Source organism: Mustela lutreola, chromosome 1 (assembly GCF_030435805.1).
Source record: "Mustela lutreola isolate mMusLut2 chromosome 1, mMusLut2.pri, whole genome shotgun sequence".
Lineage (NCBI taxonomy): Eukaryota > Metazoa > Chordata > Mammalia > Carnivora > Mustelidae > Mustela > Mustela lutreola.
This window is the reverse complement of record NC_081290.1, coordinates 182,279,483-182,422,489: the sequence shown is the minus strand read 5'-3', so window position 1 is coordinate 182,422,489 and position 143,007 is coordinate 182,279,483. Positions and strand designations below refer to the sequence as shown.

The 143,007-nt window shown below is 44.1% G+C and overlaps 2 protein-coding genes across 5 annotated transcripts in view; one reads left to right on the top strand and one right to left on the bottom strand.

The window, feature by feature from the left end:
* RDX (radixin) overlaps nt 1-609 on the top strand; it is a 92,089-nt gene extending 91,480 nt beyond the window's left edge. The window contains exon 17 of the mRNA XM_059179918.1: nt 6-609. The gene's annotated coding sequence lies outside the window, so the exon portion shown is untranslated. The remainder of the gene's footprint in view (nt 1-5) is intronic.
* A 27,792-nt stretch (nt 610-28,401) lies between these two features.
* ZC3H12C (zinc finger CCCH-type containing 12C) lies at nt 28,402-113,944 on the bottom strand. Of its 4 annotated transcripts, none has more exons than XM_059179888.1 (6): nt 113,684-113,944; nt 69,214-69,962; nt 43,053-43,192; nt 38,424-38,658; nt 36,200-36,306; nt 28,402-35,571 (listed from the first exon to the last, which is right to left on the bottom strand). In XM_059179888.1, the coding sequence occupies exons 1-6, from the start codon at nt 113,723-113,725 to the stop codon at nt 34,175-34,177; spliced, it is 2,670 nt and encodes an 889-aa protein (XP_059035871.1). In that variant the 5' UTR covers nt 113,726-113,944; the 3' UTR covers nt 28,402-34,174. The 4 variants fall into 4 exon arrangements, with proteins under 4 accessions (XP_059035871.1, XP_059035889.1, XP_059035878.1 ...); XM_059179906.1 differs by lacking the exon at nt 113,684-113,944 and adding an exon at nt 109,163-109,529; XM_059179895.1 differs by lacking the exon at nt 113,684-113,944 and adding an exon at nt 108,952-109,066.
* Nucleotides 113,945-143,007: the final 29,063 nt, after the last annotated feature.

Genomic DNA, 143,007 nt, shown 5'->3' with positions numbered 1-143,007 from the left:
CACAGGTCCCTGGCATCTGACACACAGCGAGCTGTAGGATAAGGACACACCAAGGCCGCCTGCTGTCCCGAATCCACAGCCTCCGCGGGAACCCGCCGGACAAGCCTTCCTTCCACCCGGGCTCTGGCTGTGGTTCTCTTCACGTCTCAGTTTACTGTTGGTTTTCCCTTTCTTGGCTATTCTGTCTCTGTCCAAACCCTTCTTGATTGCCTTTCCTAGGGACAGACCTTAGAAAGGTGGGCCAGGACTTGGGGTTTTGGCCCTGCTCTCTGCAGCCCCAAGCCCGCAGCCCCTGCCCCCCCCCGTCTTCAAGACACCACCCCTTAAAGAGATGCCTGAAGGCATTAGCTTCTGAGAACCTACTTTCTTTCTGCATGACTAGCTTGTAAGGAGGGATCTAGGGAGAGAATTTCCAAGAATTTTCCACTTTTTCAAAAAATGTATATGACTTATTTTGGGCTTTGAACGGAGAGCAAACTTTGTGGCATACAGCTCTGTGTACTTGTGTTCATCTGTGGGATCCAGAAAACTCCATGCAGCACCCCCTTTCCTGTCTGGGCTGTTTGTATAATTGTATATACATGTAGCAATAAATACGTTCTAACATCAGCCTGGGGCATTCCTTTCCACTTGGCTGTGCATCCCCACAGAAGGCCGCGGGGTCCGGTTCTCGGTCTTGCTGATCTCACCAAGCGTTAGGTGTGGAGTCACCCGGTGTTTGGAGAAAGAGGCTTGAGGGTCCTGGTGGCAGAGCTGGGATAGGAAGTGGTGTTATGTCACTAAGGGGCACCAGTCCTGGTGCTCTGAGGTATCTCAAAGGTCCAAGGCATGAGGCTCAGAGGATCAGGTGACCGTTTGCCTTCTGAGCTATGTCAACAGTCCCTCCAAGAAAGTCTGGGGCTACAATGATAGGATGGACACCTGCGGGTGCAGTTACCTCTTAAAGCTTTTCAGAAAACACACACCCACAAAGCACGCTCTATGATACTGAATTTTGCATCTGTTCCTGATGTTTTTCAAAGGTACTAAATTGTTTCAGAAACAGTGTCCTCCTAAAGGGGACACGTGAGCAAATAACTTCCTTATTTGGCAGGGGTATTGCTGTTTGTCATACGAGGAGACTTTGTTCCCAAGCGGTCTCATGGTTCATTTGAAATCTTTGGTTCTCAGGCATTTTTAGAACTTAAAAGAGAATCACATACATTGTTGTGGTTTTCTCATCAAATTGCTATTTCTCTGTCCCTTCTTCAATGATGAACGGAAATCCAGGTAAAAGGTGAAACCGTTCAGCACCTGGCCTGCGGTGGGGCCGACGGGCCCGGTCTTAGGTCAGCATTTGAAAAACAACTTTTTCTGGATTAAAACCACAGGGCCTGAGCGCCGGAGGAAATCCTGCGGTCGGGCTGGGGAATGGCTGATCAGATAACGCGGCTGGTCTCCACCTTGTAACAGACCCCCGGGCACCTGTGGCCTGGAGAGCGAGGGTAGAGAAGGCACAGTGTGGGCTGCGCCTCCCACCGTGAATTCCCGCGAAAGAAGACCGCACAGACCTTCCTACACATGGAGTCTGGCCAGGACCTCGGGGTCGGGGGGAGAAGGGTGTTTAAAAAGACAAATTATCAGTTGCTTCGGGTGGTAGGGGGTTAACAGCTAAGCCCTGCCCCAGAGCCTGCGGTGTAGCCCACGCTGCACAGGCTTGTCCCCGGCGCCCTGGAGGCTGCGGGAGCGCCGGCCTCTGGTCTCACACCTGGGCACAGCCGGCAGGACCTCTGATGGGGTGTCAGGGCCCGGCTGTGTCTCTCCAGCCTTCCGCACCCCATTAGTCTGCTGCAAAGTGCAGTGTTTGCCCTGAGTAGTTTCTGAGAGCCCTTCTGTTCTTCTGTTCTTCGAGCCTCTCCTCCTTGGGCCAATGGAAGGGGGGGGGGGGCATCCCTTCAGTGCTCCAGGCGAAGGCGGTGGGGATGGCAAAAATGGGCCACTGAGAGGCAGGAGATAGGAAGGGGAAAGGCCAGTCCAAGCACCGCCCCTCGGACCACCTGTGAGGAGACGAGGGCCTCACTTTGCACGTGCTGCCGGCTGGCTCTCTTCTCCAGCTGTTCTTCGGAGAGCAGCAGGATGGCAGCTGACACGTGTCCTTGGGACAGACAGGTAGGAAGCAAACGCCACCTTCGCGAACCGCCCACCCCTACCATGAAGGGCTCCGTGGGGCCCTTGGGTCCTGGTCACGCAGAGCTGACGGGACGTAGCAGCAGACAGGGAGAAAGGCTGGCTCCTTCCAGTCACCCGCGGCCACAGCGCAGTGCGTTAAGGACCGCGTTGGCGCGCGAGGAGGGGCGTCTCCCTCCGTGGGCCGCGCGCTGCGCTCAGCGGATCCGCCTGCGTCTCGCCCACCTGTTCCTCTCCAGGCGGGTGGGATGAGTGCGCTTGGAGAGGAGCGCGGTACCCGGGGCTCGTCCCCCCTCCCCTCCCCACTTTGGGTTGTGCTCTCTGCGGGAAGCTCGCTCAGCGTGTCCGAGGGTGGCTCTGGCGCGGCCGGGACGCAGGGCCGCCCCGCCCGAGCGCTCTCGCCGCCGCCCGGGCTGATGCGCGGTAGTGGGGATCCCCGCGCTCGCCTGCGGCCCCGCCCCGCACCTGCGGGCCGTGTTAAAGCGCCGACGCCGGCTCCGCTCCCGCACCTTCAGACGCCCGGGCAGGCGCTGGGCTCCGGGGTTCGTACCTCGGATCGACTCCCCGGGGCGCCTGCGGGGCCGGGGCCCCGTTTCCAGACGCGGGGAGCGCGCGGCGTGGAGAAGGAGGCCCCTTTCCTGCCCGCGAGTCTGGGACCGGTTGTTCTGGCAGCGGAGTCGCGTCCTGCGGCGGCCGGAGCCCGGACCTTCCCGGCCGGCGGGAGCAGCTCCAGAACATCAGTGTCCGCTCTCACCGGGGCCTCGGGGAGGCTCCTGCGGGTGTAAAGTATCCTCCGCTCGGTTCCAAGTAGGACCTGGGGGGAGTCGGCGGCGGCCGGACGTCAGGCGGGGAAGGCCCTGTTCAAAACACGCTGGGAGAGGCCCGGCACCGGCGGCCTTGAACCCCGGCTTCGCAGTCTTGCGGGAGCGGCTGCCGTTTGAAAACTTTTCACCGACCAGGAGATACCATCGTGCGCCTATTAGCGCCCAGGCTGAAGAATCTTCAAAAACCTGAATGTACCCGTGCAATGAGCGTAAAACCGGGGGGAGAGGGGGGATATGTGAACCCCAGAGTGTCGCTGGCTTTTCCCAGGCCCCAGACCCCCTTCTTCAGGTGAGTGCCGCTGCACAATTCTAACCGGGAGAGAAGCTTTACCCCCTTGGTACTTTACAGAAATGCAGACATGCAGCGTGTGAATTCTTTAGTGTCTGGTTTCTCCTACTTAAAAACTCAGGAATTCTTAAAAATCACTTTTCCCCATCTGCCTTGTTGACTCGCGCACAGCCGTCCCCCTGTCACACACACACCCACCCACCCACCCGTCGGGCCTCTGGGCCTCTGCTCAGGCTGCACCTGCCCTTTTCCTTCCTTCCTCACCCATGTGGCCCTTCCTGTCGCCCCTGTCAGCAGTTGGACTCCCCTACCCTCCCCAGCCACCCGACCCCAGACCCCCCTCTCCCCGCTCCAGGATGTTGGCCGTGTCTGGACGTATTTCCCATGGTTGGACACCGGTGGGCAGGATGAAGGAGCTCCCAGCCCCAGTGTCCACAGTGGCACGACTGGGCACCCTCCACCTACACGGGGCGGGGGTGTTCCTGGTACACAGGAGCCATGTCCTCCTCCCCCCAGGGTGACACCTGTGCAGGGAGATGGCCACACAGGACTAAGGGCCACCGCCTGTGCCCTCGAGGGGGCCCAGTGACAGGAAAGGAAGGACACACAGACATGAGCAGGTTATGGTTTGGTGGCAGAGGAGGAAGGGGCTGAGCTGGGTATGGTACCCCCTCCCCGGCCTAAGGGAAGGGCTGCTCATCCAGCATGCTTCTCCCTGCCCCCAGACCTCGGGTGCCTCTGGGAGGAGGCGTGTGCACCCAAACCTCTCGCCCCTGCCCCTCACTGTGACATTCCTGGGGTTGTGGTTAGACCAAGGAGAAGGCGACTACCCAGTCCCTCTCCTCTCTGGCCTCACAGCGGATGTCCCCAGGGCTCTGAAATGAGCCTTCCTTGAAGTCCAGCTCCACCATTTTCTCCTCTGTGGCTTGGGGCAACTCGTTTAACCTTTCTGGACTTAAATTCGTTCTCCCCAGATCAAGTCAGTAGCGGCTCAAAACCTCATTTTGGTTCCTTTTGGCTGAAATGAACTCAGCAATGTTCGTTGTACACAGTTCTGGGGCGGCCTGCTCTCCTCGCCCCAAGTGGCTTGTTCCAGAAGGTGCCCTACAGGCAAAGCCAAAGAGCTCTGGTATCCACTCTGATGAACAACGTCCCCCCTGGCCTGACGGAACACTCGTCTCTGGTTTCTTCATCCCACTGCTGTGCTTGGGGCCGGGGAGGAGGCCGGCGCGCCCTCACCGTAGAACCGGGAATTGCCCCCTGTCCTCCAGGGAAGCTACCCCCACGGCCGGCCTCGCTGCTCTGTCCCCTCCCATTGTCTGCTTTCCCTCAGGCTCTGGCCTCGTCCTGAAGTCAGCCAGGAGGGTGAGGGGGAGCTCTGGGGGAGACAGGGAAGCGCCTGGAGTGTGGGGATGGTCCCAAGACACATGGCTTATCCTCAGATCATCGAATGTTGACTCTGGGGTCCCCGTGTCCTGAGCCTGAGTGTGAGGTGACCAACCGTGTCTGGGAGTAGAATCTGCCTGTTTCTCCAGGCGGCGGCTGTGGGGGCCGGGCTGTCCTCGTGATAACCTTGGCTGTGTGTTAAGCAGGCCCTGATGCCTGCTTGTCTGTGCTCTGTTGGGAGACATTGGACGGCACATTCCAGGTCCTGATTATGCCCCTTGTCCTCTCTGGGGATACCCTTCTAATTCCTACATTTGACACGAGGGTACGGGGCCATGACCCCTTTCCTAACCAGGCCCCAAGGCTCTGCCACCAATCTATGCTCTTTCTGCTTCTTGCTGCCTGAGGAGGAGGCAGTGGAGGGTCCTGGGGAAGAACTAGGTACCCAAGCGGCTCATGGCCTTAGAGCCGAGTTTAGGACCCATTGCCCTGAGACCTAGAGTGTGTGCAGGTGTGTGGAGCCTGGATCCCGGCCCCTGCCCAAGCTGTGCTCCCTCAGCCAGACCTAGACACATTTGAAAGTGACGCCTGGAATGCGGCCACAGGGGATATTTGTCCATTGGTTCATCGCCTATGTACTGAGAATGAAGTAAATCCCTCCCTGCCTTAATGGAGTCTATGTTCTAACCCAGGGAGATGAGCAGTAAATCAACCACATGTTAAGTCAGAGGGTGGTAATTGCTCCAGAGAATGAGGCATGTCCCAGCGAAGACTGGCAATGCGATTTTTAGAACGCCTGTTATTGAGGTAGGGCTGACCTACAATGCTCTGTTCATTTCGGGTGCCCAGGACACTCCACAGTTCTAGACACTATGCAGTGGTCAGCAGCACAAGTTGCCTTCGGTCCCTCTGAAACATGGTTATGATATCGTTGACTATATTCCTAGGCAATACTTTGTATCACTGGGACTTATTCTAGAACTGGAAGTAAATACCTCTTCATCCCCTTCACCTAGTTTGCTGATCCCACCATCACACCCCCAGCCTGGCAGTCGCTGTTTGTTCTCGGTGTTTGGAAGTCTGTTTGTGGTGGTTTGTTACTCAGATCGCACGTATCTGTGATCTCCTCTGGGATTTGTCTATTTCTGGATGACAAATTCCACTTCAGCCTAGTTCCCTGGAGGTGTGTGCATGTCGCCAAGAAAGGCAAGACTTTAACCTTCTTTATGGCTGAGTAATGTTCCACGATACATATACCAATGTTTTTTAACCATTTATCGATGGTCACAGGTTTCTTCCCTAATTGGCTAGCGTAAATACTGATGTAATAAACATATAGGGAGGTACATGGTTCTGAATTAGTACTTTTGTTATGTTTGCTAAATACACAACAGTAAAATTACTGGATGGTATGGGATATCTCCTTTTATGGGATTCTTCTTCTCCTTCTATGGGAAGGGACCTCCATACGGTCTTCCATGGTGTCTCTACGAATTGACTTTCCCACCCACTGTGCACAATGATTCCCTTTTCTCCACGTTCTGGAGAAATTAACACTTGTTAATTTCATGCTTTTGATATCAGCCGTTCTGACAGGCGGAAGGTGATATCTCCGTGTATTTCTCAACTGCATTTCCCTGATGAGTGATGTTGAGTGTCTCTTCATGTGTCTGTTGGCCATCTGCATGTCTTCTTTAGAAAATGTCTGTTTGGGCCCTCTGCTTGGTTTTCCATCAGATCATTTATTGGTTGGTTGGTTGGTATGGAATTGTATCAGTTCTTGATTGATATTTTGGATATTAAGTCCTCATGGGTTATACCATTGGCAAACATGCCCCAATCAGTACTTGGTTTTCATTGAGTTGATGGTTTCCTTTGCTGTGCAAAAACTTTTTATTTTGTGTATCTCTAGCATTTATTTTTGCTTTAGTGTTTAATTTTTATTTTGCCTGAGGAGACATGTCTCAGAAAATGTTGCTGGGCTGATGTCTAAGAGATCACTGCCTATGTCTTGTAGGAGTTTTATGGTCTCAGGTCTGACATTTAGATCTTTAATCCATGGTGGGTTTATTGTTGTGAATGGTGTAAGAGTGCTTCCTTCTTTTGCAGGTGGCTGGCCAGTTTCTCCAATGCCATTTACTGTAGAGTCTGTCTTTCCCCCGTTGTATATTCTTGCCTCCTTTGTCTTAGGTTAATTGACCATGAGTGTGAGTTTAATTCTGGGCGCTGGTTATGTTCTATTGACATATGTTTCTCTTTTTGTGCCAGTAGAATACTGTTTCGACTATGTTAGTTTTGCAGTAAACCTTGAATCAGGGACTATGACATCTCCAGCCTCTTTGTTCTTCCTCCTGTTTGCTTTGGCTCTTTAGAGTCTCTTGTGGTTCCATGGACAATTTAGGATTACTTATTCTTTAAGGAATGCTACTGGTGTTTTGATACAGATGAGTTGGAATCTGTAGGTTGCTTTTGGGAGGATGGACCTTGGAACAAAATTCTTCTATTCCACGAGCATGGCATATCTTTCCATTCATTTGTGTTCTCTTCAGTTTCCTTTGTGTGTGTTTTGTAGATTTCAGAGTACAGGTCTTTAACCTTCTTGGTTGAGTTGATGCCTAGGTATTCTCTTTGATGCTTTGGATCTGAAATAATTTCCTTCATTATTCTATCAGCTAATTGGTGATTAGTATATAGAAATGCAAGAGATTTCTCTGTATGAATCTTGCATCCTGCCACTTTCTTGAATTCACATCTTCTAATGTCCTTTCGGAGGAGTCCTTAGGGTTTTCTAGGTATAGTATAGTGTCATCTGCAAAAAGTGATGGTTTTCTTCCTCAGCAATCTGGATGCCTTTTATTTCTTCTCCTTGTGGGGTTGTTGTGGCTAGGACTTGATACTACTTTGGATCAAAGTGCTGAAAGTGAACATTGTCCTTCTGTTCTAGATTTTTCACCACTGGACATGATGCCAGTGTCTTTGTCACACATGGCTTTTATTATGCTGAGGTATGTTCCCTGGAAACCCACTTTTTTGAATTTTTGTGATCAACTCATGCGGAGTGTTGACATTGCTATTTTTGTATCTATGGAGACATTTGCCTTACTGTTATCTTTCATTTTGTTAATGTGGTGTATTATTTATTTATTTTCTACTAACATCCTCGTATTTCTTGGAATAAAGAATTGTTCGTGTTGAGTGATTATTTTAACATAATTCTGAATGTCGTTAATTACTATTTTATGGAGGTACTTTATGTGTGTTTATCTGGATATTAAGTTATATTATTATAATAGTTCCTTTTATTATAATAACTGGTTTTGGCCTTGGGTAATTTTTCTTTTTAAGGATGTGTTTGGAATATTTTTTTATTTTTTAGAATAGCTTGAGAATAGAAAGTAATGCTTCTTGAATTTCTCATTGCATTCGCATTTTAACCCACATATCCCTGGACTTGGATTTGTTGAGGGTTTTTTTTTTAATTACCTCTTCAATTTCATTATTAATTTTTCTATTCAGATTTTCCATCTATTTTTTTGGGAGATATTGTTGTAATCCTTTGCTTCCTTTTTGTTACTGGATATTTTGGTATATATAAATATACATATACTTGTATATATATATCAAAGTTGTCTCTTCTAATGGTTTCTATTTCTATGGTGTCAAATATTACTTTTGTGCTTTCACTTCTGATTTTTTTCCTTTTTTTTTTTTTCCCTTCATGAATCTAGCTTAAAACTTATCAATTTATTTAAATTTCAAATATCCAGCTTTGGTTTCATTGATTTATTTTCCTTTAGTTTCTTCTTTCATTATTTCAACTCTGATTTTTTTTTATTTTAGTTTTTCTACTAATGTGATTCATTTGTTCTTCTAGTTCATTTAGTTGTAATATTAATTATTTTTACCATTTTTCTTTTTTTGGCTAATTTTTTTAATTAACATATAATGTATTTTGTGATTGAGTTCTAGTTTCAGAGCATTGTGGTCTGAAAATATGTAGGGAATGACCCCAATCTTTTGGTACTGGTTGAGACCTGATGTGTGAACCAGAATTTGATCTATTCTGGAAAATGTTCCATGTGCACTAGAGAAGAATGTGTATTCTGTTTGGGATGGGATGTTCTGAATATATCTGTGATGTCCATTTGGTCCAGTGTGTCATTTAAGGCCTTTATTTCCTTGTTGATCTTTTGCTTGGATGATCTGTTCATTTAAGTGAGGGGGTGTTAAAGTCCCCAACTATTATTCTATTATTGTCAATGTGTTTCTTTGATTATGTTATTAATTGGTTTATATAGTTGGCTGCTCTCATGTTAGGGGCATAGATATTTAAAATTGTTCTTGTTGGATAGGTCCTTTAGGTATGATACAGTGTCCTTCCTCATCTCTTATTATAGTCTTTGGTTTAAAATCTTAATTTTTCTGATGTAAGGATTGCCACCCCAGCTTTGTTTTGATGTCCATTAGCATGGTAACCAGTTTTCCACCTCCTCACTTTAAATCTGGAGGTGCCTTTGGATCTAAAAATGAGTTTCTTGGGGGTGCCTGAAGAAGCCTCTGCCTTCAGCTCAGGTCATGATCCCGGGGTCCTGAGATCGAGCCCTACATTGGGCTCTCTGCTCCTTGGGGAGCCTTCTTCCTCCTCTCTCTCCTTTCTCTGCCAGCCTCTCTGCCTGCTTGTGATCTCTGTCAAATAAATTTTTAAAAAATCTTAAAATGAGTTTCTTGCAGACAGCATATCAATGGGTCTTGTTTTTTAATCCATTCTATCATCCTGTGTCTTTTGATTGGGGCATTTAGCCCATTTACATTTAGGGTAACTATTGAAAGATATGAATTTAGTGCCGTTGTATCACCTGTAAGGTGACTGTTACTGTATATTGTCTCTGTTCTTTTTTTTTTTTTAAGATTTTATTTATTTATTTGACAGACAGATTACAAGTAGGCAAAGAGGCAGTCAGAGAGAGGAGGAAGCAGGCTCCCTGCTAAGCAGAGAGCCCTATGTGGGGCTCGATCCCAGGACCTTGGGATCATGACCTGAGCTGAAAGCAGAGGCTTTAACCCACTGAGCCACCCAGGCGCCCCTATTGTCTCTGTTCTTGTCTGTTACTTTTTAAGCTCTCTCTTTGCTTAGAGGACTCCTTTCAATATTTCCTGTATGGCTGGTTTGGTGTTTGCAAATTCTTTTAGTTTTTGTTTGTCTTGGAAGCTTTTTCTCTCTCCTTCTATTTTCAATGACAGCTTAGCTGGATATAGTATTCTTGATTGCATATTTTTCTCATCTAGTGCTCTGAATATATCATGCCAGTCCTTTCTGGCCTTCCAGCTCTCTGTGGATTGGTCTGCTGCCAACATAATATTTCTACTGTTTTATGTTACAGACCTCTTGTCCCAGGCTGCATTCAGGATTTTCTCTTTGTCACTGAGACTTGTAAGCTTTACTAGTAGATGACAGGTTGTTGACCTATTTTTATTGATTTTGAGAGGGTTCTCTGTGCCTCCTGTATTTTGTTGCTTGTTCCCTTCTCCAAATTAGGAAAGTTCTCTACTATAATTTGCTCCAGTATACCTTCTGCCCCCCCCCTTTTTTTTCTTCTTCTGGGATCCCAATTATTCTAATATTGTTTTGTCTCATGGTATCACTTATCTCTCAAATTCTCCCCTCCTGGTCCAGTAGTTGTTTGGGTCTCTTTTTCTCACCTCCTTTATTCTCCATCATTTGGTGTTATATATCCCTGATTCTCTTTTCTGCCTCGTTCATCCTAGCAGTAAGAGCCTCCATTTTTTTATTGCACCTACATTAGTAGCATTTTTATTTCAACTTGGTTAGATTTTAGTTCTTTTATTTCTCCAGAAAGGGATTCTCTAAGTATCTTCTATACTTTTTTCAATTCCAAGCTAGCATCTTTATAATCATTATTTTGAGCTCTAGTTTTGACATCTTACTAATGTCCATATTGATTACATCCCTAGCCATTGGTACTGTGTGTTGTTCTTTTTTCTGAGGTGAGTTTTCCCATCATGTCATTTTATCCAGATTAGAATAGATGAATGAGAGAACAAAATACCAAAAGGATAGCAACAACCCCAGAAAAATATGCACTAACCAAATCAGAAGAGACCTGAAACTGGGAGGAAAAGGAGAAAAAAAATATATGTATGTGTTTATATGCATGTATATGTATATATGTATGCATATATACATATATATGTGTATGTATGTATATATACATATATGTGTGTATAAACACATATATACACATACATATATGTGTGTGTATATACATATATACATATACACACATATATGTATGTGTATATACATATATATAAAATGTACATATGTATTATGATTAGACTGATGAATGGAGAAGAGTCACACACTTGATTTTGGGTGTAGTTTAGTCTGTTAGAAGAAAATGCCTTTAAAGAAAGAAAAACTTACATATATACAAAAATATGGATGAACATGATGAAAGGATGGAATATGACTGTAAAGATGCAAATTAAAAAAGATTTTAGGGGCGCCGGGGTGGCTCAGTGGGTTAAAGCCTCTGCCTTTGGCTCAGGTCATGATCCCAGGGTCCTGGGATCAAGCCCCGCATCGGGCTCTCTGCTCAGCAGTGAGCCTGCTTCTCCCTCTCTCTCTGCCTGCCTCTCTGCCTACTTGTGATCTGTGTCTGTCAAATAAATAAATTTAAAAAACCTTTAAAAGAAAAAGATTTTATAAAAAGGAATTGATAAGTTGGTTGAAAAAAGAAAAAAAGAATGTGATCACGCTGGAGACTAGAACAAAGCCATATGCTAGATTTAGGGTATATCCCAAAATTTTAAAGAAAAAGTTTTCTGTATACAAAAAATAAGGTTAAATACAATGAAGAAATAGAATATGACTATAACAATGAAAATTTAAAAGATTTTTAAAAAGGTTTTGATAAGATAAAATAGTTAAAGAGGTTAAAATAGGAAAAGAGAAAAATTAAAAAGAATAGGATAAAAAATTGAAAAAATTTAACTTGGAAAGACTAAAGAATCATGGGAAAAAGCCATGAATTCTAAGTGCAATATTCCCTGATCTCTGAAGTTTTGCCATTCTCATTGATTGGGGAACTTGGTCTTGGCTGGATGTTCTTGCTGATCTTCTGGGTCATGGGCCTGTTGCAGTGATTCTCAAATGTCTTTGCTGGAGGAGGAATTGCATCACCCTTGCCAGAAGCCGGGCTAAGTAATCTGCGCAGTTTTAGTCTCGGGAGGTTTTGTTCCCTGATCGGTTTCCCTACGGCTTTGGAAGACGGGAATGAAGATGGTGGCTTTCCAGTCTCCTGCCCGGAGGAGCCGAGAGCTCAGGTGCCCCCTCCTCAGTGCACCTCAGAGAAAAGCGTCAGTCCCTCCCGTCTCCCTGGTCTCCAGCGGCACTTGTGCTCCCCGGACCTGTGACTGAGCATTTCTGTCTCTGACACATGTCCCATTTGGAGTCTCCAAACCCAGCAGATTCCTGTCACTCGCTCTTGTGCCCGTTCTCCCGGAGGAGGAAGGAGGAGGATCTCCCCAGATCTGCCACTTGTGGGGTCCCTGCTTGAAGAGCAGTGGCCCGACTGTGCCTCAGATCATGGTTTAAGGTAACCCTGAGCTGACAGTCCCCCTCAGCTCCAACTCTGCAGTGGCTTCCCCGCTCTGATCCCTGGCAGCTCTGCCACACTCAGACACCCCTGGTCTTTCTGTGACCCCATGGGACCTGAGACCACACTGTCCCCACAAGGGTTCCACCCTTCATTTAGCCTCTGGAGTGACGTCCCTCAGTGGAGCAGACTTCTAAAAGTTCTGATTTTGTGCTCCGCTGCTCCACCGCTAGCTGGGAGCCAGCCCCTACCCCCACGGTCTCTCTTCCCATGGCTTCAAATTCACTTCTCCGCACATCCTACCTTCCAGAAAGTGGTCGCTTTTCTGTTCTTAGAATTGCTGCTCTTCTCTTTGATCTCCTGTTGAGTTTGTAGGGGTTCAGAATGGTTTGATAACTATCTCACTGCACTTCTGGGACCTGACGAAATTTAGGTCTCCTTTTCCTCCTCCTCTTTCTTACATTTACTGATGCTTGTTTTAAGGCCTCACATGTGATCCATAGGTACTTGAAAAGAATGTGTATTGTGTTTGGTGGTTTTTTTTTTTTTTTTTTTTAAGATTTTATTTATTTGACAGAGATCACAAGTAGGCAGAGAGGCGGGGCGGGGGGGGGCAGGCTCCCCGCTGAGCAGAGAGCCCGATGTGGGACTGGATGTGGGACTCCATCCCAGGACCCTGAGATCATGACCTGAGCTGAAGGCAGAGGCTTAACCCACTGAGCCACCCAGGCGCCCCTCTGTTTGGTGTTTTGATAGATTATTCTGCTCATATTTATTAATTCATCTTATTGTAATGTGTCATTCAAAGATACTGTTTACTTTTTAAAATTTTTAATATTTAATTCAGTGGTCCAAATATTATGTCATGTCATTGTGCAATCAAGGCAAATGTATTGATTTTAAAAATGTTTCCTATTCTATTTGAGTCGATTTTTGAACTTTCTAACCCTATTCCATGAATCTATGTGTGGACTCTCTCAACAGTATCATGAGTGTGGTACTCATGTGAAGTGAGGTAGTGACTTTTTAATTATCAAACATTCCAAGGAAAGGTTAATATGAAAAAACAAAGTTAAAAGAAATTCCAAAACTATAGGATCTTTTCTCTTGTGTGTTAAATTTCAGAGAAATGTTGGCAGTGTGGTTGCATATATGTTTAAACCCCATTGTGACCCTGCTTGATACAGATTGAAGTTTCATATCATATATGTCAATCCTGAATTTTTGGTGTTTTTAAAATTATGGTAGTTAACATACAGCATTTTATTAGTTTCAGGTTTACAACATTTTTGGGGGGGGGTATTGAGTTATGTAAGTTCTTTGTATATTTTGGATACTAATACTTTATCAGATATGTCATTTGCAAATATCTTCTCCCATTCAGTAGGTTGTCTTTTAGTTTTGTTGGTTGTATCCTTTGCTGTGCAGAAGCTTTTTATTTTGATGTAGTCTCAAAAGTTTATTTTTGCTTTTATTTTCCTTGCTTCAGGAGCCATAGCTGGGAAAATGTTGCTAGGCCAGTGTCAGAGACATTACTGCCTGAGCTCTGTTCTAGGGTTTTTATGGTCTCAGTTCTCATATTTAGAACTTTAATTAATTTTGAGTTTATTTTTGTGTATGGCATAATAAAGTGGTCCAGTTTCATTCTTCTGCAGGTGGCTATCCCGTTTTCCCAAGACCATTTATTTTTAAAAAATGTCCTTTTTTCCCCACTGGCTATTCTTTCTCCTTTGTTGAAGATTAATTGACCATATAATTGTGGGTTTATTTCTGGGTTTTCTCCTTTGTTCCATTGACCTAATGGGTCTCTTTGGATGCCAGTATCATACTCTTTTGATTATTAAAGCTTTGTAATATAACTCAAAGTCTGGAATTGTGATACTTCCAGCTTTGCTATTGCTTTTCAAAATTGCTTTGTCCATTTGGAGTCTCTTGGGGTTCTATATAAATTTTAGGATTGTAAGTTCTAGTTCTATGAAAAATGCTGTTGGTATTTTGTGTAGATTGCTTTGGGTAGTATAGACATTTTTAAGAATATTTGTTACATAATATAGAGCAAATATTTTAACAATATTTGTTTCATGAAGCATGAGCATGGAATGTCTTTCCATTTGTGTCATCTTCAATCTCCTTCATCAGTGTTTACAGTTTTCAAATTACAGGTCTTTTGCCTCCTTGGTTAAATTGATTCCTGGTTATTTTATTATCTTTGGTGTAATTATAAATGGCATTATGTTCTTAATTTTTCTTTCTGTTGCTTCATTTGTAGCAGGTAGATCTGCAACAGATTTTTGCACATTGATTTTGTATCCTGTGACTTCACTGAATTCATTTATCAGTTCTAGTAGGTTTTTGGTATAGTCTTTTGGGCTTTTCTATATTTGCATCATATCATCTGCAAATAGTGACAGTTTTACTTCTTCCTTACCAATTTAGATGCTTTCAAGTTCTTTTTCTTGTGTGATTTTTTTTGTCTAGAACTCCCAGTACTAGGTTGAACAAAAGTGGTGAGAGTGGTTGTTCCTGACCTTGGGAGAGAGCTCTGTTTTTCCCCATTGAGAGTGTTAGCTGTGGGTTTTTCCTACATAGACTTTATTATGTTGAAGTATATTCCCTCTAAACCTGCTTCATCATGAATGGATGTTGTACTTTGTCAAATGATTTTCTGCATTTATTAATATGATCATACGGTTTTTATCCTTTGTCTTATTGGTGTGATGTATCACATTGATTGCTTTGCAAATATTGAACCACCCTTGCATCCCAGGAATAAGTTCCACTCAATCTTAGTGAATGATTTCTTTAAATGCATTGCTGGGTTTATTTTGCTAGTATTTTGTTGAGGATTTTTGCATCTACATTCATGGGAGATATCGGCCTCTAGTTGGTCTTCTCTCTCTGGCTCTCACTCTCTTTCTCTCTTTTTGTGGTGCTTTTATCTGGTTTTGGTATCATGGTGATGCAAGTCTTAGAGTGGATTTGGAATTTTTCCTTCTATATTTCAGAATAGTTTGAGAAGAGGAGGTATTAACTCTTCTTTGAATGTTTGGTAGAATTCACCTATGAAGCTTTGTGGTCCTGGACTGGTGTTCACTGGGGATTATTTTATTACTTATTCAATCTCCTTGGTGATAATCTCTTCAAATTCTCTATTTCGTCCTGGTTCAGTTTTGGAAGGTTACATGGTTCTAGGAATTTATCCATTTCCTCTTGGTTGTCTAATTTGTTGGCATCTAGTTTTTCATAATATTCTCTGAAAATTGTATTTCTGTGGTGTTGGTTATTTATTCTTTCATTTGTGAATTTGAGTCCTTTTTCTCTTTTAGATGAGTCTGGCTAGTAGTGTATCAATTTTATTGATCTTTTCCAAGAACCAGCTCCTGGTTTCATTGACCTGTTCTATTGTTTTTTTAGTTTCCATGTCATTTATTTCTGCTTTAGTCTTTATCACTTCCTTCCTTCTGCTAGTTTTAGGTTTTGTCATTCTTTTTCTAGCTCTTTTCGGTGTAAGTTAAGTGAAATTTTCCCTGTTTTTTTTTTTTTTTTTTTTGAGGTAGGTCTGTATTGCTATAAACTTTCCCTCTTAGAACTGTTTTTGGACTATTATGTTTTCATTTTTGTTTCTTTCCATGTACTTTTTAATTTCTTCTTTGATTTCTTAGTTGACCTATTCATTATTAAGTAGCATGTTATTTAACTGCCATGTATGTGTGGTCTTTCTAGATTTTTTCCTTGTGGTTGTTTTCTGGTTTCATAGCATTGCAGTCAGAAAAGATGTATGATAAGAGTTTGATCTTTTTGAATTTGGTGAAACTTGTTTTATGGCCCAATATGTGATCTATTCTGGAGAATGTTCCATGTGCACTTGAAAATAATGTGGATTCCCCTGTTTGAGGACAGAATGTTCTGAGTAGATCTGTTTAAGTCATCTGGTCCAATGTGTCATTCAAAGCCACTGTTTCCTTGTTGATTTTCTGTTTGGATGATCTGCCCATGGATGTAAGTGGGGGGGGTTAAAGTCCTTTACTATTACTGAATGACTATAGATTAGTTCCTTTATGTTTGCTATTAATTGTCTTACGTATTTGGGTGTTCCCATGGTGCATGCATAAATGTTTATAATTGTTGTGTCTTCTTGTTGGATTATCTCCTTTATTATTACATCATGTCCATTTCTCTGGTTATAGTCTGTTTTGTCTGATATAAGTGTTGCTACTCTGGGTTTCTCTTGACATCCATTTGCATGACAGATGTTTCTCCATCCCCTCACTTTCGATCTGCAGGTGTCTTTAGGTCTGGGGTGAGTCTCTTACAGGCAGCATATAGATGGGTTTTGTTTTTTTATTCATTCTGTCATCCTGTGTTTTTGATTGGACATGTAGTCCATTTACATTCAAAATAATTATTGATATGTATTTATTGTCCTCTTGTTACTTGTTTTGGTGCTGTTTTTGTAGTTTTACTCTGATCCTTCCCTTGCTCTCTTTCATGGTTTGCTAGTTTTCTTTAGTGATGTTTACTTTAGAGATGATTTTTATCTTATTCTTTGCATATCTTTATTCTTTGCATAGCTATTAGTAGTTTGTGATGCGGTTACCATTAGGTTTGTATATATCATATGCATAGAGCAATCTCTAAGAGGTTGATAGTCACTTAACTTTGAACCCATTCTCTACTCCCACTCTTCCCCTCCCCCAACATTTTAGATATAAAGTGATGTACTTTATATCTTTTTATTTTGTGAATCCCTTGATGAATATTTTACAAAAAATTCTTAATTTTATTGCTTTTGTGTTTCCTGTTTTTCATACTGTCACTTATGGTCTTTCCTTTCCACTTTAAGAGTTCCCTTTAATATTTCTTGCAGGGCTGTTTAGTGGTCAGGAGTTTTTGTCTAGGAAACTCTTTATCATGCATTTGCTTTAATACCGAGTGAACCTATAAATCCATACTATTGTTGGATTTATTACTGTATAATGCTCTTCCTTGTCTCTTGTTATACTTTCTGTTTTAAAGTCTGTTTTGTCTGATGTAAGTTTTCCTACCCCGATCTTTTTTTTTTTTTTCTTCTTTCTTTTATGTGGACGATCTTATTTCATCTGCTTATTTTCAATCTGTATGTTTCTTTAGGTCTGAAGTGAGTCTCTCACAGGCAGTACATAGATGGGTCTTTTAAAAATCCGTTCCGTCACACTTTTTTTTTTTTTTTTTTTAAGATTTTATTTATTTGTTTGACAGAGAGAGATCACAAGCAGGCAGAGAGAGAGAGGAGGAAGCAGGCTCCTGGCTGAGCAGAGAGCCCGATGTGGGGCTCGATCCCAGGACCCTGGGATCATGACCTGAGCCGAAGGCAGCGGCTTAACCCACTGAGCCACCCAGGCGCCCCTGTTCCGTCACACTTTTGATTGGAATATTTAAACCACTTAAATGAAACGATACTGCTCTGAGGGTTGCTGGAGAGGAGGTAGGTGAGGGAATGGAGTAACTGTGACGGGCGTTAAGGAGGGCATGTGATGTCATGAGCCCTGGATGTTTTATACAACTGATTGAACTCTACCTCTGAAACTAAGGATACATCATATGTTAATTGAATTTAAATAAAGTAAAAATTAAAAAAAAAAATTGCTGATAGGTATTTACTTATTGCTATTTTGTTAATTGTTTTCTGGTTTTTTTTTTTTTTTTTGTTATTCTTCCCTGTTTCTGTTTCTTGCTTGCTTGTGATTTATGAATTTCTTTCATGTTGTGCTTGAGTTTCTTTTTGTGTTTTGTATATCTTTTATAGACTTTGGTTTGAGGTCGCCATGAGGTTCATATACAGCATCCTAAGTCTGTAGTAATCTATATGAAATTGATAATTACTAAGGTTCAAAAACATTCTAACCAAACTCCATTTTTATCCCCCCTTATCCCTCTCATATTTAATGTGTATGTTGTCATATTTTACAAGTCCCCTAACTAATTTTTTGAATATAATTTGACCACTTTTGTTTTTCAGCCTTCATACTACCTTCATAAATTACTGACCTACTACCTTCACCATATGTTTGTTTTTACTCATGAAGTGTTTTTTTCTTTTGTAATCTTGTCCTAATTGTGGCCTTTTCTTTCCACTTAAAGAAATCCTTTAACAGTTTTTGTAACACTGGTTTGTTTGCTTGTTAATTTATTTTTTGGTTTAAAAAGTTGGTTTTATGGGGCACCTGAGTGGCTCAGTGGGTTAAGCCTCTGCCTTCTGCTCAGGTCATGATCTTGGGGTCCTGGGATTGAGCCCCACATTGGGCTCTCTGCTCAGCAGGGAGCCTGCTCCCCCCCGCCGCCTGCTTGTGATTTCTGTCTGTCAAATAAATAAAATCTTTTTTAAAAAGGTGGTTTTGGGGTGCCTGGGTGGTTAAAGCCTCTGCCTTCGGCTCAGGTCATGATCCCAGGTTCCTGGGATCAAGCCCCACATTGGGCTCTCAGTTCAGCAGGGAGCCTGCCTCCTCCTCTCTCTCTCTGCCTACTTGTGATCTCTGTCAAGTAAATATATAAAATATATTTTTTTAAAGGTGGTTTTAGTAATGCATGGGTAAGACCTGTGGGCAGAAAGAGCTGCCTGTGTAAGGCGGGTTTAGTGGGGGATAAACTCTTAATTTTATGTTTGTCTGGGAAACTCTCTCTCTCTCCTTCAGTTCTGAATAATAACTTTGCTTGGATTGTGGTTTTGGTTGTAGGTTTTTTCCTTTACTTTGGCTATATCGTGTCATTCCTTTCTGGTTGTTGCATTTTCTGCTGGAAAATCAGTTGATAGTGTAGCTGTTGATAGGGTTTCCTTTATACATAACTAGTTGTTTTTCTCTTGCTGCTTTTAAAATTCTCTTTCCATTTTTAATCTTTGACATTTTCATTATTATACACTATGGCCTAAACCTCTTAGCATTCATATTGTTCAAGTCCCTCTGTGCTTCCTGAACCTAGACATCTGTTTTCTTCTCCACATTAGGGAAGCTTTCAGCTCTTGTTTCTTCAAATAGATTTTCTATTGACTTCTTCCTCTTTTTCTCTTCCTTCTGGAACCCCCAAAACATGCATATTCTCTTGATATTATCCACGAGATGCATTCATTATCCTCATTTAAAAATATTCTTTCTTTCTTCTTTTTGCTGTATAGCCTGAGTGCTTTCCATTACTCTGTATTCCAGATCATGGATTCTTTCTTCCACAGTCTCTAATCTGTTTGTTGATTCCCTCTTGTGTATTTTTCATTTGAGTTATTCTTTGATTCTGACTGTTTCTTGTTCTCATTTGCGATCTCTTTGTTGAAGCTGTCATGGAGCTCATTCACTCTTGTCTCCAGTTGGGTAAGCATCTTTATGTCCATGTCTTTGAACTCTTTATTGGGTAGGTTGTTTTTCTCTGTTTCATTTACTTCTTTCTGAGGTTTCTACCATGTTTTATTTGAAGCATAGTCCTCGTTCTCCTTACTTTGCTTGACTTTCTGTGTTTGTTCCTGTGAAATATGTGGAACAGCTATTACTGCTAAACTTGTAGGAATGATTTGTGTATGGGTGTCCCATTTGGAGATTTTGTGTGTTTGGTGATATTGACTGGCTGGCTTGAGCTGTGGCTGGCATCAGATGGGGGTCCCGAGGCACTCTGTGCTAGGGTCTGCATGGTGTGATGGCCGGAGATGACCTGGAAGTGAGCTGGGGTGGTCTCTGGGCTCTCCACACAAAGAGTTGGTTGGGCAGTTCCTAGTTGGGCAGTGGAAGCCAGTCGGAGCATGTTTGGGGCCGTCCCATGACTCTGTGTGCAGGGTGTCCTGGCAGGAAATCTGAAGCCTGAGCAGGTGTAACCTGGGTAGCCTGGGTAGCCCCAGGACTATCTCCCTTAAGGATACATGAAGCTGAAGCAGGTGCAGGCCAGGGAGGTCCTGTCGCCCTCTGTGCTGAGGATGCCCTGGGTATCCTGAGGTACTCTGTGCAGGAGACACCCTTGTGGGGGGGGGGGCTGGACTTGATGCGGATACAGGCTGGGGTGTCATGGCATGCTATATTAAGGGGGTGCTCTGGCAGGGTGATGTAGGAAAGGTAGGTGTGGGTGAGGGGATCCTGGTACAATCCTGGCCAGACTGCTGAAACTGAAGTGGGTGCATGCTTGGGGGGTTCTGGAATGTTCTGTGAGTCCTCTGGAGCTGAGCTAGTGTGGGCCTAGGTGTTCCGGGTGGCTTTGTGTCTGTGTCACTTGGGTGAGATGGTAGGAGCTGTAGTTTAGGGATGTCCCACTGTGGATCACTCTGGGGCTGGCTTGGTGGGATGGCTAGAGCTGGCGTGCCTTGAGGCCCTGGTCTCACTGAGCTGGTCGGTCAGCTGTGGTGCCCAGACCCTGCTCCAGCTCCTGCTGTTGAGGTGAAGGGGTAATGTAAACAGTGGTGCTTGCCAGTGCCTCTGAACCTCAGAAGGCTCAAGAGATCTAGAGCTAGATTCTTTCTATTCTATTTTTTTTTTTTTAACTTCATCTTTTTCCTGTGCCTCAGGGGATCTGGGGTCAGGGCCTGGGGCTTGCTGACGTGGCTGGCTGGCAAGGGCACTGGGACCCATTCCCGTCTGCACTATCATAGTGGAGGGGAGCATACACAATGGTGTTCACTGCGGCTTGAGGGTCTGCCTTGGGGAGTCTGGGGCTGGTGGGGGTGGCAGGCAGAGGGGCGTGCTAGAACCCTGCTCCTGTCTGTGCCATTGGAGTGCGGGGCGGGGAGGTGCCAGCTGTTGTACTCACCAGCACCTTGACCCTGGAGAGCGTTCCAGCTGGCCGTTCAGCAGATGCTCTAGGGATGGTTGCTTTATATTCTGGTTGTCCTTTTCAACTGCAACTTTTTTTGTAGAGCCCCAGGGCAGACAGATCAGCTCTGGGTCCTGAGTCCTGCCCCTTCCTGCTGCAATAGCGACACTGGGTGGGCTATGTCTCTCCCACTGTTCTCTCTGTGTCCCCTTGTCCTTGGGCCAGCAGAAGCTGTCTTGTCAGCCGTCCGTTCTTGTTCAGGAGGAACTGCCTATGTGCAGATGTAGATTCGGGGTGACTTGCGAAGGTACGGTGAGTCCACAAGGAGGGAAATTCACAGTCTTCTGAGTTGCCATCTTGGACCCTGCAACTTTGCAACAACAACTTCAGGGCTGGTGGTCAGGAAGGCTTCACTAAGAAGGGGACACTTGAGGACAGACTGCAGAAGTGTGGGTGGGAAACGTGCAGGGACGTGGGGACAACCGCAGGCTGGGGAGGGCAGCCGGCAGAAATGCCCCCGGGGCGCATGGAAGGCAGCTTGGGAAGCTGCCAGGAGGCTGGGAAGGGGCCGGGTTTCCCTGGAGTGGCGTCCGAGAGACCCTGCTTTCTGGGGTGACGGTGCTGCTGTCGACTGCCCGTGGAGCAGCGGGGGAGCCAGGTGACCGTGCGGGGTGGGACCTGTCCTCAGAGAGGCGACGGAAGACGTCTCCGCGGGGGATGCTCCCAGCATGGGAAGACTCAGCTCTGCACCTAGGGTGGGGAAGGCTCCACAGACGACTGTGGGGAGGACCCAGGCCAGCCTAGGGTGGGAGCAGATCCGGACACCCTGAGCCATGGCCGGTGTTCACCCTGCTGATCACTGATGGGCTGCCTGATCTAGACATCTGGCCTGACCTTTTGCGACCAGGTGGCTCTCACCCAGAGCAGTGGGGTGAGGCCTGAAGGATGAGTCTGCAAAACCTACCCCGGGGTTTCCAGTGTGAGAGTGACCTACCTTATTCACATCAATGAGAATATTCTGGTTGCTATGCGGAGGGGGTGGGGGAGAGAAGAATTAGGAAGAAGGGGTTCATGTTCTAGAAGTTTCTTTAGAGACCCGGGCAGGCCAAATATTGACGTTGGGCGGGCTGCCCTGGACCCGCACAGTGCTCAGGATGGTGGCCTTGGGTGACACTCTTTGTGACCGACGTAGGGTCTTACATGGCCTGGATGGGCATGTGGCCAAACCCTCACCCACCACCACCCAAATTAAAAGTCTGACTTGAGTCGACTTCAGAGGCGAGTCCCTGCAAGGGCTCCTGTTCCACACACTGAGTTCATCTTGTTGACCCTCTCAAGGGAGGGGCAACCGTAGCAGGCCCCCCGTTGCCGACCATCTTCTAGATTTGTCTTCCTCAAAATTGTGATCCACCATTTGCTTTCTGTTTACAAACCTCCAGTATTTTTACTGGACCCAGTATTACTTGTTTGCAGGGACTTCACACCCCAATTCTTTCTTTTCTTTTCTTTTTTCTTTTTCACAGCATCAGGTATTTTATTTGTTTATTTATTAACACATAATGTATTATATGTTTCAGGAATACAGGTCTGGGATTCATCAGTCTTACACCATTCGCAGCAGTCACCATAACCTTCCCAATGTCTGTTTCCCAGCCACCTTATCCCTCCCCCTCCCCCCCAGCAATACTCAGTTTGTTTCCTGAGATTAAGAGTCTCTTAGGGTTTTTCTCCCTCCCTGGTCCCATCTTGTCTTATTTTATCCCTCCCTAGCCCCACGACTCCATGCCCTGCCTCTCTAATTCCTTGTATCAGAGAGATCATATGATAATTGTCTCTCTGGTTGACTTATTTCGCTCAGCATAATACCCTCTAGTTCCATCCATGTCATGGCAAAGGGCAGGATTTTGGGGTTTTTTGATGGCTGCATAGTACTCCATTGTGATATATATATATATATATATATATATATATATATATATATATCACATCTTCTTTATCCATTCATCTGATATTGGACATCTAGGCTCTTTCCATAGTTTGGCTATTGTGGACACTGCTGCTATAAACTTCGGGGTGAACATGCCCCTTTGGATCACTATATTTGTGGGTTTTTAAAAAGACTTTATATATTTATTTGACAGACAATGAGAGCAGGAACACAAGCAGGGGGAGTGGGAGAGGGAAAGCAGGTTTCTTGTTGAGCAGGGAGCCCAATGTGGGGCTTGATCCCAGGACCCTGGGATCATGACCTGAGCTGAAGGCAGATGCTTAACAACTGAGCCACCCAGGTGCCCCTACATTTGTATATTTAGGGTAAATATCCAGCAATTGCTGGGTCATAAGGTAGCTCTATTTTCAACTTTTTGAGGAACTTCCACACTGTTTTCCAGAGTGGCTGCACCAGCTTGCATTCCCACCAATAGTGTAGAAGGTTCCCCTTTCTCCACATCCTTGCCAGCATCTGTCATTTCCTGGCTTATTAATTTTAGCCATACCGACTGGTGTGAGTGTCTATTCTCACTGTGGTTTTGATCTGTATTTCCCTGATGATGAGCACTTTTTCATGTGTCTGTTGGCCATTTGGATGTCTTTGCAGAAATGTCTGTTCATGTCTTCTGCCCATTTCTTGATTGGATTATTTGTTCTTTGGGTATTGGGTTTGATAAGTTCTTTCTAGATTTTGGATACTAGCCCTTTATCTGATATGTCATTTGTGAATATCTTCTCCCATTCTGTCTGTTGTCTTTTGGTTTTGTTGACTGTTTCCTTTGCTGTGCAAAAGCTTTTGATCTTGATGAAGTCCCAATAGTTGATTTTTGCTTTGCTTTTGGCGATGTTCCTAGGAAGAAGTTGCTGGGGCTGAGGTAGAAATGGTTGCTGCCTGTGTCTGTGTTCTCCTCAAGGATTTTGATGGATTCCTGTCTCATCTTTCAGCCATTTTGAGTCTATTTTTTTGTGTGTGGTATAAGTAAATGGTCCAGTTTCATTCTTCTGCATGTGGCTGTCCAATTTTCCCAACACCAATTGCTGAAGAGACTGTCTTTATTCCATTGGACATTCTTTTCTGCTTTGTTGAAGATGAATTGACCATGGATTTGAGGGCCATTTCTGGGATCTCTATTCTGTTCCACTGATCTCAGTGTCTGTTTTTGTGCCAGTGCCATCCTGTCATAAAGCACTTCAATTCTTGAGGCAGGCATGACAAAACGGAAGGGCTGGTGGTGAGGGCTTCAGTCCGAGCTGCTCACACAGGGGCATGGGCTGTCTGGCCTCTGTGTATCTCCTAGCTTGATCCCCATGAACTCAGTAACTCAGCCAGTCCAGAAGCACCTGGGTGGCTCAGTTGGTTAAGCATCCCACTCTTGATCTCAGCTCAGGTCTTGATCTCAGTGTCCGTGAGTTCAAGCCCTGCACTGGGCTCCATGCCCCACTGGGTATGGAGCCCACTTTAAAACAGAACAAAGCAATTCAGCCACTTGAAACCCTCTGTCCTTGGAAGGTGCTCTGAAACACGCCTGCCCTCTGTGCATGTTCCTTCTGACTTGTATGTTCTCTTGCTCCCTAAAGCCATCGCCTGACTGCCTGAAGCAGCATCACTGGTCGTAAGCCTCCTGGACTGCTTCCCTTGTTCCCTTTTCCCTGGACTATGATCTTTCCTGGGAAGAAGCCAAGAGACATTATAGCTAACTTGTAACCCTGAACATGAATTAGGTGGTGGTAATCATCCATTCTCTCCAGGTATTTTCGTCTTCAGCACCTGCCTCAACAAGAGCTAATTTAGCAACTGATGAATGAATGAATGAATCAGTCATAGGGCAAAAGTGAGCCCAACACAGCCACTGTTCTTGAGGCTCACTGACTTGGCCCAAGGGAGAAAGGCCGTGGGTCAACCAGCTAACTTCTTGAAATCTTACAGCCAACCCCACAGAGGCCCGTCCTAAACGAGCGTGGGCCTCCTCTCTGTTAGAAAGGCCAGGGAAAGCTGTAGGGACGGCTAGGGTTTGCTGTGGAGCCAGGCATTCTGTCTGGTGGAGGCTGGTGAAGAAGGGTTGCCTGTAGGGTGCTGCCTAGAGGGCTAGGGGCCTTGCCTGCTGCTGGTTGGGAAGGGTCAGGGGTCTCGAGTCTGCGATGGCTGTGGGGTGAGACAGTGCATCTGTTGGTCACCGGGACTGGGCGGGCTGTGATGATATAATAAGGCGTCCTGCCTTCATCATGCAGGCACTGTCTGTGGTGGGGAGGAGCTGGAGGTGGAGGTCAAGGGCTTCCAAGAAGCGCATCAGGAGAAGCGTAGCTCCAGGGAGGCCCACGTTTTGCTGTGAGCTGCCATTATCTGCTTTACAACCGGAGAGAGCCAGTGTTTCTCAGAATGTGCTCTTTTCCTCTGGGAGGACCCCCTGCCTCAGAAACGCAGTGTCTCTGAGGGTCGTGTGGGCAGAGCTTAGCGGGTGCTGCTGTGCTGTGACCCAAGGCTGAGTCAGGTACCCCTCCAGGTCAGCAGAGAAGGGTTGGAAGGCACCCTGGTGGCAGTGCTGCCTGTCGATAGGGACAAACAGCCCCCCACAAGATGGCCAGCTAGGAACACCCGCCCCTGGTTCCCTAAGGGCCAAGGAAGCGAGCTGCGACACAGCTGCCTGGCTTCGGCTGGGACCCCTAGAGCCTGGCTGCTCAGTCCTTGATGCACATATATCTTTGCACCATGACTGGAGCTCGTGGCTGGATTCCCATGTTCCTTGCATCACCTTCTTAGCTACGGGGCATTTTCTGCTTCCATCTGGAAGGTGGCCTTGGATATCTGTATATTAAATTCATCTTCGAGGGATCAGGATCTTCCCAGGCCAGTTGCCAGGGTCCTCTTTCCCCACTCCCATGGCCACTGCTACCTGGTGAGCTCAGTGTCACCAGGCAGCCTCTGGAGGGGTGGGGTTGTGGGGGTAGAGAAGGAGCAGAGTGCAGAATCCTGATCTTTCTGGATGACAGGGAACCAGGGGGAGCTGGGGAGGGCGGCTTGTGAAGGCAGGGAGGATGGAGGCACCGATGTTTTTAGGCCCCTGGGACTGGTGGTGCATCGCTGTGCTGCCCCGAGGCCAGGGGTGGCCTCCGGTCCCACTCGGTCCCGTCCACGGCTGTGGGCCCCGCCCATGGCTGTATGCCTCCCTGAGTGCACAGAGGCCATGAAGTTGAGCTTGAGCTAGAAGAATGTGCATGTGCTCTGCATCTCCCTTGACGGATTCTGAATTCCCGGCATCTCCAGGCGCCTTGCATTCGTGCCTTGCAGCGTGCTGGGTCCTCGCCGTGTTCATTCGGTGTCATGCACAACCCCGCAGGTCTCCTCCCGGGCTGGACTGAAGAGCTCTTCGGGCGGTGACGATTGTGTTTGCCATCTCCGTGAGTCTTCCCATGTGCGTACTTGAGCGTTGCCCGAAATGAATGATAATTACGGGTTTGGAAAGTGGAGGGGAGAAAGGAGTCATGAAGCCTGGGGGTGGAGAAGCCCATGTCCTGGCGCCCAGTGTGGGGTGCTGGCGGGGCTCACAGTGCCAGGGGGTGGCCCAGCTGGGTCGCTGGCCCACAGAGGCTTCCGGGCAAGAGCGAGAAGGGCAGGGCATTAGGTGGGTGAAAAGTGCATTTCGTAAGCTTCGTACTTCCTGCGTTTGGAGAATTCTGCCCCTCACTGAGCTCTCCTGGGGAACCGAAGGGTATCTGCTGGGCCACCTAATTAAACTTGTCTGGCTCTAGTCTCAGGCTGGATTTGTGCAAATAGAAGGCCTGGGAACTGCCAATGGCAGCCCCTTCATATGAAAGGTGTCGTGTTTACGGTGGGCATTGTGAGAGCCCATGCACTAAAGGGGGCTTCTCGAAGGATGCCTAAGAAGGGCACTGCGCATGATTGGAAACAGAAAAGAATGCACTGCCTTCTACCGTTTATGTGCTTCGCATTTGCAGAACCAGGACTAGGTCAACTCTCACATGCATGTGCGAGTGCAGAGGGTCTGACTTGGTCCTAACAGGCCACAGATGAGGTGGTGGTTCTCTCTGGTCACTAATATGCCCGTCTCTGCACACAGAGGGTGGACGGCAGTGCCAGTTCTGAGAGCGGCATGGAGAGGAATGCAGTTCTTAAAAAGTTGCTTTAAAAAAATCTTAAGGTCAAGTAGTGCCTAGGTGGCTCAGTTAAGCATCTGATTCTCCATTTCAGCTCAGGTCATGAGCTCAGGGTGGTGGGATTGAGCCCCGCCTTGGGCTCCGTGGTGGGTGTGGGGACTGCTTAAGGTTCTCTCCCTCACCCTCTGCCTCCCCCCTGCTTGCTTTCTTTCTCTAAAACAAATCTTTAAAACAGCATCTGTGGCTGAGGCACAAATGTTCATAGGTGTTGAACTGGTGAGAGACCCTGTGATAGGTATTGTTGTTGTAAATAAACTCAACCTTTGAGTTGCTGTCTCAACTCTCTCTTTTTCCAGCATGACTTGATTCATCAGGATGTGAATCCTCGCTCTGAGGAAGGAGCAATGAGACGGAGGAACGAGACGGGGAGGATTAAGCGATGGGCGCTAGCCCACGGGGCTGCCTCCTTGGGCGCCTCCCCGGAGCCTGTCCCGCCCCTCCGGCCTCACACAGACTTAAAACTTGCTGCCTTCTCTGCTGCTACAGCTGGGCACCACAGTTAGATCTGCTGCCGGCGAGGAGAGGAATCCCCTCACTCTGGATCCCAAGTAAAGAGCTTACGGGGAAGAGGGAGGGGGAAAGAAAACACCTGACAAATGGTGATTGTAGCAAAAACAAAAACAAAAACAAAAAAATCAAGAAGCAAAATGAAAAACTGAAAAACAATGGAGGGAAAAAAATCCTGATCTGGAAAGAGAAGTTCCTTAGACATAGACCTAGAACATGAGTATGCTAGATCCTGAAGATCAGGAGACCATTTTGGATTTGTGACTACAGATGACAGACTATTTTCAATTCCCAGTGGGTATCAAATGAGAGGTGAACCTACTTAGAGTAGGCATTAGTGGGATCCTAAGCTTGATTCATGCCAGGGAGGGAGCAGCAAACAAGACACATACAACAGAGACCTCATCAGGTCACAAGATGATGCAGAAGGCCCTAAGAAGCTTAGGTTAATGACTGGTGGGAAATTATTAGAATAGTGAGGAATGACTAGTTCTCTTTGGCCTTTAATTCCAATTTTCCCATGAGTTAATGATGGCTCTGACCCATTGGTAATGAACATGTGTGTATCCTGTGTTCCTAACCACGGCCTGTAGGCAAACGGCGGGACTAGAGAAAGGGGTTCCTGATTACTTAGCATCTGTGCTGCTGTAGGAGGTCAATGTTGTCATGACACAAAAACAAACCACCATTAAAAAAAAGATATTTTTAATTTTTTTTTTTCTCAGTGGCAGATTCACATCGCTGTTCTGATATGGATTTCCAGTAAGTCTCAAATACTGGTTTTTGGAGTTGTAAAAATTCCATGACAGAGACACAGAGAACAAACAGAGGATAAACAAAATTGCATCGGTTTGTTGGATGGTTGTTCTAAACATTCTTTACCTTATTTTCCTATAAGAAAAGTTGGAGGGACCAAATTGGAAATTCCATCAGCATAGGACTAGGGTTGGGGGCGGGGCGGGGACAGTCTAACAGGAAACAATGAGATCCGTCATCCGGTTTGAGAGCAGCAGCGGTGGGTTTAGGTCTCTGAGGAGGTCTGCGTGTTTGTGGGTATTTTGTGTTAGGTAGGAAACATATAATTTCAAAAAACAGAAGATCTAAAACATACACTGTATAAAAACAAGCCATTGTTTTTCAGTCTTATTTTTTTTTTTCTTCCCTTGAGACATACGATGCTTTAAGTAAGAGAGGCGTTGAAAGCTTTAATGGACAACAGTTATTCAACTGAAATACCTTATACAGACAGTTGGTCAACTTGGTAAGTTTTAAAAGTGAAGTTTTGCAAATTTTATCAGACTGAATTAAAAGATGGACAGACTTTAAAAAAAAAAAATTAACTGCCAAAGGGTCAAACCCTTAAACTGTTTTTAAATCTTCAGACTAGGGACCATAGGGAAAAAGCTACTCCTAATACATAACAGTGTGACTGTGACAAAATAAAGAGAAGGTTAACAGATGGCATTTAAAGAAAAAAATAACCATTTTGAACCGTAAACACTTAAAAAGCTAGCGTTATATTCCAATTTTATAAGAAAGTATGACTGAAGTGGATGGTAACGTTCAAAACTATTTAATGATCTTATGAAAATGTTTATAATGTCAACACAATTTATCAAGCACTGAGAACGAAGACGGTCAGCAGTATGTAGTTTCAATGAATTTAAAATCACACATGATCGTGTCAACAATATCGTTCACCAACGACAGTCCTAAGGTGTCTAAAAAGATCTATACTAAAGGTCTGGACAGAGAAAGCAGGGATACGCTTGGTTTCTTAAGAGTCACAAACAGCAAATGCACATTTTAGCTACAATTACACTAGTCACAATTTTTAATCTTACAGAATAAAGCTATAGTATGTGAAATTACAATATATTTTTCTTCTTTAAAACCATTTTTAAAGAAGGGCACATCTGTCATTTTTTAGAAGTCAAAAAACCAGCAGAAAGATGTAACTGACAAACACAGTCTTTAAAATATTTTGTGGCTAATTACATGCTAATTGTCAAAGTACAACAGAATTTTTGGTCCGTGAGGCCCTTAAAAAATGAAATGTAGGTAAGGTATTCCCATTTATCAATAGAAATACAAAGTTCATGAAAAAACTTCAATACTTATTAAAACATCTGTTGACAGAATGCTTTTTTTGTGTGCGGTTTAACACTGAGAAGTATCTCTAATAAGTAAGTAATGGACATCACAGAAGAAACAAGGAAATTAAGATGCTTTAATAGGGCCATCTCGAAATCCTCTTTTGAAGGCCATCAGTAATAACATTGTGTTTGAATGTCAGCTGAAACACTTCTCATTTCTTGTATTATCATGGGTCAGAACTTCCGGCTGAGCCATGCTGGGTTTCCTCCCCCTGGGACAGGGATGCTCGAACTCTGCCCACCAGCCCAGCCTGCACAGCTACCCTGCTCACTGACACTCTGGTCTGCGGCGGCTTCTGTGCCGTGTGAGCAACGGTGAGCAGGTTGGAGAAACCAGAGGATTCCCCAGGCCCGGACTAGTTCCTGCCTGATCCGTGACTGAGAGAGTTGGTCAGTCCCTGCCCTCGGGAGCTGGCCAGGCCCATTGGAAACACCGCGTGTTTCTCTAACTTTGATCAGCTCCACTTTCTCTGACACTAATGCACATGTGTAGTTCCTGGATTTGACACTTCCATTTTATTTGTGGGTGTTAGACCTAGAAAGCTCGCCTTGAGTAAGTCAGTCGGAGAGCAAAAACGAGAACAGAAACAAATCTACCTTAGGGCCAGTGCCATTAAATGGCGGGGGGGGGGGGGAGTAGGAGGAGAGGGGACAGCTTGAGAGTTTTCAAAGCACACACACATACATATCTCAAGCCCTATCTAACCTATCACAAACTAAGAGCTACAACGTAAAGTATATTTGTTTTATAAATATATTACTGTCCATATACATAGATACAACCGTAAAAGACATGTTAAATAATTATCTGTATAATCAATACTACTTTAAGTTTTTTGTGTGTTTTAAAATTACACATTCTATTAAAATTATCAAAATAACTCTTTAAAAATACCAGGAATAAAACCACTGAAGAGTTGCTTTCCATTCAAGTGGTTCTAGAATCTTATGGTTGGTCCTCCAGACTCCAGGCTTGGTCCTCCACAAGTCAGACAGAGTCCAACGGAGGGAACGAAGGTGAGCCACCAACGGCGTGACACCCTCTCCCGTCTGTAATACTTCAGGACAAGTATGTAGGCATGTATGTATATACATATAAAAATGCTCTTTTTAAAGTTATATTACATATTCTCATAAAGGAAATTTCATAAAAGCACAAAGTTCAAGTTTCTACCAGTATCCTCACACACTGGATACTGGCATGCGTTTCTTTCAAATGTTGAGGTCAGAGACAAACTCTATCAGGATACAGAGGTCATAAACGGACGGAAAAACGGACGTATCGCGCACAGGGAGGAAACCATGAGGGCCAGGATTTGGCCAGCTGCATGCTGCTCCCTCTGTATGGAGACACAGAGACAGTGAACCGGCTAATTACTGGGGAAAGGACAGTCAACTGTCCAGCGTTCGGGGGCAGAATATTCCAATCCAAATTCTTTCTCTCCCATCAGTGGACCACTCTGGGCAGTTTCTCTGCTAACCCCTCCCTCTCCAGTTACCTACTAGCACGGCTGGTAGAAGATAGGATTAAGGTTAAAGTTTTGGCTACAACGAAGGTTCGGAGTCAGCTATGGATTTAATTTAGTGATGGATCCTTTTACTTATTGCTTTAGAGAATTAAGAATTTGCTGTATCAAAACTCTGCCAAAAATCTCATTCTTAAGCTCTGAAAGCAACACGGGTGTTTAAAAAAAAAAAGAAAAGAAAAAGGGAGGGGGACACCTTGTCCGCTTGACCTAAGAAAACTGCTCTTTCTTCCCTAACAGGTCACTATACTGAAGGATTTCGGTGTGAGCAGTTGAGGGCTATTCACTTCGGGACAGGTAGTGGCGAGCTGCACTCCCCTCCCCCAGTCCGGAACGCACGGAGCGGCGACAGACAGTAAGCGGACACCACGAGGAGCTCAGACTAAAAGTGAGATCCGCAGCATGGGCGATCTCACTGAAACAGGTTTAGTGCACTTTGGCAGAGTCTTCAGAGAGTGAAAATGCTAACGTGACGAAAATGGGAGCGAAACCTACAATTTAAAAAGGATTTCATACTGGAAAAAAAAAAAAGAAAAGGCTTAGAACAGGACTAAAAGAAAAGGTACTCCACATCTGTAACCCTAGTTTTGGCACTCGTTTACTCCTACACTTAAACTTGTTCTACGGAGAGTGACCGACGGAATCAGGGAGAAGAGCTTGACAAAGCGAGCAGGGTCGCCCCCAGACCTCGCTCAGATGGTGTGTGTGGCAACGTCTGCATTGTTTCTGGGTCCAGAGGAGGGCCACACTCAGCTCCACACCACCAGTAATTGTGTAGAACACCACTTTCCTGAATTAAGTTTGCTGAACACGGTTCAGATTATTGGATATGTCAATATGCACAATGCCTTTTAGAAGCATTTACTGTATACCCAAATCCTACTTCATGCAACACACAGTGTCACACAAGTAGTGAAAATGTTATCCTAGTCAAAGGTGCTTGGACATTATTTTCAGGCAGCATTTTACCTTTATTTTTAAGTTCTCACTAGGTAAGTTTTAGGAGAAAGAAAATGCCAATAACTGTATTGAATATATTTTAATATAGTCTATAAAACTAAGACAGACACTTTTATTTACCTAAATTGTTACTTATATTTTTCTACCCTATCCTAGACCTCAATTTTACTTTAAAAATTTGTACTTAAATAAGGGATAAAATGTTGCCCAAAAGTCTAATCATAGTTACACATTTGTGTTTTCACTAGATCTACAAATCAAAATAGTTCTTATAGTTAAAAAGATACAATTTGTATCAACAGTAAAAGGTACTTTCTGGCTTTTTCAGGGCTTTACTTCCAACTGTAGCATGGAGAATGGTCAGAATACCCAGGGCATCGAGGCAGACACAGACACAGACTAGGAGTCTGTCATGCAAAGTGAAATTCGGAGCCTGGAGGCGACAGTGAAGTCGTGTGAGGTACACGACCCTCTACCCTCAATGCAAAGGTCTGTCTGCTGAGAACAAAAAGGAATTCCCATCTAGCAAAACCCACTTTGAAACCAGAAATATCCCTTACTAATACTAGAACAGACTTTAGTCTGTAGCTAAAACTACACTATTTGTGGCAAGAATCTGGCCTTAATAATATAACAGGCCCCCCAAAAACTACCTTCAGGAAAATGGAAAATATACAGTATCTTACAAACATTTTTAAGTTACCACTTAAAATGCCTCCACCACCCTTCCTATAGTGCAGTATCAATAAATTTTGCATATCCTCAACACGTACACCCACCTCAGGCCAGCCTTGATAAATAGCAGGAAAGCGAAGAGTATATTAAATATAAAAGTTGCATTGAGAATAATTAGATTCATTAAAAACAGGCAAGTACTGTGAAAGGGTTCTTTTATCCAGTCTTGCTGTGCCCCGAAACAAAAAGGACGAACACATTAAAAATACAGGTTAATGAGAATCTGGGAATTCAGTTCCATTTTCTACTGCCTAGAAGCACATCAGCGCTGGGTCACAAAGCTCTAAACTGGCACAGTTACGGCTTTTGCCTTCTTAAAAAAAAAAAAAAGGAAACAACTTTTTCCATTGATTGCATCTGCTTTCCTTTAAGTCAACCATATTAAATTAACTAATTACCTAACGGGGAGGGAAAAAAAAAATCCAAACAAAAACAAAACAATGAAAAGTGCCGTACTGTAAATCATTCTAATATAGACTGTTACCCATTTCCATATAAACTGGTAACTTACATTTTGTTTAAAATATAAAGTCAGTGCTGTAGTATATCTTTGTTTCTATAAATAATGATTATAGCACAAAGAAGCCCACCTTCCCCAAATAAAAATAACTTAAAAAGCTGTAAAAGATTCCAATTAAGCTTGGCTTGCAAAAATAGTTGGCTAGGGTCTAGTCAAAGGTCCGACATTCGGAAAGTATTGTAATTGCTTGCAATTGATAGACAAACACCAAGGTAATAAAACACGAAACAAGGATAAAAAGTGCTGCATATAAACCCCTGATGCACCAAAGATTAATATCAAAGATCACAGAGACATCTAATAAATCAAACTGGAACAACTTCCAGCCGAGGAGAGAGCTTTTAAAAAGGAAAGGTTTTAAAAAAAAGTTTGGATGTAAAGCGATCCCGTGCCACTTCCGCTCTGGGGGGCTCTACGTCCAGATTCCATGATACAGTAGTTCACATAAATGGATACTATATAACCTCCTTGCGCCAAGGAGATCACGTGTGCTATTGTAGCAAACCTCCCTCAGCATTTGAGCTGAACAAAAAACTACTAAACACCACGAAGATGCATCGTCTCTCAGTAGCCCAGCTGCGACTTCTCCACGAGAATGGCGGCGGCCAGCTGCTGGGCGTCTGTCACGTGCGGGTTCCGCTTCATGACCGTCCGCACGAGGTCCGGGGGGAAGATGTTGCACAGGTTGATGTAGATCTTCTCTCGGTTGTCCTGGTACCGCGGGGCGTCCGGCGGCACCGCGCAGTAGGGGACGCGCCACGCGGGCTCCGGCGGCTCGGGGAGGCTCTGGAAGGGGAACTGCTCGTAGCCCGGCTGCGTGGGGTTGTCGGGCAGGGAGTAGGTCTGCCGGTAGCCATAGGCGTCCAGGCCGTAGCTCTGCCGCTCCCAGCTCGCCAGCCCGTCCTGGTGGGAGTAAGGCTTCCTCGGTCGGGAGGGAGAGCTGTCGTACAGCCGCGAGTCCGAGATGCTGTCCAGCCGCGTGGCCACCAGCGAGCGGCCCAGGTGCGGCGCCTTGGAGTGCGCGGAGCCGGGCGGGGAGGGGTAGTCTCCGGGGCAGCTGGAGCGCGCGCCCGCCGCGGGGTGCGGCAGGTGCACGGCCAGGTGGGGCAGAGGAGGCTTGTGATGGTACTTTGGTTCTTCGTGACTGTAACTTTGCACTCTAGCTAGGGGGTCGTGGAAAGTCTGCAGGAAGGGCTGGGAGTTAAGGCGGCTGTGCGGGTGCATGTGTTGACACTTGAGACTCTCTTCCAGCTGAGGGTCGGGCGAGCTGACGTAGGACCGGTCGTTGTACCCCACGTAGGAATCACTGCTCCCACAGCTCATGCTCCCTTCGCTACTGCAGTCAGAGGCGACGGAGCTGATCCTGTAATCTGTGTCCAGGGAGAAACGCCTTTCGGGACTTCGTGGGCCTGAGATGCTCAGGTTGGAGTACGCGTTCAACATGGAATAGTATCCGATGTCCACGGGCGAGTCGCACTTGGGATACTGTTCGTAAGGCATTGGCGTTCCGTGATTTTTGGTTGCCATCATCAGCGGAGGATATTGTCCCTGTGGTCTTTGATCCTGAGGTGGGAAGTGAACTCCAGATGGAAGGCCATTGCTTAGAGACGGAGCGCTTTGGGGTTTTGCGGTGGAAGTAGCCGGGATACTGACTAAAGAAGGGACAGACCTGGTTTCCAATTTGTTTTTGGTGGGAAGCTTTTCCTCGAGGTCTTGGTAGACTTGGGTCCTTATGCTGGGGTCCGACTGCCTCTTGGGAGCACCGCGCTTGGCGTCGGCGGTGCCGTCGGCTTTCGTGCTGCAGGGCACACTGTTGCTCTTCACCAGCCCTCCCTCGTTGGCCGTTTTGGCCGCGGTGTTTCTAGACATGGCCCGAAGCTCGTCGGCCACCGAGCGCTGCGGCTGGCTGCCCCGCTCGGGATGGTAGTATTTGCACTTGTGGCCGTAGGTGCACTTCTTCCCTACGGAGAGGAACATCGATTAGGCAAAGGAGCGCCCCACCGGGCCCCGGCGGCTCAGTCTGGCACGACTGCTGTAACTCGGGAGACGAAGGCGGAAATGGAAGGGACACGAAGTTGCTCCTCTGTCCCTTCCTCGGGAGACCTGCCCCTCTCCGTCGTCCCCGCTTCGGTCCTCTCTAGAGCGACCGACCCACTGGCCGGGTGACTGAGTCACCTCCCGAGGGTTGGGTTAATGCCCTGCGCCCTCACCTCCTCCCTGCCCATCCTCTTCCCGTCTGGCTTCAGAAGTGGGACCTTCTGTTCTGGAGAGCCACGCGCACCGCGGCGACGCGCTCGTCCCTGCCCGTCTGAGGTGTGGCTCGAGGTCAGAACTCCACATTTTGACCTGCCTGGACTAGCGGAGTTTTTGGAACCACGTTTTAACTTTGGGAAATGCATCTGCATTGAACTTGACTAGGTAAAAATAGTAACGTTTTTTCACGGCTAAGATGTTTTCTTAAATTTAATCACAATCCAAAGAACCACATACTATGCTGTCCAAAACATAACACGTTTATTTTTAGTAACAAAAGTTTAACAACAGACTGTGCTCTGAAGGCGTATATTAAATAGTTCTAAGGAAAGTTACCGTATGGACAAGGCTGCTTTTTGTGTTCAGGAACGATAGGTTTCTTCCTCAGAAAATTATCCAGGCTGGGGCCGTGTCTGCCAAGAGGGTCATCAGGGGGCATGAACCTGTCAGGGATAGAACGAAAAGTGATCCCTGAGTAGGAGGTTGATAATTTAATTTTGAAGACAGAAGGTAGAGATTGATTCACTCTAAGGACATTTTTTTTTTTTTTTTTGGAGATTTGATTTATTTATTTGACAGACAGAGATCACAAGCAGGCAGAGAGAGAAAGAGAGAGAGAGGAGGAAGGAGGCTCCCTGCCGAGCAGAGAGCCCAATGTGGGGCTTGATCCCAGGATCCTGAGATCATGACCTGAGCTGAAGGCAGAGGATTTAACCCACTGAGCCACCCAGGTGCCCCTAAAACATTTTCCATCAAGTCTTTCGATTCATTGTCTATGGAGTAAAGAATCTCAGTACACAGAATTTCCTTAATGAGCACAAAAGTAAACATGTCAAGCTGAACTTGTATTGGTTTTAACTCAACTAAGTTTTGAGCTTTGCATGGTCTCATGAATTCTTTCTTCCTGCCAGCCTCGGGATTCTGTAAGGACTTCAGAAAACAGCACCAGGCCATTTTAGGAGGGCGCTGTGAGCCTTGATCCTGTCCAGGACAGAGGCCGGGTGAGCAAGGAGCAGTGGACGGGAAGATGGACACCGGCCCAGCCCCAGTCCAGGCCCGAGGCCGTGCGTACCCCCGCGCTTGTCTTCCGGACAGTGGGCCCTTCAGGTATTAATTTCTGCAGATTAATACACTTTCCTAATTAGCGGACTTTGATGTGAGCTCACATGGCACAGCTGAGACTGCCCATTCTCTTTGTGCCTCGGCAGAGATGGACAAAATCTCCCGGACACAGGAGTTCCCAGCCTGCACAGCACGACAGGAAGGAGTTACAGCTGAGGAGTTGTGCTACTTGTGAGGTCAGTGGTAGAATCTGAAATGGGCCAAGCAGTTACCCAGAACATGTGAATGTTAGACCAACTCTTAGGGGAGCGTCAACGTGGCAGCATTATTAAGAACAGAAGAGTCCCTCAATCCTATGACCTGAATACAATTATTTTTCATTTATGTGTTGCATTTGAGTCGTTTCTGTATGCATACACATTTCCCAAACACAAATATAATTTTGTGTTTTGTCTTTTTAACACATAAATGTCCATGTTTCTCAAGAGACTTCATGCTCCTAATCAAAGAGCCAGAGAATATTCTACTAGGTGCAGAGTGGCTTAACCAACTTCTCTGCTGTAGCTTTAGCTGCCTCTGAATTGTTGCAATTATAAAAAAATACAGAAATTAACCTATCTGGTCTTTTTCCCTCAGATATACTCCCAGAAAGGAGATGAGGGCCTGAGAGGGTACGCGTACTTCCAAGGCTTCTGCTGACCTACGGCAAACTGTGTGAACAGTTTCGTTCCATCTTTATTTATTTATTTATTTATTTATTTATTTATTTTTAAAGATTTTATTTATTTATTTGACAGAGAGAAATCACAAGTAGATGGAGAAGCAGGCAGAGAGAGAGAGCGAGGGAAGCAGGCTCCCTGCTGAGCAGAGAGCCCGATGCGGGACTCGATCCCAGGACCCTGAGATCATGACCTGAGCCGAAGGCAGCGGCTTAACCCACTGAGCCACCCAGGCGCCCTCGTTCCATCTTTAACAGGACAAAGCACATGCAAAAATATTTCTGTGAATTAAATGGGTGAAAGACAGTTTCTTTGTAGATTTAGTTTGCATTTTTGATTACCAACAGGTGAACCTGTCCCCCTCATTTGTCAATAAACTTAGCTCTCAGGAGACTGCTTTTTTATGGTGCTCTGCCCATTTACCAACTCCAGTGGTGACTGGAGTCTTACCACTGGAATAGGATTTAAAAAATCACATAACTTAAAAATAGATGTAAGGCTCTGGGTAGCTTTGGAAAGGCAGTGTCTTGGGGGTTGATCTGTTCCAGAACCATCCCTCTCGGTTCTGACAGACGGGCTGTGTGCACGCCCTGCTGCATGGGCCCTGTCCCTCCTACACGGCTTCCTTCCTCCCACGGAGGAGCAGAGGGTGAGTCAGCCACGGGAAGAGACGTGTCTTGGGTCTGGTCTTTGGCCGGCGGGGCGAGCGCTCAGGCCGCAGCTGGCCCGGATGGCCAGGGCGGCGGGACCCCCGGGGGTCCGTGAGCGGGGTCACTTACTTGTCGTTGACGAAGGAATACATCAATAGTCGCTCATCTATGAACTTCTTCCACTCGGGTTTCTCATTGGCCAGGTCCCTGTAGTTGTCATTGGACACGATGATCCCGTCTGACTCAAAAGCCAGCTTCACGATGAACCGGTCATCGTAGCACACCACGCGTCTGCCCTGCACACGCCGTGATGGCGTGAACACCAGGATTTTCTCCTTCTCTAGCTTCCGCAGGATTTCCTGATCTGCAAGGACAAGTGGGGCCGACTGTCAGGAGTGAGTACAACCCTGACACAGAGGGCGACGCGTGTACAACGTGACTTTTATGAGAGGGACCGGACTGATGCCATCATTTCACCGGTGATATGATTTACAGGACATTTTTAACTCCCAGTATTTTTCCTTGAGGACTACGGTAATAAAGCCTTTAAAAACAGCCCCCAAGGTGACTAAACACGGTTTCAAACTTTAACAGAATAAACATCAGCTTGCTCAGTGGTGTTTTCCAGCCGTTCTGACAACACAGCTGTGTGAGGCTCAGGGGTGCACTCCCCTCCCCCCGCCAAACCCCGTTGATTCTGTCCTATTTTCTGACGAGGGGAGGGGACGGGGGAAGAGTTTGAGAAGCGGGAGCAAAAGTCACTGAGGTGGCAGGAGAAGAGTCTGAGGTTGCGGAAGGGTCACGGAGGCAGGGAATTCACAAGGTTAGACGTGACTGGTGCATGTTTTGTGTCCTTTCCTGGGACACATGTGGCGACAAGTGCAGCGTCCTCCCCGAGGCTGGGCTGTGGGAAGAGCTTAGAAGTGACTAGCCACGAAGGCAGCCCCGGCGGAGTGAGGGGAGCTAGAGGGAAGAGCCTGCGGTCTTCTGTGGGCAATGCTCACAACACCCGGGATGAACTCCGACTTGTTTAGTAGCCCCCCCCCCCCCAAGGGGCTGGGGTTTCTACTTTGATTAATGATAAAAATGCTCTCTCTACCTTGCCTTCTTCCTGCTTTGGTTCTTCTACCTCCTTCCTGTCTTTCTATTGTACATTCCGGCCAAGGATCATGAGGTCGTGATTTTTTTTTTAAAGATTTTATTTATTTATTTGACAGACAGATCACAAGTAGGCAGAGAGGCAGGCAGAGAGAGAAGGGGGAAGCAGGCTCCCTGCTGAGCAGAGAGCCCGACTCGGGGCTTGATCCCAGGACCCTGAGATCATGACCTGAGCCAAAGGCAGAGGCTTAACCCACTGAGCCACCCAGGCACCTCATGATTTTTTTCTTTCTTTTTTTTTTTTTTTAAAGGCTACTTCTCCATGTTTGTTAACTGGAATTGCTAACTTTTAAAAAACCTCTGTCTTCAGGGACTGGATGTGGCGGGCCTGTGCTACAGTGCGTCACGTATCAATGGCCACCAACATTAAGAATAGCTTCTTCTCAGAAAGGTGTCCATCATGGGACAGGCATGCAGACTAGGTAAGCAAGGGTTGTAATCACCCTGCAGGGTGACGGGGGTGAGCCAGGCTCCCGGGGAGGGAACAGAAGCAGGATTAGGTGTCGGCTGACTCCCAAGCTGGCATGGAGATTTCATGATTTCCGACATGATTTCATCCAGGCCAGAACTTTGGTTTAGAAAAGCAGCAGAGTAGAACTGGAGGACATGTGGGTGTTAGAAGCAGCAAATCATAGGTAAATCTCAGGTTCTGGCATTTTCTCTATCTGGCAGTCCTACCGTATTGAGCCTCCGATGCAGTCAGGAAGCTGGAAGTCAGGGAGCTGTGACAGGGACAAGCACAGAGCACAGCGTCTCCCAAGCTCTCAACACTGTTCAGCTGCACTTTAACAGATGGAATTGTTGGTCTCTTCGTTACAGAAGACCAGGACACACCCCAAAGCTCCGTCTCAGCTACAGGATTTGTCATAAGTATTTCTGTGTGTTGCCCTGATCAATGAGACGTGGTACCTGCCCTCAAAATGTTTGTTCCCACTAGCGCTCTGCCCAGGAGCAGAGCAGGAGCTAGTCGTGTCTGGAGAATGAACGCGTGGGGCATTTAGAGACGGTGCTTCTGAGGTCTTCCGGGTTAGCCACTGCGTTCAGGAAGCAGCCATGCTTCTTTATTTGCGGGCGTGTTTGCTCATACATGATAGGCCACGAAGTGATCATAGAAAAATGGTCAACATCACCTTGCTTAATTTGCTTTTTCTAGGATAGCTAATGAGGTAAAAAGGACACCAGTCAGGGTCAGTAATCCTAACTGACATAGATCCGGGTTCAGTAGGGCTACTGAGTGGAACCGAATCTCCTTCCCAGCACAGCACCTGACCCGGAGCTCCGTGCTTGTAAGATCGGTGTTATCTTGCTGGAAAAAAGTGCTATTCGGAATCTCCATGGGAGAGCCTGAAAATATGGTCAAGTTTCCTTTTTTGTACAGTGAAAAATAATGGACTACTCTATTTACCAGGTTTTAGCTGGTTGAAGGTTTTAGTTGGAAGTATTACCCAGGGGGAGAAAACACCTCCAGACCTTTGAGCAGCCCTTAAACAAGGCAGGGGTTAGGGTGCTGACCCCCTTACTTTTGGACTCCCCCCCCCCAGAACTTAACCACCGTGTAGAAGCCACATCTTTTATGTTATGTGTATTTTATATCTTTACATCTTAAAGTCAGCTAGAAAGAAAATGTTACAAAGAAAATCGTAAGCAAAAATATGTTTACAGTACTGTACGGTAAAAAGTCCATTTCTCTGTTGTTCAAGGGTCAGGTCGAGTGGTGTGGTCCAGAGCCCTGGTGCGCGGCTATGTTAAAAATTAAACTGAGACACACCTGTCATGCCCGTGATCATTTTAACTTCTTTCCAGTCATTTACATGTTCAAATATTTTCTCCTTTTCGATTTATTTTTCCCCCTGACTTTAAAGTACTCTAAGTTCCTTGAGCAAAATTAGGAAAGTAAGGGGAAATACTCAGAAGGAGGGAAACATAAAACCTCATAAAGAGTGACAGAGTCACTGTCAGTAATTGACAGTCAATTACTGGGACTGCCTTGGCATATTTCCTTCTAGTCATTCTCTATGTATTTCTGTTCTTGCCTCTGCTTAAATATGCATGTGTGTACGTGTGTACATGTACGTGCAACACAATAAAACTTTTATGGAAAAGCGTACTTCCTCAGCTCATGAGAAATTCTGCCTAAATATTCTAAATACTCAAACCATTATAGTGAATGTATGGTTCATTTCCGTTTTTTTTTCTTTCTATTTCAAGTAATCATGCACTGAATGTCTTTGTGGTCGTAAATCTTTGCCTGTAACTCTGCTTATTTTCTGAGGAAGTATGCCTAGAAGGGGAACCAGCAGATCTAAGAATATTAATATTTTAAGACTCAACTGTTTTTTAGATAGGTTGTAAGAATCTATTTCCACAGCAGTGAAGGAGGAGCTCCTGGAGGCTTACCAGTTCTCCAATCTCTGCTGTTTTGGTGGGTGAAAAGTAAGAGTTGTTTAGTTTGTCATTTTGTGAATTGCTTCTCTTATTGGGTACTGCATTCTGTGTTGCCTGTTCCTACCATGTTACCATTTATATACGGGGGAGAGCCCAGAGTCTATGAGCTCTTTAGACATTAAGGATATGGATTCTTTGTTTCTTTTCTCCCTTAGGCAAATGAAAGATCTCATTTTAAAGAAAACTTCCCAAAACACAGAAGCATACATTTTCATGCAATGAGACTTATCTTTTCCTTTGTCATTTCTACCATTAGTAAAGTTTTCCCCAGCCATGCAACGACTGTTTCTGACAATTCTTCAACCATGTGGGATGCGTTGTTACATGGAGGAAGATGAGGATCTAAATGTGTTTTTTCAGAGTGTTACCCAGGGTCTTGGTGCTCCTGGTTGAATTCTGGCACCTTCCTCCCTTGACAGTTAACACAGACTAGAGTCTGATTGCACAGTTCTGACTCGAGCACGCCCTTATGCCAGCTCAAGTAATGACTTAATGATTAATCTTCCCTTCAGGTACGTGGCCTGTGCTCTCTGTTTTTGATTTGAAAAGTATAGTTTTCCTCATACAGGTTCCTCCATTTCTGTTAATGTTGGAGGTGGACAGAGGGGGAGGGAATGGTTAACTTCATCAAAATGTTCAGCAAGAATCACGAGCAGTTTCTGCCTAAAATGCATACATTAAAAAATGACAAAATAACGCAAAACAGAGACACTTTATTGAGATGGAGTCCCTTCCTTCTATTTGACCCCAGAGAGCGGACCCCCAGGGGCCTGCCAGTGTGTTTTGAACTATGTTAGTGATTTTATACTGCAGATGAGAAGCAGAGGTGGCTCAGAATTTTAACCAAGGTCTCCTGACTCCTAGGCATGTCCCAAAGTCACAACTTTACAAAATCTGAAGTAAAAAGCTTCTAAATCACAACAGGAAAACCAAAAACCCCAAACCACTGGTTTACGGAGCAAGGATCTTACTGCTTTCTTATCATCAGCAGCGAGTCTGTAAAGACCAGCAACACCGAGGTCTCGCCGCGGGGAACAGGGCGGTCACACAGACCAAGTAAACAGAGGGACATCTTCGGCAGCGCAACACCTGACCGTGTCCGATGGCCCGCCTGGGGAAGGTCTGAGGCCGCGACCAGACCGCTCACAGGCTTACCTGTGATGACAGCATCGGGTCGGGACTGCTCTTTTCTCCAAGCCGGAACAAAAACTGTAACATCTTTGTGGCCTCTTTCCAAAAACCAGTCCACTGCCAACTTGATTCCCCGGCAGGAAAATACTTCTTTGTTTCCATGGCTGAAAGGTGATTTTAGAACACGTAAGACACCACACAATCTAAATTCAACTCAATTCTAATCTGTAAGCAGAAATGGCCACTTAATTGTAAAAGCAATGGACTTCAAATTTAAGATGGACTCGTACAGCTCAAAGAAACACAGAGATCCTGGAAAGGTGAGGCTCTGTGAGGAAAACTGGGATCATCATTGTGGGGAGAATAGAGTGAGTTTTTCAATACCAAGTTGTAAAGGCTAACTGGTATGAAGCTACAAGCTCTGTTTAATCAGGATGGGGAGAAAAGGAAGGGGTCTCCACCACAGCTAGAACTTCTATCAGATGTGAAAAGAAGTCACCTAGGAAGAACCCCTGTGAATGGAAATTTATGTTCACAAGGCTTACATTGTTTGTAAGAAACACTTCCCATGTCCTTTAATGAAAAGACACCTGGTTTTAACAGTATCATGTTGGACCGAGGATTAATGATGACAAAAGGGCACTCAAAATTGGATTACGCAGTCTTAGTGCCCATGAGGAAACGGTCAGATGAAAGTGCCGTCACTCAATTATCTAGCACCAGGCTCTGCCTGTGCACTTGAACCTAAGAAGTACAAAATTAACACCGATTCTAACGGTTTTAAAAGAAATAGTCTCCTCCTCTGAATGTAACAACTGTTTTTATATTTTTTTCAGCTGGAGTTCCATAATGGAGACAGATCTTTACTTCTCTGGGCCGAGGAGGGCTGAGTAAGGTAAGTAAATGCTCTGTTAATTTTTAGCACAAATCAAATATTAGGTATATTAACACATTCTACTAAACCCCTGGGAAGGACTAGAACCATCTAAATAATCATTTTAAGGACAAAACAGAGACAGACCAACTTGCTTTGTACATCCTGAGGTCTCCAAATGCCAACCACTAGATGGTTTGTGTTCCACAGGATGGTCCAGGGCAGGGGGACAGGTGGACTCAGATGCTGGGGAAGTTTGAGAGGGAAGAAGCAGGGCAGGGCAAGTCTGAGGTCCTAGCTCCTCGGTCAAGTCGGTCTACTGAATGCCCTGCCAATGCCCAGCAGACGACACACAGTGATGCAGAGTTTCATAGCAAATACTGAAACCGGCCTTCTGAAAAACTCCACAAAACACTGGTATCAGTTCTTGAGAGAATCAATTTATTATTCCTAACTACAAACATTCCCTGAAACAGATCATATTTTTATTTCGTATTAATGCTCTGAAATCTAAGTGTATTGTGCCTTGCTCGTTGTTAATGACATGTGGTTTCCTGAGGCTTGAGCATTTAACTGCTTCTGGGTCTAAAGAGAACACTGCGTCCGCACTTTCTCCCGGTGACTTCACTTGGGAAGGGAAATGGTCACATCTGACTCACCACAAGATAAGATCTTCTCTTTCTGCAAAGAATGTTCACAAAATGTGTGGCAACAGCAAATCGTTTATAATCATCGGACAGAGATTCTCTGGAGGCTGAAACAGGTATTAGCCCATGTGATGCTGACGGTGCGGGCTGTTCCTGCCCCCTCCATGCCCCCCAGCCCTCCCCCATCCAACAGTAGCTCACAGGGAGAAAGCCCACAAGAGATGAGGGGTGACACGGTGTGGGTGATGTACAAACAAAGAGCCCCGGTTTCTGGGCGGTTGGGCCCATGCCTACCTCTGACCTTGTTCTTTGAGAAAAAAATACCTCCTTCGATTTAAGAAACTATAGTCAAGTTTTCTATCATTTATAGCTACACTAAAGTAAACTTGGAAAGCTCTATGGATATATTTTAAAATGGAAAAACATTAGATGGACAAAAAAAAGCTATCAAGTCATAGTAAAAAGAGAATTCACAAGGATGCTTTAATAATTGAGAACTGAGTCTCCAAATGAGTAATGCAAAAGATGACTCAATGAATAGAAAGAAATCATTAATTGAATGATGAAGCAGAAAATGTAGTAAGAAGACAGATTAATTACAAGATTGACCTAATGGACATAGACAAAGCGCTGCACAAGACGAGAAATCATTTCAAATACATGTGGAAGACTTAGGAAATTGGCTATGTACTAGGCCCTAGAACAGATTTCCATAGACAGCAAAAAACTGTATCATATGGACAGTATTCTTGGACAATGTTATTACCCTGAAGTTACAAGGTTCTAGTTCAAACATTTGTATTGCTCTACACTAGCAAACCAACTAAAAATTTGAAAAAATCCATTTGTAGGGGTACCTGGGTGGCTCAGTCAGTTAAGCTGCACTCTTGATTTCAGTCCAGGTGATGATAGTAGAGCCCTAGGATCAAGCCCCATGTGGGCTTTGTGCTCAACAGGGAGACTGCATCAGGATTCTCTTTCTCCCTCTGTCTCCCCTCCTCGCGCGTACTCCCTCTCTCTAATATCTTAAAAAAAAAAAAAAATCCCATTTGTTAAAGTAACAAAAACTAAAATCTAAAGAGGAAAAAATAGACAAGAGCTTTATGTAGCAAACCAAAATAGAAAGCCTGTATTGAAGGGCATAAGTGAGGACTCGAATGAAAGGAACAATAACATACTATTTTCATGGATGGTGAGACTCTATTTATGAAGCCAGAAATTCTTAGATTAATCTGTTAAGTCCACTGCAATTCCAATAAGAGTCCTTAAAAGGGACTTTTAGGGAACCTGAGAGGCTCATCATAAAATTAGAATGGGAAAACAATAGACAAAGAATGGCTGAACCAAAGAGGAGGAACTGTCTCATTAGCTGTCAAAACACAGTATAAAAATACAGAAATCCAATCGAGGTTATATTGATACAGGCAAAAATTAAAAAAAAAAATGTAACAGAAGAGTGAGCTGAAGGTAATACACGTGTATAAGTGACATTAGAAATTAATGAAGTGGGACCATTTACCATGGTCCTAGGGCAACTGATTATTTACATGGAAAACAACTGTATTTTTATCTCCTATCACACACAAAAATGAATTAGAACAAAGATTTAAACATGAAAAATACTGTAAAGCTTTAAAAAGAAATTACAGGGCACACATATTAGGATGGGGAAACACCTTTTTAAAAAAACATTTCATTTTAGAGCATGTGCACATGTGCAAGTGGTTGGGGGAGGCAGGTGTAGAGGGAGAGGAAGAGAGGCTCTTCAGCCAACTGTGCTGAGCACAGAGTCCCAAATGGGGCTCGAGCCCATAACCTGAGAGCAGGATGAGTTGGAACCCAGAGTCAGAGGTTTAACTGACTGAGCCACCCAGGCGCCCTGCTGGGGAAATACTACAGAAGACATACAGCCATGTGCTATCCAGGAAAAGAAGGACAGATTTGAGTACATGAAGCTTTACGCAAAAGAATAAACAAAAATGCCATAGATTGGGACAAGGTATTTGCAATGTGTAGGACCAAAGACGAGGCTGGTGCTCAGACTATATAAAGTATTCCTACACACGGAGATGGGTAACCATTTTTTTTTTTAAGCCAAAAGATATGAACAGTGAATTCACAGAAGAAGAAACCCAAATGACCAACGAACATATGAAAAGATGCTCAATAGTGAAGACATGCAAATTAAAACCAAAAATGAGACACCACTTCACACCCATCAGATTGGAAAAAATAAAGTCTGCAAACACCAGATGTTGCCAAGCATGTGTGAAAGGAGGAACTCAGACACTACAGGTGGGAGTGTAAATTGGTATAACCACCCGGGAGAACAGTGTGGCGGGGCTCTGTCAAGTTGATGGCGTGCTTCCTCTAAAACAGAGTAACCCATAGCCAGGTATAGTAACACCCCACATGAGTCTGAAACCAGATTTAACGCAATTAGCAACTGGCTCTCATGCTTGACCCACACTAGAAGCGCACATGGGGCGAGGAGAGGCAGGCGAGTGTGGAAGTGCACAGCGGGTCTCTTGAGTCTGTGACACTTTCCCAGCCCATCTTCTCCTGATCAGACCAAGGAAAAGAGTGCTAACCACGAAATCCTTGGAATGGTTGCTGTTGCCTTGCTACCAAGGCCCTGAATCATCCCCCAAGATACTAAAAGCTCAAACAGGTAACTGATAGGTGGTTCCAAACTGGAGATGGGACTTGTACAGACTAGGAGAGCTTAGGAGACTGAACTTATCTCCCCTTCCTGAGGCGTGTTCAAGGACATGCGTCACCACGTGTGCTGGACAGGATGCTTGTAGGAGGTTCTGACAAAGAATTATACCAACAGGACGTCAGAGCAAGCACGCTGTAGCTCCTGGTGCAAATGAACTGTCTGTTGAGTATTTACTAAAATAAGTAGGATGATGTTTAAGAACTGAAGTTTTAATTCCATATAAATAGAGAAGAAAATTCATTATAGTTCTGTAGTCACTTGTGGGCTCTGTCTGCATGCATTTTCTCAGTAGTAAAAATAGCTAATTCTATATTTATGAGCTGGCATGTTCCTTTGGGCCGTGGTTTCTTTTTTATTTCAACAATTTGGCAATAAAGATGGTATACCTCATGTGAGTCCTTCTGATGCTGAATTGGCTGGAAGATTTGTGCCCACCTTTGATTAGGTAAGAGACCCTGAATGTTCGATGAAACCTGTCCTGTTGACTCAGGGGGATTGGGTTCCGGGGGACAATTCTAAACTCTCATGGCAAATTCTGAGTTCTTGTATAATACAAACTCAAAGTTTGCATGTGATTCTCCACTGGCTGAAATGGTAGAAGAATACAAGAAGTCTACCAGCAGATACCTTTCTTTAAAAGGCTTATTTTACTGTCATGTTTGGAATATAAGCATGCTTATAAAAATCCTGCTTTGAGATAACCAGAGAAAGGCTCATCTGAAGTAGGGATTTTTAGGAAAACCCTACTTAGGGGAGCCTGGGTGGCTCAGTCATTAAGGGTCTACCTTCAGCTCAGATCATGATCCCAGAGTCCTGGGATGGAGCCCTACATCAGTCTCCCTCCCCTGCGTATGCTGTCAAATGAATAAAATCTAACCCCCCCCCCCCCCCAAAACAAAAACCAAAACCAAAACAAAAACAAAACCTACTTAAAAGGATTACTGGTATCTTTGAATATCAGGAAGAAAAGAATGAACTGCGACAGCCATAAAGCATGCATTAAGAAACACTAAGCTCCTTCCTCCTGGTTCTCAAGCCTTCTTGCTGTTGTTTCTTCCTCCCCTAACTCCCCTTCACCTTCTTTGTCCAGGACTGAGAAGAAAGAGACGGAGACTTTTTGGAATGGCCACTTCCCAATGGCTTTGGGGTCTGAGAATAACTTCCCTGCGGAAGAGAGAGACTTGCCAGCCTCCACTTAACTGTTGTGATGTGAGCTCCGCCTCCAAGATCCCCTACATTCAACAGGCAGAACACAGCCAGGGAAGCAGAAATGATGAAGAAGGAAAAAGGAGTCTTGAGAATTTGGATAAGAGACGTCCTAGATGAAAGCATGTGCCTAGCAAACCGCTGCCCTGATGACTCGGCAGAAAGGGAAACTAGAGGACTCAGCCTGGTAAGCAGTATACGGAACCAGACAAACCGACTTTTCGGCAGAGGGTGAGCAAAGTCCGACTGCCTTTAGGGCTGCAAGGACCCCCTTGTCTCTGAGACGTCAGCCAGGACTGCTGGGTGCATCAGCTCTGGGAAAGAGTTCATGCGCCCTTTTCCGAGCTGATGCGCGCTGTCCTAAGAGTTACTTTCCAGTACTCTGGAGAGATCTGCAAAGACGCACCAAGGTCCTCAGCAGCCTGTTTTCAGTCCTACAGCCCTGCGCCTGAGGACGGATACTGGCTGCCTGCCTGGAGCGGAGACCTGGCACAGCAGAGGTAGGATGGGGGCCGAGGCTGAGCCCTCACGATGGACAGCCACGGCCTCATGCGGCTGCTCCTCCGTGAGGCACCGCTGGTGGCAGTCCTTGAACTCCTGCAAAAGGGGACGTGGGCAAAGCCGCAGGGCTGCTGCCGGAGGGGTCCGTCAGTGTTCATAGAAGCACTTTCTACACCAATGCGGGGGGCAGATGAGCAGAGACCCTGCCTCCCTTTGCTGCTGTGGCAGCCTCGCTGTTCTGTTCAGGCACGAGGAAGAGACGGGCTACTTGCTGGTAAGCTACACAGGTCCTCAGAGACTGGCTTTGGGCAAGACGTTTTCCCAACATTTTGGGAAAAAGTTCACCCAAGACTGCAGTGTTACCAAACCTTACGAAGCTGACTTTTCCCTCTCACCTTAGTCCTTTCCTGTCGTTTCCTGTGGCTCCTAGAGCAATGTGTTGTGCAATTTCTGTTGTTTTCTCGTGTTTCACCCAGGTCCAGACACACACTCCAGTTGTGGTTATGTCCAGACAGCCTTTCCCCTGGGAGGCTCCCGAGCGGATCAGAGATCCCCTCTTGTCTCCCAGTGAGGGTTAATCTGCTGTGAAAGGCTACCCTATTCTCTGCTCCAGGTAGTGTTTCTGAAACTTCTGGGAGACAGGGCATCTGAGCTAGTTAATGTGTGCTGGGGAACCGCCGGGCTCTGGGCCAAAGTTGGAAGAAGAGAGACTTCAGACCATCAGTGACGACTAATAAACCACAAGGGAAACTAATTGCGGATTTATTAGTCATCGCAACTTCCCCGGCAGAGTCTGTAATTCGTTACACAGCTGCTTCCAGACAGTGGGATGGAATTAATTTGCAGACCGAGCTGCAGAAAGGGCTACTAAGTTGGCTGGGGTCATGGAAGCCCTGATACTGTTCTATGGAGGGAGCAACTCCCTGTGAACTAGAAACTGGAAACCAAGGGGAACCCAAACAAACACAGAGCATCTTGACAAACATATTCCTGGTTAAGCCTTTCGCTATTCCAACTTTTCTGTACATGCACCGTCGCCACGTCTAACAGAACTATCTTTAATGTATTCATATATACTTCCGTACTAAATTTGAAAAGTACATGAATCCTCCTTTTTTGTCAATTCCATTAGCACTCAAAAATTACATGATTTACAAGACCATATACACCTCCCAGTGGAGAACTACGGAGAACCAGCTGTGATGGTTAATGGGTATAAAGGCATATTCTGCAGAGAAAAATTCAGGTAAGCACATATTTTCATGTAGTTGGCTTCAAAACAGGACTTAGAAGAGGGGGACAATGGGCCAACCATTGCATCAGCCATATCTAGGAAAGAGAATTTCCTAGATAACACTTCCTTTAAGCTAGCTAGCCAGCTAGCTAGACAGAGCTATCTCTCTCTCAATCTCTCTCTCTCTCTCTCTCTCTCTATATATATATATATATATATATATAATTAACTGGGTTAACCAAAGGATGGGAAGGGTTACTTTAAAATGATAACTTGTCCAGTGGTAGACATGAGGAGTACCCCAAAACAGGGAGAAATATAAAAATGGAACAAGGCTTCTAGTACAAGGGACTGCCTATTTTCAATTCTTTTAAGGGCACTGAATAAGGAAAACAAAGGACTCTCGTTTAAATTACCTTTGGTTTGAGTGTTTGGTTTGGATTAACACACTAGCTACCAGCTTGTAAAGAACGTGGTGGGGGTGCGGGGGGGGGGACAGGGAGGAAGCTGGCACAGTAAGAGGATCCCGGGTGCACCCCGTTCCGGGGGCATGCGGCGGCAACACCTCCAGGAACCACCACTCCCTCTGAGACTGAACGGAGACCTGAGAGGGAATCAGCACAGGAGGCGGGTAGACAGAGAGGAGCTCTCCCCTCCCCGCCACCGCCACCGGCCACCATGGGGCAGCATCCCGCAAGTGGGAGGGGCATCTCCAGCTGAGTGTGTGCCTGAGAAGGGAGGGACCACGCAGGGCGCCCGTGACCCTGGGGCCCTGACTTCTCAGTGCAGGGGGCCCTGACCCTGGGGGCCTGACTTTCCCTGCCCTGAGAAGTCAGGGCCCCGTAATGTCTGGCTTTGAAAACTGGTGGGGCTTTACCCTGGGAGAGCTGAGGGATGTAATAAATCCCGTCTCTTCTCTTAAAAGGTCACCACATCTCTTAGCCCGAGACCCAGCAGCGTAGCAGCAGTTTGGAAAAAGTATCCGGGGCACAGGTGAGGATTTACTCATCTTGGACGTGTGCGGAGCAGACAGGAGGTGAAGGTGCTGCTTCTTGCCCTCCTTCATTCTAGTCGGCTCAGTGCCTGCTGGAACCAATTCTGACATTCCCCTGAGGACTGGTCCCAGCCAGCAGACAGCCCTGGTCAGGCCTCTCACCCTCTTGTGGTAACTTTTCCCCCCGAGGATGGGGCAGTTAGTGTCCCGAGGTAGTGCACCTACAGCAGCTGTAGCCAGACCAGTCAGAGGCAAGTCCTACCAGTCACGGGCCACAGCAGTAGCACAGGTGGACTCTGCAGGCAGCCGGGCTGAGGGCCAGGTCTGCCCACCAGAGCACGCGTGTGAGTTGCGGACAGCCACGACAGGAGGGTGCCCGGTGCTACTAGGCACCACAGAGCACCTTCCACGTCTACCTGCGAGACCAGGAGATGTAGCTGAACTCAGATGCAGTAATGCGTAGTCTGGCAAAATGAAGCCAGAGAGAAATATCCAAAAGAAAGAAAATGACAAAAGCTCAGATAAGGAGCTGAACAAAAAATGGAGATAACCAGTTGACCTGATAAAGGGCTCAAAGTAACGATCACACAGATGCTCACTGAGTGAGTCTCCAGAGTATGTGAACTACGGTGACATCTTCAGTGAATGAAAAAGGAATATAATGACTTAATGAAAAACACACCAGAGGGAATCGACAGTGGATTAGAAAATGCGAACCATCAGTGCGCTGGGAGACGGGTAATAAAAAGCACCAAGCTAAATAGCAAAAAAATTAAAAAAAGATTAAGCATCTCTGGGACATCAAGTGGCCTAATGTTTGCATTACAAGGGTCCCAGCAGATGAGATGGGGTAGAAAACAAGAAAGAAGAGCTGAAAACTTCCCCAACCTGGGAAAGGAAAAAGACCTCCAGGTCCAGGAAGCAATGAGAGCCCCAAACAAGGTGAACCCAAGGGGGTCCACCCCAGACACTAATTAAAATGGCAAAAATTAAAGAGCATATTCAGAGCAGCAAGAGAGAGGAAAACCGTTACATTCAAGGAAGAGCCCCTAAGTCTGTGGGTCGTTTTCTCAGCAGGAGGTTTGCAGCTGCGAGAGAGTGGCAGGGACTAGGCAAAGTGGAGAAAGGGGGACAACCTCCAACCAAGAGTGCTCTGGCTGCAAAGACTGTCCTCCACAGCTCAAGGAAAAAGTTGTTGCACACAAACCACTAACCCTGTCTTACAAGAAATACTAAAGGGACTTCCTTAAGTGAAAAGAAAAGGCCCTAACTAGAAGAAAAATAAAAAACTTTACGGGTAAAAGCAAACATAATGGTAGCAGATCAAACACTTACAAAGGTTAAAGGACAAAAGTAGTAAAATTAATTATATCTACAAAAATTAGACAATCGGCTCAAAGGGGCGGGGGCGGGGGGGGGAGTGGTAAAAATGTTATGTTTTAGAATGTGTTCAAGTGACCATGAGTTCAGATAGACTGTAGACTTAGGCTGTCCTGACAATCACAACCTAAAACCTGCAATAAATACACACGAGTAGAAAGTCCAGCATCACCCTAAAGCAAGTCACCATTCCCGAGGAAAGAGCAAGAGAAGAAAGCAACAGAGAAAGTGTTACAGAAACGAGCCGGACACACGGACGGGAAGGGCCAGGGGCAGGAAGTACACGCCCACCAGCCACTACTTGGAAACCCCGTGCTGCAGTCGAAGGCACCGGGCCACGGAAGGATAAACTGACCCAATGATGAACTTGCCTATGATCCTGCAGGCAATTCATTCAGCCCCAAGGACGCACCTGGGCCCAAGGCGACGCGGCAGAGACACACACGCTGTGCACATGGAGGTGAAAAACGTGAAGATAACACAACCAACTTTATATCACAACCAACTTTAAAACACATGATGGTAAATCAACCCAACCAGAGGCAATAACACTGGTGAACACCCACATTCTCAATCTAGGAGCACCTAAATACATAAATATTAACAAAGCAGAATCGACAGCCCTCTAGTAACAGGAAGATCTGGCGGCCTGCCTGCATCGTTGAGTAGATACCCCGGACAGAAGATCAACGAACAGTGGCTCTGAGGGACACTTAGACGAGACAGCCCTGACACACAGCCCGAACATTCCCTCCAGAAAGAGTAGAATCCACATATCCTTTTTGAGCACACATGGAACATTCTCTAGCACAGATGACACACGGGCCACAAAACATGTCTCAACAAATTTTAGAAATCAAGCATCTTTTTTGAGAATTGGGGTATGAAAAAAATTGGAAGAAACACAGGAAATGAAATTCTGCTGCATTTCTATACCTTAATAATGAACTAGCAGAAAGAGAAATTAAAATAATCCCCTTTACAACTGCATCAAAAAGAGTAAAATACCTTGGAAGAAATGCAATGAAAGAGCTAGAAAACCTGTACTCTCACATGGATAAAGGTATTGAATAAATGTTACTCAAATGTCCATACTACCCAAAGCAATCTTCAGATTCAATGCAATCCCTATCAAAACACCCACTGTATTTTTTACAGAGCGAGGACAAGCAATTCTACAGTTTGCATGGAACTGCAAACAACCTGAATTAACGAAAGCAATGCGGAGCAAGAACACAGCTGCAGGTGTCCCACAGCCATATTTCAAGACCGACTACAAAGCTGTAGTAATTAGAAACAGCAGGGTAATGCTCCCCAAAACAGGCGCAGAGATCAACGGAACTAACCTGAGAGGCCAGAAACAAGCCCACATTTCTTTTCTTTTTTTTTTTTTTTTAGATTTTATTTATTTATTTGACAGAGAGAAATCACAAATAGTCGGAGAGGCAGGCAGAGAGAGAGAGAGGGAAGCAGGCTCCTCGCTGAGCAGGGAGCCCGATACGGGACTCGATCCCAGGACCCCGAGATCATGACCTGAGCCGAAGGCAGCGGCTTAACCCACTGAGCCACCCAAGCGCCCCACAAGCCCACATTTCTATTTAATCCTTTAATCAATGATGAAGGAGGCAGGACTCTACAATGAGGAAAAGACATCTCTACAAGAAACGACGCTGGGGAAACTGGTCACTTTCTTACCCCAAACCTCAACATGGATTAAAAACCTGTAAGTCCTGAAATCATAAAACTACTAGAAGAAAACTTGGGCCGTGATTTCCTGGCCATTGACGTTAGCACTATTTTTCTGGGTCTGTCTCCGAGGCAAGGGAAACAAAACCAAAATAAAAAAGCAACCTACCTAACTGGGAGAAGATATTTGCAAAACTAATATATCCAATAAAGAGTTACTATCCAAAATATATAAGGAACTCACACAACAAGCAAAACAAAAACACAACTCAAAACCCCACAAACAATCCAATTAAAAAACTGGCAGAGGATCTAAACAGACTTTTTTTTTTTTTTTTTTAAGATTTTATTTATTTATTTGACAGATAAGAGATCACAAGTAGGCAGAGAGGCAGGCAGAGAGAGGGGAGGAAGCAGGCTCCCAACTGAGCAGAGAGCCCGATGCGGGGCTCGATCCCAGGACCCTGAGATCATGACCAGAGCTGAAGGCAGAGGCTTTAACCCACTGAGCCACCCAGGCGCCCCTAAGCAGACATTTTTCTAAAGAAGAAATAGATGGCCAAGAGATACAGGGAAAGATGCCTAACACGCCTAATTACCAGGGAAATGCAAATCAAAACCACAATCAGGTATCACTTCCAGCAAGTCAGAATGGTTAGTATCAAAAATGCAAGAAATAACAAATGTTAGTGAGGAAAGAGAGAAAGAAGAGAACCTTCGGGCACGATTGGTAGGATCATAAATTGATTCAGCCACTATGTCCCCCCCAAATTAGAAATACTATACAGTCCAGTAATTCCACTTCTGGGTATTTAGTCAAAGAAAAAGAAAACACAAATTTGTAAAGATGTATGCACCCCTATGTTTACTGCAGCCTTATTTACAATAGGGAAGCAACCTAACCACCTACCATTAAAGAACGGATAAAGAAGATGTGGTACGGATAATGTAATGGAGTATTACTTGGCCGTAAAATCTTGCCATTCATGAAGACACTGGTGGACCCAGAGGGTCTTATGCTAAGTGAAATAAGCCTGACAAAGACCAATACCACATGGTTCCATATGAGGAATCTAAAGGAGAACCCTAACAAATACGAAAACAAACATATGAATGATAAGAACCATAAATACAGAGGACACACTGGTGGCTGCCAGAGGGGAAGGTTATCAGGGAACAGTGAAACACGTGACGTGGACTGAGCAGTACGAACTTCGCTATAAGTCACAGCAATAGAAAGTACACCTGAGGGAATACAGTCAACATTTTAATGACTTTGTATAGTGACACATGGTACCTGTGCCGAGCATTTCCTCACTCACATAATTGCTGAATCACTATGTTGAACACCCGAAACTAATACCATGTATGTCAACTATGCTTCAATAAAGTGGCGAACTTATGAAAAAAAAAAAAAAAAAAAAACCAAAAAACTTGGAAATCACAGGTGACTTTTATTCTCATTTTGACATTTGTGTAGCAAGTATACTACTTATATGATCCAAGGAAAGCTATTCTTAAAATGATTTTCCCATAACTGATCTGAAATCTAATTATAAAAATAACAGAATGTTATACTGTAATACATTAGCACAGCTAGTTATTGTAGTAGTTCCAATACTAGGACTACCACAGGGGGATGACTTAGTGAGTTGCCCAGTATGGTGAAAATGATATCGCCTTTGGGTGTTTTCTTCACCAGTTTTCTGTGTGATGGTGGGAGTTACTTGCTCTTAGTTTTCTTATCTTTAAAATGGAGATAAACCCAGGAACCTTGCAGGTGAAACACGAACAAGGCAGTGTCTGTAAGGTGTCCCACACACAGAGTGGGCAGGAACAACTTTTAGTGCCTTTATACTCTCATGACCCTGTAATCCTAATTTGTGGAAGATGGAGAAAACTTGCTTTGGAGTGAAAATGAAGCCAACAAAATCTTCGTTAGGTTTAATCTCACCGATAGTAAATTGTGATTTTTGAGAACAATACATTTGATGTCTGGAGATCACTACACGGTTTCGGTTTTCAAAAGAAACCAAAAAGTAATCAAGGTTATCAGAGGGCTGCAAGGAGCATGGCCTTTTTTATAACCTGGTATATATATCATTTTTTATTTAATCTAGAATGTGACTTATAAGTACACTCTGTTCTGTACTGGATGGTCCAAGAAGGACTGTAAACCCCAGGGGCTTTAATGGGCCATTGTCACATGAAGCTACCCATAAGAACACATGTTTGCAAGGTTAAGTCGTTACAATGAAAAACTGAAGAGCCAGAGGTACCCCTTTAAACTCGAGAACCAGGTTTGAATCTTTTGTGCCAAGCCCTTCAAGTTTAGCTTGAACTCCATCACAGTACAGGAAGTCGGGCACACTAGGTGCTAATCACAGAGTAACTGGAACATGAAAATACTCACAATAAAGATAGCAAACACTGAATTATTAAGAGATCCAGGTGCTTTTCAAATATTTCATTGCTTGATATTTTTTCCCTCAATTTTTAGGCCTGATCATACATAATCCACGTTGGACATTTGAATGTATTTTAACTTCAAAGAACTCTTTGAAAAGTGGCTTTAAGACCTTCTTCACTGATTTAAAAGAAATTCTCACATCTCTCCTATGTTCCTTAAATAGGGAGAAAGGAGTGCAGCTGGATGGAATCTTAAATACGGAAATAAGATAAAATCCTACTTTCTGTCACTGCAGTCTAAATTTCATATTGTATGATAATGTATAATGAATTCCATGCACTGTCTTACGGAAATCCAAAATTTTCTTTTACACTGAAGGCTCATACGACTGCATGATTGATGTCTCTTTTGTCACTCTAATAGCTCCTCAGATTTGTGATCTCTGATCTTTTTTCCAATATACCAAGAGCACTCTGAAGCTAAACCTACTGTTTAGGATGCTAACTACTGAATGTACCACCAGAAACCAAGTCTACGCTCCCTTACTGAAAGTCATTTAATCAGTGTTCACCATTTCCACACTGTGGCTCAGAGCCACTTCTAGGTAGCAGGGAAGGGAATTTTTAAGTGGAAAAAGCCCACCTCTAGGACTCCACCAGAATTCTGATTTTGTCTGTTTTAAAAATATGCTACTAAGATCTGCAGGATTAGACCGCTTAAAAAAAAAGTCTGAAAAATCACTGATGTTCAATAATGAAAATACACGAAATGTAAACTAGTTCACTATCACCCTCCACTTGGTTATGGATGTAACAGCAGTGGAGTCAGGAGAGCTTTGAGAACAGAAAAACATAAGGAAGAAGGAAAGGGGAAAGACTGTGTTGACCTTATAAGGTCCATAATTTGAAGCCAAAATTAATAATAAGCACATCTAGCTGATCCTGACCCAAGAGGGTCATTAGTCTAAAGATGTTGAAGAGAACATATCTGTTAAGCAGGTATAAAAAGGTCTTCAATTTCAGCAAAAGTAGAAAACAGAGACCCTAGTCACATTTTCCTATTCTTATAACTGGGTAACATTTCCTATTTCTTGTAACTGGTAACACTGTTTAGGGGATCTGTAATTAACTTCATTCGTATGTAATGGGGTTGCTACTGTTGCTGAGTCCCAGGTTAGTTAAACACATCAGAGATAACATGAACGTTTTCTGACCACTGGCCTGTTAAAAAATTCCTGGTTAATGACAACCAGAACCGTGAATTCAGGATTATAAAGAGATGCAGCGGAATATTACTAACATTTGTCTTTGTCATACTGATATAATTAAAAACAGAAAAAACTAGTCATGCTTGTTTCTTTTTGCAGTCTCTAAGGACTTTCTTTACGACAGTAAGAGAAACGGGGCACTGCCAACTAACCTGTAAGTAACACCTAGAATGTTCACCTAGGGGGAAATTAAGCTGTCCTTTAGTTAATGGTAAGCCCCAATTAAGCTGGGGCATAAAAAGTATTCCACTGAGAAGCTATCTAATAGAAATATAATGGGAACAACATGCATAGTTTTAAATGATCTAGTATAGTGCATTTTTAAAAGCAAAGACCAAGTAAAAAGCAGTTGAAATTAACTTTAGTAATATTTCAGTTCACTTAATTTATCAAAGATTATCACTTTAAGACATAACAAAAGTGACAGCTATATTTCAAATACTTTTTCGCAATCTGGTATGTATGTTACATTTACAGAATATCTCAGTTTGGTCTAGATACATTACAAGAGCTCAAAGCCACTTGTGGCCAGTGGTCACCATGCTGGACCACACAGGTCTGCTGCACAGATTTTCGATTTATTTTTGTTGAAAGAACCAAATCAAATCTGAATGAACTCTCCTCGTGTAAACCATACACATGGGGAGTAGGCTCCAGGAGGATTTTATTAACTAGATACTGGGCCTGTACTTACATGCTGAACAGGCAACAGGACAGCAAATCCACCAAATAATGGACAGCAAATTTCAGAGTCTGGCTAAGATGACCTTCAATATTCAAATTAATTTACATTGAAAGGAGTTCTCAAGTTCACAGAACTTCACAAACCAGATTAGATACATGAAAGCCTTTCTGCGTTTTAAAGATCAGAAGCGAAATCCTGTTACACAGATTGCTAAACTCTGCTTGTTTTTCATAAATATCTGGGTTTACCCCACTAGTCTTGATATAAAGAAAAGTTATCATAACTTACACATTCTTCTCTGCTCATACTCTAAAATCTGTATCTGATTTCTGTTCAAACTTTCAGTGATTCACCTGGGATGTTTGTGTACATCCCTGTTAACACTGAGATGTGTACTTAATAACCAGTTCCTATCCCAAGCTTTCTGGTGGGTAGAGGTAGAAGTCGTTATTTCTCCATTCTCTGCTGTGTGACTGGTACATGAAAGCAGTGAATATTCCTAGTTCATCTTTTTTTTCCCAGTGGTCCACAACTTAACCTTTGCATATAGAAGTAGGTCTCCTCGTCTGCAATCTTAGTGCTGAAATCCTTCTCTAAACTTATCTGCACAGTGAACTTTTTTTTGCTTTTAAAGATTTTATTTATTTATTTGAAAGAGAGAGCGAGCAAGCACAAGCAGGGGAGGTGGGGGAAGGGGCAGGGAGCCTGCAGTGGGGCTCGATCCCAGGACCCTGAAATCATGACCCGAGTGGAAGGCAGATGCTTAACCCACTGAGCCACCCAGGTGCCCCGCAGTGAACTTTTTAAAAGGCTCATCTGATATGCCCCTCCCCTCTTACTTCAGTTCTTTCCATGGCTCCTGATCCTTACCAGAGATGCAATATAAGGATGGATCCTATTGGCCAAACGTGGTTCACCCGAGATTAGCAAAGAAAATATCTGTCCTAATTCTCTGCACAAACATGCAACAATAAAGCCCACCTACTAGTCAGGAGGTTTGATCTAAATCCAGAAAGCCTGGTTCCCTGACCAAGACAGAGGACTTGCCGCGATTGCGGGGAGGGGCGGGAGGTGCAGTTTCAGTAATTCGTTTGCGTCAGAAAGAGACGAGTGGTGCACCTCCTCCTCATTCTGTTCCACGGGAGAATCTGGCACATCAGCGTGCAGGGGAGTGATAAGGCTCTGGGTGTTTTCTTGTTTACTACTCACCGAAAGGGCAGAAGCGAAAGATAGAGATACAGTGACTTTTAAGGAAGTCAGGTGACCAGGTCACGGACACACAGTGAAGAAATCAAGACCTCGAGTTGGGAAGACGGCAGAACAGGACGCTGCGCTCCCCTCGACAGGACCCCACGGGCTCACTGACAGCTGCATCCACATAACAAATTCTGAAAATGACCTGGAGACTGACGGAGCAGACCTGCTCCCGTTAATCAGAACTCCGAAGACTTACTGCAAAGGAAAGGAGGGGTGGAGCCCTGCGTGGGAGCCAAAGCTCGGGTGGGAATCCCCGTAAGTGGGAGCGGTAAGACGATCAGACCCCACGCCGGGCACCCACGGCAACCAGAGACCTGTCCTGGGAAGGTGAGTCCACAGAACATCCAGAAAGCCCTCCTGGCTTTGAGAAGCAGGAGGGCCGAACTTCAGGAGGGCCAGAGGGCAACAGGAAACAGAGCCCCGTCCCCCAAAGAGCCAGAGTAATACAGAACTCCACTGAGAGCACAGTAACAGCAGTTTGGAAGGTGCCTGGGGTATACACGCAAGGGGTTTACTGACTGATCTTAGAATGTGTGATGGAGGGAGGGGCAGAGAACCGCAAGAGATTTCTCGAAGAATAAAGTGCTCATGGGGGCCATTTCTCATCCCCACCCTCCGCAGCCCAGAGAGCCAGATGCCTGTAAGAGTCCTATCAACTCTCGCCAGCACACAAACCCTGCCCTGACATTCCCCATCTAATCCACCCATCCTGGTGGGCAAACCTCCAGAGCAGCTCTTGCCCCCAACACACCCTGCAGGCAATCCCAGAGGGACCAGCACCACTGCAAAGTGACTCCTGCCTGGGGAGGGAGAAACGTCCTCACACACCAGCATGCCCACAGTTCCAGCAGCCCCGCCTCTTAGCTGGCTGCATCTGGAGAAAGCCCTGCCCGTCAGTGAACCTGCAGATGCGGCAGAGAAGCTAAGGGCACATACCGAGGATGATTGCTGGCCCCACTCACCACCAAAGGCTTCTCTGACACACGGGGAGCACAGCCATAGTGGTGCCTAGCGTTGTGGCAGAGAAGCTAACTGCAGACAACTAGTCTGACTGCCGGCCGACCCACAAGCCAACCATGGCAGTGGTCTCAGGCCTCTCAATAGCCCGGGGACCAAAGCTGCCTAGTATGCCCACATCAGGCAAAGTGGGTCATTGTAGTTTGCCAGGCTGAGAGCTATCACAGATCAGCCACCACAGCAGGGAACACAGCATCTCTTCTATACAAGACCGCTATGAGACCAGAAGACACAGCTAACCTACCCATAAAATAGCTAACCTATACATAAAAATAGACACAGAGTTAGACAAAATGGGGAGACAGAGGTGTATGTCCTAAATGAAAGAATAAGACAAAATCACAGAGCTAAAAGAATCAAATCAAATCAAAGAGCTAAAAGAAACAGATAAGCAACATGCCTAATAAAGAATTCAAAATAATGATCCTAAAAGATACCCACTAGCTGGAGAAGAGTGGATGATCTCAGAACTTATAGAAACAGGTAGAAAATATAAAAAAGAGCCTGTCAGAGCTGAAGAATTCAGTAATGGAAATAAACAATACACCAGAAGGAATAAACAGCCAATGAGAAGACACTGCAGACCAGATCAGTGATCTGAAAGACAAGGTCATGGAAAGCAACCAAGCCGAAGAGCGAAAAGAAAAAAAAAAATAATTAAAAAATGAGAGTAGTTTGGGGCGCCTGGGTGGCTCAGTGGGTTGAAGCCTCTGCCTTCAGCTCAGGTCATGATCTCAGAGTCCTGGGATCGAGCCCCGGATCGGGCTCTCTGCTTGGTGGGGAGCCTGCTTCCTCCTCTCTCTCTGCCTACTTGTGATCTCTGTCTGTCAAATAAATAAAATCTTAAAAAAAAAAAAAATGCTGTTCTGTGCATTTGTGTGCAAGTTTTTTTTTTTCTTTCTTAAAGATTTTATTTATTTATTTGACAGAAAGAGATCACAAGCAGATGGAGAGGCAGGCAGAGAGGGAGATAGAGGGAAGCAGGCTCCATGCTGAGCGGAGAGCCCGATGCAGGACTCGATCCCAGGACCCCGAGATCATGACCTGAGCCGAAGGCAGAGGCTTTAACCCACTGAGCCACCCAGGCACCTCAGAATACACGATTTTTAAAGTGCACATGGAATGTTCTCCAGAAGGGATTACAGGACAGGCCACAAAACAAGTCTCAATAAATTTAAGAAGACTGAAATCATATCAAGCATATTTTCTGACCACAACTATATAAAACTGGGAATCAATAAAAAGGAAAAAATCTGAAAAGAACAAGAATGCACAGAGACTTAAAAATGTGCTACTAAACAATGAATGGATTAACTGAAATATTAAGAAGGAAATTTAAAAAAATACATGGAGACATAAATGAAAACAAATGGTCCAAAATCTTTGGGACACAGAAATAGCAGCGGGAAGAGGCAAGTTTATTGTGATACAGGTCTATCTCAAGAAAAGGAAAAATCTCAAATATACAACCTAACTTTACACCTAATGGTACTAGAAAAAGAACAAACAAAACCCAAGGCTAGAAGGAAGAATTAAGATTATAGCAGTTAAAAAAATAAAAGAGAGCAAAAAAAACAAAAAAAAAAGGAAAAAAGAATCAATGAAACTAAGTTGTTTTAAAAGATAAATAAAACTGATAAACCTTACAGTATGCTGATCATGAAAAGAAGAGGACACAAATAAATACAATAAAAAACAAAAAGTAACAACCACAGAAATAGAATGGATTATGAGAATATCATGAAAAACTACACCAACAAATTGGATAACCTAGAAGAAATAGATAAATTCACAGACACATACAATCTTCCAAGACTGAATCAGGAGAAAATAGAAACATTGAACAGACTGATTACTATTAATGAAATTGAATCAGTAATCAAAAAACTGCCAAACAAAGTCCAGGACCCGACAGTTTCACAAAAGCAAAAATAAGCTATTCTGAGTACACCAAAATAAGTTTTTGCATAAAGGAAACCGACGGAACGAGAAAGCAACCTACTGAATGCGAAAAGATATTTACAAATCCTATATCTGATAAGGGGTTAGTATCCAAAAAATATAGAGAATTCACACAACTTAATACAAAAAAACCAAACTTGCAAGGATGTTGAGAAATGGGAACCCTGTGCACTGTTGGTGGGAGTGCAAGCTGGTGCAGCCACTCTGGAAAAGAGTGTGGAAGCTCCTCAAGAAGTTAAAAATAGTAATACTACATGATGAAGTAATTCCACTCCTGGGTATTTACCCAAAGAAAAGGAAAACACTAGTTCAGAAAGACGTGTGCACTCCTATGTTTCCCGCAGCATTACTTAAAACAGCCAAGACATGGAAGCAACCTCAGTGTTCATCCTTAGTTAAATGGATGAAGACACACACATGCACGTGCCCACAGCGCGCACGCGCACACACACACACACACACAGAATATTAGTCACAGAAAAGAACGAGACTGTGCCATCTGCAACGGCGTGGATGGGCCTAGAAAATACTAGGCTAAGTGAGATAAGTCAGGCAGAGAAAGACAAATGCCCTATGGTTTCCCATAAATGGGGGATCTAAGAAACAAAACAGATGAACAGAGAACAAAAGAACCACCACACTCCAATACTGAGAACAAACTGGGGGTTGCCAGCGGGAGAGCTGGTGGGGGTGGGGATGGGTGAAACAGATACAGGGCTTTGGAAGTACAAACTTCCAGACAAAAAAGTCAGTAAGTCATTGAGATGAAAGATACAGCTTAGGGCATATCGTCACTATCACCACAGTTACGTCCGGTCACGACACTTATCATCATGGCGAGCCCGGAATGATGGACGGCGCTGTCAGATCCACACGGTGGACGTCTGAAGCCTGTACAGCATGTGTCCGTGAACCGCACTTCGATTACAAACAGAACAGTCACCGAGGACTTTGAGTCATCGAAGTGCGCAGACACTCGGGCCAGCTTACCAGGTGCCCATCCCTGTGGCACTCAGGACCGCACTGTTAGCGGCATGACTCGTCATCAGACACTTATGCCACATGAGAATGAGAAGAGCAGTGGATTTAAGGAAAAATACAAACAAACTACTGGACACCTTTGGACAGAGACGAATTCGATACCCACCACTGAACTACCTTCAGTTGGATGGAATCACCGGGCTTGAAAAGGTGTAAAGCTGCTTGGAGGGAATGAACACCACCAGAGCCTCAGAATTTCATTCCAGAAACAGCGTACACGCTACTCATGCTTTCCTTCCGCGTCTGCACTTGGGGCATACGCCTCCCGGAACATCCACATTACCCGGTCTGTGTCCCCTTGAAGGAAGGAGGCCTACTTGCCCAGTGACCAATCTGTAGGCTTTTTCTTTCTTTTTTTTTTTTTTAAAGGACTTTAAATCAACTGCACTTTTTGTCAGGATTTGTTAGTCCAGTTCCACTAAATGTAAATTTCATTCTGTTTCACATTTCAGAAACCAAACACATTGTGAGTGCCTAATACTATATATGTAAACGTTTAGGGCTTTCCCCAAATGTAGTTTACCTTTCTGTTTCAACATGCTATGCCCTCCACTCTCAGCAGTGAAAAGGTGTCACAAATTGTGCTGCACTAAGTTCTGGGTCACTGTCAGTCGCTTATTCAGCAAACTTGCCCAGAACCTGTATCAGTGTGGCACATTTTAAAAAGCATATTAATTATCGTGGAGTAGAAACACGCTCCCTCCATGGTCCCCTAGGAGGGTCTCTGCTCTCCTGGGAGCTCTGGTGTCTATCTCAATGTGGCTTCTCCCTGCATTACTTGGACGGCACCTGGATCTAGGAGCCCAAGTCAGCGACGTCTTTTTTTTTTTTTTTTTTTAAGATTTTATTTATTTGACAGAGAGGGAGAGAGCACAAGTAGGCAGAGGCTGGCAGGGAGAGAGGGGGAAGCAGGCTTCCCGCTGAACAGAGAGCCCGCGATGCGGGGCTCGATCCCAGGACCCTGAGATCATAACCTGAGCCGAAGGCAGAGGCTTAACCCACTGAGCCACCCAGGTGTCCTGAGTCCAAGTCTTCTTTATGAAACTGGGGAAATCATCACTGAAGACCACTGATAATATAAACTTGAAGCAAGAATTAAAACAGTCCTATAAATTATACAAATAAAATGGACGGTGAAATTGCTATGCTTTTTAGATACAAACAAACCCAAAAACAAAAGCCCTGGGATAACAAAGTATTCATTAGTTACTATATTCTGGGTTGAAATACAAAATCTAGCTCTAATGCAGTAACTATAATTTACTGAGCACCTATGACACGCTAGGCAGTTGGTATTAATTATCTTTAGTTCTCATAACAGGCCTGTAAGATAAGAATTCTGCTTTTTACAATTCTGAAAAGGAAGGCTGGAAAGTTTTAACAACATACTTAGAATCACAAAAGTGGTACAGAGAGAACTCATTTTTTTTTAAAGCCTACTTTGGTAATTTTAATAAAAATACCCTTGCTTTCCTACTTCTAATTTCTATCTAAAGAATCATTTTCCATCAGTTTTATTGCAGGCGTTTAAATGAAATTAAAAATATATTCATCTTATATATGCACTACTTCTGCCTGAGAGATCAGAAGGAAAATTAAATAGTATTCTAGTTTTAACTCATCCCCACATTTACTTATTATTTTAACATCGTGTGTACAAATTATGTAATAGGTTTGCCTAACTTAGCGTGAGTGGGCAATTAATTTTAAAAGTAAAAGCATGTTCTAGTTTATGAGACATGAAATGGGTGAAATCTGTCCGCATTTTTTGTTAAAATAAGAGTTTGAATCTGAAGTAGATAGGTATTTTTAAATGATTTTTTTCTCTTACAAATGGCTGAATATAGAAGTTTACTATGAATTTTCACGAGCTCTGGCACTTCCAGAGTTACGGACGTGCTACAACATTGTATTGTGACTGACAGGATAATGCTGCTATACTAAAAATCTCCTGTCAACTTGTTCTGTCCTGAGATGCCTGGAGCACTTCACTCCCAGCGTCAGATTAAAATACAAGATGGTGAGAAGAGCAGACTCTGCACCGTCCCGCCCGTCCAGCAGGGGGAGCCGGTGGGGCCGCACGAGTGTGGGGGCAGACGTCCGTCTTCTACTTACAGAACAGACCGTGTTCACACGCCTTCAGGATGCCGCCTAGTTCTGAACCACAGTTCTCCTGGGGAGGATTTCCACCATGTGCGAGGAGTGGACTTTAGAGTCAGATGCAAATTTTCGATTATTTCCGGTGGAAATTTTCATTTCCACTGGGAGCTAGGTGTTGGTCATGGGAGTGGACAGGAGAGGCTGATCCGACTGTGATACTGCTTATCTAAATGACATCCATCTTATGAATTCATTTCTGTGGGCTCCACCTTCTAGAAATCTCCTGCCCTTCTCCCGCTCCTGTCTGTCTGTGTCTGTACATTTACAGTGCATTTACCTCCATTGCCAGACACTCCCCTGGTGCCCGTCTTGTTCTCCCCCTTCAGAATGCGGCTTCCACAGTTCAGCCGCCCGGCTACTGTCCCCCGGTTACCGCCTTCCTCTCCTGCGGACACGCTTTCCCTGTCTCTTCCGCTTACCTAGGCTCATTCTTAAACCCCAAACTAAACAAAATCCTCCCCCCAACACTTCTTCCTCCTCTTTCTTCCCTTCCTCCGTCAACTTTCTAGAACACCGATTTAGCTCTATTTATTTATTTATTTTTTAATTTTAATTTTTAAGGAGGCTCCATGCCCAGTGCGGGGCTTGAACTCCCAGCCCTGAGATCAAGAGTCACACGCTCCTCCGACTGAGCCAGCCAGGCTCCCGATCCTTAATTTCTTGACATCCTTGTAACTGGGCCTCTATCTTCAATGCCAAATGGAATTCCTGAAAACAGTGGCTTCCTGGCTGTCATGTCCTCTGATCGTTTTTCAGTACAACCCACGGGATATTCTCTCCTTGAAGCCTGATCTCCTTCCAGTCCTGATGGCATGTGTGGCTCCCTTGGTTTTTCTAACACTAGTATTTTTCATGCTACTCTTCTCCCCTCCTGACCTGTATATACTCACATTTCATGCAGAATGACCTGTGACACTGGCTATGTACCAAGAATACCTGGGCACTCAAGAAATACATTATTATTTAGGCTCTATCATAGCCCCATTGATTCAAGAGTAGAGTCCTAGAAGGTGTATTTTTTTTAAGATTCCTCTGGGGATTCTGACTTCTGGCTACAGTTCTAGGTGGTTCCTCCCGATCCTATCACCTTCCCACACTACTCCTTCTGGAGATTTCATGATGTTCTGGCCTTACAAGTTACCACTCTGCTTAGGTAACCATTTCCTAGTTCTGGATTACAAGGGGCTAAGTTTGGGAAAGATTAAACAGAGAGGTTATTTTACTGAAAGTCTTCTCAAGGCTATACCTATGCTTCAGACCTCTAGGACGCTCAAGGCCCTCTGTAGTCTGTGAGAAAGGGTTGTGGGGAGATCCCAATTGATCTCCTACCTGCAGCATCCACTTTAAGCATCACTGCCAGGTTATGAGTATAAGGAATAACTCTATTCCTACATCCTCTCCTCAAAAACCTTCAGGTATCTTTGGATTAGGGTCAAGTTTAAATTCTCTGGCTTGTCACTCAAGACCTTAAAAGGTCTGGCTTGAACCTTTTCAACTTGTTTCTATCTCTCATTATCCGATAAAAAGTACACAGACTTAGAAGTCAGACATATTTGGGTTTGAATTATGCTTTTCCTTGGGTAAACAATTAATACCCTGCAAGTCTCATCTGCTTGTAAATGAAAGAAAGATAACACTGCTTCTACCTGAAAAGGTTATACTGAGGACTGTTAAGTTGATCCATCTCACACCCTGGTACAAGCCCTTACTCTCACCTGCTAAAAACCAGTGGCTCCCAGATTTCAGCATACATTCTTATTAGCTGGTGTACTTGTGACAAAAGTCGATGCATGAGCTACCCCTGGACCTGCACTTGGCAGGTTTGTGTGTGGGATGGTGTCTAGAAGTGACCTAGGTCTCTAGAAGTGACTGTCCAGTATGGCGGCCACTGGCTAGGGGTGCTACTGAGCGCTGGAGTCTGGCTTGTCTGAACTGAGATGTGCTCTAAATGTAACATAGCCAGTCCTAACTCTTACTATAGAAGAATAATGCAAAATATTTCATTATTGATCACATGTTGAAATAATATTTTGGCTATATGCGTCTAAATAAAATACGTCCTTTCCTATCATTTTTACCTGTTTCATTTTTTTAATATAAGTACCAGAGAATTTAAACTGAGGTATGTGCCAACATTATATTTCTATGGAACAGCATTGGTCTAGATGCTTCTCCAGATGATACTTGTGGTAGAGAACATCAGAGCATTTCCTAAGAAACGATATAGGAAATTCTAAACTCTCTGAAAGAGTGGACACCTTTCCCTATTTTTAGATCCCCACCAGTGTTCAGAACATTGTGGGTAATTAACTTTATACTAATTGAATTTAGAGGCATTTAAAATGTTATCACAGTTTTATAAAAAGAACTTCATTAGAAGTTTTTGCTTTTTTAAAAATCCCATTCCTAAGGAATTATTTTTGAATTTACATTTTTAAAAAAATATTTATTTATTTGACAGAGAGAGAGAGAGACAGACACAGTGGCAGGCAGAGGGAGAGGGAGAAACAGGCTTCCCACCAAGCAGGGAGCCCAATGCGGGACTGGATCCCAGGACGCTTGGGATCACGACCAGAGCCAAAGGCAGATGCTTCACCAACTGAGACACCCAGGCCCCCCTGAATTTACATTTAAGTGAAACAAAAGACATTTGAAACTCTAACTTCGGTTCGTTCCCAAATCAATAAAAATAATTTTCGAAAAGAACTGGCATGTTTTCCCTATGGTTATTTGACTCGCATAGAAACAGACTGTTTCTCCGACTAGATTTCAAAAGTGCCAAATATCCCCGAACTCCAGACCTTCCCTTACAACCAGCGGTCAACACTCAGCCGGGGACACGCGCTCATTTTAATGCCACAGTAATGCAGCCGGATGCGGGAAAGGAAAGAGAGACTTACGGGGGGGGGGGGGGTCTGTCTTTAAGGACAAGTGCGGTGAGAATGCTGACCCCCCCGACCCCCCCCCCCCCCACAAGCAGACTGGCAGGAGACCAGAGGCGACACAGCTAGGACACACGTAGGCCAGCGCTGCGATGCGGGACCATCTCGACCTCTCCCGCCGCCGGGAGAGAACCGACCCCGAAGCGAGCAAGCCCCCCGCCCCCAGGAAGGGAAGAAGGGGCGCGGACGGCCGCCCTCACCTCATGGCCACGTTGCTGCCGTCGATGACCACCGGCCTCAGGTTCTCGCCGTCGTCCGCGAGCGGCTCCTGCATTGGCGAGTCGGAGCGCTGGGACTCCAGGGACGACGAGTCCCGCGGCGCGCTGGGCACGGCGCTCGCGGCCGGCTCGGCGTCGCTCTTGTTCCCCAGCTTGACCAGCTCTCCCAGGATGTCGTTGATCAAGGCGTCGGTCCCGAGCTTGTGGAGCACGAGCTGCACCTGCTCCTCCGAGTAGCCCAGCTTCAGCGCGAACTCCAGCTTGGTCTGGTACTCCCGCACCGCGTCAGCGGGCTGCGCCGCCTCCCCGCACGCCGCCGGCGCCTCCGCGGGCTCCAAGTCTCGCAGCAGGTCACTGCGTGTCAGCGCGCGGGGCTGCAAGCAGGGGGACCGGCACAGCTGTCTGTGAGTCTTGGTCACCAAGCACGGCTCCACCGACACGCGCAGTCGTTCGGACTCGTTATCAGAATGTGCGCTTCCGTCCGAGTCGCCCGAGCTCGCGTTCCCTCCCGGCGCGTCTTTCTCCTCCTTCCCCGAGTGCACTTGATCCATGGTCGGCTTCTCTACCATCGACCACGGCACGGGTGCACTTGAGTGTGGGTCGGTGCTCTCCACATAGAGGTGGCCGAGATCGTGCCCCAGATGATCCTTCAAGCCCATGAAGCTGTTACGTGTACTTGACTCCACTTTGCTATTTTTTCTGTATTCCTGAATGCAAAGCACCCCGTATTCCTAGAGAAAAAACATGTAAGACTCTTAGAATTTTGGACTGTTTCATTTCTGTTCCCATAAAGAACGTGAAAGAACACTGCCAGACCACGGAATATGCAGCGCGGTGGTTTCTCTCCATCTCCTCAGCCCTCGCAACACCTTTGCCCCAGATAGTACCATGTCCTGTTTTCCAGATAAAGAAGTTAGGAAGTAGAATGCCACGCAATCCCTCTAAGGCAACAAAGAAAGTAACTAGTGGAACTGGATTTTTTTTTTTGAACCCAGTTTTGCGTGACTTTTCCCATTCTATCGTGCACTTCTTGACCTTTGGTGGGAGAGATCTCTCCACTGTCAGAAAGGCCAGTGTTTCAGAGCGACACCTACAATATTGCCGAAAAGCAGGTTCTAGATGAACTGTGATAGGTTATGTACATTTTCTCTAAAAGAATTCATAAACATTTGTAAAGAGTATTTGAAGGGAAAGCCATATGGAAAGAAAGGAAAACGTTAACTTACTATACTTGAAAGAATGACATTAATTTGGATCAAGCTTAACAACAATCTGAAGACATTCCAGACAGAATTTAGGTGGAGTGCTAACAGAGCACAGGTGACAACAGTCAACAAATTCCAACAGTCAACAAAGAACTAAATAATCACCAAGTGAATTATACTCCAATTAGCAGACAAATAGTTTTGCCCTAACAATCCTTATTTTGTGGATACAGAGCATAGTATCAGAATACACATTTTAATGTGATGTTACCCTTACTAAGGGTCAGGGACAGTGCCATCTATTTCATTCCAGGGGGAAAAACTCCTTTATTCTCTGCACATTTACAGAAAGCAGAGAAATGGTACAGTTCACATGAAATTAACAGCAATGAGTTAAAGTACACTGAATACATGTTATCTTGATTTCTGAATCTAATGTAAGAAAATACTTCTGGGGGTATCTGGGTGGCTCAGTGGGTTGAAGCCTCTGCTTTCGGCTCAGGTCATGATCCCAGGGTCCTGGGATCGAGCCCCCGCATCAGGCTCTCTGCTCCACAGGGAGCCTGCTTCCTCCTCTCTCTCTGCCTGCCTCTCTGTCTACTTGTTCTTTGTCTGTTGAATAAATAAATAAAATCTTAAAAAAGAAAATACTTCTGTACTACATCGATAATTAATTACCCACTATCCGCATTTGGTTAAAGAGTCATCTCCTCTCCTACTTCGCCTTCCCTCCCTCCCACAGGAATGCTTTTATGGTTTAAAACACTTTTGCTGTCTTGTCAATTTTCCTTAAAGTCTCTTGGAAATCATTGCTATTTCTTGACCGGGAATAGGTTAGCAAAATAAAATTATTTCTGCCCTTGTGTTTCAGCGTGAGGACATAGTCACATGAGCAGTTTACTTCCTAGGGCAACCCCGGGGTTCCATCCAGGGTTAACGGCAGTCCGGCAATGGGAGCCAGACTTCAGACTGTCATAGGACACCTATTTAAATAATCTAAAAAAGCAATAGGACATCTATTTAAATAATCTAAAAAAGCAAACTGCAAAAACATTCTATTCTAAAGCTCTTATTTACACTAGGAAGGGGCTATTAAATAAATGTTAAGAGAAAATGCTAAGTGTTTTTCTAAGGAGTCACACATCTGAATGCATCCTTGGTGAACTTATTAGGGAGGGAAATATGGCTCCATAATGAAATAAATGATATTAAGTGTGTTAAACACTCGAGAATAGAACATGGGATCTTTGGCTTGATAACGCCGCATTTAAGATCTCCTCAGCGTAGAACTCCACATTCTACAGGAGTTTCTTCGGGTTGTATCCCTTGAGAAGACAGATAACACTGTCCTCGTAATACAGCGCTGATGACTTTTAAAGCAACATCGAGCTCTGCTGACTCCAGACAGCACAGCCGATAAAAAGAAATACTCCTTAGGAGAGCTCTCCATACATCTGCTCTGTGACGGAGCTGTATCCATTTCAAAATTTTTTTTTCCTATTAATATGGATATGCACAAGCCCAATAATTTAGAATTCGAGGAAGGGATTTTGAAAGCAAATCTTTACACTCCGTGATTTATTAACTACTGTAATATACTGACACCATAATGCAAGTAACAAATCACAACAGAATCCTAATGAAGGGATACAGTTAAAAGGAAAATCTGCACTGTGGCCTGCGCAGAGCTCCCCACCAAAAGTATCTCGAACAAGGAAAACCTATTGGAAGCCGGGCTGCCTGGCAACCAGAGGCTGGTTGCTAAGCTGCACTCCTTTAACACGCCACCGTGAATGCCAGCCCAGTGAAACAAGAATTTGGTATGAACAAAAGCCTATAAAAGAGACTGGGACTTAAGTGCGTCTGGTTTACCCTCCGAGAACAATGAAGCTGCCAAACCAATCTGGAAGCTCCGACATCATTGTTCTGTAAACCCCACAGTCTGCTCCGACCGCAGGAAGTGTATTTAATGGGCAGCATTTCTGATCTCCCCGGAAAAGTTTGGGTTTTGCAAAGTGCTGCTGTGAGATAATTCTTCAAGATAATGAGTCACTGACCAAATCCCGGACTTGAACTAGGAAATATTATTTTAATAATGGGCTCAAGTGTTTTCCTTTTGGACAGTTTCAAACAAGATGAATACTGCATGAAAAACACAGCCACTGGGGAACATGGACATGAAATGTTTAGAGAATAAGTGAAATTATTCTTCACATTTTCACAGCATTCAAGAAACAAAACCAAATACTACAAAGTTTTTAAACTAAAAATTATCCACGCTAAGGATCTAAATCTTTCTCTATCACTTCAGTCTAATAGAAAAAGAAGTGTTCATGATAGTGTGTAAATCTGCTCTACTGTATCACTTTCTTATATGGCTATAATATAGGGAGGGAAACTATGAGATTACCAACAATTTGCTTTTTATAATATTAAACCAGAGAAAACTCAATTGTATACACAAATGTATTTAGTGAATACCACACACTTTTAACTTGTAATTTACAACTCACCAAACTATCGAAACTATGGAAGTAAAAAGCTTATAGTCACTGGGCTAACATGATTGTTAATACTGACCTACCCTACTTTTAAAAAAATCAACATCTAATCTAGTTAGGCACCATATTTTTTCTTTTAAGATACTCTAGTTAAACTTCTTCCCCACACTGACAGGACTCTCTTCATGTTCTGTACCTCACTGGTTACATGAGAGAAAGTTACCCCATGTCATCTTGTCCACAACAAGCAGTTAAATAGTTATTTTTAGTTCCAATCGATCAATAGGCTAAATATGAAATAGTACAAATATGGGCAAAGGAGTTCAATTACCAGGCCTAGATCATCTCTGCTACATAATCCAAATCTGAAATAACCTTACTTGTTGTGACCGGATGGGAAACATTTGGTTTTTAAAACTTCAATCTGAAATGCTTCTTCACTCACTTGAGATCAGTGAAACATTGCCCTGACTTCACATGAGACTTCATTTTTTTCCCCACACTACCTTGAAATCACTCAATAAAAAAATTAAACACAAGTCTTAGGATTTAAAAGCTAAAAAAAATATTTTCATCGGCTAGTACTTGTCAAAGTAATGTCATGTGTAAAACTTATGAGGTATTATTATAAAAAATCTCAGGACAAAGAATAGTAGAGAATCTATTTTTGTTCAGTGCCTTAAAAATGATCAATATAATGTTGAAAAAGATAGCAAAGACTCCAACAACATCACCTAATTTATTATTATAAGTGAGGTAGGAAATACTTTTCTCCTTAATTTCCTAATCATTTATTAGACTCCTAAGTTTTGCATTTACTCAAATGCTAATGTATGCCGGTCATCTTTAAATTAATCAACTATTAACTGATAAGGATAATTCTCATTTCATGAAGCAGCAGCACAGACAAAATGTCATACCCAAAACAAGTCGGTGTTTATATTCCCATAGTTATAAAAAAAAACCCTTACAAAACTGCAAAAAAAAATATGGCTTAACTTTGAAATTTTATATCAGGAATCCATTGCAATTGGCCTTTACACACTATATTCATGAACACAGGAGGCACTGGGCAAAAATATAAATAGTCTGAACGCAGATTTCTACACTTACAAAGCTAAAGATTCCCTCCAGATACTGTACTGGAAACGAAAATAATTTTTCTTGCTAAAGGCTTAATAAGTTAAAAATCAAATAACAGTTCTTGAAAAAGACCCAAATTTTCATGCTAATCTTGTAGATGATGAGGTGTGACCAATTATTTTAATTGTCAAAAGAAACTTTGTATTCGCTGAAAGCAATATGCTCATTTACTAGAAATTTGTTGTAGACACACAAATTCCCCCATTCGGTGAGATCTCTGAAAGTTCTCATTAGATGACTTGGATCATCCTTCACCTCAAATCCAAAGGGGGGAAAAAAAATTTTTATTTCTAAAGAGCCTCATATCAATTCATTAGGAATATGAAAACACGATGTTGTTAAATCCATTTGTTTGTTTGTAAGGTAAAGTTACAATGCCATAAAGTGGGTTCTGGTTGTTATCCAAATGGCAATACTAGGAGAACAATGAAAATAAAATAATGAATATGTAATAAATACTACTGCTGTAGTCTCCGTGTATTTAATTACCATTGTATTTCAGGGAGTGCTGTTGTCTGCATCCCTCCGGCTAACAAAGGAAGGATGGCCCTTTGAACAGATTGGTTAATGCTCTGGGGCAACAGATGTCCTCCTGGAACTGCAGGAGACCAGCAACTGGTGGCCTGCCCGTCTTCTGAAAACTTTCAATAGACTCATGCATATGTTCACACAATAGGGCATGTGGTAGAAATGAAAACCTCTTTTTAACCCTTTATGCTCGCTCTTTCCCTCCCAACTGACAGATGAAAGTCTTTGTCTCCTGCTTTCCCCATCACAGGACTCCTGCAAGCAGTAGTTCTTGGAATGACACCTTCAGCCTGATTTTTGAAACGAAGGCAGAGGGAGGAAAACTAAAAGATGGGAGAAATTAGAAACTATACGTGACTGCCGAAACTGCTGACAACGCAGGTGACTGCTCAATCATCCTGTTTACAACAGGCTGTCCAGAACCTCTACCTGCGCATCAGTCTGTCTCCCCCAAGCCAGATTTTTAAGACAATGGAAACATCTATCACATCTTACTACCGGTTCACAGCGCACACTTAAAGAAACACAAGAATGTGACAAGATAAAACCCAAATTCATTATTAAAACATCAGAACATGTCAGAACTCATCCTTAAGGACCAGATGATCACATGCCATGCCTAACGCCGTGCAAATGTTCCCGAGGCTGTCACTATTGATGGGGCTCCAGACCTAGGTCTGCAGAGAGAATTTTCCTGTATCTTGGCACCATGTAACAATGGGTAGCCTTCCATTTCAGGTGCTTCCTGTCCTTCAGAGTTCAAATTAATACTCTCAAGGTTTAGCAAAGTTTAGCGGGCGAGGCATGAAGTAGCACAGATACTCACGTTCGCAGGAAAATACAAAGACATTGGTTTCTGTAGCAGCTTCAGCAGTAAGTGGCTCCTTAACACAGTTTTAGCTGCAGACTTGCAGGCAGGCAGGAAGAACAATGAATAGCTGAACAGATGGAATGGCAGTGTCTTTGCTTAACCTATTACCGAGTGGAGGAACAGCCAATCGTGGGCCAGAGAGCTCACAATTAGTTGGCCGGGCAGATGCAAGCCAACCTCAGCACCCTGGGTCAGGTTCGCAGGTTTCTAAGATAAGCAAGTTGATGTCATTCCCAGGGTCTGCCCCGGGCAGTGTGTGTATTCAGGAGGGGTGCGCTTCAACAATAGGCCAGACAAAGCCGACTCGCAGGCAGCTGCTCCCTGGGAGCCTGTCATTAGGCAGCAGGCTGCCAACAAGAAACACCTGGCTTGGGCAGCCTTCGGCTTCTCCTCCTTGTTTTTCATGTGTTGAACAAAGAAACCAATTATATTTTCAAGTAGTAAAAGTTGCATGTTTCCAAAAAGTTGAGGCTATCTTCCCAGTCTATTAGCTTGGGGGTTTTGAGAAATAAAGAACACGAGGTGTGTCAGAGTAGCAATTCGCTCCTGCAGTAATCCCTTGTCTTAAATGAGACAGTAGTGAAATGGGACAGAAGGTTAGAGTACAACTATTTCCCTGGAAAACACCAGGAAATCCAAAATACTTTTAGAGATTGGTTAATTTGTTGCAAGGCAATAAAATGGAAAAAAAAAAAAAGAGAGAGAGAGAGAGAGAGAGAGAGAGAGAAGGAAAGACTGCAAAAGACAAAGGTTTAAGAGCTTACAAACAGAATTTAAGAATGTTCATTAAAAGCAGAGCATAGCTTAAGAAGATAAAACTTCAAGTGTGGTCCCACTGTGTGCCCAATGTGTACTCTGACTGTACCTTTAGATAAAATAATTTAACTTCAACCTAAATCCACCTACAGCTCACCTTATGCATGTCCAATAGCAATGTAAAATTCTTTTATTATGGATTCTATTTACTCATGTCACTAGACAAAGGCTTATGTTATGTTCTAATATACAACACATTATACCTGTTAAAGGTATTTGATTTTTCATAAAATTTGTTCAGATGTAATATTCAAATTTCAGCTCAGGGGCAAGTTAACTTTATGAAGAAGTAAGGTGGTTTTTTTTTTTTTTACTAATAAGCCAAAGCCATTCCCCTTGCAGAGGAAGCTTGTCCCTCCCTGTGCCCCCCACCCCCTTATGGCCAAAGTTCCAGTATGATTTATGAGGCTAAGCCTCATATGATTTATGAGGCTAAGCACTACTTGCTTTTGAGGGTGGCATAAGTTGCAGGTTGAGCGGCCTCTGATTATTACAAAAGTTCAATCAAAATTTAAACACCATTAGATGTTGCCAAAGTACCTCCGGCTCAAGGGAAAGGAAAAAGACTTCTCCGGCTGTTCTGCGACCTACTTCGGGGAGAGAGCGCCCCCAAGCGGCCCGCACCGGCGCGCCTGCACGTTCCACTCCCGTGCAAGGAGAAAGGCGAAGGCAAGAGTTGCTTTTACAACTTTGTGACACAGGCTGAATGATGCGGCTTTTCCAAGCTACAGGATTGGGGTAAAGCACCCCAAACCATCGGAGGCCATCTCTCTTTACACGTACACAAACACCGAGGCTACCCACGGTAAGGGTGACTTGTGAATACTTGGGGAGTGACAGTAGTTGTTGGGACTCCTGGCCACTGGGGACTTAACTGTGCCCACTCAAGTGTAAATGAGATTTTAGAAGGCCTACTCTACATCGTTTAAATTTTTCGGTTATTTCCCGGAAGAAAACATCCCTTATGAGTATTAAAAGCCTTAAAAAAAAAAAAAATCAGTTACCAGAAATAAAATGAAAATACAAAGTATGCTTTAGATCACCATTTGTCTGCATTTTTCCTCAAGAGCTTAATATTTTATGAAAGTATATCATTCCCAAAATGTTAGAAAAACCTGTGAAAATATTTAACTGAATGTCATTATTATTAGGTCTGCACGGCACACTAATTTCTAAAGCAAAACTCTTCTTATTCTGCCAAGGGTTGCAGGAATGTTTCTGCATTGGTTAAGCCTATGGTCTGATGTCAGGAGCCCATTAAAGATAAAACATCTTGAACATTACAGTTTATTGCAAATTAGAAGGTGAACTACCCAAATGTTATGTCTTGGGTAGCAAGTAAAATGAAGAGAGTTTAAAAAATATATATATTTTAAAAGTAGTGTGGTGTTATTTCTTTTTGAAATTTCATGAGTAAAAGGAGTAAGAAATATAAATCCAGGCCAGATAGTGAGTAAATATACTCCTTTTGGTAAAACTGAGTTTGATTTAGTAAGATAAAGATTAAAAATGTACATTAAATGCAAAGTGATTACAACAACTGAAACCTAATAAAGCTTAAGCTACGCAGGGACGAGAGAGACAGTGAGGTCCATATTTATGAATTCATATTCAAACTTGCTTGCGTATAAAAAGTAAACTCTTTTAGTATGAATAGAAAGTCTTCTCTTTTGCCCTGGCTTTTCTTCCTTCTCTTTATCCCTTGCTACTATAGTTACTACTTTATAGCTTTAATTCGAGAGGAGGAGGAGGAGGAATCTTCTCACTAATTCCTACCACTGGTGAACACAAAGTAAAGAAAACTACCCCCGGGCTCAGCAGGAGGCCTGATCTCTAGCACAGGATTAGGCTTTTTTGCAAACAACAAATAAAGGCAGTGATCTGAAAAAGCTAATCAGATCCTGCTGTGGTATTTAGACTGTCTTGGTTGCTGGTATTGGATAATGTTAAGCACATTAAAACATCTGTAGGTGAAGAGCCCGTCTGGCTTCCCTAGTCACAAGCCCTGGTGCACTTTCCACCCCAAAGCAAATACAAGCAAATACCCTGGGCTGTTTGGGGCACCGCAGGAGAGGGCTGAGCATGGTGTGCTCCCGAGGACAGGAGTGGGACACGGAGGACAGTGTGGGGTTCTAGCGGCACGCGGACATCTGTCAGTGCCAACGCCGTGTCTAATGTCAAGAGCTTCGACCACGTGAGAGGACCTTGTCTGTTCCCTGAAGTCTGAATGTGAACACGTGGGCTTTGCTGCCGCTGTCAATTCTCTTCATCACTGTGACCCAAGCCCAATTCCTGGTACCTTTCTCTTAATATGGCTCTGCTCTCCCCATTAATATACAGGCTCTCCCGATCCGAACAGTAACACCATGGAAGCAAAATCGTTCTATCAAATTTCCCCAGCTGTCCCCCGAAGGTGGAAAGGTTACAATTCAGCAAAACCTATTACTTTTGAGAATTAAAAACAAAACAAAACACAACAAACACCAATAAAAACCCTAATTTATAGCCCTAATTTATACACACAATGTAAGAGAATGGAGCAAAATCCATCAGGGAGTTAACAGGGGAACAACACAGCTCCTGGGCAGTTTTATTTCTAAGACAGGGTGAGCTTCTCCAGGAGCCCGCAGCTATTCTCACTGTTCCTGCAAGCCCTCCATGGAGGCTGTGGCCAACACTCAGGGCAGCTGCAGGCTGAGGGCGCTCCAGCTTCGAGGGGATGGCAGGGCTCCTCCCTGAAGGTCTCGCAACCAGACTAGCCTCGGTTGGTGCAACTCACATCCCCACCCCCCCAACCGGGGCCTTACCCTCCTCCCTGTAGGAGGACTTACTACTTACTGGGTGGGTGAGCCTGGGATGTAAGCAAAGCCCCGCCCCACTCCTGGGCACTTTTCTCCTTGGGATCTGCTAGTCTGCCTTGCACCCCACCACCGCCTGAGGTTGGGCGGTTAGAGCTTTCTAACTTGGAAGATTCAGTGTCTTTAAGCCCTTTAAGCTGGGCTCTTGTCATGTCCTGCAACAGTCCCACCAAAACCGAGCTATTCTGATGTCCATCTGCCTGGCTCCTTTGTCTATTTCTCAATTGGCTCAGAACTAAGGCAGGAAAAACACCCCCTTGAACAACATTGAACAAAAGTTTTGCTATAAAGGACTATTACAGAAAAAAAGTGATAAAAAGACTTACATAAATTAACTCTGACCAGACCCCTTTTAAAACACATATGAAGGGAAAAGTTAAAAAAAAATTTAAAGATCCTGTAACAAAGAGGGAAGATGATGTTCCTCCAAATAAAAATTCTGTGGGTCTGACAATCTCTCAATGCCACATCAATAAAAGCAAATACACCCCAATTCTCTTTAGGGTTCAGAGACAAACACTAAATAAATCCACAAAAACAGTTATTTCTTCCCAGGGGTCCAAAAAGAAAAACTTTTCTGCAGTCACTTTAAGTGATAAGCCACAGCATAAGACTTCAATTATTTCCCAGTATTAACTTCTCATTCAGTATTTTAAAAAATTCATTGAACTAAGTCTTTAGAAAGATGATCTTCAATTCTCATTAAACTTGTAAATAATCAAAGAATTTGAGAAAAGCTCAGGGAGTCCAAAGGACATCTGAAATGCCGATGAAACAGGCTACTAAAGCAGCTCATGTGTAAGGGAGGAAGGGAGAGAAAATTTATGAGGGAAAGAGGCCATAAATGATTTTTAAAAAGAGGGATAGAAAGCACATCATCCATATTAATAAAACACAGTAATATTAAGTGTACTGAAACTGAGGAAAAGCTGACCAAAAGCTTGTAATCTTACATAAAATATAGACGAGACATTCTCTGCATTCTAACAACTTAATGACACTTTGCCTCTTACGGTAATAACATTCGCAACCTCATCATCGAAGCCTAGGAAGAACTTCTCTCCTGATATCACAGACCTTATGTCCCACAGTCCAGGTGCCATCCCTCGCTCCCCCCTCCCCTGCCATGTGTGCTCATTTGCATACATCAGGCTCTCTCTGGGCTGTGCAGCCCAGCTGAGGATGGGCACGGGGCATGTTCTTTAGGCGTTAAATTATTCTACTTAGCAAACCAATTCAAACACTGCTTGGCCAGGAGTGCTGTGAAAAGACAGACTGGCAGAGTCAAGCTAGTCAAGCTAGTCAAGCTAGAGGGAGTATCAGATAGGTTACAAGAAAGCTCTATCATGAGGTCCGTCTCTTCTTACTAATGGTCTAGAAGAGTGTGTAAGTATGTACCGTGTACAGGAACTCAGGAAAGAAAAGCATGGCATGCAATAAAAGATACAAAAGCAACTACAAACCAACTATGACCCAATGAAAGTTCTCTATTAGGAGTTCCATCGAAATTCTCCCTGATAATCAAGACAGAAATAGTGCCTTGCCTATTAATTCTTTATGAGATGGTGCAATGAATTGCTTGGGTTAGTACTTCCAGTGGCCCTCACACCAGTCATTTTAAATTCCTGCACACGACTGGTTTTAGATGACTGTCCTGGTGTGCAAGAAACGGAAAACCACTGAGAGGCTAACACAACATATGGTTGTGTTAGACGATGCTGAGCGAAATCAGCATAGAGGTTTATAACAGAATTTCTCTTTATAGCCTTCTATTCATATCAGAGGGCGATGTAATAATTTTGATATTAAAGTTAGATTTCTGAGCAGTGAGGACAAGATTCCTCCCAAATACAAATCATCATATACTATCATAAGTTAAATTTAGAACCTGAATCATCCTGAACAGCTGCCAACCCCATTCGACTGTAAACTTGAACAAGGCAGGGATTCCCGGCTCTTGTTTTCGGAGGTGTCTCCAGGACCCTGCAGTGTCTGACACACAACAGGCATCTAACAGGTATATGCAAAAAACGGATGGCATTCCCATACCTCAGTCAAAATCCCTTATTCATTCTTTCCTTCACGTAACCCATATTCTACCCAAACACGATTTGTGCAATTTGGTTGCACACTAGAGTCATCTGGGGAGATTTAAAATACACTGATGCCAGCGTCTCATACCTAGAGACATGTATTTTTGGACTGGCCGGGTGAGTCTGAGGTGTACCCAAGTTTAAGAAGACCAGTGACTGTTCTTCTAAAATATCTTTCTCCACAGCGTCGCGTATTAAAAATCCCACCCGTTAGTCCTGAACATTCAGCCAAGACCCAACTCTGCCAGGAAGCCCTCCCTGGAACACGGTTAAATTTGTCTTCGGATTATTGGAGTTTCCAGCAGGGCCTGGCACACGGCCAGGCCTCGACAAACGTCGGAGTGACGGATAATTCTGGGAGCAGAGCGCACAGAAATGCAGTATTTATTGAGCAAATGGTGCGGGGCTGGTCCTCATTATTTGCAGATTCTGTATTTGCAGAGGTGTAACGTGCAAAAGAATACCCGGTGCCTGACTCCATCGCCGGACATGTGCGGAGGCCGACCATCAGGGCTGCTGGAGGACACCGTCCAGCCCAGGCTGTGGGAAGCAAGGCTTCCCCTCCTTGGCCAGCGCTCAGCATCCACCCCCCCACCCCGACTTCAGAACTCTTAGAGAGCTCCCCTGTAATTTTTAATACCAGTTTCACTCAGCAGTCGGGCACCTCCTAGGGGCCAGGTGCTGGGGACACAGCAGGAAGGAAGCGAGTCTTTCTGTCACCAAGCTCACAGTGCAGTGGCAGGGTGGGGTGGGGTGGGGAGCGGGGACAGTATGAGCAACGCACACGAGTCAGGTGATGGCGAAGGCTGCAAAGCAGCTGAGTTCCAGAAGCCTTGTGTGATCAGGTGAGACCCAAAGGAAGCAAAGGAAACGTGCCCGGGAAGAGGGAGGATAAAGTGTGAAGCCCTGACGGGAGAGTGGGTTTGTGGACAAGCAAGGTGGCCCGTCGCACTGGGCTGGGCGCAAGCGAGCAGGGGGAGGAGACAGAGGGCAGGAAGGCGCGCTCAGGAGAAGCGGTCACGTGGCGCTCCGGAGGACCGCGCTTCCCGGACTTCACAGCGTGTGCATCCTGAAGATCTTGCAGATCCTGATTCAGAGAGTCTGGGGTAGGGTCCGAGATGATGCATCCCAATGAGCCCACGGCTGATGCCATTGCCCTTGGCCCACGGACCCCACAGGGAGAAGCAAGGCTGAAGGTCACACTAAGGCTCTGGCTTGTATTCGGCAGTGGAAAACCTTCAGAGTTTGAGTAGAGGGAGGGATAGGACCCTCCTTTATAGGAACGTCGTGTAAGCCTGGGCTCCCTTCCACACTTCCCGCTGGGTCCCATCGCTCTCCCCGTTCGGTGCGCGTACCAGATATTAAGACCGTAGACTTAGGGCATATTGGGAACCTTGCGTGTGCAAGTCTTCTTTCCCTATATGTTTTCTCCTCGTTTTCATATATTCATCCTGGCTATTTTTACACATACATGCTTCCAGATACTTTAGAATTGTTTTGATGGATTTTAACTAAAAAGCTGTTGGGAGTTTGATGGAGACCATGCTGCCCTAATACTTCTTAAAAAGCGCTCTGAGTTGCTCAACTGTTTCACCAAGAACAACGTGGTACACACACAAATACTACTCAGCCACAGAAAGGGATGAGATCTTGTCACTTGCAACAATGTGGATGGACCTGGAGGGTATGATGCTAAGTGAAATAACTCAAAGAAAGACACATACCATATGATTTCACTCGTGCAGAATCTAAACCACAAAACAAATGAACAAAACGAAATAGAAACAGACTCACAAACAGGAACCAAACTGGTAGTTACCAGACGCAGAAGGGTTCGGGGTTGGCAGGCAAAATAGATAAAGGGGATTGGAAGGTGCAAACTTGCATCTACAAGATAAATAGGCCCAGAGATGTTGTGTACAGAAGGGGAACGTGCTCAGGGACACGGCACAACTGTGTATGCTGCAGACGGTAGCTAGACTTTCCGCAGGGGTCATTCTGTGACGTTAAAACATATCGTATCACTATGATGTACACCTGAAAATTCATAGGATGTGGTTGTAAATTATTCTTTAGTAAAAAAGAACTTACTGAAATTTTTTCTATCTTTCAGTACAGTTCTCTAGATTTCTTCACAAGAGACCTAAGTTTCTTACTAAGTTTGTCTTAAAATATTTTCTTTTGTTCTTGCTGCTGTGAATGAAGGTTTCTTTTTCTTTCTCACATTATATTTACTAACTAGTTACTACATGTGTCCAAAAGGTTATTATTTTATTCACATATAGCATTAGTGAAGCCGGTATTTCTGTGAAGTCTCCGTGTCTCTATCAGAGCTTCGCACAGGCTCTGGGGATCTCCAGGTATCTCGAACAACATAAATCATCAGATGGCCTCCTCCCTATCAATTTTTATATCTTTTACTCAATCCTTTTGTCTAATTACACTGTATTAATGGCTATTTTGTGTTGTTCCCAGTGTCGATGAGAATGCCTCTGGGGTTTTATTATTAAGCTTTATATGGCTTGTCCGTTAGGCTGTACACACACATAGATAAATAACATACACATACATCACCTTGGGCCAGTCTACCTTCCCAGACCTCACTTTTCTCAATTGTAAAAGAAGAAGAAGGAAAAAAAAAAAAAAGAGACAGGATATGGTTGTTTGGAAACCAAATGAGCTAATAAATAAAAAAAAATTTTGGAATGAAGTCAGACACATAGTAAGCACTCAGGAAGTGTTAGCTATATGTAACTTTATGTTTACATATATATCTATACAAATACACACCACACTGTACAGAGCCTTTGAAAAGGTCATTTATAGAAATACATTTTCCTCCTACATGAAAGATTTAGGAAAAAAATTAGGAATGTGGATAGCAGTAAGAATATGATCATATTTTTTTGAGAATTATTGTGAATTGTGAACACTGTGAATTCTATTAATAGACTAATAGAGAAATACAATTATATTTTGAGATGGTTATATATGCTCCAATTTCCCCCAAGAATTTTTATATCAATAATCGTAAGACTGGCTTATCACTCTCCTTAATGTATTTTCTTTGCCATAGTTGCGCACCCCTATTTTGAGGTTAGAAAAGGGATATGGTATTTCACCCCGACTTTTTCTCAGTGACAAAACAGTTGCTCAGTGCACCAGACGGAACTTGACTAGACCGGGCCACGCTTTCCTGCAAAGGCACCACGAGGTCTAGAGATCTGATTTAGCCCCTGAACCTGACTATAAATCCCAGGGAAGCGTCTACTCCAGCACGGGGCCCAAAGAAAAGAGGATGACCAAGAGGAAGATGGCACAGATGGATATAAAACCCAACACTATACCATACCCTCTTCCAACAACTCAGCAAACTGGACAAGTTATTTAATTGCTGTGTCTCGGTTTTAACCACGAGAAAATGGGGACAATACCCCAATGGCAGAGGGTTGTTATAAAGATCGAATGAGTTAATATACTTGGTAACTTAAAACAGTGTCTGGCACATAGTAAATACTTAAAAGTATTATCTTAAAGTTTATAGGAAAAGTGGAATTGTACAACAAAAACCCCCAGAAAACCTGATTTTCATTGTTTTATGTTCTCCCTGATGTAATTCTAAAAGTTTTCTCTTTAGACAAAAAAGAATGTGGAGGCAAAGGCTACGTTGGTGTCCCGTGAGCTCTTGTATTTACACAACCAAGAACTCAAGCCACTTGGGAGTTCAAATGCCTCAGGCTATGCCTTTGTTCACGATCTTGTCACACGAATCTTGTTAAATTAATAATTTAGGGCAATGCTTCTCAGAGGGAAAGGGGGGTAACATTTAGTTTGGAAAAGCCAAACATACTGAAGGTGTAAAGGTCACGAATACCTCGGCCAGTGGAGAACAGCAGGAGATGCTGATGGAAAGCCAGAAGGAACATGGACATCAAAGCCAGTGATTCAGAAGAAAAACACTGGTCTGACAGTGGGCAGGAGTAAAGGGATGAGAGAGAAAATGCAAATATAATTAGAAAAAAAAAAAAGAAAAAGAAAGAAAGCAACAGTGAGAGACACCTGAAAGGAAGCAAGGATTTTTCTTGTAGAAAATGAGATATTTCTTCCAGTTTAACAATGGAGATGGTGGGCTGTGACAAATTATTTTAAAATAAATGGCTCTCAATGAGGAGCAGCCATCCCTCCCGCCTCTCTCATAACGTAACTTCATTATCATTTTAATTTCCAGCCACAGAACTCTCTCCTCAAGTAATAAATTGCTACACGTTTCTGAGTTTGCTCTCTCCTAAGATCCAGGAGTTATTAACTACTGAGAAATTAAAGCCATGATGATTTCTCCCCTTAAATAATTGCTATTTGACAAAATCTTCTTTGAAATAAAGAGATTTCTTATGATGGAGGGATTTTATCGAGAGTAGTATCATTAATTATAGAGTACCTCAGTTCTTAGGTCATTTTTATATATAAATGTTAGCTAGTTGATCACATTTTGTTTTAAGACTGTGTACATTTAAGCAGTGATACTGTGGTGTCAGGTACAAAAATAGCAGCATGTTCCGTGATGACCCAACCCAACTGAATGAGAGCTTCAGCCAGTTCACCATGAACGATGAGCTCACTGAAGAACCGTGTATTTGAAAGTCAAAGGCATAATGCTGAGTGTGAGAGATAGTATAAACACGCAGACAGGTGCTACCCTAAGGAGTATAAAACTGTACTAGGAAAACCAGATAAATGAACATCTAGAAAGTAGAGGGTATATAAAAATTAATGCCACTAACAGCAATATCAGTCCGTACAGGAGACAAGGACATTGGCTATGGTGTGAGGTTTGGAGAGGTGACACGTAAGCTGAGTGGAGATGGTTGGCGACAATACAGCCCCAGCCGGACTATGGTGTACGCATCTGTGCTCAGGGGAAGACAGGGAGCATCTTCTGTTGTCCCGAGAACAACAGGATCAAAGGCCCAGAGATGTGAGAGATAATAAAATATGCAGAACACTGTGTGATTAGTACTGCTGTTGAAGAGGCTAGAAAGTCAGGCTGTAGCTAGTTCATGAAAAGTTCTGAACGCCAGCCATCCCAGAGTTTCAACTTTGATACTGGGAAACCACTGAAGGTTTTTTAAAAAAGGGAACAGTAGAGAACACAGGTAGTAATGTCTCTGACATTGGTCATAGGAGTATTGTTCTAGATAATGTCTCCTGAGGCAAAGGAAGCAAAAGCAAAAATAAACTATCAGTACTACATCGATATAAAAAGCTTCAGCACAGCAAAGGAAACAATCAACAAAACTAAAAGACAACCTAGTGAACAGAAGAAGGTATGTGCAAATGACATGTATGATAAAGGGCTAGCATCCAAAATCTATAAAAAACTTACACAACTCAACACCTCAAAAGCAAATTAGCCAACTAAAAAATGGGCAGAAGACATAAATAGACATTTCTCCAAAGACATCCAGATGACCAAGACACACGAAAAGATGCTCAACGTCACATCATCAGGGAAATGCAAATGAAAATCACAGTGAGGGATCACCTCACCCGTCAGAATGGCTAAAATAAAAAACACAAGGAACAACCAGTGTTGGTGAGGATGTGGAGAGAAAGGCATCCCCATGCGCTGTGGGCGGGAATGCAAACTCGTGCAGCCGCTGTGCAACACAGTATGGAGGTTCCTCAAAAAAGTTAAAAATAGGGCTACCCCACAATCCAGAAATCACACTACTGGGTATTTACCCAAAGAATACAAAACCACTAATTCAAAGGGATACATGCACCCTGATGATTACGGCAGCATTGTTTGCAATAGCCAAATTATGACAGCAGCCCACGTGTCCATCCACAGATAAATGGATCAAGAGGATGCGGGGTCTATAAATAACAGAATAGTACTCAGCCATAAAAAAGAATGAAATCTTGCCATTTGCAACAGCATGGACGGAGCTAGAGGGTATAATGGTAAGTGAAATAAGGCAGTCAGAGGAAGACAAATACTTTATGATTTCTCTTATATGGAATCTAAGAAGCAAAACAAAGGAAAAAGAGAGACAAACCAAGAAAGACTCTTAACTCTAACGAAAACACTGCTGGTCACCCGCGGGGAGATGGGCGGAGGACGGGTAAATGAGGTGATGGGGATGAAGAAGGGCACCTGCCCAAGGAGCACTGGGCGGTGTATGGAAGTGTCGCGTCGCTAAAGTGTATACCCGAAACTAATATTACACTGTATGCTAACTATACTGGAATTAAAATTTCAGAAGAGAATGGCATCTCTACCCACAATTTAGAAAGGTAATGGGGAACCCCTGAGAGTTCTGGCAATGTGAATGATGTGTGTGTTTTTTTAAAAGATTTTATTTGTTTATTTGATGCAGAGAAAGAGATCACAAGTAGGCAGAGAGGCAGGCAGAGAGGGAGTGGGGGGGGAAGCAGGCTCCCTGCTGAGCAGAGAGCCCGATGTGGGGCTCGATCCCAGGACCCTGAGACTATGACCTGAGCTAAAGGGAGAGGCTTAACCCTCTGAGCCATCCAGGCGACCCTGATGTGTTTCTAACTGTATTTTAGGATGATAAGTCCAGCTGCGTTAAGTTTGGGGGGGGGGCAATAAACTAAAAGAAGATGCATTAGGAAGGTATTATAATAGTTCAAACAAAAGGTGACTTGGTATCTAAAGTTATGTAGAGGTAGCTGGGTGGCTCAGTCGGTTAAGAGTCTACCTTCAGCTCAAGTCATGATCCCGGAATCCCAGGATCAAGCCCCGCATCGGGTTCCCTGTTCAATGCTTTTTCCCTCTGCCTCTGCCTGCCTCTCCTCCTGCTTGTGTTCCCTCTCTGTCAAATAAATAAAATCTTTTAAAAAAAGTTATGCAGGGGAAAAAAAAGAAACAAGATATATTACCTAAGATAGAGCCAATGGATTTATACAAAAGAGGAAAAGGGGGCACCTGGGTGGCTCAGTGGGTTAAGCCTCTGCCTTTGGCTCAGGTCATGATCTCAGGGTCCTGGGATCAAGCCCCGAGTCGGGCTCTCTGCTCAGCAGGGAGCCTGCTTCCTCCCCCTCTCTCTCTGCCTGCCTCTCTGCCTACTTATGATCTCTCTCTCTCTGTCAAATACATAAATAAAATCTTAAAAAAGAGGAAGAGGTAAAATAAAAATATCAAAAAAGTATTGAAAAATGGATGGCATCAAATGACACAAATATATTGCATCATGACCGAGAAGACAATGCTGGATAAAGGCGTTTAGCGGCCCAGGACGGAGCTACTTCAGTGAGTTGAGGAGCGGGGCGGACAGCAGACAGTCTTCACCAACTTTCCAGACCGCACGGCCCTTCTTGACTCCTGAAGTTCACAGACCTCACTCTAAAGACAGGCTGCTAAACATGTAAACCAGAAACACGGGGGGCACTACAAAGAAGCCAAACAGAGTAAAATACAGTCATCAAGTTATGTAAAAACTGTGATTTTAGTGACATATATATTTTTTATGAACACATGGAAAGAACAAGATGAAGAAGCCGTTCTCCTAACTACCGTGATTTTGAAGTAGCTAGAAGCGAAAACGGTATTTTGGAGAATTCACTTCAACTGTGACATGACAGGGAAACATTTTTGGTTTCTGCAGGTGAGAAAGTCCTATGTGCTATTATTGACACTGGATTTCTTACTCACATTCGTAACGGAGGGACACGCGAGACTTCGAGGAGAGGGCAGGAATATAAAGACGCACATTTTTCCCAGCCAACATCACAAAAGGCCCACGGGTCCTCGGGGGAACCAGAGAAGGCAGATGATAACTCCCACCTCGGTGTGGGGAAGAGAAAAGGACAGCACACGTCTTCTTTTCGTAAGTTAGGCAGGACAGGCGCAGGGTAAAGATATTGGGGGAGGGGGCTGTTAGGGAAGGAGAAGGTTTTTTTTCTTTACAAAGTGTAAGCCCGGAGAATGGATTCGGTGGGGCCAGGGAGAACAAAGGTGTGCACATCGTATATGGATGAAGTGAGGGGAAGTCTGCTGAAACCACCCCAACTCTGCAGGCTTTCCCTCCGTGCGACCCAGGGGGCCAGGGCTGCCAGGAGTCAGGACCAGAAGTCAGGAAACGGACTTGGGGGGGGACTGGAGCGGGAGCGGGGGGGACGGGACTCGTTTTCTTTGCTCTCCCGCCTCCTCTCTGGATCCATCTACGACCTTCTGTCCCAGCCCTGGAGACCCCTACAAGCTTAATGCTGCCATTCGGTAATCTCCTATAAAGATGCCCCTCGTAGCTCCTTCCAGACTCCCTCCACCCAAAGTCAAAACGCCCAGAGAAAGATCAGTGAGGGGACTGGGAAGCTTACATGATTAAAATAATTATGAAACATCTAAGTGTGAAGGATTCCTGAGGAAGGGGTAAAGGTGCAATGAGTATTAGAACAACAGCTTGTTAAACCAAAGGACTACCTAGATAAAGAAACTGATGAAAGACCATTCAGTGTAAGAGTGTTAGCTGCACCGTGGTCCTGCTCCCTTGTCCCTGCACCTTTCCTCCTCTGAGGGGTGTGTGTGTGTGTGCACACGCGTGTGTGCGTGCAGGTGCACACGCACGGAGAAAAGGGGGTGCAGGGAGGACGGAATCAGCTTACTCTGTTTCTCACTCTTAGGAGAGTTTCCTAACCCACTTGGTCTGGTAAACAGAGAGCTACCTTACTGGAAAGCGAAGCTTTGGCGACATTGGAACCAGTCTTTCTAAGATGAATCACTAATCTTATTGGATTTCCAGGACCGATTATTTTTTCAGCGATCATACAAAAAGCTGAGAAGCGGCTATCACACAGTAGAAGGAAACCAGCTCAGGATTTTGGTCAAATGGAAATCCAGGTAGAACCGTCCTGCTTAGCTGAGGTGTTGGTCAACAAATTCGCGCTCATAACTACCGAAATGCACAGAAACTTCACTCATTTGTACCAAGGCGGGAAAGAAACACTTCCAATCTGCCTGTTGTTCTGAGGAATGCTGAGGCCCGAGGCGCAGCCCCCCGCAGCACACTTGCCCAACCTGCATTCTGGCTGTCACCCCGGCGCTCCAGAGCACCTTCTCCACCTGCCACGGCTTCACTCAGGTGCTCTCACAGCTCGGGCTTGTCTCGAGGCTAAGCGGCCGCTGCCAGCCTGGTACCCGCCGCCCAGCCGCCCAGGCTGGCTCCAAAACCTCCTACCTTGACCCGAGCCACAGCCTGTGACATCGGCTCTTAGGAGCAGATTCCTAGTGTTTCTTCAAAATCATACCTTAAACATGCTCCCTGTGCTCTGAATCTAGTCTCTGACTAAGGAAGAAAATCTCGGTGATCTGGGGACAGGGTGTGGGCTTCAGACGTTAGCTGTCCCTTGCTCCCTGCAGACATCCTCTTTCCGAAGGGGAGGGCGTGCGGACATGGGGCCCGACGGGTGGCTCGCTCTTCAATGCCACCAGAAGACACCCGACAACACAGAGCAGTCGGAAGCTCACCCGGGAATTACAAAGGCAGCCATCTGAAGCACTTTCTTCTCCATCAGAAACAAAGGTCATTTGTTAATTTCTCACAGGAATCACTCGAAGTGCCACCGTCCCGCAAGTTCAAGAGTGTGGAGTAACATCTATGAGTCTACTCTTCCTCTTGGCCATTCATCCCTCCCATAAACAGGTCGGCAAAGAACAGTCGATTTTTATTTCCAAAGCTTCACCATCTTGAGGGGGACGGTAGGGAGGACTCAGAGGATGCTCCCTGTCACATCTTCTGCTGGTGAAGAGCACGGCGAGGACCACGGGGAAACCAGGGCCACTGGCCCGACCCCGGCCCCAGGATGTCCTGACACTCACAGAGGAGGGGGACACACCAGGCCTGAGGTCTGCAGATCCAGGAGCTGAGGGGTCCCACTGAAGGAAATCGAATACTTCTGCAACAAACTGCGAGATTGGCTTATTCTGAAAGTTAACACCATCCTATCTTCACACAAAGATGAATTGTCAGAAAGCCTTGACAATCCAAGGCGTTAGATTTACTTCTCTCATTTACTGGCTTGTAATGATGCTGATGGCGTCAAACTCTGGGGTTTACACACGCATTTAAGCAACAACAATGATAATAAAAATGACCCTTATCTCAAGTACTCAGAGTAATTCACCACAGGCGGCCTGACTTCAAAGTTGAGATACAGGCAGACATTTGCACTAGAAGACCGCTTTCAAGGCATTTAATAAAAACCGAAACCTAGAGAATGGAAATATACTCTGGCCATGATAAACAGAGAGGAGATAGCAGCAGATAGCCAAAAACAAATTTTAAAAACCAATATCTAAATTAAACTTCTCTTCCAAAGAACTGTATAGTTAAAGAAAAATAAGAAGTAAAATTATAAGCTAGGAGATGTGGCCAAACTGATACTCAAGGAAAAATTAATCGTACAACTGTATTTAATAGAAAACAAGAAATCAAGGAGTTAAAGATTTAAATTGGAAAGGTTAAAATGAGCAGGCAAACCAAATAAAGGTGAACAAAGGAATATAATTTAAAGCAGAAATAAATAAACGAGGAAGCAAGAAAGAAAAAGCAGAGGCGGTTAATAAAATGGAGCTGGTTCTGAATGCACGAATGAATGACGAATGTCCTAAAACTGTGACCAAGAGGTGGGGAGTTCTGCATCTACCTCACAAGACAAAAGTAAAGTTCAATGAAATGGAAAGGATTCTCCTCATAAATCTTCATGCCAATAAATTAGGAATCTATAATGAAAGCTGACCTAAGAAAAGGTTACAAGTGTTAATACCGTGGAAGAACACTCGGTGATTTATATCCTCTATTCCATTCCTGAGAAAGGATGCTCTACCTATAGTTTCTATGGGTGCACTAGAGCAAAACCTCAAAGCATCCAGCTTCACTTCGATTATTTTAGGGCACTGGAAAACACGGGACACGTGTCAGTGGTTTAAGAGGCTAGCATAATTCTGCTTGATGAAACCTTCAAAGATGGCTCAAAAACTAACCAAATATATGCCTAATCTTACTTATACTATCCACAGAAGCTCTACAAGTAAGAAAGGTAAATTACACGGCGTATTTACATTGTAATGATACACATTAACAGGTGGACTTTATTCCATGATAATAGATATTTCTCATATTGAACAACCTTTTTTTTTTTTTTTAAGATTTTATTTATTTGAGAGAGACAGACAGCCAATGAGTGGGGGCCCAGGAGGAGGAAAGGGAGAGGGAGAAGCAGACTCCCTACTGAGCAGAGAGCCCGATGTGGGCCTCAATCCTGGACCCTGAGATTGTGACCTGAGCTGAAGGCAGACGATTGACCCACTGAGCCACCCAGGTGCCTCTGAACAACCTTGTTCATCCATAGTATGTATCAATGAAAGGCTCATGCACTGGATTGCTTATGGAAGAGCAAAGAGGGACCTGAGCAGTCAAGAACTTCTAGATTTTTGGTTTGAAAAACTGAGAAGAAGGTAGTAACACTTAATGAAGTGAAGAAGTCTTGGAAAGAAAGATTTGGAAGAACAAAAATTGTTTTAGATAATTTTCATTTCAGATACCAATAACTATACAAATGGAATTGTCCCAAGACAGCTGCATAAAAGAGAGAGCTAACCATGTGCCAGTGATAGTCATTGGCAAGATGACGGCATTTTAAAATACAATAATGGATGGGCGGAAGACTGTAGAAAAAAGGAGAGACTCCAGGACCAAAGTTTCAGTAACCCAATGATAGAAGAGTCCACCCAAATCTGCGAATACCATATTCTCATCATATTACCATACTTGGTCATCTTTTTAGACATGCTAAATTAGAACTTCAGTGCGAAATCTATTTAATAAAAGCCTTATGACCTCAGAAGGTGGTTTTCCTGCTAACCACTGAAAACTTTGGGTATAGTAGCACTGTTTTGGGGGGATTTACAAATTATTTGAATCTTTTTTGAGGGGAAGTAGTTTTCAAACACTGCTCTAAAAAAATGCCTAAGAGGCTGAATATGGAGGACACTGTGACCCTGATCCCAAGATTTCATTTGAATAAAAGGTTCTATTCCAGGGGTAAAAACTGCTTCATTTACTTCTATTAATATATTTTTAAAGATTTTATTTATTTGACAGATAGATCACAAGTAGGCAGAGAGGCAGACAGAGAGAGAGAGAGGAGGAAGCAGGCTCCCTGCCAAGCAGAGAGTCCAATGCGGGACTTGATCCCAGGACCTGAGATCATGACCTGAACTGAAAGCAGAGGCTTAACCCGCTGAGCCACCCAGGTGCCCTACTTCTATTAATATTTTACAAATAGGATGTAACAGTGGACTATAGTGAAAAGAGTAGGTCTTGAACTATCACTGAGACAAGGACAGAATCATTAAGTACACTGAAAGCAGTAATATTTCAGCCTTGCTGAAATTTGAGATTTGTTTAAACTGATTGTGCATTCAATTAAAAAGGAAGAGAATATAAATTAAAAACTGAAAAAAATATTTTTGAAGATGTGCCTAAAAGATACTTGGAATTTAAAATCTTAAGGGTATCCTCCCATAAGATATAAATCTATTTTGAAGTTTCTCACATTTAACTTTGTAGTTATTTTCAGGAGTGCGTGTGTGTGTGTGCGTGCGTACATATGGGGCAGTTACGTATGAAAACAATAGCCAACAGAGGAAGTTCCATTAAAATCAGACATAAGCCCAAATGCCTACTATTAATCAACACTGTTCTCTAGCTTCAACCAATGCAATAAGAAAAAAAATGTGGAACTGAAATATTGAAAAAAAATGCATTATTACATCACCAGCATACATTTTAAAGATCAAAGGCTCAGCTGAAAAGGTGTTGGAACTCAGTCCTACATTCAACAGAGCATAAAAGAGGAAGGTAGTTAGATGGTTACTTAAAAGTGAGTGACTTTTCTTTATACCAGCTGTAAAATTTGGCTATACCAGATTACAAAATATAATATGGGGAAATCTCGTTTAGCATAAATAATGGTAGTTTGCGTCCCTCAAGGACTTATGCGTCAATACACATCACCTGCTAATCTCCACACCACATTAGAGGATAGCACCACCATTACAGGCACTACTATCACAATCTTACAGAAAAAGAAACTGAGGCTTAGCGGAATTATAAGAAAACTGTCCAAGATGATGTAGCCAGTAAGTGTCAGAAAAGGAACTCGGACTTAGTTTGACTCTACAGAATGAGCTTCTTAGCACTGTTAAGCTCATTCTTGTCTATCAAACTAACAAAGCGAGGCTGCATGGGGAAACAGTGACCGGTTCAAAGAATGGACTCATTCCTGCAGTGTCAATAAGAATATAAATTGGGAGGTGCCTGGGTGGCTCAGTGGGTTAAGCCTCTGCCTTCAGCTCAGGTCATGATCCCAGAGTCCTGGGATGGAGCCCCACATTGGGCTCTCTGCTTAGCAGGGAGCCTGCTTCTTCCTCTCTCTCTCTCAGCCTGCCTCTTTGCCTACTTGTGATTTCTGTCAAATAAATAAAATCTTTAAAAAAATATATAAATTGGTATAACTTTTCTAGAAAGCAATTTAAGGATCATATCTAGGAACTTGTTAAAAATAGAATCAGTATGTAAAATCATCAATTTACATTGTTTACATTTGTTGTTTTTAACAACAAAGAAGAGTGGTTACGCTCTAGTCAAGGATACGAACTTCATTAAACTGCAGTGGTTAAATATGAAGAATACCATGCAGCCAATTAAAAATAAGCATTTAAAAGGATAGTTAATGACACAGGAAAACATACTGAATGAAGAGAAATAACCAAAATACACATGCACACACATTTTTTAAAGGATGTGTTTGTACTGAGTAGAAGATTTTAAAAATAAAAACATTGATACCAAAACTATCTCTAGGTGAGAATTATAGACGATTTTCAGTATCATTTTAGATATTTTTCAGATTCTAAGAATGAGATAAAGTGTATGTGTTAAGTAAACTAAAATTTAATTTTAAAAGATAAAATGAAGTAGTCAAAATAATAGAAATGTAGTTTAGAAAACATTTCCCCTGTTTTTTCCTAAGCATGATACCGCCAATTTTAACATATGTTTATGCCCCTGACTTTTATGTTGCTTAAGGTACTTTTCTATCTTAGCAACAGCAGAAATGATACCTACTTTATCAAAATAGATAATTTACTGCACATTTTAAGCCTTTTAAGTCTATACTAGTCATTTAAAATTACAGCAAAATTCCCGAAAGTATCTAATACATAAAGATCACCATCCCAGTGAGGCAATTAACAAAAATGAGAACTCAAAGGTAAGACAAAAAAATGTCTAAGGCGACAACAGGGAGAAAGCCTCAGCTACACGGGAAACCAGCTCCCTCTAAGTACACAATAAAAATGAGCTGTAAAGTAAAAGCCAAGATCTGAAACAGACTAAGTCACAGAATAAGGATAAAAATAAGCCCACATAATTTTGAATAGTAAATGAGTACAGATGACTAAGAACAAAGAACAAAAACTAATTTTAGCTTCACCCTAAAAAACATGAAGTAATAGATTTGAAAGCCCTTTGGAAAAAAATCTAAAATATAAACGGACATATTAAAAGCAGTAACAGTAAACTTGATCTCATAGGATTTTTAGATCTGGTAATCCCAATTACTCAGGACACAATCTAGAGCGTCTGAATAAGTGGACAGAAAAACGAAAGAGACAAAGTCTCTGTCCAATCAAATCAGTGGATACTGCTAAATCATTTTATAATAACACCCAGTGTCTCCCACGTGCCAGGCACTTCTATGCTCATTATCTTGATTCCGTAAAAACAACTCTGCAAAGTATACAGTGTTTGACGGATGAGAAGTCAAAGAGAAGCTGAGACTTGCCTAAGGTCACAGGCAGGCAAGGGCAGAGCGGAGGTGCGGATCCACGTCTACCTGCTTGCAGAGCTCCTGCCCGCCCTCCCTGTGCAGTCTCATCTCTCTGTTCCCCAAATGAGACCATCTGAACGTCCTGTAGGCCGTCAGTCACTGCCTAGATACTTTTATTTTAGGCATAATATGAGCTGTTGTCTTTCAGTTTCGCAGGGCACAGCAGCTTGGAAGGGAATGACAACATCAGCAAGGAAGAGCTAACAACAAAGAGAAAAGACCAAAAAAGTCACTGATCTAAATCAATAGAAGCCATCAGGTCCTGCTGCCCCCGTCATCTTAAAAAAAAAAAAAAAAAAAAAGTGTTGTCATTTAGTTTAAGATAAACCAGAAATTGATAACCTCGGCCAAATTAGTTAACATCTCTAGGCATCAGTTCTATCACGTGTAAAACAGCAAAACAACAGTATAAATCATATAGAATTGTTGCAAAACCAAATCAGATACTGTAGATAAAGTGCTTAATACTGTGCCTGACATAATGCCCAATAAATGTTAGCTATTATTGCATTTCACAATCAGTTGAAATTATAAGCTGCATATTATTCAATGGTAGAAAAATATAAAAATTCACATACAAAAATATAAAAATTCACATACAAAAATATAAAAATTCACATACAAAATTTTCCATTTAAAATAGTTAAAATGGGGTGCCTGGCTGGCTCAGTAGGTAGAGCCTGTGACTCTTAATGTCAGAGTTGTGAGCTCAAGCCCTGTGTCAGGCATGGAGCTTACTTAAAACAAAAAGAGAAACAAAGAAAAAAAAATAAATAGTGTAAGTGTTTTGCTCTTGAAAGACTTTAAAGGGCCATATGTACCCCAGTGTTCATAGCAGCAATGGCTACAATCGCCAAACTGTGGAAGGAGCCGAGATGCCCTTCAACAGACGAATGGATAAGGAAGATTTGGTCCATATACACAAGGGAATATTACACAGCCATCAGAAAGGATGAATACCCAACTTTTGTATCAACATGGACGGGACTGGAGGAGATTATGCTGAGTGAAATAAATCAAGCAAAAAGAGTCAATTATCGTATGTTTTCACTTGTAGAGCATAAGGAATAACACAAAAGACATTGGGAGAAGGAAAGGAAAAGTGAATTGGGGGACATTAAAGAGGGAGATGAAGCATGAGAGACCGTGGACTCTGAGAAAAACTGAGGGTTTTGGGGGGGTGTTAGGTGAGTCTGGTAGCGGGAATTGTGGAGGGCACGTATTGAATGGAGCACTGGGTATAGTGCATAAACAATGAATTTTGGAACACTGAAAAAATAAAATTAAATTTAAAAAAAAGACTTTAAAAATAAATGTTCTAGAAAATTAACTTCTATAATATCCTTTCCCTTCTAAGTGCGGTAGGCAAGGTTAATTATATTCTTAGGAGGCAAATGTGTATGGCCCCTCAAGAAATCATCTCATACATTCTAGGGCGCCTGGGTGGCTCAGTCCATTAAGTGTGGGCTTTCGGCTCCGATCATGATCCTGGGGTCTTGGATCGAGCCCTGCATTGGACTCCCGGCTCAGAGGGGAGCCTGCTTCTCCTTCTCCCACTCCCATTCCCCCTGCTTGTGCTCTCTCCCCCTCTCGCTCTGTCAAAATAAATAAATAAAATCTTAAAAAGAAAAAAAAAAGAAATCACATCATACATTCTAGGTAATCTTTTTAAAGTTTGGGTACCAATTGTGTTATTTGCTCAGAATTAATTGCTGTAACTATCTCTTAGCCATCTACAGGCTTTGTTCATCCTACCCATATCAGCAGGTTCATTTTAAGTACTAGAAACACATTCATGAAGTGTCTACTATGTGCCAAGTGTTGTACAAGATTTGGGATACAACAATATAGACCATCAATTCCCTGCCTTCAGGAAGCTTAAAACAAGATTAAAAAAAAAAAAAAATCCTAGGCATAATAAAGGTACTCTTACCAACATTTTGTATTATCAGTAAATTGTTATGACAAATCTATGCTCTAGGCAGTATCTTCTGTTTTACAGATGGAGAGCAGAGACACAGAAGATAGAAAATAAAGAAGAAAACAGTTCACCACCACCATATAGTCAAGGCTTAGGGAGGAAATATATTGTACTTTGAAAACAGAAGGGAGTAAGCAAATAAATTTTGCCTGAAGCTGGGAGACTATGAAACACTTGTGATTTTACTTAAAAACCCAAGTAAAAATTCTGTGAAGTATACCTATGGGAAATAAAAATAGGAGAGTATTTGTCCAAATATTCACATTAGTTATTTCTGGGTAAGGAGATTGCAAGTGGCTTTCATTTTCTGTTTGCTTTTTTTTTTAAATCAAATCAACTTGAACTACTTTAACAATTTAAATTATAAGTAGAAAAAAAAAGTGAGCATTAAAATTAGGTATTAATATTCAGCTAACAAACTGTCAGAAATTTAAAAAGTCAACAGTACCCTTTCTCCCCACTCACGATTTTGGATCTCTTCTAATTTGGCTAAAGCATATTTTCCTGGGGTTGTTGCCACCCTTTTAGTATTTTACTTGCCCCTTCATTTACTCTTATCTGGACAAAATGACAAGACGTAAAAATTCACCACAAAAAAAAGAACAAGAGGCAGTACCGAAGGCTAGGGACCTAATCAATACAGACATCGGTAATATGTCAGATCTAGAGTTCAGAATGACAATTCTCAAGGTTCTAGCCGGGCTCGAAAAAGGCATGGAAGATATTAGAGAAACCCTCTCGAGAGATATAAAAGCCCTTTCTGGAGAAATAAAAGAACTAAAATCTAACCAAGTTGAAATCAAAAAAGCTATTAATGAGGTGCAATCAAAAATGGAGGCTCTCACTGCTAGGATAAATGAGGCAGAAGAAAGAATTAGTGATATAGAAGACCAAATGACAGAGAATAAAGAAGCTGATCAAAAGAGGGACAAACAGCTACTGGACCACGAGGGGAGAATTCGAGAAATAAGTGACACCATAAGACGAAACAACATTAGAATAATTGGGATTCCAGAAGAAGAAGAAAGTGAGAGGGGAGCAGAAGGTATACTGGAGAGAATTATTGGGGAGAATTTCCCCAATATGGCAAAGGGAACAAGCATCAAAATTCAGGAGGTTCAGAGAATGCCCCTCAAAATAAATAAGAATAGGCCCACACCCCGTCACATAATAGTAAAATTTACAAGTCTCAATGACAAAGAGAAAATCCTGAAAGCAGCCCGGGAAAAGAAGTCTGTAACATACAATGGTAAAAATATTAGATTGGCAGCTGACTTATCCACAGAGACCTGGCAGGCCAGAAAGAGCTGGCATGATATTTTCAGAGCACTAAACGAGAAAAACATGCAGCCAAGAATACTATATCCAGCTAGGCTATCATTGAAAATAGAAGGAGAGATTAAAAGCTTCCAGGACAAACAACAACTGAAAGAATTTGCAAATACCAAACCAGCTCTACAGGAAATATTGAAAGGGGTCCTCTAAGCAAAGAGAGAGCCTACAAGTGGTAGATCAGAAAGGAACAGAGACCATATACAGTAACAGTCACCTTACAGGCAATACAATGGCACTAAATTCATATCTCTCAATAGTTACCCTGAATGTGAATGGGCTAAATGCCCCTGTCAAAAGACACAGGGTATCAGAATGGATAAAAAAACAAAACCCATCTATATGTTGCCTCCAAGAAACACATTTTAAGCCCGAAGACACCTCCAGATTTAAAGTGAGGGGGTGGAAAAGAATTTACCATGCTAATGGACATCAGAAGAAAGCAGGAGTGGCAATCCTTATATCAGATCAATTAGATTTTAAGCCAAAGACTGTAATAAGAGATGAGGAAGGACACTATATCATACTCAAAGGGTCTGTCCAACAAGAAGATTTAACAATTTTAAATATCTATGCCCCCAACGTGGGAGCAGCCAACTATATAAACCAATTAATAACAAAATCAAAGAAACACATAAACAACAATACAATAATAGTAGGGGACTTTAATATTCCCCTCACTGAAATGGACAGGTCATCCAAGCAAAAGATCAGCAAGGAAATAAAGGCCTTAAATGACACACTGGACCAGATGGACATCACAGATATATTCAGAATATTTCATCCCAAAGCAACAGAATACACATTCTTCTCTAGTGCACATGGTACATTCTCCAGAATAGATCACATCCTCGGTCCTAAATCAGGACTCAACCGGTATCAAAAGATTGGGATCATTCCCTGCATATTTTCAGACCACAATGCTCTAAAGCTAGAACTCAACCACAAAAGGAAGTTTGGAAAGAACCCAAATACATGGAGACTAAACAGTATCCTTCTAAAGAATGAATGGGTCAACCGGGAAATTAAAGAAGAATTGAAAAAAATCATGGAAACAAATGATAATGAAAATACAACGGTTCAAAATCTGTGGGACACAACAAAGGCAGTCCTGAGAGGAAAATATATAGCGGTACAAGCCTTTCTCAAGAAACAAGAAAGGTCTCAGGTACACAACCTAACCCTACACCTAAAGGAGCTGGAGAAGGAACAAGAAAGAAACCCTAAGCCCAGCAGGAGAAGAGAAATCATAAAGATCAGAGCAGAAATCAATGAAATAGAAACCAAAAAAACAATAGAACAAATCAACGAAACTAGGAGCTGGTTCTTTGAAAGAATTAATAAAATTGATAAACCCCTGGCCCGACTTATCAAAAAGAAAAGAGAAAGGACCCAAATAAATAAAATCATGAATGAAAGAGGAGAGATCACAACTAACACCAAGGAAATACAAACTATTATAAGAACATACTATGAGCAACTATACGGCAATAAATTTGACAATCTGGAAGAAATGGATGCATTCCTAGAAACATATAAACTACCACAACTGAACCATGAAGAAATAGAAAGCCTGAACAGACCCATAACCAGTAAGGAGATTGAAACAGTCATTAAAAATCTCCAAACAAACAAAAGCCCAGGGCCAGACGGCTTCCCGGGGGAATTCTACCAAACATTTAAAGAAGAACTAATTCCTATTCTCCTGAAACTGTTCCAAAAAATAGAAATGGAAGGAAAACTTCCAAACTCATTTTATGAGGCCAGCATCACCTTGATCCCAAAACCAGACAAGGATCCCACCAAAAAAGAGAGCTATAGACCGATATCCTTGATGAACACAGATGCGAAAATACTCAACAAAATACTAGCCAATCGGATTCAACAGTACATTAAAAAGATTATTCACCACGACCAAGTGGGATTTATTCCAGGGCTGCAAGGTTGGTTCAACATCCGCAAATCAGTCAATGTGATACAACACATCAATAAAAGTAAGAACAAGAACCATATGATACTCTCAATAGATGCTGAAAAAGCATTTGACAAAGTACAACATCCCTTCCTGATCAAAACTCTTCAAAGTGTAGGGATAGAGGGCACATACCTCAATATCATCAAAGCCATCTATGAAAAACCCACCGCAAATATCATTCTCAATGGAGAAAAACTGAAAGCTTTTCCGCTAAGGTCAGGAACACGGCAGGGATGTCCATTATCACCACTGCTATTCAACATCGTACTAGAGGTCCTAGCCTCAGCAATCAGACAACAAAAGGAAATTAAAGGCATCCAAATCGGCAAAGAAGAAGTCAAATTATCACTCTTCGCAGATGATATGATACTATATGTGGAAAACCCAAAAGACTCCACTCCAAAACTGCTAGAACTTATACAGGAATTCAGTAAAGTGTCAGGATATAAAATCAATGCACAGAAATCAGTTGCATTTCTCTACACCAACAGCAAGACAGAAGAAAGAGATATTAAGGAGTCAATCCCATTTACAATTGCATCCAAAACCATAAGATACCTAGGAATAAACCTAACCAAAGAGACACAGAATCTATACTCAGAAAACTATAAAGTACTCATGAAAGAAATTGAGGAAGACACAAAGAAATGGAAAAATGTTCCATGCTCCTGGATTGGAAGAATAAATATTGTGAAAATGTCTATGCTACCTAAAGCAATCTACACATTTAATGCAATTCCTATCAAAGTACCATCCATCTTTTTCAAAGAAATGGAACAAATAATTCTAAAATTTATATGGAACCAGAAAAGACCTCGAATAGCCAAAGGGATATTGAAAAAGAAAGCCAACGTTGGTGGCATCACAATTCCGGACTTCAAGCTCTATTACAAAGCTGTCATCATCAAGACAGCATGGTACTGGCACAAAAACAGACACATAGATCAATGGAACAGAATAGAGAGCCCAGAAATAGACCCTCAACTCTATGGTCAACTAATCTTCGACAAAGCAGGAAAGAATGTCCAATGGAAAAAAGACAGCCTTTTCAATAAATGGTGCTGGGAAAATTGGACAGCCACATGCAGAAAAATGAAATTGGACCATTTCCTTACACCACACACAAAAATAGACTCAAAATGGATGAAGGACCTCAATGTACGAAAGGAATCCATCAAAATCCTTGAGGAGAACACGGGCAGCAACCTCTTCGACCTCTGCCGCAGCAACATCTTCCTAGGAACAACGCAAAAGGCAAGGGAAGCAAGGGAAAAAATGAACTACTGGGATTTCATCAAGATCAAAAGCTTTTGCACAGCAAAGGAAACAGTTAACAAAATCAAAAGACAACTGACAGAATGGGAGAAGATATTTGCAAACGACATATCAGATAAAGGACTAGTGTCCAGAATCTATAAAGAACTTAGCAAACTCAACACCCAAAGAACAAATAATCCAATCAAGAAATGGGCAGAAGACATGAACAGACATTTCTGCAAAGAAGACATCCAGATGGCCAACAGACACATGAAAAAGTGCTCCATATCACTTGGCATCAGGGAAATACAAATCAAAACCACAATGAGATATCACCTCACACCAGTCAGAATGGCTAAAATCAACAAGTCAGGAAATGACAGATGCTGGCGAGGATGCGGAGAAAGGGGAACCCTCCTACACTGTTGGTGGGAATGCAAGCTGGTGCAGCCACTCTGGAAAACAGCATGGAGGTTCCTCAAAATGTTGAAAATAGAACTGCCCTATGACCCAGCAATTGCACTATTGGGTATTTACCCTAAAGATACAAATGTAGTGATCCAAAGGGACACATGCACCCGAATGTTTATAGCAGCAATGTCCACAATAGCCAAACTATGGAAAGAACCTAGATGTCCATCAACAGATGAATGGATCAAGAAGATGTGGTATATATACACAATGGAATACTATGCAGCCATCAAAAGAAATGAAATCTTGCCATTTGCAACAACATGGATGGAACTAGAGCGTATCATGCTTAGCGAAATAAGTCAAGCAGAGAAAGACAACTATCATATGATCTCCCTGATATGAGGAAGTGGTGATGCAACATGGAGGCTTAAGTGCGTAGAAGAATAAATGAAACAAGATGGGATTGGGAGGGAGACAAACCATAAGTGACTCTTAATCTCACAAAACAAACTGAGGGTTGCCGGGGGGAGGGGGTTGGGGAGAAGGGGGTGGGATTATGGACATTGGGGAGGGTATGTGATTTGGTGAGTGCTGTGAAGTGTGTAAACCTGGTGATTCACAGACCTGGGGATAAAAATATATGTATATAAAAAATATATGTTTATAAAAAAAAAAAAAAAAAAAAAAAAAAAAAAAAAAAAAAAGTCAACAGTACATTCAAAGTGGGATGAAATTAGCTCCTGCTCTTTGCTAATAAGTGTACATATCTAGGCAGCTTTTCTGGAAGGCTTTTTGGCCATCAAAAACCTTAAAGCTTATGCTCTTTGATCATGACATCCGTGAATCCTAAGAACACAGATGCAGAAAACAATTTTTTTTCTTACTGGGATATTCAACTAATGTATTAAAATGTTAAAATATTGGGGGGGGGACCCAGATGTCTAACTGAAATAGAATAATGATTAAATAAAGTGACACGTTCTCAGGAAGAAAATGTTAAAAAAAATTAAAAATAGAGGAAAAAACATTTCAAAGATTTGAGAGCGAGAGGACACGAGCAGGGGGAGGGGCAGAGGGAGAGACTCCTCAAGCAGGCTCCCCGTGGAGCGCAGACCCGGACCCAGGGCTTGATCTCAGGACTGTGAGATATGATCTGAACTGAAAAAATTGGATACTCCACCAACTGAGCCACCCACATGTCACGCCCTGAAATATTTTTAATATCATGAGAAAATCCTTAGCGTATGCTAATTTGGGATAGAAAGGGGGGATACAAGGCTCTATAAACAGTAACATTCTAATTGTACAAGATCTATCTATCTTTTGATGCACACACTCCCATGAAGGAGGCAGCGGTAGGCATCACACGCATTAATTTATGTGTGGCCCCCAGAACAATGACTGGCACAATTAAATGTTATCTACTGTTACAAATCTTAAAAGTACAAGAGTAAACTAAGTGAGGCCTGAGCTGAGGCCTCCACTATGGGATGTGGGCCAGGCAAAAGGTAAAGCGGAATAGGAGAAAATGTTCCAAGCGAACAGGACAACCTTGGGATTTTCTACTTTTCCCCTATCCACCCTCAGGGATTTGATAATTACCTTAAAGGCGGAACACTTTTTATTTTCAGACATGTGCTTGTGGGCTAGGTCACGGAGCATTAAGAATTCCTATGAGTGTTGGGACATAGAACCATGTAAACTATCCTTTATGGGGGATTATCTTCGATTGCAAGCCAAGTGAAATAATCCTTTGCCAATGTATAGAAAAATCAAAGAGGGAAACCCATCAAAATGTTGTTAGTTATCTTGGGGTTACAGGGATTTTAAAAATTGTTCACATTTCTCTTCGTTTTCTAAGTTCTCCACAGTTAAGTACATTACATTACTACAATCAGAGATAAGTGCTGGAAAAACCACTTAAAACCACTACTCATAAAAAAACCTTTGAGGTTTCCATCCTCCCCACCACCCCAAAAAATGCTCTCTTTGGTGGAACTACATTGCTGTTTAACATATGCCATACCAGACCAAAACTGCCTTTGGGCTTATCTTTTAAGGTCCTAAGCAACCTGCTGGAAAGACAAGGTCCTTGCCTTCAAACAATTTGGCCAGACAGGATTTCATGTTGTCCTGTCACTGGAGTACTTTATAGAGAAAAGGTTAACAGACCTCTCTTATCTTCCAGACCCATCATGCTAATTATCATGCGTCTCTTAATTTTTTTTTAAAAGATTTTATTTGTTTATTTGACAGACAGAGATCACAAGTAGACAGAGAGGCAGGCAGAGAGAGAGAGGGAAGCAGGCTCCCCACTGAGCAGAGAGCCCGATGCGGGGCTCAATCCCAGGACCCTGGCCTGGAATCATGACCTGAGCCAAAGGCAGAGGCTTTAACCCACTGAGCCACCCAGATGCCCCCGTCTCTTAATTTTCAAACCATGTGTGTCAACATGCGTACACACAAGGACACGCTTTTCAAGGAATAGAGTAAAAACTGAATCACAGGGCAGCAGACCTGCCCAAGGGGTTAGAGCATGGTTTTTAAAGTCAGACAGCATAGGTTCAAACTTCCTTCTGCAACTTTCTAGATGTGGAACTTAAAGTTACCTCAACTCTTGTGCCTGGGCTTCCTCATCTAGAAACCAGGGTAATAAAAGCAGTGCATAAGCATGGTGCCTGGGAGCTCTGTGTCCAGCACAGAATAGCTATCACTGTGTCAGCTACAAAAACTGAAGCAAAGACAGGGAACTGATAACCTCCACATTACAGATTTGAAAATCATCTTTACGCCATTAAGTATCAAAATTACTATGTGCCAGACAGGGTGTACTTTTCACATGCTATCTCATTGAAATAGCTCAAGTATCCTATAAAGTTTTCTTTTTCGAGCTCCTAGAGACATATTCTGGGATGAAAGTGTACAAAACCATATTCTCAATTCACTTCTCTTAACTGCCACTAGTGAAACAGCAGCAATAATTGTAACATGTTTTTTGGTGAATCTTAAAATCCAAGCTTTGTGAAGTCATGAGATTTTCTAGGTTGTAGGCCCATCGGGACTGCTAGTGCTTAAAAACACAAATATCTGTTTTTGTTTTCTCAGCATTTGGCAGATTTGAGATCAGACCCCAGAATCTCGGTATTTTTAACTTGGTTTTACTTCAGTTTGGATTTGGAAACCTGATTTAATCCATGTTGGTGATGCCCTGACCTTCTCACTTAATATGTCTCCTTCCAATAAAAACTATATCCTGAAACCATCTTTGCCACTTCAATCCCTCACTACTCCTATCACCTACTTAATGTTCCAGACACAGTGGCCCACCCACTCTCTGCTTTTCTTGACTCACAGCATTATTCACTTGGAAATGACTCCTCTCCAGCTCTACTGGCTTGCATCTTACCTTTCAGACCTGGCATGCAGCCTTCCCTACTATAGTCCCCACATTTCTTATTCTTTGCTTGTCCCACTTAGTATATTTCAACTAGCGTTATGTTCTGTTCATAATCCCTCTTCTTTTAGAGGTCAGGAGCCTTATGCAGCACCTAGATCAATACTAAATTAATTATCTGCTGAGGGAATAAAAGTGTACCAGTGTCAAGTGAGCAGCAACAGAAGATTACTTTACAATCCCCCATTCTAACTAAAAAGATAAAAAAGGTTTCCTACTTATCTTATATTCGTTTCTTTAAAACTGCTATCAAATCAGCATGAGAAAATTCTTCCAAATTTATCTACAGAAACAACGAAAAGCCCAAAAAGAGTATAAAAGGATATAAAAGGGCACAGTAATGGTACTAAGAGTTATGAAATGATGGCAACACTTTTATATCTGTTACAGTAATTAAAATTAAAGTAAAAAATCATCCAGTCTGCTAGAATGAAAACAAGGTAATCCTGTTGTAGAATGAGGAAAATAATTTAAAAACAGAATTTCCATGAAGCACCTAAGGTCCAATTTGGCAAATGTGATCCATGAAAATAGCTCTAGGGAAACCAGTGACAGAAAATAGGATGTTTTTATTAGTCTTGTAATTAAAACAAGTATGTAGTAAAAGGAAGTGACTAATAAAAACTCCCATCAGCAAACAAACATTCCAAGTTTCTGTTTCCTATTCTCCAATATTTTTCTTTATAATAAAACTAGCTTCATTAGACGTTCATGATCAAATACTGTTTAAAAAATACTGGCCTTTCTGTTGTGTTATTAAAAAGTTCATTTTACTTCGATTGTAACGTTTGAGTGCTTCAGGTGATGACCAAATAGAGGCTTGAGGTAGAATTTAAACGTACTTTGAAAGTAAAACCCATCCTTAAACTAAAAATACTCAACCATCGTGAATTATAGATACAGGGTTACTAGATCATTCTGATATTTAAGGGTACCTTCAAATAGACAGGTTTGGGTAACTTAAAATAAGAATGCCAAATCGGAAGAAAACACGTGAATGGAGGTAAGATGGTAAAGTAATTTTACAAACATTTGGTGAAGCTATGTTTATATAAGCGAAACACTGGATGACATCAATTAAAGAAAATGCTGCTAAAATTCATTTACATATGATTAAATAAATGGGAGTCATACCTTCTACAACCTAAACAGATTAAATACACACACACCCACAGACACACACACCCAGATTAATTATATACATATATGTAGTACGCTCTATTGCTGACTTCTTGTGGTTCCTGGAAAAGCCCCCAAAGTGTTTGAGACACAGCCACTGCTCTCCGTTTATGATACGCTCTAGAAAAACTAAACAAGGAAACGAGTAAAGAATTGAGGAACTTTACCAAATTTCTAAATATGCCAGCTCCAAGCGTCTCTGTAACTATTCGAAGATGGTTTAAAAAAAAAAAAATCTAAATCAATAAGCGCCTCACCGGCCTGGGGATACTCCAACACAGTCTTGCAACCAATAGGAAAACTTTCCCTAAATCTGGATTCGTATTTCATCTCTTTATCACCAAACACAGAGCACAGACCAGTATTGTTAACGGTTACCCAAATGGCAAGCCTCCCAGTCGGAGTGATCAGCACTTGGAAGCGAAGTCTGTTTCCGAAGGGCTTTAAGGGGTGAAGGGGCAGACAGTTTGGGGAAGGAGAGCGAGGGTCGCTTCTCCAAGTTCGATCCCGAGCACGTCCGCGCGGGGGGTTGGCCATGGCAAGCAGGAGCCCAGCTACCACGAACGCGAGGTGGAACCGGGAGAGCGCGCGAGGCTGCGGGGTGAGGGGCGCGGGAGGGACCGGCCGCCGGAGCGCTTTCCGCAGGGGTCGGAATGAAGGGCTCATGGCTGGGGCCGGATCCCAGGTGCGGGAGGACGCCTCACCCCGCGAGCGCGCGGCGTCCGGAGCCGCAGGAGCAGCGCTGTGGGTCCGTTTCCGTGCGGAGCGCCCGGGCTCGCCTCCATCTTCGGCGGCCGTGCCCCGGGGCGGGCGGGAGTGGACCGCTGCCCTAGGCCGCGGGGCCCGGGTCGCCGGCCTCCCCTAGCCCAAGAGCCCGGCGAGGACGGCTCGGCCCGCGGCCACGGCGAGCCGGGCTCTCCGCTCGGCCCCACCCGAGCCCCGGGAGCCGCGGGCGCTCGCCACCCCCCCACCCCGCTCCTTCGACCTCCGGGGGAGGGGGGGGGCCCGACCCGCCCGGGGCCTGGAGCTCGCCCTGCGCCGCCGCTCCGGTCCGCCGGCCTCTCCGCCCGGCGCTCGGGCGCGGCCTCCCGGTCCCGCCACCCTCCCCCTCCTCCCGCGGCTCCCTCAGGGCGCCCCCCCCACCCCGCTCCGCGGCCGCGGCCAGCCTCCCTCCCAGCCCCAGCCGCCCGAGGGACCAACCTGGGGGCCGCTACCCGGCATGGCCGACCCCGCGAGGAAGCGGCGAGCGGCCGCGGCGACAGCGGCCAGCCCGGCCCTCCCCGCGCGGCGCCGCGCCGCGCCCGCCCGCGCGCCCTCCCTCCCTGCGGGCCGCGGCCCCGGCGCCCCCTCCCCCGGCTTGCACAACTCGCGCCCCGGCCGCGCGCGCACACGGGATTGTTGCTTAACCTACTTGCGGTCTCCTCTGAGCGGCCATCACGACATGCCCTGGAAGCCGGGGCGGCCCCGGGGCCCTGCAGCGGGCGGCCGCCTCTCGCCTCCGCCCTGGGCCGCCGCGGCCGCCGCTAGGGCGCGGGGCGAGCGGGAGGCTCCCCCATGCCTGCCCGCCCGCCCGCCGCGGCTTCGGCTCGCCCGCCGCCCGCGCCGCTGCTCCGCGGGCGACAGCGAACTCGGCTCTCCCGCCGGCCGCCTCGCTCCTCGGCCGCCCGCCCGCCCGCAGCCGCAGCCGCTGCGCCGCTTCCTCCTCCCCTTCCCTCTTTCCCTTCTCCTCCTTCGCCTCCTCTGGAGCCGAGGTTGGCAAACCAGCACCTGCTGCTGGAGATCACCGAGAACTGAAACAGGAAACCCCGAGCCAAGGGGAAAACCCGGGAGGCGTGGAGAGGGGTGAGGGGAGCCGCTGGAACCTGTCGGGCTCCGCCGCGGCTCCCGCGCCTCCTCCCCTCGCACCCTTTCCCCGGCCCGGCCCGGCCCGGCCCGGTGGCGGGTGGGGGGGGGGGGTCCCCGGCCTCCGGTCCCGGCTCCCCCAGCCCCGTTCAGGGGGGCGCCTCTTAGCTCTGCAACACCTCGTCCTCCCAGCAAGAACGGCGGACCATCCCCCCGCCCCCCAGTCTAGGGAACCGAGAAGGTGCCTACTTAGGGCGAGTTTCCCGCGCCCGTTTGCTCGTTATCCACATTCTGTAGTGAGGAAAAAACCACACCCGCATTAGCAAGACCAACAAGGCAACTTACACGAATGGAGCTCTTGGGATTTCACCCAGGAGAAGGAGGACTTCTTTCGGCAAAAAAAACTGGCCTTATTGGAAATGGCAACATGTCAAAATCGAGGTTAAGCCCAGGATAAATCCAGATCTCTTTCTAGAGGTTGGGAGGAGACAGCCCTCTGCACTGAGTTGCAAGTGTGAAAAGCACGGAGAGAGGAGAGCCCCTTTTTTCTTCCTTCTGTCAATTGTCCAACACCTGGTACCATTTAGGTCAACATCTCAGTAATGCTCAAATAATCGTATTCACCTGCCTGTGGACTTCTCACCAGGTGTCTCGCTCCTAGCCTTGGGCAGGCTGCATCTGCTCGTGGAGTGAAAGGGAAGGGAATTTAGGTGGCTTGTGCCCCTAGCATGTGCCACAGACTAGGTAGCCTGTTTCAAATGCATTATCTCATTTGTGTGTCACCACAGCCATGTGAGTTAGGTGTTATAATCCCCTTTATCCCTCAGCAAATTGAGGTTAGAAAAATTTGCTGAAATGACACAGTTCGAATATGAAGAATAGAGGTCTGTGTGCATCCAATGTACATACTTGTCTCACTGCACCAGAGTTCATGCCTTCGATGGCACTTTTCACTAATAAAATTATTTCTTGCCTCTGAATTGTTTTCAATAGCACATATATGGGTCAAGCCTGGATCTGTTGAATTTGCATAGGTTACTTAATGGTAGTGAGATCCATAATACTTACTGCGGCTAAAGCTTTATCATTTCCAGCTGTCTAAAAAAATTAAAAAAAAAAAAAAAAAGAAGAAGAAGTCTGCCTTTATGGCTCAGTTGAGCTGCACAGATGTCTCCACTTCTTTGGCCAGCATTTGCAGCGCTTTTGCTATTGATGAGGGGTTCCCGGCTGTGAGCGTCCTGCTGCTGGTGCCTATGGGCATTCTCATGCTTCAAGACGAAGGGATGCATTCGCTGAGCCTGCTTCCCACTTCAGCAGGCCAGTCTTGGGCCCTGTTAAGTGAACTAGCAGCCCGGTAGGTTTCCTTGGGGGCCATGAGAGCTCTCTGGTCTACTCTTCCGGTATCACCTTTAAGACCTTTAGTATGTCTGGCAACCTGCTCTCTGCAGCTAGGTCAGTTTCGATTGGCAGGAAGGGAGGGATGCTCTGGGAAATCATCCCTTGTTCACTGAGCCAAACCCTCAGAAAGTCTCTTGAGCAGGAGTAGGGAGTGGCAGGAACCTAAAAAGAGTTTGGCTGGGTGACAATAAGTGACAGCATCTGTGGCGTGATTTTAGTGATGCCAGGAGTTCCCCTAGTCCACACTAGATCACCCACACAGCCTACCTTAGTTCCCTCGTTGACTCAACCGAATCCCATTCGGTATTGATTAAGTGTGGTTACAGAGCAAGCCACTAGATTAGATACTTTGGAGCTAGGAGACATGAATAATTATTGTAATTGCCAACATTTTGTGAATGCTTACCATTCTAAGCACTTGGCATGTGCTCTTTCATCTAATGCCCACAGAACCCCTGTGAAGAATTGAATAACTATCACTATTTCCATTTCACAGATGAGAAAATGCAGACCAAGATTACAGCCAGTAAGTAACAGTACAGGGATGAGAACACCGTCTCGCTCTAGCATCAGGACCCATTATGTGAACACGGTCCCATAACTGCCCTTAGTTACCTTACTGTGTAGTTGGGGAGAGAAAAACATACAAAAGTTCAAAGAAAACTAAGAAGACAAGAGAACTGAGGAGAGTTAAATATGTGCCATGGGTATTAAAGGCAATGAAGTTTCAGAGGACAGAAGAGTTGCCTTAAGTTGAAGTGGTGGGGAAGACGGCACAGATGACCGTGTCTTCAAAAGAACAAAAAAATGAAGCTGGATAATGAAGAGGAGTAGTATTTTGACAGAGAAGATGGGGAAGGTCATATCAATGGAACAGCATAAATAAAGACGGAGTGCCAGGAAAATGTGGAAAATAGGGGGATGAGGGACAAGTAGGACCAAATCACAGAGAGACTTGCAAATGGGGAGAGACAGACAGAGACACAAAGACTGAGAGAGAACGGGAGAGTGAGCTCAGCGTGGCAGGTAAACAGTGGGGAATTGTGAAGGGTTTTGAATACAGTGTGACATGGAGAACATCCTACTTTAGGAAAATAAGTATTGTGATGGTTACTGGATGGTTTTGCAAGGGGAAGGACTGGAACAGGGAAACGAGTCTGACATCCAATATGGCAGAACAGGCGTGAACTACTGAAGTAAATCGCGAGGGAGGAAAGGAGGGGACAGTTTAGTGAGACATAATGACCTGAAAAGCACCGAGTGATTGCATACACTTGACGAAGATGGACTTAAGAAAGGGGAAAAGTCCAAAATAACTTTGCAAGTGTGAATATGAAACCTATAGTAATGCTGACTGGAAAAAAAGGGGAAGTTTAGGGCTAGAGGAACTACTTTTTTGAACAAATGTTTAGAATAGTTTGGTTTTAGGCATGTTTTTGTGGTAACAGTGGGATATTCATGTGGAAATGTTTGATAGTATTATCTAGAAAAGACAAAGAGTTGGGTAAATGAGACTTTTATGGTTTTTTTTTTTTTTAAAGATTTTATTTATTTATTTGACAGACAGATCACAAGTAGGCAGAGAGGCAGGCAGAGAGAGGAAGGGAAGCAGGCTCCCTGCTGAGCAGAGAGCCCAACTCGGTCCCAGGACCCTGGGATCATGACCTGGGCTGAAGGCAGAGGCTTAACCCACTGAGCCACCCAGGTGCCCCAAGACTTTTATGTTATTGAGAGGGTATGAAAACTTTAAATGCTCACTATTATAATAACCAAGTGTGGTTACGTAAACCAGAATTGAAAGAAAATCTCACAAAATAAAATGCTTCTACAACTCTGAGAAAAACCAGCACTAGGGAAATCATCTTTTCTTGACTCCAAGTTATATTTACTTAAAAGGAAAAGAGAATAAATAGGAAAGAAATTCCAAGGAGTTCAGAGAACGCAAGACTGATGAGAGAAAACTTTGAGACCATTTTCATCTGCTCCCACTTTGCATTTTGCAGGTGGTGAAACTGAGGAACAAAGGCTGAATGTCTGACAAGAAAACTTCAAAATAGGCATTGGGCAAATACAGCACATTGGCTGTGACCAATTCTGGAGAGATGGCTGATCTGTATTTTAGTTATAAAATCAAGGCTGGACCTTGAAGTGTGACTCTGAAATGCACATAATTAAAGAATTTGAGTGGTTGTGGCTTCATAGTAAGCAAAGCCCTGGGACAGCCTCACTAGTTCAAAGCAAATGCTTTGCAAAGAACAGATTAGGGGCTGGGGGCAGGGGAGGGGGGGTGTGAGGGGATAGGGGGTGAGGGGAGAGAATGATTGCCAGAGCAGCACTTCTTTTTAATCTATAGCTCCCAGGTAGACTGCTCCACACCTACATTCACATTGGAACCTCAAAAAGACCAGAGTTTCGGACGGCCATCGCATCCCACCTGGTTGCCTCAGCCGGCATCTTCCAATGGCCGCCCACCTTCTCGAAGACCTCCGGACACCTCAAAAGTGATGACACATAAGTCACCCTCAGATTCAAAAGTGGCACACCCCATGGCAACGGCTTCTCTTCTACCCAGAGCTCTCGTAGCGCCGTCCTTGTGTGTTTCCTCATTGAAAATGTGTGTACCCAGAGGACACACTTGAGGACGAGAGAGAACTATTTCCCCTGCCTCCGCCATTTCTCCCAAAACACTTACCTTAGTTGAGACAAAGTCAAGTGCCCCTTCTGTGGGCTTCATCGCGTGCTCTTTGGCCAGCACTGGATTTTCTTCAGTCACTGAGCTTCATACCTGGAGCCCGATGACTACTGTAATTTTTCATTCAGTGTCTTTTATATCTTCCAGAGGAGTCTTGGTTAATTCCAACCATCTAGGAAATGTCAAGTTTTCTGAAGAGCAGGACCCTACACAACCATTTCCTAAGCCCATGACCTGCATGAGACAGACACAGAGGGATACAACACATTCTTGCCCATGTCCTTCAGCCACGGCTTAGAGCTGCTTTTTAACGCTGAGTTCACAGGGAAAGGAAACCAGGGGACACGAGATATGTGCTCTTGGCCAATCCCAGGACTGCTTCCTTTTGATGAGTTACCACAAGATTCCATATTAGCAGCACGACTCTCTTTCCCCCTAGCATTTGTCGGAGGCCACCAGAGAGCAGAACGGCGAGGTTTTCAATCTGCTGTGTCATACGATCATGCGCTTGGTTTTCTACCTGAGACAGACAGCGTGGCTGCCCTCATTTACTACATTGGGTCAACACAGGAATTTTGAGAACGATGAACACTTAGTGTTGAATTTTAAAAAATGTTCCTAAGGTGTTGCTTGGCTATTTTGACAAGGGCCATATGTTTCCCAGCAGCTCACCTCACTCAGAAGTGTAAAAGTTTTTTTTTTGTTTTAACATGGAATTTCAAGTGCACCAAAAACATCCTCATCACCTCTGCAAGCATCAAGCATCTGTTGTTTTAAAAGGGAATCAGTATACAGAATTACAAATGCACATCACTGAGCTAGCTGGAGAGGGAATTATGGAATTTTCAGGTTAGAGGGCATCCTATGTGAAAAGGTACTATCAAGAGAATATTAATTGCAGCATTATTTGCAAAGGCAAAAGAAAAAAAAAAAGAAGGAATAAGCCTAAATATCTCCTAATAGGAAACTACAGAAATTGCAATATCTGCATACATTAGAATGTCATTCACCTATTAAAGAGAGTGAAGTGGCTTTATGTTTATGGGGTTGTTTTGAAAGAAGTCAGGTAGACACCAGTGAATCTAGTATGCTACCAGCTGTGTGAAAGACGAAGAAGATCTCTGCCTGGGCTTAACTGTGCCTGTATTATCTCTGGAAGGACACACAACATACTGGTAATGCTCAATGTCCTGGGCAGGTGGACTGGACGATCATCAGAAAGGAAGAGTGCAAAATAGGGTCCCTTTTTGTTCCATAGCCATTTACAGCTTTTGAATTGCATTTATTTATTTATTTTTTAAAGATTTTCTTTGTAAGCAAGCTCGACACCAGATGTGGGGCTTGAACCCACAACCCTGAGATCAAGAATCATACGATCTACTGCCTGAGCCAGCCAGGCGCCCCAGCTTTTCAACTTTTAAATTGGGTGCTTGAATTATTTATTCAAAAACACATTTTTAACGTCCACGGTTATTGGTGATGTGTGCGACTATCCACCCCTTCCTATTTGATACGATACATAAGCAGATACTATTTATGGAAATGGTACCACGGCCACAAGGAAGAGGAAGTTGTGGGAGTCCCGTGAGTTGCACATGTGCAATTCTGGGGCTTCCCAGGCAAGGGAAAGATACCTACGGTCACGTGGAAGGAGCGGTCCCCAAACTGCTAAAGGATTCCCAGCCAACGGCAGTTGGGATTAGTCAGTGTTTTTACAACTTCCTCGCCAAAGTCTCCAAGCTCCGATTCCATGAGGATTTCTGATGGGACTGCTTTACCTAGAGGGAGTGTAACGGGAAGTTCTCACGAGCAGACACAGGACAGGTTCAAGTAGGCTGCTGGCCTCCCAGAAAGTCAGCAGGAGGCACGGGGCTGATAACACCCATCACTGAGAATTAGGTTTCTTTGTTTTATCATCTTTTCCCAGGTCAGAATGTCAGCACTCTATCGGAGCTCTGCCCTGATCCCTGGGGCACCCGCAGTTGCTCGGTGCCCAGCATGTAGCAAGCACTGGGGTTGGCTACATCCTGGGGACCATGGCAGTCCATGCCTCTCCAGCCTGTGGCTGCCTGTAACGCTCTGATCTGTTAGAAGGCAGTAAGGACTTGGCCAGGGGAACCAGGTTCAGGCCTCCAGTCTCTGAAAGCATGGGCCAGGCAGAGTTCAGATCTCCGAAGGAGTGGGGAGTTAGAAAAATGCTTAGAAGGACAAGGCAAGGAGCAGAACAAGGTAGGGGCTGGGTTTAAAATAACAATAATAAAAATAAAGGGAAAAAAGAAGGAAAAAAGAAAAACAACCATGCACAAACAAATTAAAGCAAGACAGTTGCCCCAAACAAACAACTAAGTGCATAACAATAAAGGTGAAGGCCAAGCCCCGTAATTAGGGCTGCAGTTTGTCTGAAGGACAGGATTCTCAGCACAGCACGTTTGCTGCTGAGTCACCGCACCGCGGGAGTTGGGCGATTGGGGTGGGAAAGGCACCTTGATCCAGGGTCTAGGCTGGCTTCAGCGTCTAGGAGAGGGGACAGGTAAGTGAGCCTCGTGGCTAAGGGCAGAGGGATGCAGGGAAAAGGGCCAGCCCACATGTTCTAGGTATTTACTTCTAACCTTCAGAGTGGAAGTCCAGGGGAAATTTCCACTGCCAGCTACTTCTGTCTGAATGTAGACGTCCCAGGGATCTTCAGTCCAAGAGCACCCGGGAGGGAGCCAGAAATGAAGGGTCCAGCTACACGGAGAACCTTAAGCATATCACAGGTCCCCTAAGAGAGTGCCTCAGGGCTAGGACCGAGGCTAAGAGAGAACCATAAAGCAGCTATCTGATGGCTTTCACTGATTTTGGTAGGTCACAGATCGCCATCAGGACTTTGGTGGAGGTGAGTTCTGACTGTAGAGAAACTGTCTGTCTTCTGTCTTACCCAGCCTGTGGTCCGGCCAGAGCGCACAGATTTAAACTGTGTAGGCAGAGGTGGAGTCAGGCTAGACCTTGGCACAGAGATCGGCCACTTACTGACTCCCGTGTCTCATGGCCCTTCATTTGGGTCAAAATATTTACCTTATGGTAGCTCAGTTGGTTAAGCATCTGTCTTCAGCTCAGGTCATGATCTCAGGGTCCCAATGGGTTCCCTGCTCATTGGGGAGTCTGCTTCTCCTTCTCCTTCTGTCCTTCCCCCTGCTCGTGCACGCTCTCTCTCAAATAAATAAGTAAAATCTTAAAAACAAAAATTACCTTATTTGAAACAACATCACTATTCCCCTGAAATGTTTCTCTTGATTTTGAGTTTTATTCACAGAATCCTGGTTTACTAAGAAGGGCTAGGCCTTCTGGGTCATCTTTACAAGCATCTGTTTTTAAAAGTGAGCATTATCTGTCTTTTGCAGTCTCTTTTTTAATGGAGAACTTGCTAGAGGAACTCAGGCATGTATTTTACTCTGGATAGCTGCACGAGGCACTTAAAACATTCAGTAAACTTTGACAAGGACAAAGTCTTTTACTAGAAGACACTGTCCTGATGAAATGTATTGTCCCCACTTTCCGTGTTTACTTTGCTAAAATATGTTTGTAAGAGATTTTAGAGTTCTGTAAGATCGGGTCCATACAGTAACTTGTATTGTCTTGGTGGTCAGTTCTTTATATACAAAAGCGAGGGCTGGCTTTTTCCAAGGCTCCTTTATATATATGTAGTTGGCCAACGGGTAAATTGAGGGTCAAGTACTTCAGCTTCATGAATCTTGAACAAGGGTTAATGGAAGTGGTTTTCACTGGCTTTGACATCTAGTCCCTTGTAATATTCTAATGTATTATTTTAAATAATGACAAGAATACGTGTTCATGGTAGAAAGTTCTTAGGACACGTAAAAATGTAAGGTTTCAAAAATACAAATAATCTCTTATCCTATCACTCAGAGATAACACTTACAATTGAAAACTTTTTATTCTATGTCTATATTCAACTAGCTTTCTTGATTTAATTAAATCAAATATGCTGTGTGTTGAGTTCTAGCACTGGACTTTGGATCATTAAAAAAAAAAAAAAAAAAAAAAAAAGACATGGCCCATATCCTAAATAAACCAAAATTTTAAAGGAAAGATAAGACACACATTTGAAAAAAAGAAATCCAGAGAAAACACTAGATTAAATATAATCAAATGTTAAACTTGCCTGAATTAGGGCTCATTCAAAGAGCTGTGATACCCAGGATGGAGATTTCAAAATAACTCTCTGTCTGCCTTTGGGATTCATTCATTGAACAAGTGCTTCTTGGGCACCTGTTGTGTTCTGGGCACTGCTGTGATGTCCCCCTACTTCCTAAAGCAGACTTGGAGAATTCTTGAGCTGAAGGCTGCTGCCGCTTCCTTCAGTCCCTTCTGTACCCTGCAACCCCTAGTCTCCTCCCACTCTCCCCTGCCCATTCTCCACCTGCCACAGTGGCCTTCTGGCTCTTCTGGCTACCTCCCCCTCCCCCGAACACTCTTCCCCAAATATCCACAAGTCTTGCTCTTTAATGTCCTTTGGATTTCTGCTCAAATGTCACCTCATTGGAGAAGCTATCTCTTAGCACACTGTCGGGGGGGCTCCTCACACGGAGCCCCCCTACATATATGCTCTGGTCACTCTCCATCCCCTGACCCTGCCTTTTTTTTTTTTTTCTTTAAGCACTTATAATCACCTGAGATAGATACAGATACAGATGCAGATATAGATCGATAAGACACCAGAGATATCTCTACATAGAGATATAGATCTCTATTTCTAGATTGCATACATACATGTCTAAGTGGAAATTTGTTTATCTTTAGACAAAAACTCTGGAAAGTTTACTTGAATAAGGTAAAAGAGGAACAGACATGATCTCACTATAGAGATATATGCTAGAAACCCAGACAGAAAGTAGATATGTAGATGAGGCTTTCTTCAGAAGTTTCCAAATGGGCACAAAAATGAGACAAAGGAAGGAAAGAAGCCTTAGTTATCCCAAGTATCTGTCGCACATCATAATTAGGCAGAAGCCGATTATCTAATTGAGTGTAATTTATATCACGAGCTCTGTTTTCCCTTGGTTTCTATGATACTTGCTTCCCTCCTACATTTTCTGTCCACTCCTACAAAGAATTCCTCTCTGACCCAGTAGATTTCGGCTCCACACACATGCCCTGGGCTTTCTCACCCAGTCTTGTGGCGTTGAGTACTACCCAAGTTCGGACGATGGTCAAATCCGTCTCTGTAGTGCATCGTACCCGGCATCGAGTAGGTGCACGATAAAAGCACCTTTGTTGATTCAAAAACGAATAAATGGCTCTTCTGGGGGCTCTTCCTATGTCAGCCCTGGTTGTGGGTGCTGGAAATTTTCCTGCTCCAACAGAGCTTAGATTTAAAAACATACAACTACACAAGGAGAGGAAAGGCACAGATAAGTGAACAAAATAATTTCACATACTAGTCAGTGCTCTGGAGAAATCAGAGTGGAGTAGAAGCAGGTCTGCGGTGGCTGAGGGCTGTGATAAGGGAAACCTTCTTTTCAACTGCATCTGAGCTGAAAGATGCAGCTTGTGCGGAGAGCCAGCCCGTGTGGAGAACATTCCAGATGGAGCCTATAGCAAGTGCAGGAGGCCTGAGGCGAGATGAGCTGTGTGGGTTGAGGGAGAGAGTGAGGACCTTGCAGAGGGAGCAGAGGCTGGCCCCGGTAGACGGTCCCTTGCTCTCCAGGTTGCCCCGGACCGCATGTCTTCACTGTGTCTTAGCCCTGGCCCGCTTCTCTTACTGCCACACCTGCCTGGCTCTTGTAGGTACTTGAGTTTGTCGCCCGTCCTCGCTCTGGGTAAACAGCCTTGGCAGTCACGGAAGGTTCCGAGGTGTGGTTTGTTCCCAGGCCTCCATGCACAGTGCTCTCTCCGCCGGCAACAGCTTTCCTCTAACACTTTGGGAACAAAGATTCCGCACAGCAATTCATTTCATCCTAGAAAGCCTCCTTTGCTCTTGTCTACCTGGGTGACCCGTCTTTCTCTATTCTGCCAGAGTCCCGTGTGATAACCAAGGCACACAGAACCTGAGTAATTTCTCCCCAATGATGGGCCAGAATCAGGATTTGAACCCAGGCTCTCAGCCTCGGCCCTGCCTCGTAAGGCTGCTGGGAGAACTGCATGGGGTGAACATAAAGCCTGGCCTTTGGCAAATACTCACGCAGTATCAGCTCTAAATACAGACACAGTGTCTGCCCCTGGAAGGCTTGTGGTCAAACGATGCAGCTAGAAATCTAGCAGATGTATGAGTAAGTTGGAGAAGACACTTTGAATACCGAGAAGGACACTGACCGTCGTTTCAACGGCTTCTCTCATTTGCAGTCTTTTCTGTAAGGTCCTCCGCCCACTCGGTAATCGGGACGGTGATGCTCTTTGAAAAAGAAAATATTAAAAGGGGAGCAGGTCTTGCGGAAAAGTCAGAAAGTTCAGTGTTAGCCATGGTGAACTTGTCTTCTGGAAGGGCTTCTGGAACATCTAATCAGAGGGGATCATTAGGCCGGACAAATGGCTTCATAATTCGCTGTTACTTGGGCATCACCCCTCACCCTTTCCCTCCCTTACTTCCACCTCTAATTCAGCAGTCAGGCCTGGTTGGTTCCACTTTCAAAATACATCTGTTACTCGGCCCTCTCCTCTCCTCCAGCAGACCCTGCTCTAAACCACTACCACCTCCCTGTGCTTTGCATTATTCCTCTGTAAAATGGAGATATGAATACTGTTTCCCTTGTGGGGCTGCTGTGAGCCTTAACTAGGATCATGTCTCTGAAGAACTCAGCATGCTGTCCATCACCCAGATGAAGCAGAGACCAAACACGCGCGAGAGGACCAAGACTGGGTGGGCCAGGGAATCCACAGCACAAAATTTCTAAAACAAAAGTAGTTATCAGGGATTAAGATTGGGAACTTCCAAACATGTGATGCCCTGTTCTATTAGGACATGTTTACGTGGAAGTGGTAAAATAGAAAGTTGAACAAGTTTGTTCCAGGCAATCAGTTCATGAAGACTATTCACAACTATCTACAGAAGGGATGAGTCAATTAGGGTCTCCTGGTTAGAGGGAATGAGAATGAGCTAGGAACTGGTTGACTCAGGTCACCTCCGCTGAGTCAAAACTCTGGTGTCAAGCCACCTTATGGGCTGCTGACCAGCCTGCAGACTGGCTTCCTTTGCGGTCGGCTGACTGCTGCTGTCCAGTCAGTAGAAGCCAGAGAGGGATGACCCGCGCTTGCCCTGTCAGCAGGGGTCAAGATGGAGCAAGTTCCTTTGGAAGTGGCTCTGGGCCAGGCATGTGGCATGAATTGCAGATGACACGGACAGTGGAGAGATAGGACGACATTGAGGAAGAGAACGAGGTTTGGAGTCTCAGAGTCTCAGAAATCCGGTCCGACTTTGAACCAGCTCTGTGCTCTGGCCAAGTCAGCCAATTTCTCTCACGCTAACCTTCTCCTTTGTTAAGTGGATGTGCTTATAGTTTCAGAGATGTTTGCTTGGGAAAGCTCTGTGTGAACTGTAACCATCTTAAATCACCCAGGTCCCCACTCACCTTTTTGCTCAGTAGGAGACATGGTTTTGGTTATTTATTTATTTATTTATTTAATATTTTACATGTTTATTTGAGAGAGAGAGACAAAGCCAGCAGGTGCAGGAGGAGGGGCAGAGGGAGAGGAAGAAGCAGACTCCCCGCTGAGTGCAGGGCCCTACACGGGACTTGATCTCAGGACCCTGAAATCACGAGCTGAGCTGAAGTCAGATGCTTAACCGACTGAGCCACCCAGGCGCCCTGGTAGGAGATACGGTTTTAATTGAATTGTTAAGTTCCTTGCTAAAAACTTTGTTAAGATACCACGTACAGAGGCACAGCTCTCTGCGGATAGCACAAAGCTATAATTCCTACAAAAGATTTTTCTCTTCTTTCAAAGGTACAGGAAGAAGAAATTCTGTAACGCTAACGAGGGATAGTGTGGCAAACTCCGGTAAGGACAGTCTACATGGGCACAGTTTCCTGCCATTCACGTTCTAAGATGTAGGAGGACATGGTGGAAAGGCGAGTCAAAGCTCCCCGTCAGAGAAGCAGACGAACAAGCTCTGAGGAGAAAGGAGAAAGAGAATGGGTAAAAAAGGAGGGAAAGCCCAATGGAACAAGAAAGCTGATCTCGGATTTCAAAGCTCTTCTCAGTGGATGGGAATGACTCCCGGTCAGGCGCTCTCCGATGGGCCACTCAGGGTGGAGGGAAAGAGGTTGGAAGCCGAAGTACGGGTGTGAGGGCTCCTAGGACAGGTGAGAGGGAACAGTTAAACGCTGACTCGTCACATGACAGTACACACTCACTGCCACCAGGAAGGTACCTTCTGGAATGCAGGGTGAGAATGCCCCACTGACAGCAGATGTGTTCCCGAGGCTGCCAGCTGCCTCGTGGTACTTGTGCTTCTTTGTTTTCTTCTCTCTTCATCTAGAAGAGTGTTGCTGCTGCGTCTTCTCAAACTACAAGATACAGCTGGAGGAATGTGTTCAAGATTTTAAAAAGGAAGTACAATGAAATAGCCAGGAGTTTGGTCTTCTGTGAAAGAATTTATTAGAGAACATTTGGTATCGGACATAATTTCTAGCTGGGCTTGAAAGCCAGATGTGGAGGCCGCAGAGCCAGGCGCCGTGCCCAACATCACGCTGAGGCAGGGTTCCAGGAAGGTAGCGATGTCTCTGTTGAAGGGTACAGACCCCACAGCTTGTCCCACCACCCCAATTTCGGCGCTAGAAAGGGCCACTGGAATGGTGTGTCTGGAAAACAAAATGCAACTTCTGGCTCTATTATTTTTGGCAGAATGAACTCTATGAGGTCTCTCTTTCCTTGGGCCCTAGCTGCTGGTTTGCAGTCTGACATGAGTACCTCTAGTCAAAGTTCAGATCACATGCCGGTGCTCTAGCTGCAAAGGAGGCTGGGCGGGCCCATGCCTGGAATGTTTGGCTTCAGCAGTGAGAGTGGGGCTCTGGCTCTTAAGGTTATTCAAGCCCAGCAAAGAGCTTTAGAGGCTGGTGGGCCACAAACATCAAAACTGTGTATGAGGCGTGTCTTCTGAGAATGCTTGATTTTGGTGACCAAACCCCTGGTTTAGTTAATACAAGATATTTTCGCTTACAACTCCCAATCTTCTAGACATCTCCTTGTTGGCAAACTGTGAGAAGCCCCCAAGAAAGTGAAAGTAATATTGATTCATCCCTTTGACTGATATAATTTTTTTCCCTGTGGCATATCAAGTGAATTCTTTTTTACTTCAAAATTGTGAACATTTACTAGCATTGCCATGAGATGTTTGTTGCTGTTGTTGTTGCACAAAGATAATTGTTAATATACTGAGTAAATGATCACCCAGAAACATAGTGAATAGGTTGAAGGAAAGTTTTCGTGTTATATTTTTGTGCACCACCTGCTGCTGCTGCTGATAATCATCATCATCATCATCATCATCATCAAGAAAAGAGTAGCACATTAAATATTTGATATATGCTTAGATTTTTTATTTTTAATTTCTACCCAGACCTCTGATGGTATTTACATGCAGGAGGAAGCTACAATCTCTTTCTAACACTAGTGGAGTATTTTTGTGGTCCAACATCTAGGCTGTAAATAATAAGCTCGCTTCTTTTTTTTTTCTTTTTTAAATTTTATTTATTTATTTGACAGACAGAGATCACAGGTAAGCAGAGAGGCAGGCGGGGGGCGGGGGGCGTTGGGAAGCAGGCTCCCTGCCAAGCAGAGAGCCTGATGTGGGGCTCAATCCCATGAGATCATGACCTGAGCCCAGGACAGAGGCTCAACCCACTGAGCCACCCAGGTGCCCCAATAATCTCGCTTATTAATGGTATCTAATAGTTATTTCACAGTCGATTAGCAATGCCAATCTGGACACAGATGCATACCGCAGCTTAACATTTCGATACCTGTGGCCGCTGTGCATCCTCTGTCAACGCTCAGAGTAGCTAATTTGAAAGGAACGCGGTTGATAAGCCAGATGGGAATTAGATTGTCCTCAAAAGCCGGGGAGATTTCTGTCCATATGTTTTTGGTTGTTCCATAGTGAGACCATATTTTCCCAAGTGATGTTAATGAAGGACTGACTGGCCTTTCGTTGGTGCTTACTCAGTCTCTGTGTTTCCTGTGACTCATTATTGTTTTCCAGCGAGATGCTGTGGGCAGCCTCGCTCTCAGTGTGTCATTTTCATTCATTTGGAAACTAAAGAGTTTGTGCATTGCACCACGTCCTTAATGTCAGCAAAGCCAGCTCTGTTGGATTAGAATGCGAGATGTGTTTGCAGCTGGTGCAGAGGGCGGCGGGCTCCCTCTCAGCCAAGCAGCCGCGCTGGGCGTGTCAGAGGCCCCTTCAGAGGGGCTCGAGGCTCGGTGTCTGCGGCTGTAACATCTCAAGGCCAGCCACAGCAAGAAAGCTGCCTTTATTCTGTTGCCCGGGGAGTACACAATATGGCATGTAAGGGAGGCGCGGGCTGGAGGAACTTAGTATCAAAGGGTGACATGATATTTACCCCTAAGTTCCCTATGGGACGGGCACCTTGCGAGAGAGGCAAACGAGTGGCTACATACAAAGCATTTAGAACAATGCTTAGTTAAGCTATTCACACACATAATCTCACTTAATCTTGACAACAGCTCAAATCAGACGAGAAAACTAGGTCCAGAGATGTTAAGTAACTTCTCCAAAGTCACACAGCTCCGCTACTGGTTTGGAAAATTCAAACTCGGTTCTGCCTCACATCCAGAACTTGTAACCTTCACCAATAAACTCAAATTCAACATCTAGAATTATATTCTGTTGGTAACAGACAGTGGGTTGGGGGGGACGGCTGTCGTTCACATGGGGAGTGTGAATGAAAGAGAACTGCCCTACTGTGACACTCAGGGGAAGAAAGCAACCCTTGCTAACCAGACGGGATGTTCCAGAATGGAGTCCTTGGAGCGATGGCCAGAAGCTGCTATGAGCTCTGATGAGGGATTCTGTTGACTTTCACGTTCTGCAGTGTATTTAACACTTCCCCCAAATCACTTCACTACATAAACAAACCCACAGGTGTGGGAAAACAGTGTAAGATAATCGAGAAAGGAAACGAAGAATTTAAAATGTCAAGACAGGCCAACCCCGGGTTGGCGGGGAGTCATAATAGTCACGGTGCCCCCGTAGGTGTCCATGAAACGTCTGACTCATGAGAAAACAGATGAATGTTTGAGGTGCAGAGCACAGGTGATATGCGAAGAGAATTAAAGTCTTTCTGACCATAACAACAACAAAAAAATGTATGCATGTATAATTTTAGCAGGTGTTTTGAAAAAAAGTCTGGATCCTTCCGAGGAGAGACGCAGTTGAATAAAGCAGGAATTATTGGGGTGAATTAGAGGAGGACAGCCTCAGGCAGCTCGTGCTTGCCTTCAACCGTACTCACTTCTAGGGTGGAGTCTTCTCTAGGAAGTCACGCTGCAGAGGAAGCTGGGGGTCCTCCAGACCCTAGCGTTTGGCTCTCCAGAGCCCCCTCGAGTCTGCCGGTAGTAAGAAGAGAAGCGTTGCCTGGGGCAGCTGCTGGGCAGCTATTAACTCAGTGGGTACAGAGGACAGCTACCCAAGACCCCACGCTCCTACCTTCAGCCAGATTTCACTTCTCCAACTTCAAAAATTAGACCGTTGCATTTCCTTAGGTTTTCCCTTAGCACGTGTATGCTCTCTCACTGTGTGTGACTCTCGCAGGACTCGGCTGCATGGGCTCATCCTCTGCTCTCTTTCCCAGAGGCTTAGGACTGCCTCGTGTTCACTAAGAAGTCTCCGCCTCACACGGTGCTTTGCCCGGAGTGGGCACCTGGTAGACAACTGCTGAATGACTGAAGTTAAGCCACGAAGGGAAAGGCAATTTTAAAGAGAGCATGGGAGGAGGGGGAGGAGGAGGCGGCCCTCTAGTTGCAGTTAGTACCGTGTGAGTCATTCAAAATCCCTTGCCTTTGAATTGCCCTGAACTGCAAGGAATTGTGACTTTCGCATGTTATATACCACTATTAGGCTCAGCTGAAACCCCACATGTTGTGCATCCGCTGTATGCTGGGCCCAGGGATAAATTAGACATGGTTCTTGCTCTTCAGATGCTGCCAGTTGAGGGGGTGAAGTGAACTTGAAATACAGAGCTGCTCCCCGATGTGGCCTGATCCATGGCAGATGTCCCTCATGTGCGTCAGAACCTGTTCTAAGTCCTTAGAGTTCTTTACCTTGTTTAATGACCCAATGAGATAGAGATGATTATTGCCCCCTTTTACAGATCAAGAAACTGAGACCCAGAAAGGTTAAATAAATCGTCCAAGATCGCAGTTGCTAAGTGGTAGGGCCAAGAGATAAATCAGATTAATGAGAATTCAGAGACTCACTAGAAACCATTGCCGAATACCTCTCCAGGACGGAAGAGGGAGGGATTACTCTGGGAAAGGAAAGGAAGGGGAAGGAAGGAGGGAAGCCAGCAGGCATCAGGGAGGCGGCATTCCTTAAGGGATGGTGTGAATAACAGGACTATGGCAGATGAACAGGTTGGCAAAGGAAGGGTAAGCAGAAGCATTTGCAAAGGTCGGAGAATTGACATAGTGTGTTCAGGGAACTGGAGTAGTTTACGGTCAATTAAACAGAGTGTGCAGGGAACACAGGGCACAGAAGAGGGGGTCGTAGTGTGGGAATCAGAACATTCTCAAAAGTCAGTAGCCTCTGTCAGAACCTTCACCTGCATTAAGCTGCATCTCCCTCAAAGGCCCTTATGACCCGGGGAGCTGGGGTTGCAAATGGAATGTCTCATCACCTGCTGCTTCTTGGGGTTTGCGTGTCTGGTAATGTCAGCAGAGTCCCTCAGCCCAGAGAGACCACCGCTGCAAGGCCAGAAGGCTCCAGAGAGCTTGCATTTTTGCCGGAGAAACCGCGGAGCTGTCAAAGGGCTTAAGTTAACTTAGCCTGAGTTGATTCCTACCTTGGCTCGTATGTTGCACGACTGGTTCTGTCTCATTCACAATGTCTGATATATAACATGGTATTTGGCACATAGTGGGCTCTCAATACATCTTTATACATTTTGTTGAATTAAGAAATAAAAGAATAGGACTGAGAATTTCCTACTAGGGAAGGCTTATGCTTAAAGAAAATAGCAGAAAAGCCGGAGAGATGGAGAAGGTGTCTTCCAAGTCATGAGATAGCACACAAGGGCTAGAATGGACGTTATTTGGAATGACCCAATAGAGCTTTTATCATAATCTGGGAGCAGAGGACCCAACGAAGTCAGACACTGGGCTGCCATTTTGATGTTAAGAAGGAAGCCTACACAACCTCTCTCAGAGTAGCTAAAATGGTCTGAGTCCTATTTGTTTCTTTTTCCTTTATTTTATGTATTTTTAAAGATATCAATTATTTTAACTTTTTTTTTTTTAGAGGGGTGGGTGAGAAGGGGAAGAGAGAGGGGGAGAGAGAGAGAGAGCATCTTAGGTGGGCTTCATGGCGGGCACTGAGCCCAATGCGGGGCTCAATCTCACAACCCTGAGATCATGATCTGAGATGACATCAAGAGTTGGACACTTAACCAACGGAGCCACCCAGGGCCCCTAAAAATGTAATTTTTTAAAGTAATCTCCACCTAAGATGGGGCTTGAACTCACTACCCTGAGATCAGGAGTCACATGCTGAGCCAGCCACGTGCCCCTCTTTTTCCTTTATTTTAAAGAAATATTACACACAAGACGTTCTATTGTCATTATCATTAATGATCCCAGCAATTTTCCCATAGGAAATCAAATAGGGACTTCAATATGACTGTTTCTTGCAGGTTTTGTTAATAAACATCTCATTTGTCTGCTGTGATTCCACAATCTAATGCAACACGCAGAAGAGCAGCAGGACTGTGCATCCTAGATCATTTCTAAATAATCCCACTGCCCCAGGGGCTCTCGACCGGAGCCAGTTAGGAGGTAGACAGAGCTGAGATTGCCTTCTCCAACCAGGCCCTGATACATCAGTGGTTTCTGTGGCGGGCTGAGATCGATACGTGCTTTGCAAGTAAAAGCAGCAGAGTTCAGACTGTCATCCTATTACTAATATCTGAGCTCGTTTAGTACGCTCTTGGGTGATCGTTTCTTCCTCTACATGGAAGTGAGTCAGAGAATCATGAGTACAGCCTCGGTGAGACATGAGATAGGGGAGAATTTGTTCTTCCTCCCCATCCAACTGTTCAGAATTTTTTTAAAAGTTAAAAATTCAGTGGAGCCATCAGAAATATATTTAATCAGCTACAGATCTCAGTTTTATTTATTTATCTCTATCTTATTTTTTACTCATTCGGATAGAAAACAGCTAACAAAATTTTAAATGACTAGTAAGAATCCCATGGCATCGGCTCTTCATAGTGGAAGTCATGTCTGTTTCCTCACCGCATCACTTATAGACTAACATTACTGGGTGCAAATTTTCCTTCTCTCCCAACTTGTGCAAAATTGGTTGGTTATGGTTTCTTACCCGGTAGCTCACACATTTGAAAATGTTATCAAAGCAAAATTATCCCACTCTCCTCCTGCCCATTTTTTAACCGGGCAAAACCCATCAGCTGCTATCTTGAAATTTCTTTCTTCTTCCTTCCTTTCTCATTGCAACCTGTTCTGTATCAGAATTCCTGGAGAATGGTCAGGAAGTACCAGGATCATGGAGAAACTCTCACAACACTGAGCTCAAACTATAGAATACAGCCTTCTTCTTCTCTTTCACCATTAAAAAAAAAAAAAAAAATCAGTCATATCGCCCAACTCTGGTAGAGTTTGACATCCAAAAGCAACGCTAAAATTTTCCCAAGAATGTGCTTTGGATGCACTCTAACATTCCTTGATTCATTTGTTTGTTCCTTCCCTCAGCAATTAATATAGGTCAGATATTATGCAAGGGACTTTAAAGACCGCTTAGTGGGAAGACAAACATTAAAAGCAAATGATTACAGTGATATATACTAAGGTTAGTAAGAAGCATTGTAGGACTTCCAAGAATGATATGGTAAGCTCTGCTCTGAGAAATTATAAAAAGCCTTCGGGAAAAAGAAGCATTTCTATTTGAAGCATTTCTATTTGAAGACTAAATTAGAGGTCACTTGGTAAACAGTGCAGGAAAGAACTTTCTCAAAAGAGGGATATGGAGGGAGGATATGCACTGGGGAAAGTGCAAATACATTACGATGGTTAAGATGAAACGTGGGTATAGAATTGGTGCAAGTAAGAGGCTGGAAAGTGTTGTTGGAGCAATGTCCAAAAAGATTTTGTCTGCCATGTTTGCCATGGGGAGTTTGGACTTCATCCTGGAGGCCACAGGCGAACCATTGAAGAATTTTAAGCAGGGGAGAAACACTATAAAAATTTCATTTTAGAGAAATGAATCTGGCTTCAGTGAGGATAGCTGAGAAGGAGATAAGACTGGAAACCTTCCAGCTTCCCTTGGCATAGCTGCCTAAAGACGGGTGTGTGTTGGGGGGGAGGGGTCGGGTTTAGAAGTCTCTCTTACCCAAGTGCCAGGTAGCGAATGCTGGAAGGCAAATAACCAAATAACCAGGATTATGTCTGGGAGAGATGCTGGGGTTGATTGGAGTGGAAGGTCATCAAGGCTGGGGTCAGGGGTCCAGAAGAGACAAGAGTAAAGAGTACCAGATTAGAATACCGGGAACAGGCGGTAGCCCGCAGAAGTCCAAGAATGGAAGCCAGTACTGCAGTGGGACTGTTATGTGGTGGGACTTTTATATTTTCACACATTTCTTAAGCACAGCTACATATTTTCACACATTTCTGTGGGCAGAATGGGTTCGCTGGAAGTAGCCAGGATGAGACAGACCAGAAGCATGGAGACTTGTTGGAACTCAGTTCTACTTGTCCAGTCAAGACACACTACAGAGCAAGAGCGGGGCACAGTTGATGAAGAGGAAGATGGGCGGCTGTTTTCCTGGATAAATTAACAGCAAAGTGTATCTCCAGATTACAAATCACATTAATGGTAAGTCATTATTTTAGGTTAAACTTTGGAGTTTAATTTTGGAGACTATCGAAGTCCGTGTTTGTAGCTTTTGCATCTCTTTCTGGCAATAGACTCAAAGGCCAGCTGTTCATGAATCCATCCTCTGGTTCATAATAAAACATTAACCGCATGAAGGAGGATACTTGCCTTCTTCTTATGTAGAAGACAGGACACCCTCCGAATCATCTCAAGGAATTTCAAATTAGGAACGTGGGGCCAGAATGCATTCTACTAGAGATTAGCATCTGATTTGTCAGGAGACCACTTGAGCCCACCCTCACTTTGTGCAAACATGTGAACACACATAACCAGAGTTCCTGCATTTGGCCCAGAGCCACTTCCTGACTCCACAAGAGGAGGGCAGTGACGAGGCGCTGAACGTTGTAAGCAGCAGTAGTGAAGGTGCCCACTCTGCTCTCTCCCCGCTGGATAGAGCGTTCTAGGGAACCATGCATTATCTGGTTCTGAAATCCAGATGTGACCACCTCTCCTCACCTTTGCCGGCCAGGTATCCAGTGGTTTCTCTAGACTGAGGTGTGGAGTCGCCTGAACGGGACCCAATATCTTGGTGTGCACGAGTGGAGGCCCTCTCCTGCCATGTCCTGGCGATGCCCGGGAGATCTAATATTCCTTTCTTTTTTTTTTTTTTTTTTGCAGGGAACAGCCTGCCACCGCGTTACAGCTCATGTGAGATGCCCCACGCAGAGTTTCTCCCGGGTAACGCAGATTGAATTAGGACCTTCTTGGGAATGAGGTTCAGGCATCCAACCCCCAGACACAACAGTTTTGTCCCCCCCTTCTCTTAGTTCCAGTCACCTCCCTCCTCACACCCTCTTCTCCAGATAACAGGACTCTGCTCTCCCTTTTCCAGCTGGCCGCCCTAACCACCCACGTCCCCCTGCGCGTGGGCCCCCCTGCATCCTTACATCTTCCTTTCAAGGTGGCCTAACCTAACCCCACCATCCCTCCCTGGTCCGGGGCAGCTGCACTAAATCTCAAGCCCCCCCTCCTCCCCCTTCTTCAGGAGGGATCTTCAGGGAGAACCAGAAGGGAAACAATACAAACTTATGGTCCAGCAGGCATTCCGTCCACAAATCTTAAATGTTTCTTCTCTGATTTTTTTTTTTTTTTTTTTTTTTTTTTTGAGATGAGAGTGTAACATTGTCTGTGGTGGCGCAAGAACAAATGGCTCTGTGACAAGGACTAGTCACCCTAAAGCTCGATGTAGGAGGTGTGTTCAGATGAACTGTAAGACCAGGTTCAGTGTGAGAAGAGCTTAGTGTATATGAAACCTTTTGACCTTGAAACCTACAAAGTCACTTCAGATTTCTAAAGCTGGAAGAAATAGGTCTTCCAGACTTTAATTCTGTGCTTCCAATTCCTTTTGTTGAAAGCTATACAGTAGAAGACTGTCAGTAAATATGACTGTATAATTCGTTATACAAACCAAGCATAGAGTCTCCTATCTTGGTTTATTATATTTATTTTATGTGTGTGTATGTGTGTGTGTATAGTTTTTTATATATAGTTAAATATGAGGTAGTTCTTGGATGACCACTTGTATTAGGCTGACTCCTTCAGGTTGCAAAGAAAAGACACATTCCAGGGACCCTAAGTTTGTTTAAGGAGCTCGCAGCAGCCCTGCAGTAACCTTTGGCTCCCTGGTCTCAGCCTCCCCACATTGTGGGTGGTTCTCACCTTCAACTTCCCCAGTGAAAGCACTTGGGGCAAGGCCCTGGGGGTTGATCGTGGTGCTTCTAGGCCAGCTCAGCCCATCGTGGCTTGTTCCCTTTTATCTTGCTAACCAAGCCAGGCTGATTCTCTCTCTGACAGTCCTCATGAACCCCATAGAGAGGGTGACACAGTGAACATTCCAGCGATAGGAGGTAGGCAGGGCAAATGGAACAGGGATTTAGAAGGTCTTCTAGTTAAAAACAAGATTCCTGTAGAAATAAGAACATTCTCCCATTTCAGTATAATACACTATTATTATTATTATTATTATTGAAAAAGAGACAGAGAGAGAGTGTGTGCAGATGGGAGCACAGAAGAGGCAGAAGGAAAGAGAGAGAGAATCCCAAGCAGGCTCCTTGCTCAGATGCAGGGTTTCATCTCACAACCCTGAGATCATGACCTGAGCCAAAACCGAGAGCCAGATGCCTAACCAACTGAGCCACCCAGGAGCCCGTAAACTCCTATTTTAAATGGTGCAATAATGTGCACAAACAGGTTTGGGAACCACTACCCCATTATGGCAAGGGCTAAGAAGACAGAACTTGTTTTCTTTTACACAATTCATTAGCCTACTTAATTGAAAATTTTTTTGGGGAGCCTGGGTGGCTCAGTGGGTTGAGCCTCTGCCTTCGGCTCAGGTCATGATCCCAGGGTCCTGGGATGGAGCCCTGCATTGCGATGGCTCTCGGCTCACCAGGGAGTCTACTTCTCCCTCTCTCTCTGCCTGCCTCTCTGCCTACTTGTGATCTCTCTCTCTGTCAAATAAATAAATAAAATCTTTAAAAAATCTTTTTCTTTGTTTTGTTTTTTAGTTAAATAACTTAATTTTTATGTAAAATGTAAATTGGCAATTTTTATAAAATACAAATTATAGACTATAAAATATATTTGTCAAGATGTAACAATATATTTACTTACAAATAAAATAAAATATGAGAGACTGAATATACAGACAATCAATGGCCAGACTGTCTATAAAAATAGAACTCTGACCCGCAACCTGCAGCAACCTGCCCAGGAAGCAACCCACTTATCTACCAAGTCAGCCCTGGAAGCCAGCCTGCTGTCAGTCAGGCCCGCAGGAGGCCAGATTGCTATCTCTAGAAATGATCCACGAAACAAAACAATAAATTCTGGAACTATCCCTCCAAGATGGGGGTAACTTGATTAATAACTAATAGCTGCCTTGATTTTTTCACCCTTTTTCCAACTTAACACCGGCCAAAGAAAGCCAAATGTTCACTCTTGAGCAATCACACAGGACGATGGCCCCCTCTGCTTAGCCTGCATTTCCCCCATAACAACAGCCTCTGATCAGGACACGCCTGAGGCCTTCCCTCCTTTCCACCAGAAAGCTTTCCCACTCCTCAGGCTCCAAAATGTTCGTGAAAGTGGCTGTCTACCTCGCTGAAGCCAGCTCTGAATAAGTAGGCTTTGCTTTTCTACTTTGGTGGGTCTTTGCTTCCACAGATATAATATATAAATAAATTTATATAAAATATAAGCAGCTAGCACATGTTCTCCCTAAAGAATTCAAGCAACATATAAAAACAAAAAAAAAAGGGAGGTCCCAGGTGGTCCCAGGTGGACCATGCAATTCTTGATCTCAATTTGTGAGATTAAGCCCCACGTGGGGTGTAGAGATTACTTAAAAATGCGATCTTTTTTTTTTTTTTAAAGATTTTATTTATTTATTTGACAGAGAGAAATTACAAGTACACTGAGAGGCAGGCAGAGAGAGAGAGAAGGAAGCAGGCTCCCCGCCGAGCAGAGAGCCCGATGTGGGACTCGATCCCAGGACCCTGAGATCATGACCTGAGCCGAAGGCAGCGGCTTAACCCACTGAGCCACCCAGGCGCCCCAAAAATGCGATCTTTAAAAAAAAAAAAAAAGAAGAAGAAGAAGGAGGGGTGCCCGGGGGGCTCAGTCAGTTGGTTTCAGCTCTGTTTGGGATCTCAGGGTCGTGGATTGAGCCCACCTGGCTCCATTATCAGTGGGGGGTCTGCTTCTCTTGCTCTCCTTCTAGCCCTAGCCCCCAAGGACGCGCATGTGTACGCAGTCACACACATACTCTCTCAAATAAATTACAAAAAAAAAAAAAAAAAAAAAGGGAAGTCAAGTTCATCTAAAATCCTACTATTCTGAGATAATCATTAATCATTGGTGATCATTGTTTTTATGCATTATTTTAGGATTATATATATAAAATAAAAATTAAAAATGTATGTATGATTTTACATGAACAGTATCATATCCTATATTGCTTTCATCATGGACACTTACCCTCCCACCCCGTCTAGACTTCAGTATCCTATGTCTGATCCCTGACCGTTCCAAGTGATGCACGCTAACCCCCAGGGAATGTCTATTTATATATTTATCAACATTCATATAATTCTGTATAGATATATTCTATCTATCTATGTATCTATGACATATAGATTTTGAGGGTAGTTTTTTTTAAATGGGAACAAATTATATTCTATACACTCTTTGTCTGTTTTTTGTCTTTTGTGTTCCTGGCTTTTCTCCTTCCAAGATTTCTTACGGGATCCTTCCAGATCATCTTGTACGGCTCTCCTTCATGCTTTTTCATGGCTGTGTGGTATTCCACGAGCATACCACACTGTATTCAGCCATTCACCTTCACTGGTGAATTTCCACTTTGTTTTCAGTTCTTGGCATCCTTTTATACCGGCACTTTTATTTCCAAAGGGTAGACTCCTGGAAATGGAATCAATGAGCTGAAGAGTATACATAATTTTCATTTTGGAAAGATATTACCAGATGGCTTCCCCCACCCCCCCAAAAAGGCTGTAACATTTCAAATTTCACCTGCCATATATTTTAGTCATTTTCCTTTCAACCTTCCCAAATGCAAGAGACTTGAGAAGTAAATGAAAAATTGATACTAAACTCATTACCAGAGATTACCTTTCTGCAATATTTTGGTGAAATGTATGCACCTGGCAGGGGATTTCTTCATTTAGGTTAAAATAACTCTCTGTAGAGAAGTAGCCCATGCCATGTGGAAATAATCCTTCCGGTCCGGGCCATCTTCCGGACCCAATTCTGACATGACAGACTTCAAAGATAATCATCACACATGTCAGAGGCCAGGACTGGAGCAATCTGTGGGCATCTCTGCAGAACAGACACTAAGGCTCATCTCAGGGGAGAGCAGAGCCAGGTGTGGATGAGCCGTTGCTGCTCTACGATCCTGGGAGATGATGACAGTCCCTTCACCGTGGCTTTAAAGTAGATAGACTCTTTCTTTTCTCTGACATTTTCCTCTGTAAGGAAATTAAGAAGGCTTCAGTTCTTGCAAATGAGAGAATTTCTTTCCCCCTAGAATCTGGATCGGTCAATGGCATAATATTCTAAAACACACAAAGCGTCCTATCGTACTGTAGGAGAGAAATCTCTGCATTGGTAGGAATGCTCCTGGGGACCCCTTGACCTTGCAGGAGATGCCCATGAGGGCCACGAAGTCCAGGGCTGCACAGATCTTTCACGGCTGGCTAAGAATGGGAACCAGCCCTGGCGAGACTTGGCTTACCACTGCTGAGGGACGTAAGGCAGAGCATGAAGGAAAGTCCACTTAGGTGAAGACCAGGGACCAGTGGAAGTTGAGCTGGCATCCAGGGATCCCTTGACCCTGAACCAGCCAGGGGAGAGGAAACACAGCAGTGCAAACTGAGGCAGTCGAGGAGACAGGAGTTACCCGTTGCCATAAGAAGGTTGAAGCTCTATGCCCAAAATGAAGTTTTACCAGGAAAGGAAGTAAGTGAATAACGCTAATGGTGGAGTGCATAGTGCAGGGGTGGGGGGAGAGGGACTCTTGATTCAACACATTCTCCAGGCCATGTAAGTGGAAGATTAATTGGTGAAATTTCCCTTAGTTTAGGGGACTCATGGACATGGTCTAGGCCCTGATAATCAGGTTGTGTTTAGAAAGTCGGATCTAATCAAGATGGCATCCTGCTTTCTTTGAGAGCACGGAGCACTGGCATGTAAGCATCTTGCCTTAGACCCTCCTTTGTCAAAGAATGACTCATTTTCAGTCCAGGAAAGAAGCAGATCAGGCATTCTTGTGGGGCCCTGGGGTACATAGAACCCCCAGGCTGCTTACTAACATTCTGGTCTCCAAGTGATTCGTATTCAAAGCAAAATAACATCCGAATCTGATATACATACATACCTAACTAGATTTATATGCCTATGAAACACCAGACCAAAAACGAAACCCAAACCCTGATGGGGATAATTCCTGCCAGAGCTCATTACTCCTGGAAACTTCAATACGGAGGTAGAAGACCTACTCACCAGTAGAATTTTTTTTACATCAAAATTTGAAAACATTAATTACATTAGTTACAGCCAGTTGGGAGTTTTGTGGGTCTTTATGTGGCTCTGTCTTAGGACAGATGTTACAAGTTTCGAAACCCCCTTGTTAAAGTAAGTCCAGGGATAGCGGGTCCAGGTTCGTCTCTGAAAGAAAGCCGACGCCTCCCTCTCCTCCTTCTGCATCGTGATTCTCCTGCTTCCGCCCACTGATCTGTGCAGCAGAGACCACGGATTCTAGAAGGACATCACAGATGACCTTACAACACAGTTTGAGAAAAAAATCCCGTTCGAAATGTGCAAGTGTGTACAGCTGGAAGAGGAAACTTGTGGTCCAGGGAAGGAACTGTGGCTGTCGGATCTCCTGAACTGTCTGGTTTAAAGGTTTTAGCTAGGAGCTGGCCAGGGTGGGGGATGGGAAGGGGCTGTTAAAATTGGAAGAAATAGGGACACTGGACGTTGTTAAGTAATCAGCAGCCATATTGTTAGGGAAAAAAAAAGAAGAACAAATAAATAAATACAGCTATTATAAAAAGGGGTAAGAAAATTGAAAGTGACTAGAAAACTAGGAAAAATATAGGCTTTTGAATACTGTTCACAATACTCAAATTAAATAGTAAGAAAAAGAGACGAACTGTGATTAAGGTAAAAGAAAGCCATGATAGGCAAGAAAATATTTCAAAGATAAAAATAATAACATAATATGTTACAAGGATTCAGTTAAGCCAAGAGACTATAAAAATAAAAAGAAAAATCCAGAGTTAAAAATGGAAGTAAAAATGGATAAGAGATACCAATGCTAGGGCTAACATCTCCACACCTCCAAAGTTTCCAAGATGAGGCCACTTAACGTCCAAGGTGAGTCCCAAACTGCTGAAGGCCAAGCGCAAAGACGTCTGGCCTCCTGCTGGCCCCTGGCCCTGCTGGTCCCCCCGCCACGTCCCCTTCTCCACTTGGTTAGATGCTCTCGGGGCTGTGGGCAGCTGAGCTCACCTACCCCAGACAGCAGCCGTACGCAGCCCAGCCAAGGTGCACCGACAACCAGCCTGGGAAGCTGAGTGATGTCGTCCGAGTTTGAGCTGGAGGACAGGCTCCCGAGAGACCATGAAAGTGCATCACGCTTTAAAATGTTCCAGGTTTGAAAAGACCCAGTAGACGGTCGCATTGGGGTCTTTAATTCACCTTAAGGGCTTGTGTGGTGCGCCCGGAAGCGGTCTCACCCAGCTAGTGAATTCTAGTTGTGATGCTGAGTATATTCTCAGCTCTTCTTCTAGAGAGGAACTGTGGGCTGAGCTATTACCAGAGAAGACAGTGTTGAAAAAATCCTGGGAATCCCAGGTTCCCAGTCTCTGGGGGAGGCCTAACACAGGCCCCAGTGAGAAAGGCAGTTGGACTTCAGTGCGGGGTGGGAAGCAGAGCCCTACAATGAGGCTGCTTTGCCCGTGTTTCTCACTTGCTCAACTCCAGACGCGTGTTTCTCCCCACAGCGCTGAACTCTTGATGCAGTGACCTATATTTAAATGACTTCCAGTCATAAAGGGATGTTTGCCTGATTCCAATCTCAATAGATTTAGAGAATTGACTTACAGTTTTCATTGCTTCATGGAAACGTGCCAAATCATGTCACTTCGTCTGTCCGTGTTGTTGTACTCAGATGGCTTTACATATGCTGTATGTGTAAAAATATTTTCTGGTCTTTTTTTTTTTTTTTCTTCCTGGAACCACATCTATAGCCCAAAGTTTAGTAGGATGTGTTTTGTTTTAGGAGTTTTTCAAGGGATTATTTAAAGATGCATTTATGTCGGGATTATCCTTTTGTCTTCACATTTGCGATACCTTCCCCTCGTTCTCAGTTGGTGGTCTTACTTCCTGGACTTTGTTGGGAAACTGAGGCAAATGGAAGAGAATACAAGCTCCCGCCACCAGTTTGGCTCCCTTGGGTTGATCTATGCCCATAAGCTCCGTCTTCTTTTATGACCCCCTGTGACACCCCGAGCCCCTTCACTAGAGCACGAGAACGGCGCCCCTCTTGCCGACTCAAGGACATTTCTCTAGCAGTGTTCCCTTCTCTTCCTTTGAGTTTCCCCTCCTATCTTTCCACTAGAGCGTTCCCAACCACCTACAAAATCCTACAGCTATGTGCCTTTTCCCTGCTGCCCCACAGCCCTTTCTTGGCTCAGCAGCCAGGGGGAGTCACCTTTGTTAGTCATCACCTGACGAATTTCCATCTCAGTCAGAGAGGAAAGGGCAAAACTTACAAGATGGCCAACAAGGCCCAACCTAGTTTTCTCTCAACACACCTCTTCCCTTTCCGACTGACTTCATTTCAATGAATGAAGAAGTAAATCCGTAGGAGTAGGGACACTGTTGCCTCATCCATTTCTCTGCCTCCAGTGACTAGTACAATCTCTAGCTCACAACGATTATTCAATAATTATTTGCTGAATAAATGGATACATGAAATGAAACACTAAGAAGTGTACAGTACCATCTTGTGGTCCGGGGCCACCCAGCCTTGCCCCAGAGCCTCTGTGGGGGCTGGGACAGTTGTCCGCTTTTACGTACATTTGGCTCAGAAATGGTCCTAGTTGAAAACGTGGTTAATTTATAGTCTTCAGCCTCCGCTGATCCCTCACATATTTCCAAATGATGGGGTGAGTCCGGGGAGGGGGAGGGTTGTAGGCTGGGGAGGGCAGTGGGGATAGTTGAGGATTATCATCGAAAGGCCAGCAATTCTGTCCCGGCTTTTTATTTGTCGGCCTTAGTTTATTAATTCATCCAACAAATATTCATAGAATGTCATCTATGCGTGGGCCGCTAGAGATACAATTCATTCATTCATGCTTTCCTTCAACAGAGTTGAATGCTGCCCCCTGTTCTCGTAGCTCCGAGCTGTTTCTGCTTAGGGGTAAGTGTCCAGCATCAGGGAGCGGAGACGCGGCCCTAGGGGATGGGGAGGAGACTCCTTACAACCCCCTCTTGAGAGGAGAAGACAACTAAGAGGGGCTCATTCAGCTCGGGACTGGGGTCCACGGGGAGCCCTACATGAGCCCAAAGGAACAAGCAAAGCCCCAAACTGTCCTGGGGGTGAAGCCTTCTTTAAGTGAGGATGTCAGACTGTCCTTGGATGGGAAGAGCGTCACAGCTTGAAGGCACCTGCCGCGTTTTCTTCCTTATCCCTGTTGCCATATCTTATCTGACCTAAGAAACTGGAAGATTGTTTGACACCATGCTACGACCTCAAGAATCTTGACTTTAGCAGTTATTCTGTTTCTGGTTGTGAGATTTATACTTATAGCCGGAAGCCGATTATGAACAAGGATCTCAAACACCCAGGAGCTCACACCTAACAAGGGCAATTTGCACCTGGATGCCCAGGAGCCATTTACTCCATTCATCGTGGGTTTTGCGGAGCAGGGAGGGAGTCTGTCTTCTTCCTGCAGGCACCATCCCTATAGTCTCTGAATTCAGCTTTCCTCTGTTTCCTAGAAGCCTCTACGGGAAGGTTGGCAAACATCAGTTACACGGTGGGAGGCAGACTCGGTCCGGAAGGGGAGGGGTTGGGGAGGACACGGATTGTTCTTTCCCAAAGCCTGAGTGTGAAGGGACACCAGAGATTGAGGTGAAAGCCAGAAGGACATTGAATCAAGAGCGGACTTTAAATTAGGATAAAGGGACTTTACCAGCACACGTGGCCTGAGGGGAGTCACTGGAGAGTGTCACAAAATAAAATTCAACCAGATAGACTTGAAGCTCTACTTGGCTTTGTTAAATGATTCATGAACTGGGCAGGATCGCATCACAAGTAGAGGGGAGGTCCGCTGAGCTATACAAGAGGACGGTTTTTAAGGGCAGAGAGAAGACATTAAAAAAAGAAGAGGGACGCGTGGATGGCTCAGTTGGTTGGGCGTCTGCCTTTGGCTCAGGTCACGATCCCAGCATCCTGGGATCGAGTCCCACATTGGGCTCCTTGCTTGGCAGGGAGCCTGCTTCTCCCTCTGCCTCTGCATGCCACTCTGCCTGTGCTCGTGCTCTCTCTCTCTCTCTAACAAATAAATGAATAAAAATCTTAAAAAAAAAAAAAAGAAGAAGAAGAAGAAAGGAATTTATTGGCGAGGAACACGTTGTTAGGCAAGGTTCCCCTCCTGAGGGGAGCGGGAGGGTCTATCAGTAAGTTTCCTAGAGCTGCCCAGGCAATTCTGCGCTGACTGGTTAAAGGTATGTTGGGGGGCTTTGAACCTGCAGTTAGGTTAGGTATTAAGTCTTAATTTCCTGACTTGGGGTTTTAACCTAAGTGATATCACTTGGGACATGCAGCTGGTTTTTGTTTGTTTTTAACAAGAGGAAGTGATTCCAAATACATAGAAGAGAGAGGGAACCATTACATAATGAACAAAGGAATGAATTAATGTCCTGGGGGGGGGGTTGGTGTGTTGCTGGTGTTGGTGGGGGGTGCCGGAGAGGGTGGTGAAGGAAAGAACAGCCCCTAAAGCCATGGACCTGGGGCTGAGCGAGGACAGGAAAGCGTGCTGAGCTGTTGGCAGAGGCCCTCTGGGGCACTGGTGCGTGGGCATAATGGATCTCTTCACGGGGACTGGGGGTGGAAACAGTCCTTGTAAAGGCTCACCCCGGCACCAGGCACATGGAGGCTCGGGGTAGTCTCTAGTAGCATTATGTCCATGAATCACTCTGGGAGAAACTATAGATTTTTTGAAAAAATTTCATCCTGATATAATTTCCTGTTGACACGGTAGCGCTCCGCCTTCGTTAGTTATTTTATACTTAGTTCTCTATGTGCACGTGAATCATTTCTCCCCCCGACACGTTTTAGAATAAGTTGAAGATACAACGATCCTTTACCTTTAAATACTTTGGTGTATATTTCCTAAAAACAAGAACATTGCAACCACATAACCACAGAGGAATTATCAAAATTAGGAAATCAACACTGATCTCGTACTATTATCTAACCTACAGACCTTATTCAAATGTATTCTGGTAAAATTATAGAAAGTGAATTATTATGCCTGTCATCTTTGAAAAGACTAGGAAGAGATCCTTCTTTTAAAAACTAAGATTATATATTCTCAGTAAATCAGTGCAAGGATCATAAAAAAGCATGTTTTTTTAAAGAAAAATAAATGAAGCTTTTGACAACTATATATTCTATTTAGAAAAATGTAGATTGATTTTAAACTGTTTCAATGGTTACAGGAAAAGGCTCAGTCTATTCAAATAAGATTGCTAATGGGGTTTTCGGTAATGGCAAAAAAAAAAAAAAAAAGATGCCTGGGTGATTGTTTTTACAGTAATTTGCCACAGAACTCAGGGTGACTTTAGAAAATTACTAACGGAGGTATAGAAAGAGTGACTATCACACTTCTCAGAGCTGCCTGTAAAATGTGGAGTTTTTATTAATAGTGTGCAAAAATGTCAAGATGTGTCCACGTAGAAATACATTGCGGAGACCACTGTCCCACTCAGTAGGCAGGACTGCGGGGTCAGGGAGAAGGCAGGAGGGCCTGTGTCTCCAGTGCGGAGGTTATGCAACTAAAACCATTGGACAAACAGCAGAAAGGACAGCAGCCATTTCAAACAATCCAATCTAATAAAAGAGGTGTAACCTCATCACGGATTCCAAGAATAGAAAATAGAGAGCAAAATGATAAAAGCTCGCCATCCTTAATTTGCTGCTGTTACCCTTCCCAGAAGTAACCTCCGAACACCCCTTAAGAATAAGGAGGATAAAAATCCTATAGGAGTGAACAAGACAGGGAAACTGAAGGAACCCCCTAAAAAAATCTTTTTTTTTTTTTTTTTTCTCCTTGCTGTGGCTTCTACTCTTGGGAGGGTCTGCACCCCCATCCCACTCTGCACATGCCTTGTCAAGCAAACAGCATGTGTCCTCCTTGTAAGGGACAAAGAGAGGATGATATCCTTGGAGTCTTCCAGCACAATATAAACATCCAAGGAATGAGGGCATCATAAATGTTCTCCAAGACCACTGGCTGCAAACACCTTGGCACCAAGATCATTGACTTCAAGGAATGCACGACTTAGGAAGGACACCTAAGCCCTGTCCTTGTTCTGACCAGTTCCTGGATACCTAACAGGACACCAGACCACAACCGCTAATAAAACCCTTGAGACCCCATGCAAAGACAAGACTCATGCTCTTTTCCTCTGAGTCTCCTAAGACATTCTGTCCGTATCTCTCTCTCACTATATATATACTCAATAAAACACACTTTCTATTAAAAAAATAAATAAAATTTTGAAGCATATCCTCCCACGTTCCTCTAAACATTTACATGATAAACATGTATTTTTTTACTGTGTAAATAGGCTCGTTCTATATGCATTGTTTTACAAACTGCACTATGCGGGTGAGATTTTGGACGTCAGAAAATCTGGTCTGCCTTGTTCTGGTAATAGTTGCAGGAGTTTTCCATGTGACTGTTGCGTGGTTTATTTAACCATTCCCTTATTAATATGTAGTTCCATTTTTAAATGTTTTGGGTAGTCTGGAATGAAGATTCTAATGCATATTTATTTGAACACATGGACAAAATTTCTCCATTCTAAATTCCTAGAAATATAATAGCTGGACGAAAGGTACATGCATTTAAAACTTTATCAAGTACTGTTCAGTTCCCTTCTTAAAAAGTTGGCCAATTTATCTACTAACAGTGCCTACTTTCCTGCCTCCTTGCTTATAGGAGGTATTATGAATTTTTAAAATTCTTATTAACTTCAATGGAAGAAATATATCACATTAATTTTTATTTCCTTGATTACTAGTGAGGTCAGACAACTTTTGATGGGTTTTCATTGGCCATTTATAGTTCTTCTGCCAATTATCTTTTATAATCTTTGATTTGTATGTAGATTAGATATTAATTTCCTATTTATTTTATGTTCTTTTCTACCACTGTTATCTTTTTACTTATTTTATAGTTAATTTCATCGTTAAGAAGTTTTTAAGCTTTATTTAATTCAATCATTTATTCTTTCCCATTTTGAATTCTGGTGTTTTATAACCTAAGAAGGCATTTTCAATTTTAAGAGTACAAATCTGAAAAAAATAAGAATAAAAAGATTACAAATCTGATTTACTTTTGTTTTTTATTCTAATTTTTAAATTTGTTTTTTACCTTTAGCTCTC

Coding starts and splice junctions, on each gene's coding strand:
- ZC3H12C (XM_059179878.1), bottom strand. CDS start 108,536: ATGGAGGCGAGCCCGGGCGCTCCGCACGGAAACGGACCCACAGCGCTG. Junction 69,963..108,455: donor GGACGCCGCGCGCTCGCGGG/GTGAGGCGTCCT, acceptor TTTTTTCTCTAG/GAATACGGGGTGCTTTGCAT. Junction 43,193..69,213: donor GGCAGCAACGTGGCCATGAG/GTGAGGGCGGCC, acceptor ATCACCTTTCAG/CCATGGAAACAAAGAAGTAT.